The following is a 142,515-nucleotide window of genomic DNA, read 5'->3' as shown; positions in this document are numbered from 1 at the left end:
GATGGGGCTGTGGGATAGCCCGCAATTATAGTACGGCAGAGAGATGTCCTCCTATCACTAGCCAGTGGTGGATAATAGCTCTGGGAAGGACTGGGCCGTGGGATAGCCAGGCTATAGTAGGAGAAATGTGTCATAGTAAGCCTGGAGTACACATAGGCCCTCTGGGGAAAGACCTGGGCGCTGTCCGGCCACACAGATAGAGGTACTATATGTAGCGGATGACGATCGGCTGGCAAATTAGTAACAGTGGAGGGAACCATAAAGCCCCTCGGAACGGGACCCTTGCGGGCATTAGTGGAAGATTAGCATCGGACAGTAGGGAGAACGATGGATGCCTATAGTAGCCCAGTGGGGGAGATAAATAGCCCTCTGGAAAGATGGGGCTGTGGGATAGCGAGGTTATCAGTAGGGAGAGATGGTGCCTATAGGCTAGCAGTGGGGAGATCCATAGCCCTCTGGGAAGGGCAAACTATGGGCTCGTCTGGAGATACCAGGTATAGTAGGGAGAGATGCCCCTGCATTTACTCAGCAGTGCGGGCGATAATACCTCTGCGAAAAGGACTGGTGGCTGTGCGATAGCAGGCACTACTATAGGAGCAGATTGGCTGCTATAGTAGTACAGTGTGGGGATAATAGCCTCTGGAAGGCACTGGGGCTGTTGGGATCAGCCAGCTTATAAGTAGGAGAGATGATGCCTATCAGTAGCAGTGGGAGATAATCAGCTCTGGAAGGGCACTGGGGCTTCGGATAGCAGTATAGTTAGGGAGAGATTGGCCTATAGTAGCCGTGTGGGATGAATAGCCTTCTGGGAAGGGACTGGGGCTTGTGGATAGCAGGTTATAAGTAGGAGATGATGGTGGCCTAAGTAGGCAGTGGGGCATAATACCTCCGGCAAGCGACTGGGGCTGTGGATTACGCAGGATAGTAGTGGAGAGAATGGTGCCTTATCTGTACAGTGTGGGATATAGCCCTCTAGGGAAGGGATGGCCTGTGGATAGAGTTATAAGTAGCGAGGATGGTGCCTATAGTTAGCCCCAGTGGGGAATAATAGCTCTGGAAGGGACTGAGCTTGGGATTTAGCAGGTATAAGTTAGGACCGATGATGGTCTATAGTCAGCAGTCGGGGATAATAGCCTTGGAAGGACTGGGGCGTGGGAAGCCCAGGTATAGTATGGAGAGATGGTGCCTATAGTAGCCAGTGGGGGATAATAGCCTCTGGGAAGGGATCGTGGGCTGTGGCGATAGCAGCATTATGAGTAGGGAGAGATGGTCCATATTAGCAGTGGGGCATACATCAGCCTCTGGGAAGGGACTGGCGTGTCGGATAGCAGGCATGAGTAGGGAGACGCGATGGGCCATATAAGTCAGCAGTGGGGGATAATACGCCCTCTGCGGGAAGAGACTGGGCTGCTGGGAACAGGTATAGTAGGGAGAGATGGTGGCTATAGTAGCCAAGTGGAGGTGGCATCATAGCCTCTGGTGCAAAAGGACTTGGGCTGTGCGGATAGCAGGCTATAGTAGGGAGCAGATTGGTTGCCACGCTCTAGTAGCTGTGGGGGATAATAGCCTCTGGGAAGGAACTTGGCGGCCCTGTGGAGATAAGCAGGTCATGATATAGCTAGGGAGAGATGGTGCCCTATAGTAGCAGTGGGGGATAAAGCCTGCTGGGAAGGACTGGGCTCTGGGCGGTATGCAGGTATAGTAGGGAGAGATGTGGCCTCCTATAGTAAGACAGCTTGGGGGGATTAATAGCCTCCTGGAAGGACCCGCTGGGCCGTTCGCTGGATAGTCAGATTCTATAGTAGGGACGAATGTTCCTGCCTATAAGCAGTGCAGGGGCGGGATAATAGCGACAGTGATAGGACTGGGGCTGTTGGCAGAAGCATCTTATAGTAGGAGAGATGGTGCCTATAGTAGCATGGGATAATAGCTCTGCGAAGGGACTGGGGCCTGTGGATAGCCAGGTGGCATTAGTCAGGGGCCTAGAGATTGGAGTGCCCTTTTCAGTAGTCAGGGCGTAGTGGGGTAATAGCCGTCTGGGAAGGGACTGCGGGCTGTGGATAGCAGGCTTATAGATAGGGAGACGATGGTTGGCCATATGTAGTGAGGCCCGGGGGCATAATAGCCTCTGGGAAGGGACCTGGGCTGTGGGATAGCAGGACTTAATTGCCTCTAGTAGCGAGAAGATGGGCGCCAGGGATAGTACGCATGGGGCGGATAATAGCTCTGGGAAGGACTGGGCTGTGGTATAGCCAGGTATTAGTCGGACGGCAGCGAATGGATTTCCATATACCGAACCCAGTAACAGTGTGGGTATAATATGCCTGCGTCTGGCACAGGACTGGGCGGTGCGTGGGATAGTGAGGTCATAGTAAGCGGATAGATGCTGTCCATGATACCCCAGTAGCAGTGTGGTGTAGTGTATATATGAGACCTCGGGAACGGACCTTGGGGCCTGTAGATAGCAGTTATAGTAGGGAGAGATCTGCCTATAGTAACGTGGCGGATGAGAGTGTCACGTGCCTCAAACACGGAAGGGACTGGGCGAGTGGGTGGCATCCAGCAGGCTATATTATTAGCTTAGGGAGAGAATGCTGCCCTATAGTAGCAGTGGGGGGATAATAGCCTCTTGGGAACGGGACTGGGGCTGTGGATACAGCTTGATTCAGTAGGAGAGAATTGATGCCTATAGTAGAGGGGGATAATAGCCCTGGGAAGGACTGGGGCGTGGGATCAGCCACGCTTATAGTAAGGAGAGATGGTGCGATATAGTAGCAGTGGGGAGAGAATAGTAGCCTCTGGGAATGGACTGCGGGCTGTGGGATAGGCACGTATTAGAGGAGGAGGTGGTGCCCGATATATAGCCAGTGGGATAATAGCCTCTGGCGAAGGGACTGGGGCCCCAATTAGCTTGAATGGGGGATAGCAGGTGTTTTCCGTAGGAGAAGATAGTGCTGATGAGTAGCACCTGGAGGTGCCGATAATAGCCTCTGGGAGGGACTGGAGGCTGTGGGATGCCAGAGTAGGGTATCAGTAGGGAGAGATGGTGCCTATATTTAGCAATGACGGGGATATAGCCGTCCCTGGGAACGCCGGATCTGGGGCCTAGTGGGATACCAGTATCAGTGCAGGGATTGAGAAGTATGTTGGCTATAGTAGGCAGTGGATAATAGCCTCTGGAAGGACTGGCGGCTTTGTGGGATAGCAGGCTATAGATAGGGAGCAGAATTTGGTGCCTATAAGTGCAGTGGGTGGGATAATAGCCTCTGGGAAAGGGACTGGGGCTGTGGAATCACCAGGAGCAGGTAAGTACGTAGGGAGAGATGGTGCTATAGTAGGCCAGGGCGGGAGATAATAGCACTCTGGGAAGGAGAAACTTACACTAGGGGCCTGTGGCATAGCACAGTTAGTAGGGAAATCCGGGTGCCGTTGTTACTAGTGCAGGTGGGATAATAGCCTCTGGAAGGGAATTAGGTCAGAGCTGCGCCTGGATACACGAATTATATGGGAGAGATTGTGCCTTCAAGTCAGCAGTGCGGATGGATCATAAGCCGTCTGGGAGTGACGTGGTCTGCGGTGTTCAAGATAGCAGAAAATAGTAGGAGAGATCGTGGCTATTATAGCATGGCGGCAGATAATAGCCCTCTGGTGAGACGGATGTGGCCTGTCGGTTGATAGCAGGATTCTATAGTTTTTTAGGGAGAGATGGTGTATATAGCAGTGCGGGGGATAATAAGCGGCTGCTGCGGAAGGGAATGTGGGTGTGCGAAGATACCAGGTCGGTCTATATCTAGGGGATATACTGGTGCCTATAGTAGCACTGGTCGGACGGATAACAGCCTCTTGAGAAGGACTCTGCTGCTGGATTGCATGGCGTAAGTAGGAGAGATCGGTGCCTTATAGTAGCAGTGGGGGATAATGCTCTGGAAGGGTATGGGGCTGTCGGTAGCAGCGTTATCATAGTAGTAGAGATGGCTGCCAGTTAGTGAGCAGTGGGGGATAAATAGCCTCTGGGAAGGGACTGGTGGCTGGCTGGTGCATAGCAAGGTTATAGTATGGGGAGAGATGTGCCTATAGTAGCATGGGGGGATGATGCCTCTGGGAAGACTGTGGCTCTGTGGATAGCAGCTAAGTAAGGTAAATAGGAGAGTGGTTGCCTATAGTAGCAGATATATTGGACGGGATAATAGAATCCCCACTGAAGCACTTGGCTTGTGTGATAGCCAGCTATAGTAGCGAGAGATGGTGCCTATAGTAGCAGGGTGGGAATCTAGGCCTCTGGGGGGACTGGGTGTGATACGCACACTATCAGAGTAGGAGCAAACGCTGCCCTATAGTAGGCAGTGGGGGATTAGCCTCCTGGGAAGACTGGGAACTGTGCTGGATGCCAGGCATAGTAGGTGAGAGATGTGTTGCCTATGTTGCAGGTGGGGGAGAATAGCCTCTTGAAAGGGACTGGCTGTGGATACGCAGGCTATAGTTAGGAGAGATGGTGCCTTATCAGTAGCAGTGGGACTGATAATAGCTCTGGAAGGACTGGGCTGGGGGACGATAGCAGGGATATAGTAGGGAGATCGGTATATTATAGCAAGTGGCGGGGATAACTAGCCTCTTGGAAAGCACTGGGGCGTGGACCAATAGCAGGTATAGTAGAGAAGATGGTTACCTGTTTTGCAGTAGTAGATGGCGTAAGGGAATAATTAGCCTTGGGACCGGGAACTGGGGGCTGTGGCCGATAGCATATAGTAGGGAACGAAGTGCCCTATAGTAGCAGATGGGGGATAATCTCCTCTGGAAGCTGGGGTGGGGGAAAGCAGTATCAGTGGGAAGAGATTGGTCTGCCCCTATAGTAGCAGTCGGGGGAAATAAGCCTCTGGGAAGGGACTGGGCTGTGGATGGATACGCGCAGGTATGAGTAGGAGAGATTTGGTGCCTATATGTAGGGCGTAAGTGGGGGAATAGGGACTATTGACTGAAACTGAGCATTACCCTAACAGTGCGGCTGTCTGAGAGTTATATAATAGGATGACAAAGTGGGACGTGCATTTATCCGCTTTACACGTGGGGTTCTGGGTATTATGGGCATATACATATATTGGGAGCCTGCATTTATCCTACAGTGGCTTCGGATTATGATGTCAAAAAGGTTGGAACTGCCTTATCCTACAGTAGAGGATTCGTGTCTGGGGTTATTATGGATTTAAAAGGGGAACTAGCATTTATGGCCTACAGTGTTCCGGGGTTTTAGGGATGTAAGTTGAAACTTGCAATTTATGCTACCAGTGGGTTCTGGGGTGTTGTTTTACGGGATGTAAGTGAACGCATTTATCCTACACGTGGGTTCTGGGGTTATTATGGGAATGTGAAGATAGCGATTACTGCCATTTATTTGCTACAGTGCTTATGGGGTTTCTGTGATCGGAAGATGAGCTGCATTATCTATTCGTGTTGCGTATAAACGTTACATATGGATGGAAATTAGCACAGAATCAATTCTGTCATGTGTTTTGGATACTTTATCATGTTATGTGTTCTGAGGTATAAATTAAATTGCCCCGGGGATACTATGAAGCTTATACTCTATTAGCCCCCCCTACTACACAAAAATCTCCTTCCACCTATTGCCTTTAGTAGCTCTTGTCTTAGAACTGGCAGGTACAACTTCATGTGAAGGGGGAGAGTTATAGTTGAACAATTTCAGCAGTAATTGAGGAAGTCACTGCAAAATCCAAATCTACTTTTTCAAGACATTTAGAAACTTGTAGGAAATCTTCCAAGAGACTTTCATTCACTAACAAGTGCCCCCAACTCTAACATGTGCCCCCAATACTAACAAGTGCCCCCAGTACTAACAAGTGCCCCCAAACTTCTAAATTTGCCCAGTACTAAACAAAGTACCCAGTTGTAACAATGCCCCCAAACTCAACATGTGCCCCCCAGTCACTAACCATGTGCCCCAAACTCTAACATGTGGCCCTCCAATACTAACAGTGCCCCCAGTTCTACATGTGCCCCCAACTCTAAAACATTGCCCCCAACGCTCTAACTTGTGGCCCCCAGTACTAAACATGTGCCCCCAGTACTAACAATGTCGCCCCCAGTACAACATGTGCCCCCTAGTTACTAACATGTGCCCCCGTTACTAACCATGTGCCCCCGAAGTACTGAACAATGTCCCCCAGTACTACATGTGCCCCTACAATGTGCCCCAGTCTAAACATGTGCCCCCGTACTTAACATGTGCCCCAACTCTAACAAAGTTTGCCCCCCAATATAAACAAGTCCCCAGTACTAACAATGGCCCCCAACTCTACACATGTGCCCCCAACTAAGATGTGCCCCATAACTTACATGCTGCCCCAGTACTAACATTGCCCCCCAACTCTAAACATTGCCCCCAGTCTAACATGTGCCCCCAATACTTAACATGTCCCCCAACTCTAACAATGCACCCCAATCTAAACAAGTCCCCCAGACTCAACAAGAGCTGCCGCCCCATACTAACAAGTGCCCCCCTCCAGTACTAAACAAGTGCCCAATCTAAACATTGTGCCCCCAATACTAAACATGTGCCCCGCAATACTTAACAAGTGCCCCCGAAGTACTGAAACTGTGCCCCCATACTAACAAGTGCCCCCAGTACTAACAAGTGCCCCCAGTACTAACAAGTGCCCCCAGTACTAACAAGTGCCCCCAGTACTAACAAGTGCCCCCAGTACTAACATAATTCGTGCCCATTAAAACCATCGTCGCCCCAGTAACTAAACAAGTGGCCCCCAGTACCTAAAACAAGTGCCCGCCCAACATCAACCATGTGCCCCCAAAACTCTAACTGTGCCCTCCAACTCTAACATTGTGCCCAACTCTAAAACGCATGTCCCCAGTACTAACATGTTGCCCCCCGAGTACTAACATGTGCCCCCAACTCTAAACATTGTGCCCCAACTCTTACATTGCCCCCAACTCTAACAAGTGCCCCCCACTTCTAAACAGTTTGCCCCCAGTATAAACAAGTGCCCCCAAGTGACTACAAGTGCCCCAGTACTAACACAGTGCCCCAGTACTAACAAGTGGCCCAGTACTAACAAGTGCCCCCCAGTAACTAACATGTGCCCCCAGTACTAACCAGTGCCAGTACTAACAAGTGCCCCCATCACCTACATTGCCCCCAAGTACTAACAAGTGCCCCCACTCTAAACATGTGCCCCAGTTACTAACAAGTTGCCCCCCAGTACTAACATTTGTGCCCAGTACTTAACAAAGTGCCCCCAGTACTAAACAAGTCCCCCAGTATAACAAGTGCCCCCAGTAGCTAAACATGTGCCCCCTAGTACTAACAAGTGCCCCAGTACTAACAAGTGGCCCACCCCACAGTACTAACAAGTTGCCCCAGGACTCAAACAAGTGCCAGTACTAACATGTCGCCCCCAGTACTAACAACGCTGCCCCCCAGTACTAACCAGTCCCAGATACTTAACAAAGTGCCCCAGTACTAACATGTGCCCCCAGTTATTTACTAACAAGTTGCCCCCGTACTAACAAGTGCCCCCAACTTCTAAACATGGGCCCCCAGTCACTAACAAGTGCTTCCCAACTCTAACAAGTGCCCCCAACTCAAACATTCTGTGCCCCCCAACTCTAAATGTGCCCCCACACTCTACATGTTGCCCCAGTACTAAAAACAATGCCCCCAGTACTTAACAAGTGCCCCCATAACTAACAAATGCCCGCAGTGCTAGTACTCACCGGTAGGGTATTTACTTGGCGAATCCCAGGCGTCATCTTCACCCCCTCGCGCTCCGTCCGTTCCCCACCAACCAATGAAAGGCTCCTGGGTACAGTGGCCCTCAGTGTGAGGCAGAACCTGACTTTATAAGCCCCAGTGGTTGCTCCGGGGGATTCGTCCCACCCTCCCCTGCTCTATGTTCCCAGCCATTTCTACATAAATTACAAAGCCTTATCTTTGCCCCTGCCCCTTCCACCCAGCTCCAATCAATATTGCCCAGTCTGCGTTAATCTTGTGGCTGACGCCTCAACCCTCTGCCCGGCCGGCCAGGCTTCCAATTAAACAGTTCCTCAATCAGCCCATCTCTGTACGTTAGTGTTAGCCCCCACACCCCCTCGCTTGCCCCGACAGTCCCAACTTGGCCATCCGCGCTCTGTGTCTGGGGGTGTAAAAGTGTTTCACGCTCTTGTGTGGGTAGCACATAACTGCCGGCGTTCCCTCCGTCGCTGGGTCTCAAGGCCTTCCCTTCCGTCTGTCTGTCTGTCTGTCTGTCTGTGTCGCTTCCTCTAATCAGCACAGGGGCCGGGACGGACACGCTGCTCTACTTCGACTCCATAAATCCAAGATTCCCACTGTTAGCAGCAGTCCTGCTGCTTTATGGCTGAGGTTCTAGCTATCCCTGGAATAACCAGAGCATTCCTTCCACAGTGGCACAGATCCTATCTGAAATCCCCCATTGTAAGCAGCAGTCCTGCCCTGCTTTATGCGCTGAGATTCTTAGCCTACTCTCGCTATAACAGAGCATTTTGCACGTGGCACAGATCCTATTCTGATTCCCCCCCCCCATTGTCTAAAGCAGCCCAGTCCTGCCCCTGCTTTTGGCTGAGATTTCTGTATCTGCTATAACAGAGCATTCTGTCACAGGTGGCACAGACCTATTCGATCCCCCCATTGATAAGCAGCAGTCCTGTCCTGCTTTATGGCTGAGATTCTAGCTATCTGTATCAACCAGAGCGATTCGTCCACTGATGGCACAGCATCCTATCTGATCCCCCATTTAAGCAGCAGTCCTGCCCTGCTTTGGGCTGCGAGGAATTGCTAGCTATCCCTGATTTACCACAGAGCCATCTGTCACATGGCACAGATCCCTATCCTGTCCCCCCCCCCCCCATGTAAAGGCAGCCACCTGCCCCTGCTTTATGGCTGAGATTCTAGGCATTGATTCACTATACTCAGCTAGGACTTCTCCTCAACAAGGAAGTGCAACAGATCCTATCTGAAGATCCCCCCATCTGTAAGCAGCAAGTCCCCTGCTTTATGCTGAGATTCTATGCTATGCCTAGCTATACAGGAGCATTCTTCCACTGTCACCAAGTTGGAACCAAGAGCCATACTGACGCCCCCTCACCATTGTAGAAGACCCATCAGTGCCGTTGCCCCTGCTTATATGCTGAGATCTAAGCTATTCTCGTATCAACATGAGCTTCTGTCACCATGCACAGATCCTATCTCATCCCCTTGTCAAGCAGCAGTCCTGCCTGTTTTATGGCTGAGATTTACGCCTATCTGTATACCGACAGAGCATTCTGTTCACAGCTGCACCACGATCCTATCTGATTCCCCCCCATCTGTAAGCAGCCATCCTGCCCTGTTATGGCTGGGAGATTCTAGCGTATTGCTTGTATAGACAGAAAGCACTATTCCTGTACGACGAAGTCGCAACAATCCTGATCATGCTCCCCCCATTATATGCGCCTAGCAAGTCCTGCCCCCTGCTTTATAGGCTAGATTTAGCTATCTGCTATAGACTAGAGCATCTACTGTCCACAGTGCGCCAACTGATACTAAGTAGGAGCTCCCCACTTGTAACCGCAGCAGTCCGGCCCTGCCTTTATGGCTTTGAGGAATTCAAGCTACTTGTATAACAGGACATTCTGGTCACAGCTGGCACAGATTCCTATCTGATCCCCCATCTGTAAGCAGCCAGTTCCTTGCCCTGGCTTTATGCTTGAGATTTCTAGCTCATCCTGTATAACAGAGATCTCTGTTTCAAAAGTGCCACAGACTTCCTATCTGATCCCCCCATTGTAAAAGCAGCAGTCCTGCCTCTATGGCGAGATTCTAGCTATCTTATAAACACGAGCATTTCTGTCCACAGTGCAAGATCCTATCTGATTCCCCCCATCTGTAAGCAGCAGTCCTGCCCTGCTTTATTGGCTGAACTTCACCTATTCTCGTATAAACAGAGCATCTTTCACGAGTCTGCACAGATCCTACTCTGAGTCACCCACCCCCATTAGTAACCAGCATTCAAGTCCCTCCCTTGCTCTGTGAATATGTTATGTGGCGAACCGTAGGAGTGCTAGCTTATGTGTATACAGAAGCATATCTGCACACAAGCGCCAAGCACATCACTATCTGATCCCCCCACTTGTAAGCCAGCCAGTTACCTGCCCTAGCTTTACGGTGACCTTCTAGCTACTTCTGATAAACAGCAGCATTCTGTCACACTTGCACAGATCCTATCTGATCCCCCCCCCCCCCCTGCCCCGCTCCCCAATCTTGTAAAGGCAAAGCCTCAGTTCCTGCCCTGCTTTAGTGGCTGAGATTCTCAAAAGCTTATCTGTATACAGAGCATTCTGTCCCAGTGCGCATCCAGATCCTCTAACTGATTCCACCCCTCCTTTGAAGCAAGCAGATATCCTTCCCTGCCTTTATCTGGCTCTCTGAAGTTCTAGCCCTATTCTGATAAAACACGAGCATTCTAGTCCACAAATTGTGGCACCAATCCCACTCTGATCCCCCCCAAGACTCCCTAGACCCTCCCACAAGTATAGCCTCCGCGCCAATCCCCTGCCCCCTTACTGGCTTGAGATCATTCAGCTATCTGTATAACAGAGCATCTGTCACAGTGGCACCAGATCCTATCTACCCCCATTGTACAGCAGCCAGTCCTGCCCCTGCTTATGGGCCTGGACGATTCTATCTATCCCTGGAATATAACAGACGCCATTCTGGTCACAGTGGCACAGATCCTAATCTGAATCACCCGCCATTGTAAGCCAGCAGTCCCCTTGCCCCTGCTTTACTGGCCTCGAGATTCTAGCCTAATCCTGTCCGCACAGTTATTAAGCCCCAGACGGACCAACACTCATGTGTCCCAGTGGCACACATCTTCCTATCTGGAATCCCCCTCCGATTGTAACAGCCCCAGTATTCCTTGGCCCTGCGTCTATGAGCTGAGATTCTTAGCTACACCTGCGGCCCATTGGGATGGACTGAATCTGACAATACCCACAGTTTATAACTGGAAGCAGGAGTCCCATGAGACAGGACTATTAGCTCAGATCGAATTAAAAACATCGAAGAACAATCTAGCAACTTTCTGTTTCTGGTTCCCGTTTGGACAGTTCTCTTCAGGTCTGGCTCTTACTGCTACCCATATGCCCACATTGCTAAGTTCGAGCCACATTCCAAATATCATATTAGAAATAACATAAACCCGTCTGCCGAAAAATTAGTAAGTCGTTTATTTATACCGCCACTTTATTATGGACGCGGCCTGACAGTTCCTCCTTAGTAGCAAAGAAAATATACAAGTATTTTCTCAACCGTTTCATGCGGGTAGATATACCGCTTCTCCCGCGTAGATCGGGCTCCCTGAAACTGGCCGCGGTCCGGGCGCAAATTCGTTACCGAACTACTTCGTGTCCCTACAAACAGCAGATTCCCAGCTTTTCTCCACGTTGGCCGAGACTTCGCTGGATGTATCTTGCGACACATCGTACATCTGTCACGTCCCAGTGATTGGCAAGTCTCTACACTACAGAATATGGAGCCATTGCCTGCAGAGGACTGTTTCAACTCTGCCCCTCTGCTGCTATAAGACATAGTCGGTCAGCTGTCACTCTGTCAACTCGCTCACAGAAGCGCACTCTACGGGCGTGACACCGAAGGCTTACAAGGCCCAACCAAGCCGCGAGCTCACCCCCTTATACCCTCACAGTGCCTCCCTCCCTTCGCTCATGGCACGGAACGCCCTCCGCGAGCGCCTCACGGTCCTCCTTCCATGGGCACTCAGACCCACATAACCCACCCACCAAGGTCCCTAGCTTCCAAGTGTCACCACGGCTCGCCCCGACATACCTCTATCGCACACAGTGACTACTCCTCTTCCGTCCGAGTCTTCCCAACCCTCTACACCGGCGCGCTCTCTCCTCACACATCTACGTCAACAGCGCGCCCGAGACCTTCCCCGAACTTCAAACCCCTGCGACACAATGGTCCTTTCTTCGCCACATGGCCACACTCCACTCATATAGCCGCGCGTCCATCACCCTACCGAGCCATTCTCCTCTAACCACCGAGCGCTCATCTCTAAGCCAGAGGCCTCTATTCCAGACCCGACCAATCCCTCCCTATCAATGTTAGGCACAGGTAGCCCCACCCAACCCCTCAGCCAGGTCGTCCTACCTAAATTATGTGCACATTCACGCGCCCCCCTCGGACCCCTTCACAGTCCTCGTCGCTTTAGACCATCTAGCCATGTGGCATCGACGTTGATCACGCGCTCTACCCAACGCCTTCCGCAACTCCGAATCTCGCCCTCCATGCGTCGCCCGAGAGACAGCCCGCCCCTCAAACAACCCCTAGCCAGCGGGTCACATCTCGCCGCAACTCCACATCTGTACCACACATACCCGCTGCGCCTCAATCCACCTCTCACAAGTCTGCTACCATTCGTTACTTGGCTTACTAGAGTCCCCCAACTGCCCCTCACACCTCGGTCACTATTTGCCCCTACCACCTCGTGCGCAAGGCTAATCAATAGCGACCCATACAAAACCCTCACCACTCTCTCCTTCCATGGACAGAAGCCCCCCAAACCGCTCACCAGCCCTCTTCCTTCATGGCCCACAGAGCCCCCCAAACCCTCAGCAGTCTCGTCCTTCTATGCGCACAGAGCCCCCCAATACCCTCGATCATAGTCTCATCCACTCTCATGAGGCATCATGAGCCCCCTCCAAACTCTATACACCATCTAGCTCTCTTCACCGATTCTATGGCACGAGATGCCCCCAAACCTCACACTCTTTCTCCTTCATGGGCACAGAGCCCCCCCAACCTCACGGTCTCTTCCTTCATGGCCCAGAATCCCCCAACCCTCCAACTCTCTCCTCATGGCACAGAGCTCCCCCAACCCTGCACACGGCTCTTCCATCAATGGCGACAGAGCCCCCTCCAACCCTCCACTAAGCCTCTCTCCTTCATCGGCAACAGAGAGCCCCGCCATACCCTCCATCAGGTCCCTTCAATGGGCAAAGAGCCTCCCCAAAAACCCCTACAAGCCTCTCTCCTTCAATGGCGCAACTAGAGCCCCCCCCCTCCACAGGTCGTCTCCATGGGCACAGAGCCCCCCCAACATAACCCTCCACCCAGCTTCTCCTTGCACATGGGTCCCAGAGCCCCTCCCGACCACAGGCGCTCCTCCTCCAATGACGGCAACAGAGCCCCCATCCACCCCTCAAAGTCTTTCTTCCTTTCATTCTAGGCTCTCAGGAGTCCGCCCCCAAACCCTGTCACAGGTCTCTCCTTCATGGGCACAGAAGCCCCCAAACCCTCACATTCTCCTTCATGGGGCACAGAGCCCCCCAACCCTCCTACAGGAGTCCCTCTCCTTCATGGGCAAGCAGCCCCAACCTACACAGGGTTCTTCATGCGGGCAAACAAGAGCCCCCCCAACCTTCACAGGTTCCTCTCCTTGGCACAAGAGCCTCCCCGACCCCAACAGGATCTGACTCTCCGTTCATGGCCACCAGAGCCCCCTATACTCTCCACAGGCTCTCCATTCGATGGTGCATCAGGATGCCCTCGCCCCAAATACCCTCATAGCCTTCTCTCCTTCAATGGCGAGCAAGAGCCCCCCACCCTCACACGGTCCTCTCCTTCATGGCACAGAGCCTCTCCACCCGTCACAGGTCTCTCCTTCCACCAATGCGGACACGGCCTTCCCCCGGACCCCCACATGGCTCTCCTCCTTCCATGGCACCGCAAGCGGTGCCCCCTCAACCCTCACAGGTGCCTTCTCCTTCATTGGCGCACCAGAAGCTGCCCCGCTGACCCTCATACATAGCGTCTTCCTCTCTCATGGCACAGAGCCCACATCCCCAACCCCTCAACTATGGGTCTCTGCTTCATTGGGCACATCCAGCACCCCAACCCTCACAGGTCTTCCACTGCGATAGGCCCACAAGAAGCCCCTCAATCGTTCCTCTATCTGCTCTGTCCCTTTCATGGGCCACAGAAGCTCCCCCAACCCCTCACAGGTCTCTCCTTCTTCGATGGGCCACAAGCGGAGTCCCCCCCCACCCTTCACCAGTCTCATCCTTCTGTGGCACATCTACGACCCTCCAACCCTCTCCCCGACTTCCTAGCTCTCTCCTTCATGGCACAGAGCCCCCCCAACCCACCCTCACAGCTCTTCTCCTTCATGGGCACAGAGCCCCCCGGACCCTCACATGCGTTCTCTCCTTCATTGGCACCCAGAGCCCCCACCCTCACAGGTCTCTTCTGTCGATGGGTACCAGAGCCCCCGACCCTCACAGGTCTCTCCTTCAGGCACATGAGACCCCAGCCGCCCCCTCAGGTTCTTCCTTCCATGGGCACAAGATGCCCCCCGACCCTACAGGTCTCTCCTTTTTTTTTTTTTTTTTCCAAACATGGGGAGGGGGCACAGGAGCCCACTCCGAACCCTTCAACAGGCTCACTCTTTTAGGGAACCAGAGCCCCAAAACCCCTCACAGAGTCTCTCCCTCATGGGCACAGAGCCCCCAACCCTCACAGCTCTCTCCTGTCATGGTGCGGCACGGAGCCCCAACACCATCCACAGTCTCTCTTTAAGCGGCACAGAGCCCCCCCAAACCTCACAGTCTCTCCCTCATGGCACAGAGCCCCCCGACCCCTCACAGAGTCTCTTCCTTCATTGGGGCCACTAGGCCCCCCAACCCTCAACAGGTCCTCTCTTCATGGCACCAGAGCCCCCCCCAACCCTCACAGCTCTCTCCTTCATCGGGCACAGAGCCCCCCCCAAGTCTCTCCTTCATTGGGCACAGAGCCCCCAACCTGCACAGGCTCTCTCCTTTCATGGTACACAGAGCCCGCGCCAACCTCACAGGCTTCCTCTTTCGATGATGTTACCCAAGAAGCCCCAACCCTCACAGGGTCTTCCTCATGGGCACAGAGCCCCCCAACCCTCACAGCTCTCTCCTTCATGGGCACAGAGCCCCCCAACCCTCACAGCTCTCTCCCTCATGGGCACAGAGCCCCCCAACCCTCACAGGTCCTCAATGTTCCGCCTGTATCTATAGAGATATTTCCGTACCTTACACCGTAACACTGTATGACAATTGGTTATTGGGGGGGGGGGTTCCCCAGGTGCCGGCCCAGTTGTGCTCCATCCCGACTCACGCACCATTAATTCCCCAGTGAGATATGATCCCTACAGACAGGCTCCCCTGTGCCCCCTCCCCTGTGGCCTGGGGCTGCCCGGAGCAAGGTCAGAGCTGCCTGCTGGACTCCATTACTGACAGGGAATGTGCATCCAGATCTGGGCCACGTCAGGACCCTCAGTAACGAGAGACAGACCCCATGTGATGCACTGACACCCCTCCGGGATGTTCCACCAGTTTATTATCACCTCATAATAATGTTATAATACTTACTAACCTGTACTCTGTACTGTACTATCTGCTCTCCACTCTGAATCCCTTCCTTCAATGGGACGGAACCTTGTACCTGCTCTAATGACCAATGGAAACATTAACAGGAGTCAGAACCAGCAGTGCAGGGAAAGGGACAGACACAGTGACAGTTACACATAACTATAAACCCAGTGAGAATGAGGGATGAATGGGTATTGGGGAGTTGTATCAGGAGTCAGAACCAGCAGTGCAGGGAAGGGAAAGGGACAGACACAGTGACAGTTACACATAACTATAAACCCAGTGAGAATGAGGCATGAATGGGTATTGGGGAATTGTATCAGGAGTCAGAACCAGCAGTGCAGGGAAGGGAAAGGGACAGACACAGTGACAGTTACACATAACTATAAACCCAGTGAGAATGAGGGATGAATGAATATTGGGGAGTTGTATCAGGAGTCAGAACCAGCAGTGCAGAGAAGGGAAAGGGACAGACACAGTGACAGTTACACATAACTATAAACCCAGTGAGAATGAGGGATGAATGGGTATTGGGGAGTTGTATCACGAGTCAGAACCAGCAGTGCAGGGAAGGGAAAGGGACAGGCACAGTGACAGTTACACATAACTATAAACCCAGTGAGAATGAGGAATGAATGGATATTGGGGAGTTGTATCAGGAGTCAGAACCAGCAGTGCAGAGAAGGGAAAGGGACAGTGACAGTTACACATAACTATAAAGCCAGTGAGAATGAGGGATGAATGGATATTGGGGAGTTGTATCAGGAGTCAGAACCAGCAGTGCAGGGAAGGGAAAGGGACAGACACAGTGACAGTTACACATAACTATAAACCCAGTGAGAATGAGGAATGAATGGGAATTAGGGAGTTGTATCAGGAGTCAGAACCAGCAGTGCAGGGAAGGGAAAGGGACAGACACAGTGACAGTTACACATAACTATAAACCCAGTGAGAATGAGGGATGAATGGGTATTGGGGAGTTGTATCAGGAGTCAGAACCAGCAGTGCAGGGAAAGGGACAGACACAGTGACAGTTACACATAACTATAAACCCAGTGAGAATGAGGAATGAATGGATATTGGGGAGTTGTATCAGGAGTCAGAACCAGCAGTGCAGGGAAGGGAAAGGGACAGACACAGTGGGTAGAAGATGAGAGCGCTGGGTATTAGGGTGTGAGAGTTCAGGCTGAGGGGAAGGTGCGGCCGGGCTTCTCCCTCCCCAGGAATCCCACTCACTGACATCTCTAATCTGTGCTTTTGTTTTGCCCCCATTGTGGTACTGGAATAGTCAGGGTGCCCTCCTGTAACTTGACTGCTGTACTACATATCCCAGCATGCACCAACCCTGGCTGTTGTACTATAAATCCCAGCATGCACCAAGAAGGCCCTTGTTCCTCAGTGGCCCCGGACCCCAGCTCTGTGTGTGTCTGGCATTAGGGACCCTAATCCCTTTATCCCCCTCCCGTCATTAAGTTGTGATGGCAGATAAAAGCTGCTGGTCCTGTCTGTCCTGGTACTAAAAATAGTGTATTATTTGCCAAATATTCACAAAAGGCACAGATGTGGGACAGGGGGTTAGAATGCAGCTGTGTAGGTTGCCCCCTGCTGGGCAATAGGCGCCGGTGCAGGTAGGAGAGGGGCAGCACAGTGGCGCCATTGTTACAGGCCCAGGAATAAAGAGCCGACTGTACCAGAACCACAGTCCATTTGCAGCTCTTTATTAAGTACTAAGGGGCTCATTCATCCTGCGCCAGAGATCCGTTCCCCCCGGGGCCACTTCATACTCCTGCTCACACAGAACCACCAAACCCATTCCTGCTCCTGCCCGGTCCCCCCTAGGTTATGGTGGCACAGAAACCAGTGCAGGCTGCAGCATAAACAGTGCAATCAAATGGGGATTCAGCAGGAGTCCAGTGTAAAGGGAAAGCAACCCATTACTACCATAGAATGGCGGTTCTACACATTATAGGGATTCCTGGCAGGGATTTGGATGAGAGAGAAGGAAGACCTACTGGGGCCCTAGGTTCAATTCCAGCCAGGGCACTATAGGCAAGGACATTAGATTGTAAGCTCCATGGGGCAGGGACTGATGTATAATCTCAATCTGTGTTATGGCCTTGTGTTATACATGTATTGCATGTAACCTCACACCCACAAATAAACAGCAGGCAGGTTATTAAATAACATATATATTGGGATACAGCCCCTCCCTCAGTGACTACTGGAACAGCGCCGCCTGGAGCCCATAGTGCAATGCTGCAATGAAACGTGGGAGATCCTGGGGATTCCATGAATAGCAGAGAATTAAATACATTGTCCCAATGGGTCCCTGTAAGTTGCACCCATCTCTATAGCTCTCAGGGTGCAGGTTCAGGGCTGAGGAATCATGTAGCCAGGGGGGGCGCCGTCTCCTGCTGTCAGATGCGCTGGGTATAAATAGTCTTGCCTTGGTGGTTCAGCTCCTCCTTATGCTGCTGCTGTTCCCCCTGCAGGAGTGAGTATAGAGCAGCCCGACGTACCTGCAAGGGACACAGCCATCAGCCCAAAGCCCAATGCCAGCACCGACCTTTAGTGGGTACTAATTAGTGCGGCCGGACAGAACCACCCCCCCCCCCACTTGTGTCACGATCATTTATTTACTGAAATTCCCCCCACTCACCATTAACAGCTCTTTGCGCATAAGCTCCATCTCTTGTGCTCTTACGGCACGGCGATTCCTCTCAGTGTGGGAAGCCATTATTCCCTGCGAGTCCTCCTTCCACTCACTCATACTCCTCAGCTCTCGCTCCCTGGCAAGGGGGGCATAACATGGGCACAGCAAAAATATCACTAATTATATACAGAAATATATGTCACCCTGTATAGTTCCAGGGGTACCCAGGGCACAAATAAGCACTCACCCCAAATCCCCCCCTAACTGGCCTTCAGGCTGGGCCCCCTTAGCCCATAACAAGGTTACAGATATATAGAAACATTGGGGTAACAGTCACCCCGCTATAGTTCCAGGGGTACCCAGGGCACAAATAAGCACTCACCCCAAATCCCCCCCTAACTGGCCTTCAGGCTGGGCCCCCTTAGCCCATAACAAGGTTACAGATATATAGAAACATTGGGGTAACAGTCACCCCGCTATAGTTCCAGGGGTACCCAGGGCAAAATAAGCACTCACCCCAAATCCCCCCTAACTGGCCTTCAGGCTGGGCCCCCTTAGCCCATAACAAGGTTACAGATATATAGAAACATTGGGGTAACAGTCACCCCCGCTATAGTTCCAGGGGTACCCAGGGCACAAATAAGCACTCACCCCAAATCCCCCCCTAACTGGCCTTCAGGCTGGGCCCCCTTAGCCCATAACAAGGTTACAGATATATAGAAACATTGGGGTAACAGTCACCCTGCTATAGTTCCAGGGGTACCCAGGGCACAAATAAGCACTCACCCCAAATCCCCCCTAACTGGCCTTCAGGCTGGGCCCCCTTAGCCCATAACAAGGTTACAGATATATAGAAACATTGGGGTAACAGTCACCCTGCTATAGTTCCAGGGGTACCCAGGGCACAAATAAGCACTCACCCCAAATCCCCCCCTAACTGGCCTTCAGGCTGGGCCCCCTTAGCCCATAACAAGGTTACAGATATATAGAAACATTGGGGTAACAGTCACCCCGCTATAGTTCCAGGGGTACCCAGGGCACAAATAAGCACTTACCCCAAATCCCCCCTAACTGGCCTTCAGGCTGGGCCCCCTTAGCCCATAACAAGGTTACAGATATATAGAAACATTGGGGTAACAGTCACCCCCGCTATAGTTCCAGGGGTACCCAGGGCACAAATAAGCACTCACCCCAAATCCCCCCCTAACTGGCCTTCAGGCTGGGCCCCTTAGCCCATAACAAGGTTACAGATATATAGAAACATTGGGGTAACAGTCACCCCGCTATAGTTCCAGGGGTACCCAGGGCACAAATAAGCACTCACCCCAAATCCCCCCCTAACTGGCCTTCAGGCTGGGCCCCTTAGCCCATAACAAGGTTACAGATATATAGAAACATTGGGGTAACAGTCACCCTGCTATAGTTCCAGGGGTACCCAGGGCACAAATAAGCACTCACCCCAAATCCCCCCCTAACTGGCCTTCAGGCTGGGCCCCCTTAGCCCATAACAAGGTTACAGATATATAGAAACATTGGGGTAACAGTCACCCCGCTATAGTTCCAGGGGTACCCAGGGCACAAATAAGCACTCACCCCAAATCCCCCCCTAACTGGCCTTCAGGCTGGGCCCCCTTATTACAGAGAATTAAAGGGAAAGTGGAATAAGAGATAAATACCGCTGCCTGTCTTTCTGCGCAGCCCACAGCATTTCAGTTTTCTGGAAAGAAAGAGAATAAGGAGAGTGAGGGGATGAGGGTACGGGGGGGGGAGAGTGAGGGGATGAGGGTGGGGGGGGGAAGAGTGAGGGGATGAGGGTGGGGGGATGAGGGTGGGGGGGGGAAGTGAGGGGATGAGGGTGGGGGGGGGAGAGTGAGGGGATGAGGGTGGGGGGGGGAGAGTGAGGGGATGAGGGTGGGGGGGGAGAGTGAGGGGATGAGGGTGGGGGGGGAGAGTGAGGGGATGAGGGTACGGGGGGGGAGAGTGAGGGGATGAGGTTGGGGAGAGTGAGGGGATGAGGGTGGGGGGGGGGGAGTGAGGGGATGAGGGTACGGGGGGGGAGAGTGAGGGGATGAGGTTGGGGAGAGTGAGGGGATGAGGGTGGGGGGGGAAGAGTGAGGGGATGAGGGTGGGGGGGAGAGTGAGGGGATGAGGGTGGGGGGGGGAAGAGTGAGGGGATGAGGGTGGGGGGGAGAGTGAGGGGATGAGGGTACAGGGGGGCAGAATGTGGGTGTGTTGGGTACTTACCTGCACTTGCCTCTGGGCGCTGAGGGACAGCATGCTGGGGGCAGAGAGACACCTGAGGGACAGACTGGGGAGAGATGAGAGGAAACACTTTATATAACAGTTAGGAAACCAGTCCCCTTATTGCTGCAGTACAATCACCACTTGCCAGCAGGGGGCGCTTGACACATTGAATCCCATAGACACAGGCACATAATACAGTAACCATGTGACTGGAGTTACCCCCTTTGTGGCTCTTGGCCTAGGCAGAGACACCGTGTAACACCCGCAGCGCCACAATAGACAGACCCCGCGCCCGGCACCCCAATACTGAACCCCTTATCCGCACTCGCCGCCACTTCCTGACCTTTAGCGTACCGTTACCGTAGCAACCGCAAACTTCCGCCTACTCTGACTTCCGAGTTCGTCTTTTCACCGAACTTTATTGAAGGCGGACATTCACCTCAGAATAACAATAAAGACATTTTTTTCACGTTCTACGTCAGGATTGTGTATTTTTTAAACCAGTTTATAACGGCGCGGGTATTAATAGGGTGATAAAAGCGGCCCCTGACTTACACCTTTGTATCAAACAATGGCGGCAAGGCAGCTTGGCTTAAACTGACAGGCAAATCCCTAATAGCCAATCAGTGCCTTTATCTTCTACTGCTGCCCCCACACTGAGCCAATCAGTTGGCCCCTGAGCCCAGTCAGCTCCCCAAGTTGGGCGGGAAATTTCCCAGGGCATTGGAAAAGCTTATTGGGGAGCTTAGTGCCTCCAGTAACCCAGATGTACTGCCCCCCCCCTTATATATAGTGACCCCCCCTTAACTGCCCCCCCCCCCAGTGTAACCAATCCCAACTGGGCCAGCCTTTCCCCATAACTGAGCCCATTCCCTTTATCAGCTTAGTCGCTCTTCCCTGTACTTTCTCTATTTCATTACTGCCCCCCCTTATATATTTTATATATAGTGCCCCCCTTAACTGCCCCCCCCCCCCAGTGTAACCAATCCAACTGGGCCAGCCTTTCCCCATAACTGAGCCCATTCCCTTTTCAGCTTAGTCGCTCTTCCCTGTACTTTCTCTATTTCATTACTGCCCCCCCTTAATATATTTATATATTGTGACCCCCCCCTTAACTGCCCCCCCCAGTGTAACCAATCCAATGGGCCAGCTTTCCCCATAACTGAGCCCATTCCCTTTATCAGCTTAGTCGCTCTTCCTGTACTTTCTCTATTTCATTACTGCCCCCCCTTATATATTTATATATAGTGACCCCCCCTTAACTGCCCCCTTCCCCAGTGTAACCAATCCCAACTGGGCCAGCCTTTCCCCATAACTGAGCCCATTCCCTTTATCAGCTTAGTCGCTCTTCCCTGTACTTTCTCTATTTCATTACTGCCCCCCCCCTTATATATTTATATATAGTGACCCCCCCTTAACCTGCCCCACCCCCCCAGTGTAACAATCCAACTGGGCCAGCCTTTCCCCATAACTGAGCCCATTCCCTTTATCAGCTTAGTCGCTCTTCCCTGTACTTTCTCTATTTCATTACTGCCCCCCCTTATATATTTATATATAGTGACCCCCCCCTTAACTGCCCCCCCCTTATATATTTAGATTTAGTGATTGTTATTCAGCAATTAACCTAATAATGGGATTTTATTTATTATTTTTTTTTTAACTTTATATCCCTTTTAAGACTGAGCCCAAAACTGCCCCCATACTCAACTGTTACCTGGCCCCCCATACTCACTGTTACTGCCCCCGCTACCCTCACTTGTACCTACTGCCCCCTACTCACTTGTTACTGCCCCCATACCTCACTGTTACTTGGCCCCCCATACTCACTGTTACTGGCCCCCATTACTCACGTGTTACTGCCCCCCATACTCACTGTTACTGCCCAACCCTGGTCCCCCCCATACTCACTGTTACTGCCCCCCCTACTCCACTGTCTGCCCCATATACTGTCCTGCCCCATAACCTGTCACTGCCCCATACACCTGTCATGCCCCTACTCACTGTCACTGCCCCCCATACTCATGTTACTGCGCCCAATATCACTTTACGTGCCCCATACTCATGTTATTGCCCATACTCACTGTTACTAGGCCCCCCATACTCATGTACTGCCCCATACTCACTGTACTGCCCATAACTCACTGTCACTGCCCCCATACTCATGTACTGCCCCCCTGTATGCCCCCATACACACTTGTCACTGCCCCATACTCACTGTTACTGCCCCCCCATACTCACTGTTTACTGCCCCCCATACTCACTGTCACTGCCCCCCATACTCACTGTCACTGCCCCCCATACTCACTGTCACTGCCCCCCATACTCACTGTTACTGCCCCCCATACTCACTGTTACTGCCCCTCCCATACTCACTGTTACTGCCCCCCCATACTCACTGTTACTGCCCCCATACTCACTGTCACTGCCCCCATACTCACTGTTACTGCCCCCCATACTCACTGTTACTGCCCCCCATACTCACTGTTACTGCCCCCCATACTCACTGTTACTGCCCCCCATACTCAGGGTGAGGCCTTACCAGGGGCCTATAAAGAGGCAAAATGCCGTTTCATCCCTTGAGTCAATGCCCTGTTTATACAAGACGGCACTTTATTTGCTTTAGTAGCCTCTGTATATACATTTTAAACATTCATCAGATCTTTGCATTTGTTTTCTAACTTGTAGGTAACTCTTTAAATCTCATTTCTGATTGGTTGCTATGGGCAACATCACCGGGGATGTTGGATTACACACTATAATGAATGTGCCCCTGAGCCTTTCTTCTCTGTTGAATAGGGAGCCAATCACAGAGCTGCCTGCTGTGCCTCTCCCTAGTGCCCCCTGGCTGGGAGTAGCACTGATACTGGGAACTCCCTGCACCCTGGGGGGGGGGGGGGGGGTTGTGATACACACACACTGCTCTTCCTAATAACAGTTTTATTGTAAGTCACATACAGATCACTTTTCCTACTTGTAACAGGCAGAATAATCCATATACACAATCTATTTACCCAGTGTCAGACTGGGGTGTTAGGGACCCACCGGGGGTTCTGCCTGGGAGCCCCCCCAACCCACCGGCCCAGGCCCACCCTGTATTTACATACAATTCCCTCATGTTGTGGACTCTTTTGACAGAGCTTAGAGCCAAACTCAAAGAACAAGCAGGGCTCTGGTTAGATAGAGGCCCCCACTTTTTACCCAGGGGGAGGTTCCTGCCTGACCATGGGAAAGAGAGCAGCCCAGGAGCAGGAAGTACAGAGAATCAGAGCTCTGTACCTGGGTAAGTACTGGGGGGAGATTGGATTCACTTACCCAGGGGGAGGTTCCTGTCTGACCATGGGAAAGAGAGCAGCCCAGGAGCAGGAAGTACAGAGAATCAGAGCTCTGTACCTGGGTAAGTACTGGGGGGAGATTGGATTCACTTACCCAGGGGGAGGTTCCTGCCTGACCATGGGAAAGAGAGCAGCCCAGGAGCAGGAAGTACAGAGAATCAGAGCTCAGTACCTGGGTAAGTACTGGGGGGGAGATTGGATTCACTTACCCAGGGGGAGGTTCCTGCCTGACCATGGGAAAGAGAGCAGCCCAGGAGCAGGAAGTACAGAGAATCAGAGCTCTGTACCTGGGTAAGTACTGGGGGGAGATTGGATTCACTTACCCAGGGGGAGGTTCCTGCCTGACCATGGGAAAGAGAGCAGCCCAGGAGCAGGAAGTACAGAGAATCAGAGCTCTGTACCTGGGTAAGTACTGGGGGGAGATTGGATTCACTTACCCAGGGGGAGGTTCCTGCCTGACCATGGGAAAGAGAGCAGCCCAGGAGCAGGAAGTACAGAGAATCAGAGCTCTGTACCTGGGTAAATACTGGGGGTAGAATTTATGGCCCCAGGGAGGTTCCGCATAGGGGTTATAGTGAATGGGCCGCAGTTTCATGATTAGTAGACCTACCCATTAAGACTATAAGTACAATACAATCAAGAGAAGGGAAATCGGCATCCTTCCGACTGTTGCTAAGTCTTCTGGGACTTGTAGTTCAACCACAGCTAGAAGGCTGCATCCTAGGTATCCATCAACTTTTTGTGAAACAGTTATCATGTCATTTGTATCGTCACTGGGGGTGCAATACGAAGTTCTCCCCAGCCCTGTTCTGCAAGCACCCACGAGAACAATATGGCTGCCTAGCCGCGAGCTAGGTTATTATGTACAAATCACTGTAGTCCATTCACTTCCTCCCTTCTTCAGACAGATGTAACATCTCTGCAACTAGTAACCAACTATGACTGGGAGAGCTCAACCATCAATGAAATCCCAGAATGCCCAGCAGAACGCCGCGTTGCTGGAGAGAAGACTCTTAGAGATGCAGAAACGAGTACCATGAGCGCCACCCACTGGTCATTGATGGCGCTTGGGCTCAGAGAGTGCTTTCCAGGGTGTTATAGTTGTCCTTGAAGCTCTTCAGCTCCAGGAAATGTTTGGCCCGTTTGCTCTTCTGGCTGGAGGGCAGGTAGGTCACCTGGATGGTGGGAGTGGGCGGAGCCTCGGAGGAGGCGGTCAGATCTTTAGCTGCAGACTGGCGCTGTTTCTGGCTGCCCGCCTCTCTGGCTTGCAAACTGTAGGGATAAAGATGGTTACTGCCCAGAGCCGCTGGTTGGTTCTACGGTAAGGGCTAAATATATTCGGTGGGGGGAACTTACATGGCCGACAGCTCTCTCAGGGATTCCACAAACTTCTCATGTTCAATCTTCCCATAGATCTGGGGGAACAATGAGCAAATAAGGATAGTTAGTTATATACCCCCTAGTAACCGAAGTACTTAGTAATAGGAGTCTGACGTTACTATGGATACACCAAAATCCATATCCTTACCCCAGTGCCGTATCGAGCAGTATCATAGCCGTCCAGCAGGGAGTCTATTAAACTCTTGCTGATGCCTTTGTAGGGCGAGCTGGAGTTCCTAAGGTCCAGCAGGAAGGCCCGGAAGTTCTTGCCCACCAGAGACTTTGGGTGCTTCTTGCTTTCTTGAAAAGGGATATCTGAAGGGAAAATAAGTTCTGATCAGAGGTTGTAAAATGGTCTCTGTATGCCCAGAACATTCCCTCTCTGTATATTTGTATTTATACATATGGGTAGGGGGTGCCATAGTGTTTCCCTTAGACAGTACAGTATGGGGGTACAGCTTATTGTGTGCCCAGAACATTCCTTCTCTGTATATTTGTATTTATACATATGGGTAGGGGGTGCCATAGTGTTTCCCTTAGACAGTACAGTATGGGGGTACAGCTTATTGTGTGCCCAGAACATTCCTTCTCTGTATATTTGTATTTATACATATGGGTAGGGGGTGCCATAGTGTTTCCCTTAGACAGTACAGTATGGGGGTACAGCTTATTGTGTGCCCAGAGCATTCCTTCTCTGTATATTTGTATTTATACATATGGGTAGGGGGTGCCATAGTGTTTCCCTTAGACAGTACAGTATGGGGGTACAGCTTATTGTGTGCCCAGAACATTCCCTCTCTGTATATTTGTATTTATACATATGGGTAGGAGGTGCCATAGTGTTTCCCTTAGACAGTACAGTATGGGGGTACAGCTTATTGTGTGCCCAGAACATTCCTTCTCTGTATATTTGTATTTATACATATGGGTAGGAGGTGCCATAGTGTTTCCCTTAGACAGTACAGTATGGGAGTACAGCTTAGTGTGCCCAGAACATTCCCTCTCTGTATATTTGTATTTATACATATGGGTAGGAGGTGCCATAGTGTTTCCCTTAGACAGTACAGTATGGGGGTACAGCTTATTGTGTGCCCAGAACATTCCTTCTCTGTATATTTGTATTTATACATATGGGTAGGGGGTGCCATAGTGTTTCCCTTAGACAGTACAGTATGGGGGTACAGCTTACTGTGTGCCCAGAACATTCCCTCTCTGTATATTTGTATTTATACATATGGGTAGGATGTGCCATAGTGTTTCCCTTGGACAGTACAGTATGGGGGTACAGCTTATTGTGTGCCCAAAACATTCCTTCTCTGTATATTTGTATTTATACATATGGGTAGGAGGTGCCATAGTGTTTCCCTTGGACAGTACAGTATGGAGGTACAGCTTATTGTGTGCCCAGAACATTCCTTCTCTGTATATTTGTATTTATACATATGGGTAGGGGGTGCCATAGTGTTTCCCTTGGACAGTACAGTATGGGGGTACAGCTTATTGTGTGCCCAGAACATTCCTTCTCTGTATATTTGTATTTATACATATGGGTAGGGGGTGCCATAGTGTTTCCCTTAGACAGTACAGTATGGGGGTACAGCTTATTGTGTGCCCAGAACATTCCTTCTCTGTATATTTGTATTTATACATATGGGTAGGGGGTGCCATAGTGTTTCCCTTAGACAGTACAGTATGGGGGTACAGCTTCTTGTGTGCCCAGAACATTCCTTCTCTGTATATTTGTATTTATACATATGGGTAGGGGTGCCATAGTGTTTCCCTTAGACAGTACAGTATGGGGGTACAGCTTATTGTGTGCCCAGAACATTCCTTCTCTGTATATTTGTATTTATACATATGGGTAGGGGGTGCCATAGTGTTTCCCTTAGACAGTACAGTATGGGGGTACAGCTTATTGTGTGCCCAGAACATTCCTTCTCTGTATATTTGTATTTATACATATGGGTAGGGGGTGCCATAGTGTTTCCCTTAGACAGTACAGTATGGGGGTACAGCTTATTGTGTGCCCAGAACATTCCTTCTCTGTATATTTGTATTTATACATATGGGTAGGGGGTGCCATAGTGTTTCCCTTAGGCAGTACAGTATGGGGGTACAGCTTATTGTGTGCCCAGAACATTCCTTCTCTGTATATTTGTATTTATACATATGGGTAGGGGGTGCCATAGTGTTTCCCTTAGACAGTACAGTATGGGGGTACAGCTTATTGTGTGCCCAGAACATTCCTTCTCTGTATATTTGTATTTATACACATCTCCCATATCTGTATTATTTGGAAGATGATTGAGTAGCAGAGTGCTGAGGGTATGCAACACAACCCTGACCTATTACCCGACTGTACACTTGTCTTTAGTCAATCAGCAGCAGTTCTCTATCCCCAGGTCACACTGACCCCCCGTAATTACCTGTTTCCTTAATGGCATCCACAGTCTTCATTCTGTATAAATAATGATAGCTTCCTGAAAGGAAACAGAACTGTAAGTGTTCATAGAGGCTCTAGTTGAACTGTACCTCCCCACAAATGAGCCTGCAGGTAATACCTTCCTGGCCAGGCCTGTCCAGCTGCAGTAAGCGCTCATCCCCTGCTGCTAAAAGCTGAGGCTCAAACTTGATGTCCTGGACCTTAGAGAGGCGAATGTCTATCTCGTCCCTCAGCTCCTGCCAAGCACAATGAAGGATATAAATAAAGGGGTAAAGTCGCGAGCTGGAAGGCCCCAGTGTAGAAAGCAGCTCATACCTTTGGCGCGTTGTGTCCCACCGGCACGTGTGGCCCCCGCCGAGACTTCATTGCAAAGCGCATGATTTGCCTCTTGACGAAGATAAACAGCAGAACGAACACCTACAGAACGAGAGAGAGAGAACACTGAGGTTCCGCCCCCAGAGATAATCCCGCCCACTGCTGCCAGATACAGGGGACCCCCCAGCTCTTGTACAGTTATCTGTTCTAGAACGTCTGGCTCTTTCCTACCCAGGATACTGATACGGCAATGAGCTCGGCCATAGTCCCGGCACCACTCTCGGCAAACAGGGAGCCTTTCTGAATAAATAGGAAGTCACCGGCGTTTCCTCTTTTATAACCAAACTTCTGCTTTCCCTACACCCCCAGTTATAGGGTCACGTGATATTTAGATGGAGTCCCCCCCTCCCCATAGGCACAGACAGGCAGATAGAATATCATGTAGATATCCCATAGACATGTGAATAAAACCAATGCTGAACTAGAATTAATTGCTCCATGGCACTGGTTCTACAGGGGTTCTACAGGGGCACATTGCCGGGGTACAGGCCCTTCCCTACACCCTTTGTGTAGAATGTGCCCCCCCCTGGGCAAATCTGGCTGTGGCAGCCAACTGGTCCCTGCTGGAAAGGGCAGGAGTGAATAGGAACAGAGAGCACCAGGTCTGGGATAACAGACACGTACCAAGGCCATACTGGCTGGTAGATCCAGGGAGCCCCCAGGCACACCTGCATTTACATTGGAGACAAGCATTGCCAATGATGTTGCCCATAGAAACCAATCGGCAGGTAGATTTGAACGTTTACCCACAAGTTAGAAAACAAAGGCAAAGATCTGATTGGTTGCTAGGGGCGACATCACCGGTGATGTTTGTCTCCAATGGGTTAACTTTAAGTATGTTAAAGATTGTTTTTGAATTATTTGCCTTTTTCTGACTCTTTGCAGGTTTCAAATGGGGGTCACTGACCCCGGCAGCCAAACCCTATTGCTCTGTGAGGCTCCAGTTTTATTGTTATTGTTACTTTTTATTCCTTATCTTTCTATTCAGCCCCTCCCCTATTCATATTCCCGCCTCTCATTCCAACCACTCCCTGGTTGCTAAGATAACTTGGACCCTAGCAACCAAACAGGTGCTAAAATTCCAAACTAGCGAGGTGCTGGACAAAAAGGGAAATAAATAAAAAATCTACAATCCCCAGCATTCCCTGACAGCCTATACACTGCCTTCTGCAACTGGACACGACTATGTCTGTACGAAATAAAACTGATCCAACCGCAACCCCGTACCGCCGCCATTTTGGACACCTCTTACGCCATTTGGCCCTTCCGATGAGCCAACCCCCCTCTTTCCAGTAAAAGCACCCCATTCCCTCACCAGACTGCCATAGGCCATCACTAGCACCACATTCACCCCCGACAACCAGTTACTGCTCTGCGCCATGTTCCTTTTCGCGTTTTCCTGAAGGCACTTCCGCATACATCACGTGACGGCGCCCCGTTAACAGCAGAGGACGCAGGAACAGCCAATCAGCGCCGTAAAGAGACTTGGAACGCGAAAGTCGTGGAACGCATGCGCGGACGGAATGACGTCGGGCCGGCGAGCGTACGTGAGCGGGGGCGGTGCGCTAGGGCAGGTCACGTGGTGGCAGAGCGGAGGAGCCGCAGGTAAGGACGGAGCTCGGCTCCCGGGATTCAGGCAGCGGGAAGTCATGGCGGAAAGGGCGGGAGAGTCCTGGGATGGGGGAGAAATACTCGCTAGGGGTGTAGGGAAGCCTCTAGGGGCCTCCCGCTCTTGGTGCTCGCTGCGGCCTAGCGGGCTGATCCAAGCCCCGGGCTCGAGTAGAAGGCCATGCCGCCTCCATCGGCATCTACTAGGGGCGGATACCGGGCAAGTCCCAGGGCTTCATTCTTAGTGTTCGGGGGAAGGGAGTGTGTGTTTCCTTTGTGTCTGGGGGGGCAGGGGGGCTGGTTACTCCCGGGATCGGGGCGATCCGAACCCCAAACCTGCATCAACCCCCAATTCATTGCTCAGCCACAGCGGGGTCATTGCCTTCTTATGGGGGAACAGCCACATGGGGATATGGGCCTACTGTGTCCCCCCCTACTGTGTCCCCCCCTACTGTGTCCCCCCCTACTGTGTTCCCCCCCCCTACTGTGTTCCCCCCCCCTACTGTGTTCCCCCCCCCTACTGTGTTCCCCCCTACTGTGTTCCCCCCCTACTGTGTTCCCCCCCTACTGTGTTCCCCCCCTACTGTGTTCCCCCTCCTACTGTTTTCCCCCCCCTACTGTGTTCCCCCTCCTACTGTGTTCCCCCCCCTACTGTGTTCCCCCCCCTACTGTGTTCCCCCCCCTACTGTGTTCCCCCCCCTACTGGGTTCCCCCCCCTACTGGGTTCCCCCCCCTACTGGGTTCCCCCCTACTGGGTTCCCCCTACTGTGTCCCCCTGGCTAGCCCGACTCGCTCTGACCTGACCCCTTCCTGGGGTAAAGCTATTAATTGGCTCTGTAGCCTTCTTATGGGCTGGGGGGCCCCCTGTTACCCCAATGTTTCTATATGTAACCTTGTTATGGGCTAAGGGGGCCCAGCCTGAGGGCCAGTTAGGGGGGGATTTGGGGTGCTTATTTGTGCCCTGGGTACCCCTGGAACTATAGCGGGGTGACTGTTACCCCAATGTTTCTATATATCTGTAACCTTGTTATGGGCTAAGGGGGCCCAGCCTGAAGGCCAGTTAGGGGGGGATTTGGGGTGAGTGCTTATTTGTGCCCTGGGTACCCCTGGAACTATAGCGGGGTGACTGTTACCCCAATGTTTCTATATATCTGTAACCTTGTTATGGGCTAAGGGGGCCCAGCCTGAAGGCCAGTTAGGGGGGGATTTGGGGTGAGTGCTTATTTGTGCCCTGGGTACCCCTGGAACTATAGCAGGGTGACTGTTACCCCAATGTTTCTATATATCTGTAACCTTGTTATGGGCTAAGGGGGCCCAGCCTGAAGGCCAGTTAGGGGGGGGATTTGGGGTGAGTGCTTATTTGTGCCCTGGGTACCCCTGGAACTATAGCGGGGTGACTGTTACCCCAATGTTTCTATATATCTGTAACCTTGTTATGGGCTAAGGGGGCCCAGCCTGAAGGCCAGTTAGGGGGGGATTTGGGGTGAGTGCTTATTTGTGCCCTGGGTACCCCTGGAACTATAGCGGGGTGACTGTTACCCCAATGTTTCTATGTATCTGTAACCTTGTTATGGGCTAAGGGGGCCCAGCCTGAAGGCCAGTTAGGGGGGATTTGGGGTGAGTGCTTATTTGTGCCCTGGGTACCCCTGGAACTATAGCGGGGTGACTGTTACCCCAATGTTTCTATATATCTGTAACCTTGTTATGGGCTAAGGGGGCCCAGCCTGAAGGCCAGTTAGGGGGGGATTTGGGGTGAGTGCTTATTTGTGCCCTGGGTACCCCTGGAACTATAGCGGGGTGACTGTTACCCCAATGTTTCTATATATCTGTAACCTTGTTATGGGCTAAGGGGGCCCAGCCTGAAGGCCAGTTAGGGGGGGATTTGGGGTGAGTGCTTATTTGTGCCCTGGGTACCCCTGGAACTATAGCGGGGTGACTGTTACCCCAATGTTTCTATATATCTGTAACCTTGTTATGGGCTAAGGGGGCCCAGCCTGAAGGCCAGTTAGGGGGGGATTTGGGGTGAGTGCTTATTTGTGCCCTGGGTACCCCTGGAACTATAGCGGGGTGACTGTTACCCCAATGTTTCTATATATCTGTAACCTTGTTATGGGCTAAGGGGGCCCAGCCTGAAGGCCAGTTAGGGGGGGATTTGGGGTGAGTGCTTATTTGTGCCCTGGGTACCCCTGGAACTATAGCGGGGTGACTGTTACCCCAATGTTTCTATATATCTGTAACCTTGTTATGGGCTAAGTGGTGGTTGAATAAAACTTGATTAGGTTATTATGTTTTTATTTTTTAAAAAGTTGTTTGGCGCAGGGTTCTTGAGGTTCTGGATGTGTACCAGGTCTAGATTTGAACAGGGGTTAAGGGGTAATTATGGAGGTTACCAGTGGAAGAATGGGGGTGACAGAAGAGTCGGTTATTAGGGTGTATTAAGCCAATATTGTTCTTTATGCAGAGTAGAAGGTATTACACGGGGGGGTGCTGTGGGAGTAATGGGGTGGGCTTGCTGGTATCGTGGTCGGGGGGGGTATATGCAGTTTATAAGGGGGGGTGTGGACACAAAGGATAGGGCATAGCTGATAAGCAGTGGTGGTGGCCGCAGACTACAGATAGTAGCCATGGCACAGTCACTGGGCAGGCTGCCTGTAGGATATGGTAGGCGCGGGCATACAGGGGGCAGTAGCAGGCTGGGGGGGCATTATATAGGGTTGCTGGGGGGGCCCTCCTGCTAGAGAGTGGCCAGTGCAGCCTAAGGTTTAGAGTAAGGTGTAACTGGAATGGGCCATTTTGCTCTGTATTTGCCCTTTTATACAGGCTGCTCCTTGATTTATCCCCATATATTCACTGTATGGAAAGGGGCGGAGCCTCGCAATGTGTGCGTAACAAATACACAACCTTACACAGTGCGTCAATGTGGGCAAATATTTATTGTCCAAACTATTCCCACCTATGGCGGTCAATTCCTGTCTGTGGCCCTTCTTGCTCCCGGGGGCCACACTAACTAGGGGTTATTATGGTCTGGGCCTTTACGTGTTCTCTCAGCATTAAATACACTCCCCAGTGCAACAATACCTGGGGGTGCCGGGGCTATAGATGCCGCTAAATCCTGTATGTTGTGCTTGGGGGGGGGGGGGTGCTTCTATTGGCTCGAGTATAAATCGGCCTATAGGAGCCCAGAATTAAGGAGGAAAGTTTATATTATCAGTCGGGAAGGACCTATGGAACCCCGTGTAAGTGCAACCTTCACTTACCCCACGTTTGCTCTCCCAACCAATGAATGTAATTAATCTCTGCTCTCCCCTTAAAGGAGAAGGAAAGGCTAAATCACTTGGGGGCCGGTGCAGTTTCCTCCTAACGGGAGCACCGGCCGGGGGTAAGCGATCACATTCACTGGAGGGGGGGGGGGTGCTAATGTTTTGACACCCCCGCTTAGTGATTGTAACTTTCCTTCTCCTGATGCACTGTCATTTCCCACTGTTACTTGCCCTTTAAAAATGGGCGCTTGGGGTGAGGAACAGGGTGTTTACAGTATATAGAGGGCTCCTGAGGTCACATGATCCTTATCTTGGGTGTCGGGGCGCCCTACCTCCCTCCCCTTCCCCCTTATCTCCCTTACTAACAGTGTATTGGGGATATTCGCAGCGTGGCCCCCGGTGCCACGTTACCTAGCCACTTCCCCTTTCTGCCTTATCAGACTTCCTGTCACTTGCCCGGGTTCCTATAGCCGGACGCCTTAGCACCACCGCGGTGTCAGTTGCACGGCACTTGTGCCAATGGTACCGCCCGGTTCAGCAATCGGATCAGCTGGGAATAGTCAGCGTGCGTCCAGGGGCCACTCACACTCTCTCAGCTGCTATAGGCTTCCAGTGTTAGTATAACTAGTTCATGGGAACTGCCCGACCTAAACTCCTCCTTATCTGTAAACCTAAGGCACGGCTGGAGTAAAGGTCCCCATACACAGGCAGATCCGCTTGCTTGGCGATGTCGCCAAGCGAGCGGATCTTCTCCCGATATCCCCACCTACGGGTGGCTGATATTGGGAGAATCCAGGATAATTTGATCGTTTTATATTAAATTATAACGACGGGCATAGGAAAAGTCGGTCAGTGGGCTGCATTAACGAGCCGATCTGACTAGATTTTCTAACCTGCCCGATTTCAGGTATTGGTTGGGCAGGCCCGTCGGTAGTGCCCATACACGGGCCGATTAGCTGACTAATCGGTCTAAGGGACCCATATCGGCAGCTACTATAGGCCCGTGTATGGACACCTTAAAGGTGGCCATACACGCACCGATATTATCGTACGAAACCTCGTTTCGTACGATAATCGGTGCGTGTATGGCATGTCGGCGAGTCGACCGATATCGCAGGAAGCTGCCGATATCGGACGACTCGCCGATCGGACAAGTTTGAAAATTTTGATCGGGCGCCATAGAAGGCGCCTGACCAAAATTCTCCCTTCAGAGCTGAATCGGCAGAAGGAGGTAGAAATCCTATTGTTTCTACCTCCTTACCTGCCGATTCAGTCCTGAATGGTGTGTGGCGGATCTTACGATGTTTCGTGCGACCGATGGTCGCACGAAACATCGTCGGATCGCCACGTGTATGGCCACCTTAAGGGTGGAGGTTGTTTACACAAAGCTCATTAACTCTCCAGTGGGAAGAATAAAAACATGTTCTTGTTTATTGTGTTGCTGACAGGTCTGTTTCCCCTCTATAGGGTTAGTTCACCTTTAAATTACCTGTAGAGAGTCTTCATTTTTTTATTATTTGCAATTTTTGAATTGTTTACCTTTTTGTTCAGCAGCTCTCCAGCGTGGAATATCAGCAGCTATCTGGTCGCTAGGGTCCAGTTTACCTTAGCAACCAGACAGTGTTTTGAAATCGAGACAGGGATATAAATAGAGGAGGGGCCTAAATTGAAAGATGGGTAATAAAAAGTAACAATAAAACTAGAAAAATAGTTATTGGCTGCCGGGGGTCAGTGACCCCCCATTTGAAAGCTGCTATTTAGAAGAAGAGCAAATAATTATAAAACTATAAACTATAAAAAATGAAGACCAAATGCAAGGTTGTTAGGAAAAAGATATTCTATAAGATACTAAATATGAGCCGTTTTGTTTCTTTCCCTCGCAGAGTTCTACTTTGTAAATACTGTTATTTGTATATACTGTAAATGATGACCTCGGTGGCCACGAATCGTGCCCGGGGTAACTCGGAACAGACACCCAATCAGACGCAGCACAAGCAAAGACCACAGGTACGTAAGCCCCTCCCCCTGTCCAGCTATCGACGCGGCTACGGTTAGTCAGCTCGGGCTGATCTCTGTGCGTCTCCTTCTCAGGCCACGGCAGAGCAGATCCGATTGGCACAGATGATCTCAGACCATAACGATGCAGATTTCGAGGAGAAAGTAAAGCAGGTGAGGCGGAACTTTCTATTGGTCCGTTTGTTGGTCCTATTGGGGCTGAGGGCACTTTCCGTCTAACCCTTGCCTATTAATGTATAAGTTTAATGAGCTAAATGGGCTTTATTAATCTTAAAGGGTAAGCAAACCCTTAATATAGTCCTATACTATGGGGCATGTACAGGGCATTTATTCTTATTGGCCATTGCCAGCACTTACACCTGCCCCTGGAATGCACCGGGGTCCCAGTGATTATGCCCCCCAGTATATTCAGTGACAGAGCTGAGGGTAAGGGGACCCTGTGGAAGTAGGTCATGAGGCCTAAATAGAGGGATTGTAAGCCCCTCCCCCTAGGAGCTGAGGTGCTGGGAATAACTTAAGCCCCTCCTCCAACATCTTATTACAATTCCCAACTAGTGGCCCTCCAGGCTGAATAATGGGCCCCTTGTGAGGACTCGTAGGAAAGGATCCAATGGTCCCGCCCCTCTGGGTAGCACTGCACTTGGATTGGCCCTTACACCACTGCTGCTTTCCTTCCAGTTGATTGACATCACAGGCAAAAACCAAGACGAGTGTGTGATTGCGCTGCATGATTGCAATGGGGACATCAACCGAGCCATCAATGTCTTGCTAGAGGGCAACTCAGACACGGTAATGTACTTGCACTTTCAGTTTGTGTTGCTAATTGCCCTCCACGGGGCAATAACCAGTTGGGCTGGGAGCCTAACGCTTGTCTGTTTCTCTAGCACTCCTGGGAGATGGTGGGCAAGAAGAAAGGGGTTTCTGGACAGAAGGAAGCGGGACAGACAGAACCCAGCGAGGAGGTCCGAGAGAACAGAGACAGGGAGCGAGATTACAGCCGGAGGCGCGGGGGGGCTCCAAGGAGGGGTAGAGGGGGAAGCCGTGGGCGAGAGTGTAAGTAAAGAGACCCCCATGCAGTCTGTATATAGAACAATCAAACCTTTAAGGGTTAATTTTCTATACCTGTATAGAGAGACCCCTTCCCAGGGTGCTTCATTCCTCCCCTTATGGTCTTTTACAGTTCGGGCGCAGGAAAACGGTTTGGAGGGAGGAAAGAGCGGGGGATCGTCGGGCCGAGGCACGGAAAGGGGGCGCCGCGGCCGTGGAAGAGGCAGAGGTAACCTTAATAAGCTGCACCGCAGTGGCCTGTTACTTTCCATTTGTGCTAAAAACTCCCAGCATGCCCGGACAGCCAACGGGGAACTTTAGTTTCAACAACAGCCCCATGTGCCCCCCCCCCCGAAGCCTCTGCTGGGGTTATTATTTGGCTTAATGTTGGCATGTTAGAGCCCTCATCAATCTCTTCTCTTGCCCACAGGGGGTTCTGGAAGGAGAGGTGGCCGCTTCTCTGCACAGGGTATGGGGTAAGTATGGCTGAAAATGTCTTGAAGTGCATATGCAACTCACCCCAAATCCCCCCCTAACTGGCCTTCAGGCTGGGCCCCCTTAGCCCATAACAAGGTTACAGATATATAGAAACATTGGGGTAACAGTCACCCCGCTATAGTTCCAGGGGTACCCAGGGCACAAATAAGCACTCACCCCAAATCCCCCCCTAACTGGCCTTCAGGCTGGGCCCCCTTAGCCCATAACAAGGTTACAGATATATAGAAACATTGGGGTAACAGTCACCCCGCTATAGTTCCAGGGGTACCCAGGGCACAAATAAGCACTCACCCCAAATCCCCCCCTAACTGGCCTTCAGGCTGGGCCCCCTTAGCCCATAACAAGGTTACAGATATATAGAAACATTGGGGTAACAGTCACCCCGCTATAGTTCCAGGGGTACCCAGGGCACAAATAAGCACTCACCCCAAATCCCCCCCTAACTGGCCTTCAGGCTGGGCCCCCTTAGCCCATAACAAGGTTACAGATATATAGAAACATTGGGGTAACAGTCACCCCGCTATAGTTCCAGGGGTACCCAGGGCACAAATAAGCACTCACCCCAAATCTTGCTAGTTCCAGGGGTACACTTGGTGGCAGGGGAAGGTGACAGATAAGTTGGTGAGTTAAATCCTAATATCCTGTTAGAGAAATGTATAATAATGGGGCTGTAGGGGCCCGGGGTGTTGGCCCTATTGCCACTTACCCATCATGCCTTTTAGGACGTTTAACCCGGCAGACTATGCGGAGCCATCGAGCACAGAGGACAGTTATGGAAACAGCAGCACGTGGAACAGCACAGCTAATTTTGAACCGGATGACGGGACAAGTAGGTTCCTTGCTCTCCCCCCTCTCTGCTCTCCTGTCCCATTGCCTGTAATGTACAGAGAATTAGGAATGTGCCTCTAATTGCCATTAATGTGTAACTCGTTTAGCAGAAGATAAACCCAATAATGTTCCTGACAAGCCCAAACAGGGTGGAGCTGTATAGATATAATGTGTGTGCTTCCCTTCTCTCCCAGTGGGTCCCATACTGTAGCCCCGGGTGTCATGCTCACTGGAGGGTTTATTGTTCTGGGCCTCACTTCTGGGCTTATGGTTATAGTGTATGTGGAACTGATCTTTCCCACTGAAAGAAATAAGAAATTTACGAGGGTTTTAAGGGTTATAGATAAAATATAGGCTCATACTCTGGCTATGAGGGAGGCAGGGGGGAAATTATCGCTTATAGTCCTATGGGGAGGAGTTTTTAGTGCAGCCTGGGTGCTTCAGAACTTTGGGGTGTTAGAAGCTGTAGGCACCAGTCAGTGATTGAGTAAGGAGTCCAGCCGGTAGCTCTGGGTGAGGGGGGTGAGTCCAGCCGGTAGCTGTGGGTGACTGGGGAGAGGGGGTGAGTCCAGCCGGTAGCTGTGGGTGACTGGGGAGAGGGGGTGAGTCCAGCCGGTAGCTGTGGGTGACTGGGGAGAGGGGGTGAGTCCAGCCGGTAGCTGTGGGTGACTGGGGAGACGGGGTGAGTCCAGCCGGTAGCTGTGGGTGAGAGGGGGTGAGTCCAGCCAGTAGCTGTGGGTGAGGTGGGGAGAGGGGGTGAGTCCAGCCAGTAGCTGTGGGTGAGTGGGGAGACGGGGCGAGTAGGTCGGGGTTAGTGGGGAGATGGGGCGAGTAGGTCGGAGTGAGTGGGTGAGACGGGGCATGTAGGTCAGAGTGAGTGGGGGGACCGGGGGGAGTGGGGAGATGGGGCAAGTAGGTCGGGGTGAGTGGGGATGGAGTACAGCCGGTAGCTGGGGGCGAGTTCAGCCGGTAGCTGTGGGTCAGTGGGGAGACGGGGCGAGTCCAGCCGGTAGCTGTGGCTGAGTGGGGAGACGGGGTGAGTAGGTTGGGTGAGTGGGGATGGAGTACAGCCAGTAGCTGGGGGTGAGTGGGGAGAGGGGGTGGATTACAGCCGGTAGCTCAGGGTGAGTAGTAAGATGGGGGGGAGGGGGTGAGTGGGGAGACGGGGTGAGTGGGGAGACGGGGCGAGTAGGTTGGGTGAGTGGGGATGGAGTACAGCCGGTAGCTGGGGGTGAGTGGGGAGAGGGGGTGGAGTACAGCCGGTAGCTCAGGGTGAGTAGTAAGATGGGGGGAGGGGGTGAGTGGGGAGACGGGGCGAGTAGGTCGGGGTGAGTGGGGAGACGGGGCGAGTAGGTTGGGTGAGTGGGGATGGAGTACAGCCGGTAGCTGGGGGTGAGTGGGGAGAGGGGGTGGAGTACAGCCGGTAGCTGGGGGTGAGTGGGGAGAGAGGGGGTGGAGTACAGCCGGTAGCTCAGGGTGAGTAGTAAGATGGGGGGAGGGGGTGAGTGGGGAGAGGACTGAGGGTTACCTTGGGGGAATCGAGGGTTTGGGGGAAGAAGTTTCGGGGCCCGGCAGCAACTTCATCTCAATCTGATTGTGTTTTTTTCTCCCTTTTGTTTCAGGACATGATTACATTGGGGGTGAGGGGTCAAATTATCCCCGAGAATTTTCCACTGCTCCTGGTATGATATATCCAGGCGCTCACTCTGCCCCTGATTAAACCTTTCTTTTGGTTTCTCCTGCTCCTCGTGTCTCCTAATCTCCTCCCTGCCGAAGTACTAAGGGCTGTGCCGGCCGCAGCCGCCAAACGCATTGTGCGTAGAGAGGTAGTGTTGGGAGTAGTGGGTTCATGTCGCAGGCTCCCAGCCCCCGAGCTGGTTCCTCCCTGGTCCCTAGGGATTGATTGGCCCACATCAGGCTGTCCTGTGCAGGGCCCTAGGGCCACGCGTTCCGGCCTGTGTTGCTACAGACATTACCCTCTTGTGGTTTGATCTGCTTGCAGCCAAGAATTGCTGGCTATGGTACCTATGGGCTTGTACGCATGGCTACTAAATGCAAGCACCATGGCGACCATGTTCTGCCCCCTAGGGGCCACAAGTGGATCAAACATGTGAGGGAGGAGTGTATATATGTTGCCTTAGAGGTGACTGCAGTTGTGGGGTGTGTAAGTGGGAATGGGGGCTTCTGTCCAACCGCACTCAGACCGACTGTTAACTGGATCCGTTTAAATGAGGGGGGTCGCACAGGGCATATTTCTTCTAACGTTGAAATGCCCCTTCCATTTCTTTGGGTGGCAACTTGACCGGTACTGGTGCTTTTCAGCGGGAGCAAGTCCCTAGTGCCAGTACTGGAGCTTTAACACTTAACTCCATTTAATGGAATGTACGGGGACAACAGGCAGCTCTTGGATCCAGTTGGCACGCACCCGTCTGACTGCAGTCTGGCCCATTACAAAATGTTGTTAGGAAAGGACAAGTAAACCTTCAGCCAGTAGGGGTGCCATTTGGTTAGCCACCCCCAGTGAATAATCACTTACCCTTAAGTCAATTATTTTCTGCAGGCCGGCCCTCGGCCATCTTTCCGTGGCTTTCCAGGCATCCCATGCCTAAGGAATATCTCTAAAGAGCTAGGGCAAGGGAATCCTGGGAGACCGAGGAAAGATGGCCGCAGCTGCCCTGTAGTAGTAATCCCACCTGGTGTGGTTTATATAGAGAAGCACCAGTCCAGGGTTAAAAGGTAAGTGATTGGGGGTTCCTGATCAATTGGCACCCCTAAGTGACAGGCTATTGTCCTTTACATCAAGTTTTTTCTCTACTTATGTTATGTGACACTTCTAGACAATATCAAGGTATGGGTGCTGCACCCTTGGCTCCCCATGAAACACCGGCACTGCCACTCCCTACGATAAACTCCATTATAGTGACATTATTACAATTCCCATAATTCCCAGCTCCCCCGTACGGGTGAATCCGATGCCCAGTGTTCCTATACGTGCCCGTTTCATGGGGGACCAAGAGCTTTCCTTCCTGCCTGTCTCCCTTTGATCACACAACAGGTGACGAGCGCTAACCTGGCGTGCTGAGCCGCTGCTGGTTACCCCTCCGGTCCTGGCCAGTCTGTCCCATTCCTGGGGGGTCCGTCTCTAATTGCCCTCTCCTCTCTCTTCCTGTGTGCTAGGTGCTTGGAGGACTGCTACGGAAGAGTGGGGCACGGAGGACTGGAATGAAGATGTAGGTATATGTGCTGGCGAGAGTTCTATTCTGAGTTAATTTGCAGTTGGTCTTCAGCTTTATTTGTAGTTTTGTAGTTCACTTTTTTTTCAGCAGCTCTGCCGTTTGGAGTTTAAGCAGCTATCTGGTTGCTAGGGTCCAAATTACCTTAGCAACCAGGGAGCAGTTGGAATGAGAGGCTGGTACATGAATAGGAGAGGGGCTGGATAGAGCGATAAGGAATAAAAAGTAACAATGATAAAATTGTAGTATCAAGGAACAATAGTTTTTGGCTGTCGGGGTCAGTGACCCCCATTTAAAAGGGGTTGTTCACCTTTGAGTTAACTTTTAGTATGATGTGTGTAGAGAGTGATATTCTGAGACAATTTGCAGTTGGTCTTCAGCTTTATTTGTAGTTTTTTTTTTTTTAGTTCACTTTTTCTTCAGCAGCTCTGCAGTTTGGATTTTCAGCAGCTTATCTGGTTGCTAGTGTCACAATAACCTTAGCAACCTGGGAGTGGTTTGAACAAGAGGCTGGTATATGAATAGGGGAGGGGCAGAATAGAAAGATAAGGAATAAAAAGTATTAATAACAATAAAACTGGAGCCTCACAGAGCAATAGGGTTTGGTTGCTGCCGGGGTCAGTGATGGGGTTGTTCACCTTTGAGTTAACTTTTAGTATGATGTGTATGTAGAGAGTGATATTCTGAGACAATTTGCACTTGGTCTTCTGCTTTATTTGTAGTTTTTTTTTTTTTTTTAGTTCACTTTTTCAGCAGCTATCTGGTTGCTAGGGTCCACATTGCCTTAGCAACCAAGGAGCAGTTTGAATGAGAGGCTGGTACACAAATAGGAGAGGGGCCTGAATAGAGAGATTAGGAATAAAAAGTAACAATGATAAAATTGTAGTATCAAGGAACAATAGTTTTTGGCTGCCGGGGTCAGTGACCCCCATTTAAAAGGGGTTGTTCACCTTTGAGTTAACTTTTAGTATGATGTATGTAGAGAGTAATATTCGGAGACAATTTGCAGTTGTTCAGCTTTATTTGTAGTTTTTTAGTTTACTTTTTCTTCAGCAGCTCTGCAGTTTGGAGTTTCAGCAGCTATTTGGTTGCTAGGGTCCAAATTACCTTAGCAACCATGGAGCAGTTGAAATGAGAGGCGGGTATATGAATAGGGGAGGGGCCTGAATAGAAAGATAAGGAATAAAAAGTAACAATAACAATAAAACTGGAGCCTCACAGAGCAATAGGGTTTGGCTGCCGGGGGCAGATATACTGTTGCTAGGGCTCAAATTACCTTAGCAACCAGGGAGCTGTTTGAACGAGAGGCGGGTATATGAATAGGGGAGGGGCTGAATAGAAAGATAAGGAATAAAAAGTAACAATAACAATAAAACTGGAGCCTCACAGAGCAATAGGGTTTGGCTGTGGGGGTCAGTGAATAGATAAAAACTATAAGCTTTAAATAATGAAGACCAATTGAAAAGTTGCTTAGAATTGGCCGTTCTATAACATAGTAACTTAACTGTCTCTTTTCTCGCCCCCAGCTCTCAGAAACCAAGATTTTCACGGCTTCCAGCGTATCCTCGGTGCCTCCCCCTTCGGAGAACGTGACCATCACGGCAGGCCAGAGGTAAGTACCTGCCCTGTAGCTGCGGCACAAGCGCGGGGACGCGGGTAACGCTGACACTGCTGCTGCTGCTTCTGTGCAGGATCGACCTGGCCGTGTTGCTTGGGAAGAGCCCGACATCTTTAGAGAATGAGACGTCCGGCCTTGACTCCAATCAGAACACGGCGATGTCCCAGGCCGGACCTTTGGTATTCAGCAACTCCAAACAGAACCCCATCTCACAGGCCAGCCCCGGGAGCAGCTTCTCCCATCACACCATGGTATGTCTGGCTGCTCCGATGGTATTGCCTCACACTCTCATACAGAACCTGCACTCACATTGGGCCTGCATACCAGTTGACCCTTCTTGTCTCTGTCTGTGGCTATTAAGGGGGACAGTGTATGCGAAAGCAAAGCGGGGTGCCTGCAGGGCGTTTGGGCACTTCACTTGCCTGATGAGCCTCTGTGGCAGCCACAGTCCCAATTCAGCCCCTTTCCCTTTATGGCCTTAGTGTGTAGTTACTGGGCAGCTGCTTCATTCTGTGCTTCTGAGATGGTAACAACTCCTCTATTCCCAGGTCAGCATTCTGGGTAAGGGCTTCAGTGAGGGCGAGCCTAAGGGTGGCACTACTACCGGCTCCCAGTTCCTAGAGCAGTTCAAAACCGCCCAGGCACTTGCCCAACTGGCAGCTCAGCATTCACAGTCAGACGCCACCAGTAACACCTCCTGGGACCTTGGTGCCGCATCACAGCCCCCATCGCTTGGACAGTACGGTAAGTTACCCCTATGTTATCCCCCCCACTGCTACTATAGGCACCATCTCTCCCTACTATACCTGCTATCCCACAGCCCCAGTCCCTTCCCAGAGGCTATTATCCCCCCACTGCTACTATAGGCACCATCTCTCCCTACTATACCTGCTATCCCACAGCCCCAGTCCCTTCCCAGAGGCTATTATCCCCCCCCTGCTACTATAGGCACCATCTCTCCCTACTATACCTGCTATCCCACAGCCCCAGTCCTTCCAGAGGCTATTATCCCCCCACTGCTACTATAGGCACCATCTCTCCCTACTATACCTGCTATCCCACAGCCCCAGTCCCTTCCCAGAGGCTATTATCCCCCCACTGCTACTATAGGCACCATCTCTCCCTACTATACCTGCTATCCCACAGCCCCAGTCCCTTCCCAGAGGTTATTATCCCCCCACTTGCTACTATAGGCACCATCTCTCCCTACTATACCTGCTATCCCACAGCCCCAGTCCCTTCCCAGAGGCTATTATCCCCCCACTGCTACTATAGGCACCATCTCTCCCTACTATACCTGCTATCCCACAGCCCCAGTCCCTTCCCAGAGGCTATTATCCCCCCACTGCTACTATAGGCACCATCTCTCCCTACTATACCTGCTATCCCACAGCACCAGTCCCTTCCCAGAGGCTATTATCCCCCCACTGCTACTATAGGCACCATCTCTCCCTACTATACCTGCTATCCCACAGCCCCAGTCCCTTCCCAGAGGCTATTATCCCCCCACTGCTACTATAGGCACCATCTCTCCCTACTATACCTGCTATCCCACAGCCCCAGTCCCTTCCCAGAGGCTATTATCCCACTGCTGCATGCCAGTAGACCCTTTTTGGTTGTTTCAGTAGCCATAAAGGGGGGACAGTGCATGCAAGAGTAATGTAGTTCCCAGCATGGAGTGATTCTCGGTTCATATGGCCAGATTCTCCTGCAGCGAGCCAACATTTCCACATCCATTGCTGTTGTTGGGGCTCTAACATATTATGATTAATAGTTCCATCCCCAGAACAAGGGTGTATTATAGTGTATGTTTTGTGTGTGGCTTCAGATATGAAGAGTCCATCTGACCCGTTCAGCAAGCGTCAAAGCTTTCCCCAGGCCTCCACCATGATGGAAGTGTATCTGCAGGAGAAGACGCCTGTGGTCAGCACTTCGTCTGCTGTGCCAGTGTGTCCATCTTCCCCTCTCCATGGCAAGAGCAACACTGCCCCCCAGATGTCCCCGGTGTCCTCAGAGAACCAGTCTAGTAGCCCTCAGCCGGCTCAGCAGAAGATGAAGCAGCAGAAAAAGAAAGCCTCTCTAACATCCAAGGTATTCAAGCAGCTCAGGCTTATGGCTTAGTCTGGGGCCCCGGGCTTAGTCTGGGGCCCCGGGCTTAGTCTGGGGCCCCGGGCTTAGTCTGGGGCCCCGGGCTTAGTCTGGGGCCCCGGGCTTAGTCTGGGGCCCCGGGCTTAGTCTGGGGCCCCGGGCTTAGTCTGGGGCCCCGGGCTTAGTCTGGGGCCCCGGGCTTAGTCTGGGGCCCCGGGCTTAGTCTGGGGCCCCGGGCTTAGTCTCGGGCCCCGGGCTTAGTCTCGGGCCCCGGGCTTAGTCTCGGGCCCCGGGCTTAGTCTCGGGCCCCGGGCTTAGTCTCGGGCCCCGGGCTTAGTCTCGGGCCCCGGGCTTAGTCTCGGGCCCCGGGCTTAGTCTCGGGCCCCGGGCTTAGTCTCGGGCCCCGGGCTTAGTCTCGGGCCCCGGGCTTAGTCTCGGGCCCCGGGCTTAGTCTCGGGCCCCGGGCTTAGTCTCGGGCCCCGGGCTTAGTCTCGGGCCCCGGGCTTAGTCTCGGGCCCCGGGCTTAGTCTCGGGCCCCGGGCTTAGTCTCTGGTTTCAATGCTTACAGATACCTGCTCTGGCAGTGGAAATGCCCGGCTCTTCTGACATCTCTGGGCTAAACCTGCAATTCGGGGCCTTGCTGTTTGGATCTGAGCCTGTCCTCCCTGAGTACGAGTCTTCACCCACCACCAACGTGGCTGTGAGCCAGTCCCAAAACAGCCTCTATACCAGCCCCGTAAGGTAAGTTGGCCGCTCCATTTCTATTTAGTCACTATTAAGGATGGGAAGGGGGGGGGGCCCCAATGGATTCCATGACAGTAGACCCTTTCTGGCTGTATCAGTAGTCACTAAGGGGGGACAGTTTCATGGCACAGGAATGAGGTGCTGACAGGGGACCCATCAGAAATACCTGGTGGTTCATCTTGAATCTGCACCCACATAGCCCCAACTGCTCTATAGGTACAGCCATTAACTCTTCCCCTCCCTTCACAGTGAATCGCCCAACACCATCGCAGCCAATCAGAGCCCAGAGTCTGCCTATCAGGGCAGCAGCAGCATACAGTCAGCAACGTTTACACCTCAGAGCAGCACCCAAGGCCCAGTGTACGAACAGAGGGCCACACAGACCCGGCGGTACCCCAACCCCATCTCCTCCTCTTCCTCATCCTCCCCACAGAAAGACCTCAGCCAATCCAAGGTGAGTAGTGTGGCTTGTCGATTTTTAGGGGCTCAGTATCCAGAGGTGGTCTTTCCCTTTATTTCTGTTAATGTGGCATACACTGGGTGGTCCGGCCGGTATCTGTAGGCTTTTAGGGTCTGATTGTGCCTGCTCCCAGCTGTTGTAGTTGTTCAGGATATCGGTACCCCCACTCACTGTTCTATCTCCCCCCATTGTGTCTCTGCAGAATGGCTTCAGTTCAGTGCAGGCTCCGACGTTGCAAGCCCCGGTGTCAGTCGAGGGTAAGTAGAATGTCCTATTCCTAGCAACTTTGAAAATGTTTATTTTAAGTTTTTGCCTTTTTCTACGTCCTTCCAGCTTTCAAATGGGGGTCACCGACCCCGGCAGCCAAAAACTATTGCTGTGTGAGCGTAAAAAGATATTATTGTTACTTTCTATTTATTATCTTTATATTCAGTCTCTCGATCAATCTACTGCCTGGTTGCTAAGGTAAACAAGACCCTAGCAACCAGATAGCTGGTGAAATGTCAAACTAGAGAGCTTGCTGAACTGAAAAAGAACAATGCAAACCAATTACATTATACTAAAAGATAGTGTTGCTGTTGTGCTTATACAGTGCAACTGGTCACACAGTTATATAGTGTGTTGGTGGCAGTGCACGCTAGTAGACCCTTTCTGACTTTCCGTAGCCATAAAGGGGGGACAACGCGTGCTAAACAAATATGGCCCCTGGCTAAGTAATCTGTCAGCGCCTTTGGCGGAGGATTTTGCTGGGTGCCGACAGCTTTCCTGCATTGGGAATCTGTATTTACAGCACATTTAGGCTCCTTGCTTTCAGGCAGAGCGACTTCATGCTTCTCATTTCATCATCTCTTCCAGTTCCCTCTGTGCCCAGTGTGAAGGCAGATTCACCCTCTGCTCCCACCATTGTTCCCCTCAGCGACCCGGTGTCTACATCGTCCCTGCTCACCGGCGCCGGAGCCCATTCCTCACAGCTCAGTAGCCTCGCTCACTCTGAGGATCTGCAAAGTGCCCCCACGCCTCTCAGGTATGTGGCACTGCCATACTCTGGGGGGGGGGGGGGGTCACGCGTCCCAGCATTCTTAGCTATCTGTTTGCTGTGGCTGCTGGGAGTTTCTATGTCATTGGGCCCAGGCCGGCTATAGCGTTGTACGGTCACAGTTGGCCCATATCACAGAAAGCCGCACACCAGTTGACCTTTTCTGACTTCCCATAGTCTTTAAGGGGGGATAGGGTGTGCAAAAGTAACCAGCGCCCCCCCCAGAGATATGATCAGGTCTCCCAAGTGCCTGATCCTCCTGCTGGGGGCGCCACACAGTCTGTACTTCTGACCTCATTCTATTCTACTGGAAGCGCCTGTGGTGGTGTCGCCGTGGCATAAGCAAATATGGTGGTGGGGGGGGGGGGTTGTATTTATCAGAGTGCAATGAATTGACCAAATCAATGTTTCCTTCTTTTCGTAGCACATTATCTTCCCAACATCAAACACCCACCTCGTCTTCTGTAAGGACCTCAGTATCAACGCCTTTGGTGAGTATAAGCCGATGCCTGGCCCCTGAGGGCCCCAGTATGAAACAAATCCTAAGCATTCGCTGACTTGAATACCTTTATGGTTCCTGGGGTTCCTCGTGCCATTATCGTAGTCACGCCCATAGGAGAAACTAGAGCGCAAGAGCTGACATTTCAGAATAGGTTCTTTGTAGATTGAGCTGAGTGGGGTTCAGCCTATGGGAAACACTTGTTTACGTTAGATATGTCTGTTACTTGCAGCATACCAGTGTGGATACGGAAACCAGCCTGCACTCGTCTGTCACCACCTTCTCCACTGCCTCCAGCATAGTCCCCACTACTCCTTCTGTCCCTGCCTCCTCCAGTATCAACGTGGGTAACCTTGTGCTTGGCCTGAGCAGCAGCTCCACCATAGCCCCATCCACACGCAGCTCCATAGCAACCAGTTCAGGTAAGTCCCACCCACCCAGAGGCTTGCTTGCTTTACTTAGACTTTTTTCTGCCTAAAGGCGGCCTTACACGGGCAGATTTAAGCTGCTGATTCGAGTCCTTTAGACTTATCTGCCTGTGTATTGGAACCCCCAATGGCTTTTTTGCTGAGTTCTCAATATTAAATTGACTTTTTTTTCTTTGCTTCTCACATATAAGTAGTCATTTTTCTATATCTATCTATTCTTGCAGGTAAAGCTCCCCCAAATCTGCCTCCAGGTGTTCCTCCACTGCTCCCAAACCCATACATCATGGCTCCCGGTCTGTTACACGCCTATCCTGTAAGTACCATTTCATTTTATGGCCCATCAGTTGCTCCTTACTAGTGGACCATTAAAACCACAGCAGGTTCCCTTTATCCTCTGTGTATGAATGGCCAGTGTGAGCCTTACCCTACCCCGCTTGCTGATTGGTTACTCAGACCATAGGTACCAGTAGGTTCCATTGCTTGTACTGGCAGAGGCACTTTCCTCCATGTTTCAGTGCAATAGAGTAAGGGCTAATGGTTGGTCAGACCATAGGTACCAGTAGGTTCCATTGCTTGTACTGGCAGAGGCACTTTCCTTCATGTTTCAGTGCAATAGAGTAAGGGCTAATGGTTAGTCAGACCATAGGTACCAGTAGGTTCCATTGCTTGTACTGGCAGGGGCACTTTCCTCCATGTTTCAGTGCAATAGAGTAAGGGCTAATGGTTGGTCAGACCATAGGTACCAGTAGGTTCCATTGCTTGTACTGGCAGAGGCACTTTCCTCCATGTTTCAGTGCAATAGAGTAAGGGCTAATGGTTAGTCAGACCATAGGTACCAGTAGGTTCCATTGCTTGTACTGGCAGGGGCACTTTCCTCCATGTTTCAGTGCAATAGAGTAAGGGCTAATGGTTGGTCAGACCATAGGTACCAGTAGGTTCCATTGCTTGTACTGGCAGAGGCACTTTCCTCCATGTTTCAGTGCAATAGAGTAAGGGCTAATGGTTAGTCAGACCATAGGTACCAGTAGGTTCCATTGCTTGTACTGGCAGGGGCACTTTCCTCCATGTTTCAGTGCAATAGAGTAAGGGCGCATTCTAGGTGCTTACGTTTAATTTGTTTCCCAGCCGCAGGTATATGGTTACGATGACCTTCAGATGCTGCAGACGAGGTTCCCATTGGTGAGTAGAGACTGGCGCAGCCCTCGCCCTTAATGAGTACCGTGTATATCGCTGTCCCCTAACGAAGCTAATGTGTGTTTCAGGATTATTATAGCATCCCGTTCCCCACGCCCAGCACTCCGCTTACCGGCAGAGATGGGAGCCTGGCGAATAACCCGTACTCAGGTAAGCATGGACTCTGTTCTACGTTTATGGAACTGCATTTCCCATAATCCCCCATGGACATTCATTCCACATAGGATTTCTGAGCCCTTGTTGCCTTCTCTCCTACGCAGGTGACCTTGCCAAGTTTGGCCGCGGAGACGCTTCGTCCCCAGCTCCCGCCACAACACTGGCCCAACCCCAGCAGAGCCAGGCGCAGGGACACCACACCACCCAACAAACATTCCTTAACCCGGCTCTACCGCCAGGCTACAGCTACACCAGCTTGCCCTACTATACCGGCGTACCGGGCCTTCCCAGCACTTTCCAGTACGGGCCGGCCGTGTTTCCAGTGAGTGTGCCTTACCATTAGTAACCTGTGACTGCTGGAAAGTTCTTGGTGGGGGGGTTATTGTGGGTTGGTGGGGGGGAATGGTTGGAACGTCCCTTCAGATGTTCACGCACCTTAGTTTGTAATGCTGCTGAATTTCCTAGTCTGTAATGGCCAACCCCCTGATCCCTGCCCCTTAATCATTATACTGAGCCCGAACTGTACTTACCTGTCTGCTGATAAGCCCCCGTTTAGCTGTGCGGCACCAAATCCCCCCCGTCCTTGATACAACTGAAACCAAGTGGGGGTCACTTAACCTGTTCCAATGCGTTTAATGTTGGCGTGATGGGTCCCCCCCCCCCCCCCCCCCCGGACAAGCCCACAGTTCTGTCCGGCAAGTTGGGTTTTACAGGAAGTGGCCCAGAGGAAATGGCGCTACCAGCTTGTGCGCAGGCGTGAACTGGTCAGTGACTGACACGTCTTTCAAGATGCAGGCCTGTTCTTAGGATCTGAGGACCTTTTGGATTGGTGTTGAGAAGGGGGGGGGGGGGGGGGGGTGGGATTTACCGGCCCTCTGTTCTCCACGGAGCTGTCGCCCCCATATGAAAGCTGCAGTTTAGCCGGGGGCGTGCGTATTCCGTTTAACAAGGTGGAACTGACCTAAGTGCAGGCAACTGAACGACTGTCTCGCTGGCAGCAGAACGCCGCCTCTCGCGCCCGTCTCTTCTGTCTCTTTGTACCACATGTGTTGATATTTTTTTTTTTGCCAGATTGTAAATATCCAAAATAAAAAGTATTTTCAATAAAAGTTGGCCGATCTGCTCTCCTTGAGCCGTCCTTATTGCTAGCAAGTGGTGTTAGTAGGGCCCCCGCTTAGGTTGATGTTTATAGGTGTGTGCATAAGGGACCCCCCCTGACGATTGCACACTGTTTGCCCCGGATATCTCTCTGCTTAAGGGTCAGTAAGGCTTATAGAGAGGTAGGTGTTGAGGTGAATGATGATCAGGTTATTATGGAGCAGAACTACCCGCTGTCTTTGTTCAATGGAAGACCATGCCCATGGCCAACTGCACTTCTCTCAGCCTTCAGTCGACCTCCTCGCCCCACTTCACAACTTAAACAGCCCCAACCCCCCCCCCCACCCACTCCATCTCCTTTCTGAATTCCCTACACACTGATAAGAGACACCAGGGGAGCAGGCCTGCGGGAGAGACTTTCATTTACCCTTGGGGAGACCTCCAGGTACGTCCCACAATTCTCTCAGGTGAGATCCATGCCTGTCTTCTGTTTCTGCCACTAGTATGGGGCAATTGTTGGGGGCGGGGGGTGTTTACGCTGGTTGTTCTCCGCTTTCCTCCATATTTGCTAACGTGGCGCCACTTGCTCTGCTTCTCGCTACCAGTGGCCTTCTACTGACTTATTGTCTTGCAGGGCCATAGCCCATAGTGCCAAGTCTCTGTTGATTGGTCAGATGTTTCAGTTGGGTTGGACTTTCCCTTTCTTAGATACTGTATGTTGTCCAATACTTTCAGGGATGTAATAATAACGCCTAATGCTCTAGTCAGGGGTCCGCCATTGTCGTATTATCCCCTTCATATTTGTTCTCTCCCCAATATGCAAAGAACCGAAGGGTTTCCCTGTGTGTCGGTAATGACGGACGTAGCACGCCAATGCTATTGCATCTGTAGCCATTTAACCTTTTGGGCTAGCGGAATGCGCCAGGTGGCCACTGCATTCGCATTGAGGCTAACATGCTTTGTACCTTGCCCTAATGAGCCAGCCACTGTCGTAGTGTTTGCTGCTTATGTGGTTGTCCGTTTAATAACCATCTGATGTAAGATCGAGCTTGATTGGGCAGTGTTTATTAAGGGGTGGGGTGGGACATCTATGATTATCTTTGATTTGATTTTGGCTCCTGTGATTCCAATCTGTAGGGCAGCAATGGTTAGGGGGCACTAAGCCATCTCTTGCCCTTGCCAGGGTCCCACTCACGTGCCCCCATTCTCTCCCCAGGTGGCTCCTACCTCTTCCAAACAGCACGGGGTGAATGTCGGCGTAAACACGTCAGCCGCCGCTTTCCAGCAAGCGCCCAGCTATGGCTCCCACGGATACAGCACGGGTAAGGGACACGCCATTCACCTAGTTAGGGTGTTTCTGCCATAAAGTGAGACTGGTCTGCAGTTTTATTCTTTACATTTATGTCAAGTGGAGAGTCATGTGATTTTGCTCTAGTAATTGGCAAAATGAGTCCCATAATGATGTGTATAAATGCATTCGGTAATGAGGCAGATACTTTGCAGTTGCCGTTTCAGTTACTTATATCCTGCACTGGGGCAGAAAGGTTATTTTATCCCGCCCCCCCTGCAGAGATCTTGGGCCCATTCCCCTACATATCTGTGGGCAGTAAGCTGTACAAAGGGAATGTAAGAGGTAGAAATCACTTTGTCACATAAACACGGTGCTCTTTAACCCTTACACGTCCTGATTTGCATGTGTAAATTAGGATACGGTTCGGTCTTCGTCCAAATCTGAAAATAGTTGATTGGGTGCATCCCTAGGGAAAGGTGTCTAGAAAGAGGCAGGATATGGTCTGGGGCATTTTCTAGTTTATAGCACAAGATATTTGGCCCCTGATGTTGCAGGGCCACAGGTAATGTGCAGGTGTCAGGCACAACTCCCAGCATCCCCCATTAGCCAGATCCCTCTCTTCTAGCTGTAGTGCAGCAGATTTGTCGGGGGGCATTAACGTTGCCGGAGACCCCTAAGCTAGTATTGTCCGTGCCCTTCCCTCCCAACCTCTGTCTCATGAGCCTCGTAACCCTCCCTTTTGGCTGATCACACTGGCGCCTGTCTTTTTCTCCCCCCTCTCTATCTGCCTCATTCCTTTGCCTCTCCCTGCAACAGAGCGCCTACTCCCCCTGGTGGCCTGAGCAGCAGCAGGTGGCCAGCTGTGTGCCGCCACCCTCTCCCCTCTCACCGGGGTGCCCGGCTACCCCCCCACTCCTGAGCCGGGCACTCGGCATGGCTGCAGCTTTCCCATGTAACCGGCATGCTGCGCACATCTAGTTGTATCTGTCTTCCCGCTCTCCGGAGCGGCTCCTCGTGCCTTGCTTGTGGGTGGGAGTGGCTACTGTTGGCATGGAGGCGTGCCTGGGTGGCTGTTGGCAGCACGTGTGGGTGAGTGAGTGTCCCTTGCTGTGTCTGTTCGCAGGCTTTGATGACATGGGCCAGGTTTCCGGCGTGGGGGATTTCTGTAAGGGTGCATTTAGTGGGGCTTCTGCTGCTGCTCAGAATAAAGCTGCTGTCGCCACCAATGGACCAGGCGCTGGTAAGTGCTCTCTGTCTTTCTGCTTCCAGCTCCAGGTCCGTTTGTCCCACCCCTGCTCTTCCCTCCCTGTTTGGTCTCCCCGCCTGCTTGTGCTTCCCGCTCCTCCCCTTTGTGTGGAAGGGAATGTCTCAATGGCAGCTCCCCCTGTCAGGGGCCACACATCTGTACTGCCCAGGGGCCACACTGGTGCTGGCTCTAGCGTTTGGGTTAAACACGCTCTGGGCCTATTGTCATGCTCAGTGGCTCTCACCAATAAACTGCTGCTCCCCCTTAGGGAATATTACTGTAATACTGGGAGGGTTGGAACATATTGTGGCTCGTTAAAGGGGTCGTTTGACTTTATAATCACTTTTAGTATGATTTATGCTCCATTTTATATTCCCCCCCAGGTGTGTCGGTGACTTCTAGCAACACAGGAGTCCCGGACATTTCCGGCTCAGTCTACTCCAAAACGCAGGTAGGTTTCTCCCGAAAGGCAAGAGGGCTCGTTAATCCGTCTCAGGCTACAGACAGCGTTTGAATAAATGGCCCCTAATTGGTACATTAGCCACGCCCAGTCATTTGGCCCACTGGGACATTTTTACACATAGGGTTTGAATTCCGTTGCTTTTCCCTTACAAGGGGTAATTTATTTATGGTGATGCAAAGCCGGCTGAGCCAATAGCAACCAGAAGGTTAACATGGGTTTTGGTTGGCGGGGGAGTGTTTTAAAAACACATTAGAGGGAAGCAAGTAGCATTCTTGCAGTTGGTCATGTTATATGAATTTAGATGGCATTGGAAGCAGGCTCACTGTGGGTTGAGGAGTTCCCAGTTGTCACCAGATATATATATACTGTATGACCACTAGGGGCAGTCTATCTGGTCACTTTTGCCCCCCTTGGCTTCCAGACTGACTTTTCCCTTCTCTTGCCTCCTCAGCAATCCTTTGAGAAGCAGGGATTCCACACGGGCACACCGGCTACATCCTTCAACCTGCCCTCTGCCCTTGGGAGCGGGGGCCCCATCAACCCTGCCACGGCGGCGGCCTACCAACCCGCCCCCTTTATGCACATCCTGGCTCCGCACCAGCAGCCTCACTCTCAGATCCTGCACCACCACCTCCAGCAGGACGCTCAGGTAAACCTGGAGCAGCACAATGGGCAAATCAAACGGGCCGGCCTCCCCGGCCAATGGATATAGTACGGTTACACTGGGGGTTCCTCATTCACTGCAGGGGGGAGCATCGTTTATATGGTACAAAGATAGATATCATCAGATATAGATATATATCTATATATGAGAGATAGATAGGGAGATAGATAGATAGGGAGATAGATAGATAGGGAGATAGATAGATAGGGAGATAGATAGATAGGGAGATAGATAGATAGGGAGATAGATAGATAGGGAGATAGATAGATAGGGAGATAGATAGGGAGATAGATAGATAGATAGATAGATAGGGAGATAGATAGATAGATAGATAGGGAGATAGATAGATAGATAGGGAGATAGATAGGGAGATAGATAGGGAGAGAGAGCGAGAGATATAGATAGTTTTAGATAGGGAGGGAGGTAGATAGATGAGAGATAGGGAGGGAGGTAGATAGATGAGAGATAGGGAGATAGATATATAGAGAGAGATATCTAGTGGATGTATATGTCACCCCCCGGGCAAACGGGCTCATTGATCAAGGGGTAGATGCAGTGTGGTGCTGGTAGCGATCCAGTTCCATATCCCTCCTCTATCAAAGTATTTCATGGAATCCATGGAGTTTAGTAGCTTTAGCTTTTCGTTTCAGAGGTGACATTAGAACCCCCCCAATCTTGGTATTGGTAGAGTCTGAGCTCAGACTTCCTGTAACCCCGCACAGTCCATGGTGAGAGAATAGGGAGGAAATGCCTTCATGATATATTGGGAATATAATCTTTGCCCCCGTGTCTGGCACAGTGGCCTGTGGACGTGGTGCACCCGTGGGCTTGGCGCACTTTATCCCGGTGCCCCTCCCATGCTAAATGTCTGTCCCTTTATTTTGCATATCCGGACACTTTGCACCAGCTGCCCTATTTGCAGATTTTGTGTTACCACCTGCTGCAGGATGATCAGGTAAAAGCCAATACGGCACTGCTACACCGGCACAGGGTGGAGAGCTCAGGGGGCGGAGCCTCTAGTAGTCACGGAGACCTGCGCCCCTGTCTGTCACATGTCCTTTTTACCTCACACTCACTGCGGTGCCACGGGGTTGCTATGGTGGTTACCATGTTAGTGTGGTGCTGGGCACCTTCCACACGTGTTACTAGGAGACTTCCTGCCATTTCTGCTTCATTCCACATTGTAACATTCATGATTTTAAAGGGTAAGTCCTGTCTTCTCCTGGTAGAGATTTCATTCTGGTTCCTGAGCACTATGGCTGCTCTCCTTCCTGTGGTCATATAGGTAGGTTGGGTGGGGCATTTTTGCATTTTCTTTGTTCTTTGACGGTTTGATTCCTTCTAGGGGGGTCAAATGTCAGAAATGAACCCCTCCAGCCATGCCAAAAAGCATCAATAGGGATTCAGGATTCCCTGGGGGCACTGATGCTCCTTTCTTTTCTGCACTATGGCTGCTCTCCTTCCTGTGGCCATATAGGTAGGTCAGGTGGGGCATTTTTGCATTTTCTTTGTACGGTTTGATTCCTTCTGGGGGGTCAAATGTCAGAAATGAACCCCTCCAGCCATGCCAAAAAGCATCAATAGGGATTCAGGATTCCCTGGGGGGCACTGATGCTTCTTTCTTTTCTGCACTATGGCTGCTCTCCTTCCTGTGGCCATATAGGTAGGTCGGGTGGGGCATTTTTGCATTTTCTTTGTTGGATTCCCAGGGGGGCACTTATGCTTTTTTCTTTTCTGCACTATGGCTGCTCTCCTTCCTGTGGCCATATAGGTAGGTTGGGTGGAACCCATGGCATTTTTGCATTTTCTTTGTACGGTTTGATTCCTTCTGGGGGTGGTCAGATGTCAGAAATGAACCCCTCCAGCCATGCCAAAAAGCATCAATGGGATTCAGGATTCCCTGGGGGGGGCTCCTTTCTTTTCTGCACTATGGCTGCTCTCCTTCCTGTGGTCATGTAGGTAGGTTGGGTGGCATTTTTGCATTTTCTTTGTTGGATGGTTTGATTCCTTCTGGGGGCGGGGGTCAAATGTCTGAAATGAACCCCTCTAGCCATGCCAAATAGCATAGATAGGGATTCAGGATTCCCAGGGGGGGCACTTATGCTCCTTTTCTGCACTGTGGTTGCTCTTGGCACATAGAGACTGCTAGTCATGTGACTGCTGCAAGGGTCAGTTTCAGCTAGCTCCTTTATGGCAAATTAGAATATTCCCATCCCAGTGGGGGCAACTCTGTACCTACCCAGATACCTCGGGCACAGCTGATCAGTGTTGGGGAGGTTGATACAATGTGAATGAAGCAGGAACTGGACTGCAAGGGCTGCTGGGAAGTCAAGTGAATGTTGCACCTTATCACCATTAGCATTGAAGTTGGCGTTGCTATGTAGGTTTGGGCCGGTAGGACGAGCTGGGCCGCGCCTCTCTGGCTCTGCTGACCCGAAGCTTTTAATGATTTCTCCGCAGAGCGGCGCCGGACAGCGGAACCAGGGTGCCTCCATGACGCAGAAATCCCAAGCCAGCAAATCGGCCTACAGCAGCTACAGCTGGGGGAGCAACTAGCGGCCGGCCCTGCTCCCCAACACCGTTTGCTGGACAGAGGCAAGAGGAGCAGCACAGAGTCCGCCATCTCCCCCCTCTCCCCCCCCCGTCCCAGCACCTCTCTCCATCCCCCCCCTCTTATATGTAATATAGAATTTGTATTTTTTCTCCACATTTTTCTGCAGTCTGATAATGAAATGTTTGCAATTTTAGGGGAGGGATGGTCTTTATTTTTTTTTTGTTTTTTTTTTTCATTTATATATTTTTTTTTCTCCTTTTTATTACCTCTTTTTGCAGAGGTAAGAGAGGGGAAAGGACCTGCCCCTCTCCCGCGAGCGCTCTCTGTATACTTAGAATGGATTGCTATGAAACCTCCATTGTATGATTAATTAGTTGACGTGGTTTTTTTTGTACTGTGTTCTAAATTTAATGGATAAATGTCTTGTATATATAAAAGGAAAAACACAGCTGCATTTCTGTACAGACTTGGATTCCTTTTTGACCCTCCGCAGCCACCAGACAAGTCCAGTTCTGCCCCCGTAACCGCCGACTCTCGAGCACTAATGTTTTTGTATGTTATGTGTACAAATGCCGTCTTTTTTTTTTTTTTTTACATAAATTTAAAACCACATGATGCTCCTTCTTCAGATACTCTGTTCCATGCCCAAAGCCATTGGCCATTGGCTGCCCGACGGATGAGCGAATGTCCCATAGAGGAAAAGGATTGGTCTAGTGAAGTCACTAGGCAAAGGTTTAGTTGAATACCAATTACAGACCCCAATTTTCATTTTCAAATTTGAGGTGGGGAGGTGGGCAGATAGACTCCCAGCCATGTAGTATGGCCTTGGGTGCCTATCTCTGCTTGGGATTGGGGCAAAGCCAGAACCGGATTCAATGCATTATTTAAACATCTACTGGCGCATAAAACAATGTTTGGAGCTGATTTGGGATGAAGGAGTCCTGCACAGGTCCTGATTGGCCAACCCTGCCTACTGTACCGGCAATGGGTTTACACCTGGCCCGCAAGTGATGTTGCCATGGACCAGAAGTGGTGGGTCAACCAGGTAAAGGGGAAAAACATTTCAACGTAAGGGGTAGGTGGGAGGGCTAAGACCCATAGCTGGACCAGTATCGGCAGTCCCCCCCCCCCCCGGCCTGGTTGGTGAATTGGGAACTTTATATCCAAAGCCCGAATGCTTTGTGGGTGTTGCGCAGGTACCCAGCCCACTGCAGGTCTCAAGCAGGGAGATTCCACGACCAATAGAACCCATGCATAACACAACAATGTCTGATCAGTTGCTATGGTTTTAGTCCATGGGCAACTTCACCCATTTTATGTTATTACAGCTTATATCCTCTGTTCTTTGGCTGCCACGTGACCTTAGGGAGTAGTAACAAACACTTGTATTCAATTTCATGTAACGCTGTAACCGTGAACATAACAAGAGTAGGTAACAAATGTGGTCCTAAGGCTAAGAGCAAACTGCAAAGGGCAATTGTAATTGCCCTGGGATTTAAGTACAATTCTACAAACCAATAGTGTAAGGGCAGTCAGGTTATGGGGTTCCTTATCAAGAGAGGGGGGAATGAGTGATACATTGGGGGGGAGGAAAGGGGATCTCACCATCAGTATAGGAAGGGGTGCCTTACTGTAAGGGCAGTCAGGTTATGGGGTTCCCTATCAAGAGAGGGGGAATGAGTGATACATTGGGGGGGGAGGAAAGGGGATATCACCATCAGCATAGGAAGGGGTTCCTTACTGTAAGGGCAGTCAGGTTATGGGGTTCCCTATCAAGAGAGGGGGAATGAGTGATACATTGGGAGTGGGGAGGAAAGGGGATTTCACCATTAGCATAGGAAGGGGTTCCTTACTGTAAGGGCAGTCAGATTATGGGGTTCCCTACCAAGAGAGGGGGAATGAGTGATACATTGGGGGTGGGGAGGAAAGGGGATCTCACCATCAGCATAGGAAGGGGTTCCTTACTGTAAGGGCAGTCAGATTATGGGGTTCCCTACCAAGAGAGGGGGAATGAGTGATACATTGGGAGTGGGGAGGAAAGGGGATTTCACCATTAGCATAGGAAGGGGTTCCTTACTGTAAGGGCAGTCAGATTATGGGGTTCCCTACCCAGAGAGGGGGAATGAGTGATACATTGGGGGTGGGGAGGAAAGGGGATCTCACCATCAGCATAGGAAGGGGTTCCTTACTGTAAGGGCAGTCAGGTTATGGGGTTCCCTACCAAGAGAGGGGGAATGAGTGATACATTGGGGGTGGGGAGGAAAGGGGATCTCACCATCAGCATAGGAAGGGGTTCCTTACTGTAAGGGCAGTCAGGTTATGGGATTCCCTACCAAGAGAGGGGGAATGAGTGATACATTGGGAGTGGGGAGGAAAGGGGATCTCACCATCAGCATAGGAAGGGGTTCCTTACTGTAAGGGCAGTCAGGTTATGGGATTCCCTACCAAGAGAGGGGGAATGAGTGATACATTGGGGGTGGGGAGGAAAGGGGATCTCACCATCAGCATAGGAAGGGGTTCCTTACTGTAAGGGCAGTCAGGTTATGGGATTCCCTACCAAGAGAGGGGGAATGAGTGATTCATTGGGGGTGGGGAGGAAAGGAGATCTCACCATCAGCATAGGAAGGGGTTCCTTACTGTAAGGGCAGTCAGGTTATGGGATTCCCTACCAAGAGAGGGGGAATGAGTGATACATTGGGGGTGGGGGGAGGAAGGGGATCCTTACTGTAAGGGCAGTCAGGTTATGGGGATTCCCTACCAAGAAAGGGGGAATGAGTGATACATTGGGGGAGGAGGAAAGAGGATCTCACCATCAGCATAGGAAGGGGTTCCTTACTGTAAGGGCAGTCAGGTTATGGGGTTCCCTACCAAGAGAGGGGGAATGAGTGATACATTGGGGGTGGGGAGGAAAGGGGATCTCACCATCAGCATAGGAAGGGGTTCCTTACTGTAAGGGCAGTCAGGTTATGGGGTTCCCTACCAAGAGAGGGAGAATTAGTTATACATTGGAGGTGGGGAGGAAAGGGGATCTCACCATCACCTAGGCACAGGCCCACGTGTGCCTTTTCATAAATATGGCCCAGCCAGGGTGGACAAGATGTAGCTGGTAAGGTCACAAACAGCAATGGCTGCTTTTCCATTGATGAAGGCGAAAATCATATTTACCCTGTTTCTATTAGACAAATACAAGAAAAGGTGATGTACCGTGTTAGCCAGTCAAAAATTGTTTACAGGGTAACCCTTTTGAAATAAAAAATAACAAAAGTGGTATAAAGGTGATACCTCTATTGGCTAACTAAGATAATCATAGCCAGCTTTCAGAACATTTCAGTTCCTTTTTCAAGCTGATTACTTTTTTTATACAAAGGGGAAGTTAAACTAATCTATAGTGTCTGTTTAATCCCGGCCTGGAAGTGACAGCCTCCGGGTAATGGAGCTGCAGATAACTGGTGTCTAGGAATGTGGTTAAACGAGTCTTTTGTGATTCAGCCTTCACTCTTCCTTCTAATATTCGATGCATAATGGCGGCTGCTGGGGTGAGAGAAGAACTGACCTGCCCCCTGTGCCGGGAGATCTATAGGGACCCTGTAACCCTGCCCTGTGGCCATAACTACTGCCGGGTCTGTATCGGGGGAACGTGGGACCGGCAGGAGGGGACAGAGGAGGAACGTTCCAGCCCTGAATGCAGAGAGAGATTCCCAAGATGCCCTAACAACGTCTCTGAGACCTTCCTCCCTGTCCCTCTAGAACGAGAAGGTGTTGGGATCTTCTGCACTTACTGTGCCCGTCTGGTACCCGCGGCTAAATCCTGCCTGCACTGTGAGGCCTCTCTGTGTGATTATCATGTGAGGGAGCACAGCCGGGCAGCAGAACATGTACTTACTGACCCCACTGCTTCCTTTGGGCACAGAAAATGCTCCGAACACAAGAAGATCCTGGAGTTTTACTGCCCTGAGGATGGGGCCTGTATCTGTGCCTTCTGCCTGGCCGGGGAGCACCGGGGGCACAACGTGGAGCTGCTGAGTGAGGCCTCGGAGAAGAAGCAAGAGAAACTGAGGAACGTTCTTTATGGATTCACCTCGGTGAGAGACAGAGCTGAAAGACGGGTGCAGAACCTGCAGGAGCGGAGGAGAAAAGTGCAAGAGAATGCGGCTGAGGAGAGACAGCGAGCCTCGGGGCTCCTTGAGGAGATCAGGGACTATCTGCGAGCCGTGGAGGAGAGGGTTATGAGGGACATCAGTCAGGAGGAGACTTATCACTTGCAGATACTCTCTAGCAGAATCCATCAGCTGGAGATAAAGAAGGACGAGCTGTCCGGGAATATCCGGCACATTGAGGAGCTGTGCAACATGGCAGATCCACTCACGGTCCTACGGGCACCGGAACCTGATGGAGCGGAACCTTGTAGTGTTAACTGCAGACGTAACGGGGGCAGAACGGGAGATGGTACTAACGACCCATCGACGGAGGGACAGAACTTGGGACTGGCGTCACAGAAGTTACTCAGGCGATTATCTGGGATTGTAAGTGGGATACGTGGGCAGGAAGATAGAGCCAGTCCAAAGGTGCCCACTAGCCTCGATTCCTTACCAGCAAACATCACTGAGATTCCCGTGCCAGCAGAACACCAAGATTATTCATCCTTTGATTCCTCAGTGGCCTGTGGGGCAACCGGCTGCTCAGCCAATAACAGGGGAAACCCGAGGGACGCGGTTATATAGGCGGTGCCCTGTGACCCAGGAGCTCACAATCCAGGATAAAACAATATGCTCCTGCCCATGTGTGCTTAGCCCCATTATTATCCATATTACATATAGTTACATAGTAGACGAGACTGAAAAAATAGATGTCTGTCAAGTTCAGTCTTTGACCATGTAAGTCCCGCCTTGTTCTTACATGATCCAGAGGAAGGCGAAAACCCTCCAATGTGATGGGGAAAATGCTTCCATTTTTAAATACAATTTTCTTGATTACCCCCTGCTTTGCTCCATACCCGGGGTATGGGTTAGGGGGGTATGGGTTACGGGGGCATGAGGAGCTTTTGGGGTTTGAAGTAATTCTGTTAAAATAAAAAACATTTCATTCTGGCTGTTTGGGATTTCTATCTTTTATCTCCAAAAAGTTACACTTAACGTGCTGCACGGGGGGAGTGTGTGCCCTGGGACTGGGACGTGAACTGGGGCATATCTGGGACCAGGGTCGGGGTTTAAAGCGAACTTGGTTGATGTCTTGGTTCCTTTATATGGGGAAATATATTTTTGGGCACTTTTAAAACAACCTCTACTTCCTTTACATGGGGGAGTCTTATTTCCTGGCACTTGAAGCTGCCTCTAATTCCTTTCTTAGGGGGGGGGTGTATTTACCAGTACTCTTAGACTGAAAATAGTTCCTTCACATATATCGTCATACACATTTGACTGCACCTACTTCCTCTGCATGGGGGGGGGGGGGGGGGGGGCGAGTGTATTTCCTGGTACGTATGTGACTGTCTCGCTATGCATGAGGGAAAAAAGAAAAACAGCAAAATGAAGGAGAAAGAGCCCTTGGGCAGATCCAGGCTCTTGGTTGCAATGAGGCCACTGGAAATTCAGCTCTGTTCAATGCACTAATGAAGTGGCTCTCCCATGCTCAAGTGATGGGGTGGCACTGGGCAGACCTTCTTAAACCTGGGAGTGAATAAACCAACTTTTACTTGTATCCCAGTGTAGGGAGTATCCCAGTGTAGAGTATCCCAGTGTAGAGAGTATCCCAGTGTAGAGTATCCCAGTCTAGAGAGTATCCCAGTGTAGGGAGTATCCCAGTGTAGAGTATCCCAGTGTAGAGAGTATCCCAGTGTAGAGTATCCCAGTCTAGAGAGTATCCCAATGTAGGGAGTATCCCAGTGTACAGAGTATCACTGGGCAGACCTTCTTAAACCTGGGAGTGAATAAACCAACTTTTACTTGTAAAGAGAATCCCAGTGTAGGGAGCATCCCGGTGTAGGGAGTATCCCAGTGTAGAGAGTATCCCAGTGTAGAGAGTATCCCGGTGTGGAGAGTATCCCGGTGTAGAGAGTATCCCGGTGTAGGGAGTATCCCGGTGTAGAGAGTATCCCGGTGTAGGGAGTATCCCAGTGTAGAGAGAATCCCAGTGTAGAGAGTATCCCGGTGTAGGGAGTATCCCAGTGTGGAGAGTATCCCAGTCTAGAGAGTATCCCAGTGTAGGGAGTATCCCAGTGTAGAGAGTATCCCAGTGTAGAGTATCCCAGTCTAGAGAGTATCCCAGTGTAGGGAGTATCCCAGTGTAGGGAGTATCCCAGTGTAGAGTATCCCAGTCTAGAGAGTATCCCAGTGTAGGGAGTATCCCAGTGTAGGGAGTATCCCAGTGTAGAGAGTATCCCAGTGTAGAGAGTATCCCAGTGTAGAGTATCCCAGTCTAGAGAGTATCCCAGTGTAGGGAGTATCCCAGTGTAGGGAGTATCCCAGTGTAGGGAGTATCCCAGTGTAGAGAGTATCCCAGTGTAGAGAGTATCCCAGTGTAGAGTATCCCAGTCTAGAGAGTATCCCAGTGTAGGGAGTATCCCAGTGTAGAGTATCCCAGTGTAGGGAGTATCCCAGTGTAGAGAGTATCCCAGTGTAGAGAGTATCCCGGTGTAGGGAGTATCCCAGTGTGGAGAGTATCCCAGTGTAGGGAGTATCCCAGTGTAGAGAGTATCCCGGTGTAGAGAGTATCCCGGTGTAGGGAGTATCCCGGTGTGGAGAGTATCCCGGTGTGGAGAGTATCCCGGTGTAGGGAGTATCCCGGTGTAGAGAGTATCCCGGTGTAGGGAGTATCCCGGTGTGGAGAGTATCCCAGTGTAGGGAGTATCCCAGTGTAGGGAGTATCCCGGTGTAGAGAGTATCCCGGTGTAGAGAGTATCCCGGTGTAGGGAGTATCCCGGTGTGGAGAGTATCCCAGTGTGGAGAGTATCCCAGTGTAGGGAGTATCCCGGTGTAGAGAGTATCCCGGTGTAGGGAGTATCCCGGTGTGGAGAGTATCCCGGTGTGGAGAGTATCCCAGTGTAGGGAGTATCCCAGTGTAGAGAGTATCCCAGTGTAGAGAGTATCCGGTGTAGGGAGTATCCCAGTGTGGAGAGTATCCCAGTGTAGGGAGTATCCCAGTCTAGAGAGTATCCCAGTGTAGGGAGTATCCCAGTGTAGGGAGTATCCCAGTGTAGAGTATCCCAGTGTAGAGAGTATCCCAGTGTAGAGAGTATCCCAGTGTAGAGTATCCCAGTCTAGAGAGTATCCCAGTGTAGGGAGTATCCCAGTGTAGAGTATCCCAGTGTAGAGAGTATCCCAGTGTAGAGTATCCCAGTCTAGAGAGTATCCCAGTGTAGGGAGTATCCCAGAGTAGAGTATCCCAGTGTAGGGAGTATCCCAGTGTAGAGAGTATCCCAGTGTAGAGAGTATCCCGGTGTAGGGAGTATCCCAGTGTGGAGAGTATCCCAGTGTAGGGAGTATCCCAGTGTAGAGAGTATCCCGGTGTAGAGAGTATCCCGGTGTAGGGAGTATCCCGGTGTGGAGAGTATCCCGGTGTGGAGAGTATCCCAGTGTAGGGAGTATCCCAGTGTAGAGAGTATCCCGGTGTAGAGAGTATCCCGGTGTAGGGAGTATCCCGGTGTGGAGAGTATCCCGGTGTGGAGAGTATCCCAGTGTAGGGAGTATCCCAGTGTAGAGAGTATCCCGGTGTAGAGAGTATCCCGGTGTAGAGAGTATCCCGGTGTAGGGAGTATCCCGGTGTGGAGAGTATCCCGGTGTGGAGAGTATCCCAGTGTAGGGAGTATCCCAGTGTAGAGAGTATCCCAGTGTAGGGAGTATCCCAGTGTAGAGAGTATCCCGGTGTAGAGAGTATCCCGGTGTAGGGAGTATCCCGGTGTGGAGAGTATCCCAGTGTGGAGAGTATCCCAGTGTAGGGAGTATCCCGGTGTAGAGAGTATCCCGGTGTAGGGAGTATCCCGGTGTAGGGAGTATCCCGGTGTAGGGAGTATCCCGGTGTGGAGAGTATCCCAGTGTGGAGAGTATCCCAGTGTAGGGAGTATCCCGGTGTAGAGAGTATCCCGGTGTAGGGAGTATCCCGGTGTAGGGAGTATCCCGGTGTGGAGAGTATCCCAGTGTAGAGTATCCCAGTCTAGAGAGTATCCCAATGTAGGGAGTATCCCAGTGTAGAGTATCCCAGTGTAGGGAGTATCCCAGTGTAGAGTATCCCAATGTAGGGAGTATCCCAGTGTACAGAGTATCACTGGGCAGACCTTCTTAAACCTGGGAGTGAATAAACCAACTTTTACTTGTAAAGAGAATCCCAGTGTAGGGAGCATCCCGGTGTAGGGAGCATCCCGGTGTAGGGAGTATCCCAGTGTAGAGAGTATCCCAGTGTAGAGAGTATCCCGGTGTGGAGAGTATCCCGGTGTAGAGAGTATCCCGGTGTAGGGAGTATCCCGGTGTAGAGAGTATCCCGGTGTAGGGAGTATCCCAGTGTAGAGAGAATCCCAGTGTAGAGAGTATCCCGGTGTAGGGAGTATCCCAGTGTGGAGAGTATCCCAGTCTAGAGAGTATCCCAGTGTAGGGAGTATCCCAGTGTAGAGAGTATCCCAGTGTAGAGTATCCCAGTCTAGAGAGTATCCCAGTGTAGGGAGTATCCCAGTGTAGGGAGTATCCCAGTGTAGAGTATCCCAGTGTAGGGAGTATCCCAGTGTAGGGAGTATCCCAGTGTAGAGAGTATCCCAGTGTAGAGAGTATCCCAGTGTAGAGTATCCCAGTCTAGAGAGTATCCCAGTGTAGGGAGTATCCCAGTGTAGGGAGTATCCCAGTGTAGGGAGTATCCCAGTGTAGAGAGTATCCCAGTGTAGAGAGTATCCCAGTGTAGAGTATCCCAGTCTAGAGAGTATCCCAGTGTAGGGAGTATCCCAGTGTAGAGTATCCCAGTGTAGGGAGTATCCCAGTGTAGAGAGTATCCCAGTGTAGAGAGTATCCCGGTGTAGGGAGTATCCCAGTGTGGAGAGTATCCCAGTGTAGGGAGTATCCCAGTGTAGAGAGTATCCCGGTGTAGAGAGTATCCCGGTGTAGGGAGTATCCCGGTGTGGAGAGTATCCCGGTGTGGAGAGTATCCCGGTGTAGGGAGTATCCCGGTGTAGAGAGTATCCCGGTGTAGAGAGTATCCCGGTGTAGGGAGTATCCCGGTGTGGAGAGTATCCCAGTGTAGGGAGTATCCCAGTGTAGGGAGTATCCCGGTGTAGAGAGTATCCCGGTGTAGAGAGTATCCCGGTGTAGGGAGTATCCCGGTGTGGAGAGTATCCCAGTGTGGAGAGTATCCCAGTGTAGGGAGTATCCCGGTGTAGAGAGTATCCCGGTGTAGGGAGTATCCCGGTGTGGAGAGTATCCCGGTGTGGAGAGTATCCCAGTGTAGGGAGTATCCCAGTGTAGAGAGTATCCCAGTGTAGAGAGTATCCCGGTGTAGGGAGTATCCCAGTGTGGAGAGTATCCCAGTGTAGGGAGTATCCCAGTCTAGAGAGTATCCCAGTGTAGGGAGTATCCCAGTGTAGGGAGTATCCCAGTGTAGAGTATCCCAGTGTAGAGAGTATCCCAGTGTAGAGTATCCCAGTCTAGAGAGTATCCCAGTGTAGGGAGTATCCCAGTGTAGAGTATCCCAGTGTAGGGAGTATCCCAGTGTAGAGAGTATCCCAGTGTAGAGAGTATCCCGGTGTAGGGAGTATCCCAGTGTGGAGAGTATCCCAGTGTAGGGAGTATCCCAGTGTAGAGAGTATCCCGGTGTAGAGAGTATCCCGGTGTAGGGAGTATCCCGGTGTGGAGAGTATCCCGGTGTGGAGAGTATCCCAGTGTAGGGAGTATCCCAGTGTAGAGAGTATCCCGGTGTAGAGAGTATCCCGGTGTAGGGAGTATCCCGGTGTGGAGAGTATCCCGGTGTGGAGAGTATCCCAGTGTAGGGAGTATCCCAGTGTAGAGAGTATCCCGGTGTAGAGAGTATCCCGGTGTAGGGAGTATCCCGGTGTGGAGAGTATCCCGGTGTGGAGAGTATCCCAGTGTAGGGAGTATCCCAGTGTAGAGAGTATCCCAGTGTAGGGAGTATCCCAGTGTAGGGAGTATCCCAGTGTAGAGAGTATCCCGGTGTAGAGAGTATCCCGGTGTAGGGAGTATCCCGGTGTGGAGAGTATCCCAGTGTGGAGAGTATCCCAGTGTAGGGAGTATCCCGGTGTAGAGAGTATCCCGGTGTAGGGAGTATCCCGGTGTAGGGAGTATCCCGGTGTGGAGAGTATCCCAGTGTGGAGAGTATCCCAGTGTAGGGAGTATCCCAGTGTGGAGAGTATGCCAGTGTAGAGAGTATCCCGGTGTGGAGAGTATCCCAGTGTAGGGAGTATCCCAGTGTGGAGAGTATCCCAGTGTAGGGAGTATCCCAGTGTAGGGAGTATCCCACTGTAGAGAGTATCCCAGTGTAGAGAGTATCCCAGTGTAGAGTATCCCAGTGTAGAGTATCCCAGTCTAGAGAGTATCCCGGTGTAGGGAGTATCCCAGTGTAGGGAGTATCCCGTTGTAGGGAGCATCCCAGTGTAGGGAGCATCCCAGTGTAGAGAGTATCCCGGTGTAGGGAGTATCCCGTTGTAGGGAGCATCACAGTGTAGGGAGTATCCCGGTGTAGGGAGCATCACAGTGTAGGGAGTATCCCGGTGTAGGGAGCATCACAGTGTAGGGAGTATCCCGGTGTAGGGAGCATAACAGTGTAGGGAGTATCCCGGTGTAGGGAGCATCACAGTGTAGGGAGTATCCCGGTGTAGGCAGTATCCCGGTGTAGGGAGTATCCCGTTGTAGGGAGCATCACAGTGTAGGGAGTATCCCGTTGTAGGGAGTATTCCAGTGTAGAGAGTATCCCAGTGTAGAGTATCCCAGTCTAGAGAGTTTCCCAGTGTAGAGAGTATCCCGGTGTAGGAAGTATCCCAGTGTAGAGAGTATCCCAGTGTAGGGAGTATCCCGTTGTAGGGAGCATCACAGTGTAGGGAGTATCCCGGTGTAGGGAGTATTCCAGTGTAGGGAGTATCCCGTTGTAGGGAGCATCACAGTGTAGGGAGTATCCCGGTGTAGGCAGTATCCCGGTGTAGGGAGTATTCCAGTGTAGGGAGTATCCCGTTGTAGGGAGCATCACAGCGTAGGGAGTATCCCGGTGTAGAGAGTATCCTGGTGTAGGCAGTATCCCGGTGTAGGGAGTATTCCGGTGTAGGGAGTATCCCGGTGTAGAGAGTATCCCAGTGTAGAGTATCCCAGTGTAGAGAGTATCCCAGTGTAGGGAGTATCCCAGTGTAGAGTATCCCAGTCTAGAGAGTATCCCAGTGTAGAGTATCCCGGTGTAGGGAGTATTCCAGTGTAGGGAGTATCCCGGTGTAGGGAGTATCCCAGTGTAGAGTATCCCAGTGTAGGGAGTATCCCAGTGTAGGGAGTATCCCAGTGTAGAGTATCCCAGTGTTGGGAGTATCCCAGTGTAGAGAGTATCCCAGTGTAGAGTATCCCAGTCTAGAAAGTATCCCGGTGTAGGGAGTATCCCAGTGTAGAGAGTATCCCGGTGTAGGGAGTATCCCAGTCTAGAGAGTATTCCAGTCTAGAGAGTATTCCAGTATAGGGAGTATCCCGGTGTAGGGAGTATTCCGGTGTAGGGAGTATCCCGGTGTAGAGAGTATTCCAGTCTAGAGAATATCCCGGTGTAGGGAGCATCCCGTCGTAGGGACTATCCCGGTCTAGAGAGTATTCCGGTCTAGAGAGTATCCCAGTGTAGGGAGCATCACAGTGTAGGGAGTATCCCGGTGTAGAGAGTATCCCGGTGTAGGGAGTATCACAGTGTAGGGAGTATCCCGGTGTAGAGAGTATCCTGGTGTAGGGAGTATCTCTGTGTAGGGAGCATCAAAGTGTAGAGAGTATCCCGGTGTAGGGAGTATCCCGGTGTAGGGAGTATTCCGGTGTAGGGAGTATCCCACTGTAGGGAGTATCCCAGTGTAGGGAGTATCCCAGTGTAAAGTATCCCAGTGTAGGGAGTATCCCAGTGTAGGGAGTATCCCAGTGTAGAGTATCCCAGTCTAGAGAGTATCCCAGTGTAGGGAGTATCCCAGTGTAGAGTATCCTAGTCTAGAGAGTATCCCAGTATAGAGAATATCCCAGTATAGAGAATATCCCAGTGTAGGGAGTATCCCAGTATAGGGAGTATCCCAGTATAGAGAATATCCCAGTGTAAGGAGTATCCCGGTGTAGAGAGTATCCCAGTGTAGGGAGTATCCCAATATAGAGAATATCCCAGTATAGGGAGTATCCCAGTATAGAGAATATCCCAGTGTAAGGAGTATCCCGGTGTAGAGAGTATCCCGGTGTAGGGAGTATCCCGGTGTAGGGAGTATCCCGGTGTAGGGAGCATCACGGTGTAGGGAGCATCCAGGTGTAGGGAGTATCCCGGTGTAGGGAGTATTCCGGTGTAGGGAGTATCCCGGTGTAGGGAGCATCACGGTGTAGGGAGTATCCCGGTGTAGAGAGTATCCCGGTGTAGGCAGTATCCCGGTGTAGGGAGTATCCCACTGTAGGGAGTATCCCAGTGTAGAGTATCCCAGTGTAGGGAGTATCCCGGTGTAGAGAGTATTCCAGTGTAGGGAGTATCCCAGTGTAGAGAGTATCCCAGTGTAGGGAGTATCCCAGTGTAGAGTATCCCAGTCTAGAGAGTATCCCAGTGTAGGGAGTATCCCAGTGTAGAGAGTATCCCAGTGTAGGGAGTATCCCATTGTAGAGAGTATCCCAGTGTAGGGAGTATCCCAGTGTAGAGTATCCCAGTCTAGAGAGTATCCCAGTGTAGGGAGTATACCAGTGTAGAGTATCCTAGTCAAGAGAGTATCCCAGTATAGAGAATATCCCAGTATAGAGAATATCCCAGTGTAGGGAGTATCCCAGTATAGAGAATATCCCAGTGTAGGGAGTATCCCAGTGTAGAGAGTATCCCAATGTAGGGAGTATCCCAGTGTAGAGAGTATCCCAGTGTAGGGAGTATCCCAGTGTAGAGTATCCCAGTCTAGAGAGTATCCCAGTGTAGGGAGTATCCCAGTGTAGAGTATCCCAGTGTAGGGAGTATCCCAGTGTAGAGAGTATCCCAGTGTAGGGAGTATCCCAGTGTAGGGAGTATTCCAGTGTAGAGTATCCCAGTGTAGGGAGTATCCCAGTGTAGAGTATCCTAGTCTAGAGAATATCCCAGTATAGAGAATATCCCAGTGTAGGGAGTATCCCAGTTTCAAACATATATAACTGTGTGTATATGTTTTGTTTCCCAAACCGAGGCCACTTTTTACCTCCAGTCGTTGGTTCTTCACAAACCAGCCTTCAGGTGACCCCCCAGTTAGTCAGTTAGTGGCACTTGTTCAAAAATAGAAAATTATTGCTGAACTTTGTATAAAATACTTACAAAAAAAGCTTTAGCTCCTAGTTTTTGCTCTGTGCTGCAACCAAATACAACTACAAAAATCCAAAAAGTAGGAAAAAAGCTTCAGTAGATTTACTGCAAAACATTTATTGTGGGTAGTGGTAACACTTAACACTTAGTGGCACTTGTGTAGGTAGGACGGAAGCCTTTACAATACTTAGACAAATGAATAGATGCTGGAACTCCCCCAGGAGTTGGAGGAGAAGCTTCCACATTTGTGGACTGGTTCTATTGCATAACCTTTACCTTGGGATTATAGGTTTTGTGTCTGTGAGGAAAATTCTTTGACGACCCTTATGACTGCCCCATAAATCTTCCTCTCAAAAGTATGTCCCATGCCCATGGTCGTACCTACACTTGATCTCATTCGGAAACTCCAGCAATGAAGGAGTATTTCCAGTCAACAGTGTGACTTTATACAGTCCTCCTCATCTTCTCAAGCTGGGATTGACTTTTTCTTTGGACGAAACCAGAGGGAGATCTTCTTTTTGCCTTTTATTGATTATAGTGGCCTCAATTAAATCAGTTGAGCTTGATGTCCATGGGGCCTATAACGAGAAAGCAATGAGTGGAAGACCAGCCAGAGACAGCCATTATAAATATCTATATTCCCTAGCATTCTTCCAAGAATCTATGAATGACTTGTTGGGTCAAGGGTTGTCTGGATGACATTTTAGATTTTTCAGAGACTTGTCTAACCATCATCTCCAGGAGAAATACACTATATGGCAAAATTGTACCTTCAAAGTATATCAATCCCTTTCCTACCCCAGTCTGCTTCCTTGTGCTGCTTCTCAAATAAATTCTGTACAAAATTACAACATTGACAGCTTGGAACTACTGGCCACCAAATTGGTTCTTGATGACTTGAAAATTAAAACGACACAGCAGAGTGTGGCTAGCCAATTTCATGGTCTTCAGTTTGCAATGGAACCTCCGTCTGCTGTAGAACTTTCTTAACTTTCCATCCAACATATTCCCATCTCCATGGTCTTTGTATTGATATTGTTTCTGACAGGGGTTCCCAGTTGGTTTCCATGTTCTAGACAGCTCTGTGCAAATCGTTGGGAATTAAGTTTGATATTTTCTTCAGATCCCCAATCTATTGGAAGTGCAGAACAGGTCAACCAAGCCCTGGAGCCATTCTCTAGGTGCCATGTCCCTATATGACAGGATGACTGGTCTGACCTTCTCCCCTACACAATTTGCTCAGTATAATACTCCTCATACTTCCATAGGGAAATGTCCTTGTGTCTACAGTCACCATCCCTTTTCTCTTCCCTAAGAACGTTATGATGCCCCTGCTGTTAATAAATACCTTACTTATATGTCGGCTATATAGAGAGTTACTGAAAGTAACTTGGAGAAAGCATCATTGGTACAAAATAACCTGTGCCACAACCACAGTAATTCCCGACAGGTTCAACTGGGTATTTGCCTTCCCTCTGCTGGCAACTCCACCCAAGGTGGCAGCAAAGATAAACAAGAAGGAACAATGACCCCCATATATGGCTGCCTTTAGGTTGTTGTCCGTCACTTCCAAGGCAGGCAAGAACTAAGGAACAGAGGAAGAGCCTATAGAGTATAAGAGAAAATTATTAGATTTAGATTCTTTTTGAAGCAGTAGACCTAATATGTAACTTATAATGTCGAATAAAGGTATTAGAGGTTGCCCATGTAGCTGCCCTGCAGATTGCTTCAGGTTGAGCTCCCGCTTCTGCTGCCCAAGACGATGCAATACCCCTTGTCGAATGGGCTCTGATTCCCTGAGGCACTGGCTCCCCCTACTCCTTGTAAGCTTTTTGAACTGCCATGACAATCCATCTTCTCAAAGTTGCTGTTTTAGCTGGTTGTCCCTTTCTTGGTCCTGCTGGAATGACGAATAACCTCTCCGTCTTTCTCACATTCTCAGTCTTCTGTAGATAGATCTGTAAACAATAATGGAGATCTAAAGACTTCCATGCTGCCCCTTCTTGGGCATTCATATCCGGGACAAAGTCAGGAAGAATAATTGGCTCATTGATATGTAAACTACCTTGGGCAAAAACTGCAATAATGGTCGAAGAACCACAGAGTCCCCTTTAAAGACTGTATATGGAGCTCTCGCAGATAACGCCTGCAACTCACATGCTCTCCTAGCCGATGTTAAGGCCACTAAAAGGAAGGTCTTGAGTGTCAAATCCCACAGCGAAGCCTGGTCTAATGGCTCGAATGGTTTCCCAGTTAGAGCCTTCAGGACTAATGGTAAGTCCCATAGAGGAGATAAAGATCTAACAGGCAGCACAATCCTCACTGCTGCTTTAAAGAACCTAGAAACCAAGTGTTCTTCAATAAGCCTTCTCTCCAGAATAGCGGACAATGCTGACAACTGTACTCTCAGAGTGCTCAGGCTAAGACCCCTGTCCAGGCCACGTTGTAGGAATTCAAGAATCTCTGGAGTCGTTGGATTCCAGGGGTCTATGCCCTCTTTAGTTGCCCAGTCTTGAAACACATCCCACATTGCATAATATCTTTGAGATGTATTTGGTTTTCTAGACTTTAATAAGGTATTAATGACTGCCTGAGAACATCCCTGCTGCGCTAACCTTCTCCTCTCAGCTTCCAGGCCATCAGACTCAACCCTAAAGGATTCGGATGCCACAGACTCCCTTGGGACGACAGATCCTCCCTGATTGGCAGGGGAATTGGCACATCCTGGACCATCCTCCTCAACAGTGGATACCATGGCCGGCGTGGCCAATTTAGAAGAATTACCAAGGCCTCCATCTGAGTGTAAAAGATCTTCTGCAATACTCTGAAGATCATGGGGAAGGGGGGAAACACATACGCCCACAAGCCCATCCAGTCCTGGACTGAGGCATCCGTGGCCACTGCCTGGGGACAAGGAAACCTGGAGAAGAACCTCAGCACCTTCTGATTCTGTATTGTCGCCATAAGATCTATCGTTCGGTGGCCCAACCTGGTGACCCAGTTGAAGACCTGGGGATGGAGACTCCATTTCCCATCCTCCTCCTACTGAGTTGATCTGCCTGGAGATTCAACATGCCCAGCACATGAAGGGCTGTAATATCGATTAAATGGGCCTGTGCAAATGTCATAATAGGAATCAGCTCCTCCATCATAGCTCGACTTCTGGTCCCTCCTTGTCTCCTGATGTATGTGACAGCTGCCACATTGTCCGAGTGAATCCTGACAGGGAGAGAAATCAATTTGTTCTGGAAAATCATCAGTGCACAATTTACTGCCCTCAACTCGAGTATATTGGATGGTAGATGAGACAGATCCCTGCCCCATCCTCCCTGGGCTGAGAGGTTCTCTACATGAGCTCCCCAACCCAGACCTGAGGCATCTGTGTAGAGTTCCACATATTCTGGCTCCCTTAACGGAAAACCCTTCCTGAGGTTGACAGGTATTGACCACCACTGCAGATTCTGCTTCAGACACACAGACAAACGAATCTTCCGATTCCAGTTCTTTGTCTGACGATCCCACTGGGTCAGAAACTCCAGTAGGATTGGGGCGAATCTGCCACCTTGCCCACTTCACTAACCCAATTGTGGACGTCAGGGTACTCAAATACCTCATAAATTGCCTTGCAGACACCTGACCAATCTGGATCATTGCTGATGACATCTCTGTCACCTTGAAGATTCTGGTTAGAGGAAGGGAGATCATCTCTAAGTCTGTATCTATTTGAGCTCCAAGATACACTAGTTGTTGCGTTGGTCGTAAAAGACGTTTTTCTCTGTTGAGGCCCCAGCCAAAGCGTTCTAGAGTAGCTGCTACTATGTCCCTGTGACTTTCCAAGGTCTCTTTCTCTCTGGCGACTAACTAAAGGTCGTCTAAATATTGATATATTTCCAGACCCTCATCCCTGAGTTTTGTGATGACAACCACCCTATATCCTAGGGGATGTGGCTAACCCAAAAGGCAGGCATGAAAACTGCAGATGCTGATCATTTATGGAAAATTGCAGGAACCACTGAAGCACTGTGGCCACTGGAACATGTAAATAAATGTCTTTCAAGTCGATAAGTCCCCCGGACTTATTGCTGCTCTTATGGTTTGTATTGTTTCCATCTTGAAACTCTGTATTTTGAGGTACTCGTTTAGACGTCTGAGGTCTAATATTGGTCTCATCTCGCCCAATGCCTTTCTTATTAGAAAGAGAGGAGAATAGAAGCCCTTGCCTTCTTCTCCCTAAGGCACATGAACTGCTGCCCCCTTGGAAAGTAGATCTGCAATTTACTTTTTCATCACCATCCTGTTTAAAAGGGGAACTGGATAAGGAGTGTTGATAAAATTGTGAAAAAGAGGTTTGTGGCAGGATTCCAGTTGATACCCTCTCTTCACGACTGAGCAAACCCAAGCATCCTGTATCTCCTCTGCCCAAACCTCCCAAAACTGAAGCAATCTTGCCCCAACCTTGGGAAGATGGACTAACCCCCTGTCATTGTGACTTCTGCTGGGACTTGGGAGATCTTGGGTTATTGGACTTATTGCTTCCAAAAAGACTGTACTGTCCCAATCTCCAAGATGATGAATGAAAGGTCTCCTTACCAGGCCTATATGATCTGAAATCTTCTCTTCTTTTAGTAACAAATGTGTCTGTCTGACGTCTAGAAGGATCTTTAAACCCTCTTGGGGTTTGGGGGAGGAAAGTGCTTTTCCCCCCAGAAGACTTAAGGTCCCCATACACGGTAAGATCCGCTCGTTTGGCGAGATCGCCAAGCGAGCGGATCTTCCCCCGATATCCCCACCTATGGGTGGGCGATATCGGGTAGCTCGAAGTTAAAAAAAAAAATAATCCGATCGTTTGGCCCTGGGGCCAAACGACTGAATTATATAGGCGGCAATGTATCAGACGGTTCGGGGGCCGCATCAACGAGCCGATGCGGCACCGATCCGACTGAATCTTTTAACCTGGCCGATCGATATCTGGCCAATTTCAGGCCAGATATCGGTCGGCCAGTCCGCTCGATATCTGGCCAATTTCAGGCCAGATATCGGTCGGCCAGTCCGCTCGTTTCTGCCCCTACATGGGCAGATAAGCTGCCGAGTCGGTCCAAGGGACCGATATCGGCAGCTATTATCGGCCCGTGTATGGGGGCCTTTAGAAATGATTTCCTCTAATGCTTTACCAAATAGCGTTTTCCCTTCAAATGGTAATGTCCATTCTTTGAGGCTGTACCTGCGAACCAATATTTAGGCCAGAGGGCCCTCCTTGCTACTACAGCTAAAGCCATTGATCTCGCTGATAATTTAGTCAGGTCTCCTGCAGCTCCAAGACAAAAAGCTGTGGACAATTTTAAATCTGCCAGGGATGCCAAGATTCTCTCACGGGGCTCACCTCCCCTGGTCATTCGTTCTATATCTTCTATCCAAATGGACAGAAGCCTTAACTACTGACACCAAGGCTATAGAGGGCTTGCACATGGCTCCTGTTTCATATATAACTTCTTAAGCTCCGTCTCCATTCGCCTTTCCATCTTATGCTTCAAAGCTGAGACATCATCAGTTGGAAGGGCTGTCTTCCTGGATAACCTGGCCACTGGCGCATCCACAGTTGGAGGACTATCCCATACTTCCTGTGAATCCGGAGGAAAGGGATATAGCTTACCAAACTTGGCCTCCACCGGCACCTTCCTGGACATCTTGTGCCACTCTGAACTCACAACATCCTGCACCTCCTTGAGTACTGGAAAGGTGTGCTTTTTCTTTTTGGCAAAAATTACATTAGTCACTGACTGATCATGCTCCTCTAATACTAATGCACGCCTCACTGCCTTAATAAGGTCTGGTATATATTTCATATCAAAGAAGGAAGTCAACAGGGGTAGTAAGCCTACAAGCCATAACAGCCATTGATAACACACTTTTTCTGGCAGGCAGGGCCGCCATCAGAAATCACGGGGCCCCTCACAAATTTTCTGGCCCCCCCCCTCCTCCCATGCCCCTAATGGCCCCTCCCCCAGTGACCCCTCCCATCAATACAAACAACACACAGACTTTGGTAGCCAGGGCCCCCCTAAAACATTTGTGGCCAGGGGTTACATTTTGCATTGGTGCCAGAGCAGGTGCCCCTTAAAACATTGCTAGCCAGCCCAGGGCCCCCTAAAACATTAGTGGTCCTCCCCCAAATACTATGGCCCGCTCCTTCCTCCCACTCCCTCCCGCATCCTTCAGCTCCCCCGCCAGTATCCTCCGACTCCCCCCCCAGCATCCTGCTGCTTTCTCTAGGGCCCCCCTAGCACCCTCCTGCTTCCTCCAGCTCCCCCCAAGCATCCGCCAGTCCCCCCACCCCCAGCGTCTTCCTGCTTCCCCCCAGGGCCCCCCCCAAGCATCCTTCAGCTCCCCCCAGCATCCTCCAGGGCCCCCAAAGCATCCTTCAGCTCCCCCCAAGCATCCTCCAGTCCCCCCACCCCCAGGGCCCCCCCGGAAGCATCCTTCAGCTCCCCCCAGCATCCTCCAGCGCCCCCAAACCAAAAAGACATAAAGACAATTAAAATTTCCCCCTACCAGTGATACCAAACTTGGAGTTGTATGTTATGCCACTATTTGCACCTGCGATGTAAGTAGCAGCTTGTGGGAAGCACATGGGTGTCCACGTGCATGACTCTTATTAGTGCCCCATTCATTAGGCACCTGAAAGAGTGTTTGTTGATGCATAGCAGAGTTTATATGGGAGAACACTGCATACTACATATACACTATCAGAGCACAGCCAGCATAAGGGTGTATATGCTCTAGGGACTGGGTGCAATTAGGACCATATAAATGACATGCTAATGGCACACAACTGTGTAGCATAATTTACTGCAAGTACTGGCTTATGTGTCATTTCTTTCAAATAGGTTCTTATTTGATCTTTGGGGATAATCTATGGGGTGGTTTATGTGCAGAATATTCTAAATAAAAATTAGCTAACTGGATTTATATTTTTTCATATTTGAAAGCTCCCCCCAGGGCCCCCCAAGCATCATCCAGTTCCTCTCCCCTGCGTGCTCTTACTTCGGCGACGTCCTCCGCTATGTCCTGCTGCTGCCGGCTCCATCTGCGCTTATATAAGGTTGCGCCCCGTACGTGTGACGTCACTACGCACAGGGCGCAACCTTATATACGCGCTTATGTAGTGGGCAACACCAGGACATAACGGATGATGCCAGCAGTGAGAGGGCCCGGAATTGATTAAAGGGGGCCCGAGCTAGGAAAACTCTAGCATGGCCGGGCCCCCTTTAAAGTTAGAAATGTCCGGGCCCGGGACAACTGTGCTCCCCTGATGGCGGCCCTGCTGACACGAACAGAACTCACCGAGTAGCCTTAAGGTGGCCACAAACATGGCGATTTGCGATCTTTCGTGCGACCGATGGTCGTTAAATCCGCCACTAACCTTCAGGGCTGAAATGGCAGATAAGGAAGTAGAAACAATAGGATTTCTACCTCCTTCTGCCGATTCAGCCCTGACGGCAGATTTTGCTCAGGCGCCTTCTGTGGTGCCCGATCAAAATGTTTTAACCTGGCCGATCAGTGAGTCGAACGATATCAGCAGCCGACTTGCCATACACGCACCGAATATCGTACGAAATGAGGTTTCGTCTGATATTATCGGTGTGTGTATGGCCAGCTTTAGGGGCAGCACCAAAAAACCAAAACAATCTGGTCCTGGACATAACAGAAGAAAAAAAAGACTGAGGAGGACAGGAAGGGGTGGGTATAAACTCTATTCCTCTCTCTCCTACTTTCAGAGGTGATGGAGGACATAACCCTAATACCTGCCCTGACAGGTCGGACCTAGGATGAAAGAGTTTCCTGCTAGCTCCATAATCTCCCTTTGAACACAATAGACACATATTTCTAAAAGCAGCAAAAAGAGGCAATTTACTTCCTCCCCACACACATAATGAAGACGTAATCTCTGATCAGCACCCGGAAGGAGTTAACAAACACATGACTTTCAGGCAAAGGTTACTTTCAGATTCCTGTGCTCTTCCTGGTTCCAGCGATGGCGACTGCTAGTGTGAGATCTGAGCTGAGCTGCCCCCTGTGCCGGGAGATCTACACCGACCCTGTAACCCTGCCCTGTGGCCATAACTACTGTCGGGTCTGTATTGGGAGAACGTGGGACTGGCAGGAGGGGATAGAGGAGGATCCTTCCTGCCCTGAATGCAGAAAAACATACAGGAGACGCCCGGAACTGAACAGGAACCTGAGGTTGCATAGTGTAGCAGAGCGATTCCGTCCTACTGACCCGGAGCAGGAATGTTCTGGGATATTCTGCACTTACTGTGACTCCCCGGTACCCGCGGCTAAATCCTGCCTGCACTGTGAGGCCTCTCTGTGTGATTATCATGTGAGGGAGCACAGCCGGGCAGCAGAACATGTACTTACTGACCCCACCGCTTCCTTTGGGCACAGAAAATGCTCCGAACACAAGAAAATCTTGGAGTTTTACTGCCCTGAGGATGGGGCCTGTGTCTGTGTGTCCTGTAGGCTGGAGGGAGACCATGTGGGCCACAGGGTGGAGCCGCTGAGTGAGGCCTCAGAGAAGAAGAAAGAGAAACTGAGGGAAGTTCTGGTGGAACTGAGACCAGAGAGAGAGGAGACTGAGGGGCAAATCCAGAGGCTGCAGGAGCGCTTGAGGGAAGTGCCGGGGAAAGCAGCTGGTAACACAGAGAGAGTCACTGCCCTGTTTAGGGACATCAGGGAACAGCTGGAAGCCCTAGAGAAGCAGCTCCTGAGGGACATCTCTTGGGAACAAAAGAAGGTTTCCCTCAGACTCAATGATTGGATCCATCAGCTGGAGATAAAGAAGGACGAGCTGTCCAGGAAGATCCGGCACATTGAGGAGCTGTGCAACATGGCGGATCCACTCACTGTCCTACAGGCACCGGAACCTCATGGGGCTGAATTTCATGTTCCTGAGATTTGTTTGGAACCATTCATGAAAAATATATTTCAGCGAAAAGCAACAATCTCTGGTCAGGATACACCTGGGCAGCAAGAGAGAGACGCTATAAGGATCCCTGTCCTACAGGCACAGGATTCTGACACTGACACTTCTGACAATGATGGGAGTGATAACAAGAACAGGGGGATATATTCATTATTCACTCACTTAATGCCATATGGCTATCTGGGAAGAGCATTTAAGAAGAAGGTCCCGGCTGTAGGGGATCTGGATGTGGATCGGATCTCAAAGACATTACTCTCAGGCTTAGCTGATATAGTGACTTGGGTTAGGTGGAGGGGTACACGCACATTAGTGGAACGCAGTGCAGCCCCAAAATATAACTCTCTATTCCCATACTCAGCACATACTAATGACAGGGCCGGCAGCAATGAAAGCAACAGTTCTACTTCAGAAAATGAATACTGGGACATGGTGGGTTGTTATACTGGTAGGGGGTCAGCAGAAGATAGAGGTCTGTGGGGCCAATGAAGCAAGAGCATGTAGGTGGCCCTTTAATACCCCTGCAGCAGCATGGAGGCAGGACCACCATTGGGGGGGACAGGGGGCACAGTTGTGCTGGGCCCTGTGAAATTGTCTTCCATAAGGGGGTCATTTGCATCATAAAACTTACACAAATTGTGTAAGTTATGTGTATAGTTACACCAGAACTTACAGCTGTCTGCCCCCAAAGTAAATTTCACTGCCCCCAATTAACAGACTGGCGTATTAGCTCATTTATTATTTATTTTAACTATTTAGGGCTCTGGCACACGGGGAGATTAGTCGCCCGCGACAAATCTCCCTGTTCGCGGGCGACTAATCTCCCTGAATTGCCATCCCACCGGTGACAATGTAAGTCGCCGGTGGGATGGCACACGCGGCGGCGCGATTTCGGCATATCGCTGAAGTTGCCTCGTGAGGCATTTTTGGCGATTTGCCGAAATCGCGCCGCCGCGTGTGCCATCCCACCGGCGACTTACATTGTCACCGGTGGGATGGCAATTCAGGGAGATTAGTCGCCCGCGAACAGAGAGATTTGTCCCAGCTAATCTCCTTGTGTGCCAGAGCCCTTATATGAACTGTTAATTAAAGAGTCACATCTGCTGTTTGTATTGGGATCTATTTACTGACTGATATGAGCGGCTCCTACATGAACTTTCCAGCAGGGGAATGACTGGTTATTATAGAGTCACATCAGCTGTTTGTATTGGGATCTATTTACTGAATGATATGAGCGGCTCCTACATGGACTTTCCAGCAGGGGAATGACTGGTTATTATAGAGTCACATCAGCTGTTTGTATTGGGATCTATTTACTGAATGATATGAGCGGCTCCTACATGAACTTTCCAGCAGGGGAATGACTGGTTATTGTAGAGTCACATCAGCTGTTTGTATTGGGATCTATTTACTGAATGATATGAGCGGCTCCTACATGAACTTTCCAGCACGGGAATGACCGGTTATTATAGAGTCACATGAGCTGTTTGTATTGGGATCTATTTACTGACTGATATGAGCGGCTCCTACATGAACTTTCCAGCAGGGGAATGACTGGTTATTATAGAGTCACATCAGCTGTTTGTATTGGGATCTATTTACTGACTGATATGAGCGGCTCCTACATGAACTTTCCAGCAGGGGAATGACTGGTTATTATAGAGTAACATCAGCTGTTTGTATTGGGATCTATTTACTGAATGATATGAGCGGCTCCTACATGAACTTTCCAGCAGGGGAATGACTGGTTATTATAGAGTCACATCAGCTGTTTGTATTGGGATCTATTTACTGAATGATATGAGCGGCTCCTACATGAACTTTCCAGCAGGGGAATGACTGGTTATTATAGAGTCACATCGGCTGTTTGTATTGGGATCTATTTACTGACTGATATGAGCGGCTCCTACATGAACTTTCCAGCAGGGGAAAGACTGGTTATTATAGAGTCACATTGGCTGTTTGTATTGGGATCTATTTACTGACTGATATGAGCGGCTCCTACATGAACTTTCCAGCAGGGGAATGACTGGTTATTATAGAGTCACATCAGCTGTTTGTATTGGGATCTATTTACTGACTGATATGAGCGGCTCCTACATGAACTTTCCAGCAGGGGAATGACTGGTTATTATAGAGTCACATCAGCTGTTTGTATTGGGATCTATTTACTGACTGATATGAGCGGCTCCTACATGAACTTTCCAGCAGGGGAATGACCGGTTATTATAGAGTCACATCGGCTGTTTGTATTGGGATCTATTTACTGAATGATATGAGTGGCTCCTACATGAACTTTCCAGCAGGGGAATGACTGGTTATTATAGAGTCACATCAGCTGTTTGTATTGGGATCTATTTACTGAATGATATGAGCGGCTCCTACATGAACTTTCCAGCAGGGGAATGACTGGTTATTATAGAGTCACATCAGCTGTTTGTATTGGGATCTATTTACAGCTGTTTCCAATACTCCATTAATCAATACCAATCTTTGTGTATTGTTTTTAACTGACTCCAACCACTTACCATTATAATTGAATGTGTCACATGGTATAGCTAATGAGTCAAGGTCCCAAGGAACTGGTATAGGTAGCAGCTTTCATCCTATCTCAGTGGGGTGTAATGTTATATTAGTCCCTGCCCAGTGGAGCTTACTATCTGAGGTCCTTTAGGGACCCATAGGGTTAAAGAGGCCCTGATTATTGCAACTTATGGCCACGGGAGGGATGTTTTCCCCATTGGGCCAGGGATGTTTAGACCATTTTTTGCCTGCATCCAATCTACCTCTATTGCAACTGTGCACTATGTGAGTAATATCCCTGTTTGGTGTCCAAATTACTAATTTAAAGGTATATATTGTAGTTTAACAACACCATTCCCTTCTTCCCCAACATTGTGAGGGCCCAGCTAAGAGGAGGGATTGCAGTGTAGGGTGCTCTTCCCCCAGAGTTGTTACAGCATGGCACAAAAGAGTTACGTACCCTATCATATTGTAATAGGCAGACAAATGAGGGCTGTGCAAATAGCATCTACAGCCTGCAGGGGGCAGCCTTAGGCACCCAGAAACAGCAAGGCTGGTAGTATGTGAGAGTGTAAGGAGAGATTGGAAGGAGGAAGGCAAGGCAATAAGGCAAGGAGAGAGTGAGTGTCAGTCAGGGAAGGACTTTACTCTCCTTGCACTTTAGGGCCCTTAGGTTCCGGTTCCAATAGGCCCTCACTGTAGCTAGTGCAGATCTAGGGCCCAGTTAGGGACTAAGGGAATCACTTCATAAGAACCAGTAGGTCCATTAGTCTGGCCCCTTTTCTGATCAGCGTAGGTTAGAGCCCTGGGTTCCAGTGCCCATTAGGGCCACTGACTCTGCTTAGTTAGTGGCCCAGCTGAACCAGGAACCATTTAATCAGGTCATGGATTCTATTGAGGAAGCAAACAAATCTGAAATCTGAGACAAATCTGAAGCTGTTACTACTGGGCGTGCGTAGGGGGCCCCCGGGGGGTGTGGGGGCGACGGCAGGGGGCCCCTGTTTGGCCCTGCACCACCCAGTCCAAACCTGTGTCTAACCATCATAAGGAAGTATATGCTATATGCCAAACTCACAAACTGAGCCTTCACACAGATCCCTTTCCTACCCCAGTCTGCTTCCTTGTGCTGCTTCTCAAATAAATTCTGTACAAAAGTACAATATTGACAGCTTGGAACTACTGGCCACCAAATTTCATGGTCTTCAGTTTGTAGCTAAAATAAAATGGACACCCCCCCCCCGTCTGCTGTAGAACTTTCTTAACTTTCCATCCAACATATTCCCATCTCCATGGTCTTTGTATTGATATTGTTTCTGACAGGGGTTCCCAGTTGGTTTCCATGTTCTAGACAGCTCTGTGCAAATCGTTGGGGATTAAGTTGGACTTTTCCTTCAGATCCCCAATCTAATGGAAGTGCAGAACAGGTCAACCAAGCCCTGGAGCCATTCTCTAGGTGCCATGTCCCTATATGACAGGATGACTGGTCTGACCTTCTCCCCTAGGCACAATTTGCTCAGTATCATACTCCTCATACTTCCATAGGGAAATGTCCTTGTGTCTACAGTCACCATCCCTTTTCTCTTCCCTAAGAACGTTATGATGCCCCTGTTGCCAATAAAAATCTTACTTATATGTTGGCTATTTAGAGAGTTACTGAAAGTAACTTGGAGAAAGCATCATTGGTACAAAATAACCTGTGCCACAACCACAGTAATTCCCAACAGGTTCAACTGGGTATTTGCCTTCCCTCTGCTGGCAACTCCACCCAAGGTGGCAGCAAAGATAAACAAGAAGGAACAATGACCCCCATATATGGCTGCCTTTAGGTTGTTGTCCTTCACTGCCAAGACAGGCACTAAGGAACAGAGGAAGAGCCTATAGAGTATATACCCTAGGGCAGGGCTGTTCTACTGGATCTAGGGGAAGAGCAAAGCTCCATTCTTCTCTCCTGCCTTCAGAGGTGATGGAGGACATAACCCTAATACCTGGTCTGACAGGTCGGACCTAGGATGAAAGAGTTTCCTGCTAGCTCCATAATCTACCTTTGAACACAATAGACACATATTTCTAAAAGCGGCAAAAAGAGACAATTTACTTCCTCCCCACACACATAACAAAGACATAAACGCTGATCGGCAGCCGAAAAGAGTTAACAAACACATGACTTTCAGGCAAACCGGTTCCTTTCAGGTTCCTGTGCTCTTCCTGGTTCCAGTGATGGCGACTGCTAGTGTGAGATCTGAGCTGACCTGCTCCGTGTGCCGGGAGATCTACACCGACTCTGTAACCCTGCCCTGTGGCCATAACTACTGTCAGGTCTGTATTGAGAGACATTGGGCCTGGCAGGAGGAGGTAAAGGAGGATCCGTCCTGCCCTCTATGCATGAAAACATACAGGAGACGCCCAGAACTGAACAGGAATTTGAATCTACGGAACATAGCAGAGCAATTCCGTCCTACTGACCCGGAGCAGGAATGTTCTGGGATATCCTGCACTTACTGTGACTCCCCGGTACCCGCGGCTAAATCCTGCCTGCACTGTGAGGCCTCTCTGTGTGATTATCATGTGAGGGAGCACAGCCGGGCAGCAGAACATGTACTTACTGACCCCACCGCTTCCTTTGGGCACAGAAAATGCTCCGAACACAAGAAAATCTTGGAATTTTACTGCACTGAGGATGGTGCCTGTATCTGTGTGTCCTGCCTGGCCGGGGGGCACCGGGGCCACAATGTGGAGACGCTGAGTGAGGCCTCCGATAAGAAGAAGAAGAAGCTGAGGGAAGTTCTGGGGGAACTGTCCCTACAGAGAGAGGAGACTGAGGGGCAAATGCAGAGGCTGCAGGAGCACAGGAGAGAAGGGGCAGAAGTGACAGCTGGTGAGACAGAGAGAGTCACTGCCCTGTTTAGGGGCATCAGGAAACGGCTGGGAGCCCTAGAGAAGCAGCTCCTGGATTACATCTCCGAGAAACAAGGGAAGGTTTCCCTCAAACTCAATGGTCTGATACGGAAGCTGGAGATAAAGAAGGATGAGCTGTCCGGGAAGATCCGTCACATTGAGAAGCTGTGCAACATGGCGGATCCACTTACTGTCCTACAGGCACCGGAACCTGATGGGGCTGAATTTCATGTTCCTGAGATTTGTTTGGAACCATTCATGAAAGATGTATTATTAACAATCGCTTTCTTACAGGCATGGGACTCTGAGGACTCAGAATGTTCTGACACTGATGGGAGTGATAACAAGAACAGGGGGATATATTCATTATTTGGTAAGGGTACCCGTGTAAAGAAGAAGACTCTAAAGGTGGATCGGATCTCAGAGACATTACTCACAGGCTTAGCTTATATAGTGACTTGGGTTAGGGAGGGGGGAACAGACACATTAGTGGAACGCAGTGCAGCCTCAAAATATGACCCACATTTCCGATACTCAACGTACTCAATGTATTAACACTAGAGCCAGGAGCAATAAAAGCAACCACAGATCTAGCTTAGCACAAGAATACTCAGACACGGTGGGTTGTTATAATGGTAAGGGGTCGAAAGAAGATAGGGAAAGCTCTTCCTGAGTGGTCTGTGGGGCCAATGAAGCAAGAGCATGTAGGTGGCCCTTTAATACCCCTGCAGCAGCATGGAGGCAGGGCCGCCATTGGGGGGGAGATGGGGCACAGTTGTGCCGGGCCCTGTGAAAGTTTATTCCATAAGGGGGAATGACTAGTTATTATAGAGTCAGCTGTTTGTATTGGGATCTAGTCACTGAATGATATGAGGGGCTCCTACATGAACTTTCCAGCAGGGGAATGACTGGTTATTATAGAGTCACATCGGCTGTTTGTATTGGGATCTATTTACTGACTGATATGAGCGGCTCCTACATGAACTTTCCAGCAGGGGAATGACTGGTTATTATAGAGTCACATCAGCTGTTTGTATTGGGATCTATTTACTGAATGATATGAGCGGCTCCTACATGAACTTTCCAGCAGGGGAATGACTGGTTATTATAGAGTCACATCAGCTGTTTGTATTGGGATCTATTTACTGACTGATATGAGCGGCTCCTACATGAACTTTCCAGCAGGGGAATGACTGGTTATTATAGAGTCACATCAGCTGTTTGTATTGGGATCTATTTACTGACTGATATGAGCGGCTCCTACATGAACTTTCCAGCAGGGGAATGACTGGTTATTATAGAGTCACATCGGCTGTTTGTATTGGGATCTATTTACTGAATGATATGAGCGGCTCCTACATGAACTTTCCAGCAGGGGAATGACTGGTTATTATAGAGTCACATCAGCTGTTTGTATTGGGATCTATTTACTGACTGATATGAGCGGCTCCTACATGAACTTTCCAGCAGGGGAATGACTGGTTATTATAGAGTCACATCGGCTGTTTGTATTGGGATCTATTTAATGACTGATATGAGCGGCTCCTACATGAACTTTCCAGCAGGGGAATGACTGGATATTATAGAGTCACATCGGCTGTTTGTATTGGGATCTATTTACTGACTGATATGAGCGGCTCCTACATGAACTTTCCAGCAGGGGAATGACCGGTTATTATAGAGTCACATCAGCTGTTTGTATTGGGATCTATTTACTGAATGATATGAGCGGCTCCTACATGAACTTTCCAGCAGGGGAATGACTGGTTATTATAGAGTCACATCGGCTGTTTGTATTCGGATCTATTTACTGACTGATATGAGCGGCTCCTACATGAACTTTCCAGCAGGGGAATGACTGGTTATTATAGAGTCACATCAGCTGTTTGTATTGGTATCTATTTACTGACTGATATGAGCGGCTCCTACATGAACTTTCCAGCAGGGGAATGACTGGTTATTATAGAGTCACATCAGCTGTTTGTATTGGGATCTATTTACTGAATGATATGAGCGGCTCCTACATGAACTTTCCAGCAGGGGAATGACTGGTTATTATAGAGTCACATCAGCTGTTTGTATTGGGATCTATTTACTGAATGATATGAGCGGCTCCTACATGAACTTTCCAGCAGGGGAATGACTGGTTATTATAGAGTCACATCGGCTGTTTGTATTTGGATCTATTTACTGACTGATATGAGCGGCTCCTACATGAACTTTCCAGCAGGGGAATGACTGGTTATTATAGAGTCACATCAGCTGTTTGTATTGGTATCTATTTACTGACTGATATGAGCGGCTCCTACATGAACTTTCCAGCAGGGGAATGACTGGTTATTATAGAGTCACATCAGCTGTTTGTATTGGGATCTATTTACTGAATGATATGAGCGGCTCCTACATGAACTTTCCAGCAGGGGAATGACTGGTTATTATAGAGTCCCATCAGCTGTTTGTATTGGGATCTATTTACTGAATGATATGAGCGGCTCCTACATGAACTTTCCAGCAGGGGAATGACTGGTTATAATAGAGTCACATCAGCTGTTTGTATTGGGATCTATTTACTGACTGATATGAGCGGCTCCTACATGAACTTTCCAGCAGGGGAATGACTGGTTATTATAGAGTCACATCAGCTGTTTGTATTGGGATCTATTTACTGAATGATATGAGCGGCTCCTACATGAACTTTCCAGCAGGGGAATGACTGGTTATTATAGAGTCCCATCAGCTGTTTGTATTGGGATCTATTTACTGAATGATATGAGCGGCTCCTACATGAACTTTCCAGCAGGGGAATGACTGGTTATAATAGAGTCACATCAGCTGTTTGTATTGGGATCTATTTACTGACTGATATGAGCGGCTCCTACATGAACTTTCCAGCAGGGGAATGACTGGTTATTATAGAGTCACATCGGCTGTTTGTATTGGGATCTATTTACTGAATGATATGAGCGGCTCCTACATGAACTTTCCAGCAGGGGAATGACTGGTTATTATAGAGTCACATTTTGGAGGGCACATTTTGATTTATACTTGTGCTGTTCCTCCATCTGCCCAGTTGGGGTAATAAGATAAAGAATCATTGTCTTTGGATCAGGCCTGTATTTGAACGTCACTATGATTTAAATAACAAATGTATAACTGTAAGACTGTAATCTGTTGCTGTAGAAAGACACAGTGGAAGTGGCACTGGATGATATATACTGGGACATTAGGTATGTTACCATTTCACTGATAAGTAAAAAAAAAATAATGATTATATAATGATAACTAATCTCCTTGTTATACCTAGTTATTTAAAAAGGGGCAAATAATACAAGGTAGTGCCACGCATTACTGATATTCCATATGCTCTTATTTTGTAAAGAAATATAATTGTAAAGCATTTTGTCCCCATGTTCAGGGGCTGTTTCCAATACTCAATAAATCAATACAAATCTTTTTGTATTGTTTTCAACTGACTCCACCCACTTACCATTATAATTGAATGTGTCACATGGTATAGCTAATGAGTCAAGGTCCCAAGGAACTGGTATAGGTAGCAGCTTATTTTTATAAATAATTTTCTAAGCTGCCCCCTCAACAACAACATTCTCAGTCATTTAGCTGGTACCATGGAGCTATATCATTGTTCAACCAGGTCACATGACTTCTCCCCAACACACAGGGCATTAAATATAGGCCAACTGGCTAGTAATCAATCCATATGGCAAGTGATTTAGCCCATCTGGCTATATAGGTCAAACAGGTACCACAGCCAGCGGCTGATTTTCAATCCCCAGAGGCAGAATGAGAGACTAGTAAGCACTGCTAACTGTTCCTACTCTCCAGCTGTCAGTAGCAGCTCAGACATGTAGAACTTTCCTTCAGAACAACTCACAGCTGCCCTGAGGGAAATCAAACAGACAGAGCCTTTTTTTTGCCCTCAGAGAAGCGGGGGCGGGGCAAGCAATCCCCAGCGTAAGGGCTCCGCCCCCTCAGCCAATGAGCTGCCTGCTTAGCCCTACCTTACAGTGACTGGATCCTTTGCTGGGAAGGAAGCAAAAGTCAGTAAGCAAGAGCGTGATTGGTTCTTATTTCTCTCTGGAAGCCAATTGGTTCATGGTGCAAAACTCAACTCTGATGCCCCAATATGAAGCAGCTCTGCCCCTTCCAGTCAGTAAGTACCCAGGAGAGTGAGTATTACTGACAGAACTTGTGGGTAAGTATGTATATTCCTGCTGGTGAGTTTGTGAGTAAATACTGCCTCTGACTGGTTAAACAGTTACTACAAATCTATGCCAGCAGTCTGTATTGACCATCTTATTAACCTCTTCTTAAGTTTTACTGGCCATTGCTAGGCTATTGGTAAAGAAGGGGTTAATGAGTGCAGTTACTGTAGCTATGTATCAGCAGCAGCAGGGTTAACTCTATACTGACTAAACATTCCCTTCCTTGGCTGCTATGGAGAGGCTTTTGGGGGAAAAAATAAAGTTACCGTGGCAACAGGAGGGCGGAAGGGTTATCTATGGTGACTTTAATTATTAATAGATACCCCCCAACATTTAAAAAATGGAAAGAGAGACAAAAAGAGATGAATATTTTAACCACGCCCATTTTATGACCACACCCCCTAAATACCACTCCCATTTTACAACATTTGGCAGGTTATGTAGAGTTTGAACACATTTCTGTGGGTTTTGGGCTCTTGTTTTATGTTTTATTACAGTTTAATGAAGGTGAAGTTGCCCTTTAAGCTGTGAGTCTCCATTCCCCCAAGAGACCTGTTTAGCTTATTAGTTACACTTGTGTCTCAGTGCAGGGGCTCTGCCAAAAGCTACTTATTTAATTCAATCTAAGAAACTTTGTCTCTTTTTTGGCGCTCAGTGCAGGAGATCAAAGGGAAATGAGCGACATTTCAGTCAGAATCCGGGACTGCGGCCTGAGCTGTTAAAATGGGGACTGTCCTGCGAAAATCGGCACACTTGGGAGGTAAGTTATGAAATAGACTATAACTGGGTGCTTGGTATGCCCCGGAATAGGCTCCTCCTACCAGCCACTCCCACTGTTGGGCACTGGTAATGTGCCCCAGGTCCCGGGCCCACACTTGGATTAAAAATAGGAATCCGGCAGGGGATTATTTACTGCGAGTGCGCTCACCTTTATCCAGGGGAGAGGAGCATTGGGAACCAGAGGCAAAATGGCCACAGTGTGTCATACCATTGTATAGGGGATTCCTTCTCCTTTCAGCTGCTTGCATTATGGAAATAAAGGGCAAAATATGCCCGTAACCCCCCTGATACTGTACGTAGAGTTGCCTTTCGTTTCTGAACTATTTTATCCCATACACTTGGCCTTGGATCTTCCTTCTGTTTGGGTGGAAGGTCGACATCTGAGAGGAAAATAAGAAGAGCATGTACAGAACATACAGACTAATGGAATCTGTTCTGTCTCTGATCCAATATTTGGGCAGAAATCATCTAAATAAAGTGCACAATGTTGTTCCTCCAACAGAAATGAGTTGGGGGGTAGTAGATTCCCTTATAAGGCTGGATGGCTTCTTAGCAAGTGAGAGTTATGGGAGATAGCTGTTCAGTACAATTTGCCCCAGGGACTGGTACAATTGCCATCTTGGAGTCAGGAAGGAATTTTTTCCCTTCTGAGACTTCAGATGGGGTTTTTTGCCTTCCTCTGGATCAACTAGCAGTTAGGCAGGTTATATAAAGGCATTATGGTTGAACATGATGGACATGTGTCTTTTTTCAACCTAACTTACTATGTAAGGAGGTTTGATTGAGGCGCATTGTGTGGCAAGTGGCTTATTTGGATGATTTAGTGCCAACAGAAAAGGAAGGGGCAGCAGTGTCTCCCCCCAGCCACCCACACTCTGTAGAGACTGGCTTCCAGGAACCATAACTAGTGTGAGGCCTGTTAGACGGGTCAGGAAGGTGCTTTGTTCTGCCGGAGGGGCTTTTCACTGCTTGTCAGGCCCTGTGTAAGGGCTAAGCCACCTGCTCTGTCTCTTAATAGGGGACTTACCTCCTCCCACCCTTTAGCTCCCTTTAGAGCTTGCTATACACTGTGGGGGTTCTGGGATGTGATATAAGGAGCAGGTCGGTATGTGAGTAGTGGGTAACTGTACTGGATCTTTTTCTCTACAGGCGTTTCCAGTAAACCAATATCTCCATTGTACAGGTGATTCCATCACAATCACAAAATCCCATACACATATCTGAGCCAAATCTACACACAGTGTATCCCTATCAGTATTTCTCTCTAACTCTCCTATGGCACCGGGAAAATGAAATGCCATCACCCACAAATGAAGCATAACAGGTAAAAGACGTCATTATAGTGGACTCTGACTTATAATTAAAAACAAATTAACTTGCAGTTATAGATTAGGCATGTTTTATTTGTTTCCTAATTAGTTACTTTTAAAGTTTTTTGCATTATTAGTATTTTTTTTTAAATTTTAATACATGTCTGTAGCATCTTACAGCAGCCTCTCTGGCATTTGCCCGAACCTACTGATTGCCAGTCCAGGTCTGGCCCAGCACTGGCCTCCCCTATTCATCTTCCACTCAGACTTACAAAGTGCTGCCTGGTTGCCAGGGATTTGAACCCCTGACAACCAGACCTATCCATATATTTCTTTAAAATCCAAAAAATGCACATTCCCCAGCCCCATATTATATTAGCCATTCCTTCTGCACCATTGCACATATTTTTGAAAACAGGATTTATATCTTTCCTTATAGATCTATCTTTATATCTATCCACCCTGTCAGAAGGGATATCAGCAGATAAGAACATAAACTGGCTGCCCAAGGTGGCAAATATAACCAGGTGGTTGGGCAGAAGGATTGCAATTGGCCAACGTTCCCAACCAAAATTATGGGCCCCTGTATCTGGGGTTAATATACCAATAATGTTCCTTACTCCTGCACCTCATGGAACATTTCCACCCTGTGGCCCCGGTGCCCCCCAGCCAGGCAGCAGGACACACAGACAGGGGCCCCATCCTCAGTGCAGCGATATCTCAGCAGTTCCCCATGTGCGGAGCAGTTTCTTTGCCCAAAGGAAGCGGTGGGTTCAGTTAATACATGTTCTGCTGCCCGGCTATGTACCCACACATGTTTATCACACAGAGAGGCCTCACACAGCAGGCAGGATTTAGCCGCGGGTACCAGTGAGTGAATACAGTAGGTACAGTAGGTGCCAGCAGGGTCCCGCTGCTCGGGGGGGGGCAGAAGGAACTGCACTATGTTATACAGCGAGTGGTTCTTGCTCAGTTCCATCTTTATCTTGATTTTGTGTTTGCATTCAGGGCAGGAACGGCCTTCTCTCTTCTCCTTCTGCTCTCCCCCTGTTCCCCCAATACAGCGCAGGCAGTAGTTATGGCCACAGGGCAGGGTTACAGGGTCGGTGTAGATCTCCCGGCAGATGGAGCAGCTCAGTTTGTGTCTCAGACCTGCATAATCATTAAATGCAAAAAAAAAAATACAATTTGAAGGGACTTGTGAGGTCTGAAGGGGCTTGAGGATAAAATCTTCTACTGAAACTAAAGTCACATTCTAGTCTATTCCATTCTATTCTGGTTCATTTAAGTGCAATCAAGCAAATCAGCAGCTGCTAAGGAACCTATGTATAATCAGCCGTTCCTTATCACAAAGCCTATAAGGGTGCAGCTGGGGGGAGGAGGAGTTTGTTAATAGAGAGGTTTCTCATTGGACTGCTGATTTATATTAATTATGCTATTTGTTTCATATGATAAAGGATCTGTAGCAAAATCACTCACAGCTGACGAGTTTATGAACGACTTTATGGTACGAATAAAGTTATCGCACTCGGGGAAGGGGGTTGGATGGGGTGTGGGGGCCACAGCAGGGGTCCCTTGGGGGGGCGGGCCATTGCGGATCATAAGATTACATACCATGTGCATAGCAGGAGGAGATTATAGGATTACAGGACATAGCGGGAGGGGAGTATAGGATTACAGGGCATAGCGGGAGGGGAGTATAGGATTACAGGGCATAGCGGGAGGGGATTATAGGATTACAGGACATAGCGGGAGGGGAGTATAGGATTACAGGGCATAGCAGGAGGGGAGTATAGGATTACAGGACATAGCGGGAGGGGAGTATAGGATTACAGGACATAGCGGGAGGGGAGTATAGGATTACAGGACATAGCGGGAGGGGAGTATAGGATTACAGGACATAGCGGGAGGGGAGTATAGGATTACAGGGCATAGCAGGAGGGGAGTATAGGATTACAGGACATAGCGGGAGGGGATTATAGGATTACAGGACATAGCGGGAGGGGAGTATAGGATTACAGGGCATAGCGGGAGGGGAGTATAGGATTACAGGGCATAGCGGGAGGGGATTATAGGATAATATTCCTTCCATTTACCTTCAGTTTTTCTTATCTGTGAAGCCTTATTGAGCAGCTCCACCCCGTGGCCCCGGTGCCCCCCAGCCAGGCAGCAGGACACACAGACACGGAAGCCATGCTCAGTGCAGCGATATCTCAGCAGCTCCTGGTGGGTGTAGCACCTTGCGTTGGATTTAGTTAGTACATGCCCCAGAGACTGTTTGTGCTCCTTCCCATGATGCTCACACAGAGAGGCGGCACAGTGCAGGCAGGATTTAGTCGCTGCTACGGCTGAGGGTACAACTGAGCAGATACAGGACAAGCAGATGTTTCTGGGGAAATCAGACTCTGGGAGATTAATGGTAAAAATATGAACAATCTTGTTAAGCGCCTGGTTTTCGCTCAGACTGGGCGGTTTCACGTATTGCTCGAAGCATTCAGTGCAGTAAATTCTGTTATTGTGACGCATGGCAGGATCCCATCGTCTCCAGATACAGCGCAGGCAGAAGCTGTGGCCACAGGGCAGGGTTATGGGGTGGGAATAAAAGCCCCGGCACAGGGGGCAGCTCAGTTTGTCTCTCAGGTCCCAATGGTGCATCACTGAAAGGAGAGAAAAACATAACTGTGAATTCTTTCCTGTACGATGGGCAGAAGGTGTAACTACAAATAACCAGGCCCCGCCCCCGCGGCACTGGGCTAAAAGCCTCTGTATCACTGTGTGTCACTGCAGGTTCCTACTCATGAATTCCAGGACATGTCAGTGAGCATATTGTACCCCCTATTGTAAAATATAAGGATATTATAAGTTACCAAGGAGTTCCATGACGGCCTTGACTTCCATGACGACATTGAACTCCAAGTTGACTTCTAATATTCTTATAATTTACAACAGGGGGTACTTTATTCACTAAATAATATACAGGAGCCACAAATAACCTTTATATGGCCATGGAACCCCTCTGTGCCTTATAATATCCCTATATGTTACAATAGGGGGCACTTTATTCACTAAATAATATACAGTGTATCCCCTTATAGTCTGACCCACTCCCACCCACTGTGTCACCCTGCACTGTATCCCCTTATAGTCTGTCCCACCCCCAACCCTACCCACTGTGTCACCCTGCACTGTATCCCCTTATAGTCTGACCCACTCCCACCCACTGTGCCACCCACTGTGTCACCCTGTACTGTATCCCCTTATAGTCTGACCCACTCCCACCCACTGTGTCACCCTGCACTGTATCCCCTTATAGTCTGTCCCACTCCCACCCCTACCCACTGTGTCACCCTGCACTGTATCCCCTTATAGTCTGTCCCACTCCCACCCCTACCCACTGTGTCACCCTGCACTGTATCCCTTTATAGTCTGACCCACCCCTTCCCACTGTGTCACCCTGCACTGTATCCCCTTATAGTCTGTCCCACTCCCACCCCTTCCCACTGTGTCACCCTGCACTGTATCCCCTTATAGTCTGTCCCACTCCCACCCCTACCCACTGTGTCACCCTGCACTGTATCCCCCTTATAGTCTGTCCCACTCCCACCCCCACCCACTGTGTCACCCTGCACTGTATCCCCTTATAGTCTGACCCACTCCCACCCCCACCCACTGTGTCACCCTGCACTGTATTCCCTTATAGTCTGTCCCACCCCTACCCACTGTGTCACCCTGCACTGTATCCCCTTATACTCTGTCCCACCCCCACCCCTACCCACTGTGTCACCCTGCACTGTATCCCCTTATAGTCTGTCCCACTCCCACCCCTACCCACTGTGTCACCCTGCACTGTATCCCATTATAGTCTGTCCCACTCCCACCCCTACCCACTGTGTCACCCTGCACTGTATCCCCTTATAGTCTGTCCCACTCCCACCCCTACCCACTGTGTCACCCTGCACTGTATCCCCTTATAGTCTGACCCACTCCCACCCCTACCCACTGTGTCACCCTGCACTGTATCCCCTTATAGTCTGTCCCACTCCCACCCCTACCCACTGTGTCACCCTGCACTGTATCCCCTTATAGTCTGTCCCACTCCCACCCCTACCCACTGTGTCACCCTGCACTGTATCCCCTTATAGTCTGTCCCACTCCCACCCCTACCCACTGTGTCACCCTGCACTGTATCCCCTTATAGTCTGTCCCACTCCCACCCCTACCCACTGTGTCACCCTGCACTGTATTCCCTTATAGTCTCTGCTCTCCCCATCCCTAGATCACACCTTTATCTATTAAAGTGATGAGTTTACCTTGAAGAATTCTCAGTTTTTGCTTAATCTTCTCAATTCTCTGTTTCAGCTTCTCCACCCTGTGCCCCCCGTATTCCGGGACACAATCCTCACAGATACAGGCTTCCTCCTCCCGGCAGTAATACCCCAGGGGCTTCTGGTGAGTGGAACAATCATTATCTCTGAATAAAGTGCTGGAGTCTATCATTTGGTGTTGTGCTGACTGGCTGTGCATCCCCACATGTCTGGCACACAGAGAGGCCTCACAGGTCAGGCAGGATTTAGCCGCGGGCACAGGGGGGGCACAGTAAGTGCAGAGGATCCCAGCACCCTCCTGCTCTGGGTGAGACGGAAAGAAAATCTTCATTATGTCTCTCAGAGTCTCGTCTCCTCTCACTTTGGGCGACACATAGTATCCGTCTCCGCATTTCTGGCAGGTAGGGGGCAGATGACAGCCCTGGCAGAAGGTATGGCCACAGGGCAGGGTTACGGGCTCTGAACAAATCTTCTGGCACACAGAGCAGGTTAGACAGTCACTCACTCCAGCAGCTGCCATTGCTGAAACCAGAAGGAAGAAGTTAAAACCACAGATGATTTTGGGCCTCTGAGATGGATGTGGTTTACCTTACCCTTGTTCCTTTAGCTTCCTTAAAGGGAAACTATACCTCCAGAATGAATACGTAACCAACAGGCAGTTTATATTATGTTAAGTGCCCTATTAAAGAATCTCGCCAAACTGCAATATATATATATATCGGTAAATATTGCCCTTTTACATCCTTTTGTTTGTTTGCACTCTGACTCCTATGATCCCAGGCGCGGCCCTTAATTCTTAAAATAGCAAATGCCTATTTGGGATTACCCAATAGTACATACTACTAAAAAAGTTGTCATTTTCTTTAGTAGCCACGGAATGACACTGCATAGAGTTGCACCGCTTGTTATCCACAAATACCCCAAGATCCTTCTCCGCTAAGGATATCCCCAACTCTCCCCCATTTAATGTATAGCTCACATTTATATTATTTCTACCCAACTGCATAACTTTGCGCTTATCAACCCGGAACCTTAGCACCCTGCATGGAACCCGCAGCTTAGCACAAATTTTGTATCAGCAATAGAAACAGCACTTACAGTGCCCACTTCCAGGGTATTAAATAAAGCCCCATACCCCCCCACTCTGTGTAACATCATCTTCGGCCAGTTCTTTATCCAAGTACAAATATTATGTTCCAGGCCCATATTCCATCATTTCACGAAGTCTGTGTAGATGGCACCTACTGCCTCTCCCAGGCTTCTGTTTAACTCTTTATAACAGGCAGTTTGCCTTCTGGCAGGATCTATTGCACATAAAACCGTGGTGGTTGGTGCTCAGATTGTTTGCAAAGCAGAAGGACTTCTCTGGGGTCTCATTCAGCAGCTCCACCCTGTGGCCCCGGTGCCCCCCAGCCAGGCAGCAGGACACACAGACACGGGCCCCATCCTCAGTGCAGCGATATCTCAGCAGCTCCCTGTGTGCGGAGCATTTTCTGTCCCCAAACAAAGCCGTTGGCACAGTTAATACATGTTCTGCTGCCCGGCTATGTACCCGCACATGGGTGGCACACAGAGAGGCCTCACACAGCAGGCAGGATTTCACAGCCAGTACAGGCGGGGGGCACAGTAAGTGCAGAGGATCCCAATCCCACCACAATATGGGAGAGTAGGGAGGAATAGTTCTGCTATGTTACACACAGTCAGGTTGATGCCCAGTTGAGGACGTTTCCCATATCTCCGTCTGCATTCAGGGCACGAAGGCTTTTCTCCAAAATTCCTCTTCTCGCCGTCCCACGTTCCCTCAATACAGCGCAGGCAGTAGTTATGGCCACAGGGCAGGGTTACAGGGTCGGTGTAGATCTCCCGGCACACAGAGCAGCTCAGCTCCACTCTCACTCCAGCCGCTGCCATTGCTGGAAGCAGAAAGTGACAGTGAAACTGAAACCAGAAACTGACAGTGAGACTGAAATTCTCTTTTTCCTCCCAAGTTCTGCTCTGCCCCCTGACAGGGTGGGGTCTGACAGCCCCTATATCTCCTGTAAGATTACAGAGTTCCCCAGCAATCATTAGGTTACACATTCCTGGGTTAAATCATTAACAGAAGTAACACAGATATGATAGAGTTTTACTGGCCAAGCCATATCTGTGCCAGCTTTACAGTTTGTGCATTGGTCATATTTTTTTATTGATTTTACAAAATTACAAAACAATGAATACAAAACAGTGTTTGGTATATTAATATTGGGTTGGTGTCAATACAATCAGTGATACTATTGCTAGGCATTGCAGTTGTCTCTCTATAGGTGACTGTGTTTAGATCTGGCAGGTCAGTCACACTCAATATAAGGGGGCAAGTTATGTGTTCCTGTATCCTGTATTCCTGTATGGGGGAGTGGGGGGGCAGGCCCCGGGGGATTTACATCTTGGGCAGAGGTCATCCTGTCTCCTCCCAAATCTCAGCAGCTTAAGGGGTGTTAAGGTCCCCATACACGTTAAGATCGGCTTGCTTGGCGAGATTGCCAAGCGAGTTGATCTTCACCCGATATCCCCACCTACGGGTGGGCGATATCTGGGAGCGGGTAGGTAGAAAAAAAAAAAATTTGATCGTTTGGCCCTGGGGCCAAACAATCGAATTATATTGGCTGCAATGGGGCAGTCGTTTCGATCCGACTGAATTTTCTAACCTGGCCGATCGATATCTGGTCAATTTTAGGCCAGATGTCGGTCGGCCAGGCCCCTTGTTTCTGCCCCTACTCGGGCCGATAAGCTGCTGAATCAGTCCAAGGGACCCATATCGGCAGCTACAATCGGCCCGTGTATGGGCACCTTTATGTAGGTTTGGTGCAGAAATTTGTACTGTATGAGCCTATCCTTTATGGAGATTAGGAAGTTATAGGCAGTGTCTGTGGTTTCCTCCCATTGTTTATGTTCTAGCTCTGGGAGTATAGGCCGTATTTATGTACCCTTTCCTGGCGCCCCCTCCTAGGGTCTCATACATGGGAAACACTAGATTCCCCCTCCCATCCCAGTGGCGCAATACATTCCTGTCTGTGCACCGAGCAGTAATCATGTGACTTATTCTTCTTACTGTAACCCTTATTTTTGCACCCAGGACCAGCACCAGGCCCGCTCACATAGTGTAGAGCAGGAATGTTGTATATATATCAGCGAGCACCACAGCTTCTTTGTAATCAGCTTGAAAAAGGAACTAGAATGTTCTGAAAGCTTGCTATGGTTATCTTAGTTAGCCAATAGTGGTATCACCTTTATACCACTTTTGTTATTTTTTATTTCAAAAGGGTTACCCTGTAAACATAGTGCAGAGCACCGATTACAACAGATGCTCAGTCGCAGCTGGACCCTCGCATACATACTTGGGGAAAGAGAGAAGTGTTGCAGAACTGTAGCTCTCAGCTGCTCAGAATGGGATATCTGGATGGCAGGAGTTCTTAACCAAAATAATGTATTGACAGGTTACTCACAGTACAGGCCTACCTGGGGTAACACCCCCCCCAATCCCCGGGACAGACAGGATCCCACTTCAACTTTGCCTTTAGTGGACCCGGATCACTTCCAGTGGAACCTACAGGCAAATCTCTGACCTGACTCCCTTTCTACTATGATCCCAACACTAACAGGCAGTATCACTCCAATCTATCCTCCTACACTGGGGCTCAGGGCTGCTCTTTCTAGCTCAGCCTATCTGACTTACACTCCTGGAGTGGTGCTATAACCTGCCACTAATACCCCATTCATGGGGCCCTATTCCCCGACTTCTCCAAGGTTTACCTCTCTTGGGCCCTTTCCTGTAAGTCCCAGGCTCCAGCAGACCTGCACCTTCCTTAGTATGTGAAAGCCAGAGAGAAAGAACATGTAGTGGTTCCCCCTTATATAGACCAGGGAAATACTGACACTTCCTGGCCAAATCTGGTACTAGTGGGGGATTTCCAGTCCATGGGGGAAGTTAACCCTATAGGTTATGATAAATAGATTATGCTGATTGGAGTAACATTCCAGGCTGTTTATTCCATTAAAGGAGACATATTGGATTAATGGGAAACTGGTTTCCCTTTGGGCTAAACATTAACCCTATCTGTAACAATGGCCCCTTTATTGGAGCTCCCTATAGATCCTCTCACTTCTCTGTCCGAGTTTGAAATGGAGAGTGGGCGTGTCCTAACGGTCCCTGCCAGAAGCACAGTAGGAGGGGGAGAGCCAATCACAGCCTTGCACTCACACAAGCACAGACAGGCTTCAGTTCCCTATCAGGTCAGCCTAGCTGCTGATTGGTTCCTATCCTACAGTGCAGGGTACGGAGGGCCGCCGGCTCCCCAGCTCATCCAGAGAATTCAGCCAGCAGGATGTGGCACGGATGGGCGGGGCTAGTGGGATTTTGGTGGAATTTCTCAAAAAAATCAGTCCAAAACACAACTTTTTAAGCACAATCCTTCTATATCTACAGGAGTATAATTCACTGGTACATTCATCATTTTTATAGGATATGTCTCCTTTAAGAACTTTGTACAAGTCATTCTTAATTGAGGAAGCCGGTTGGATGACTGGTGAAACGTCTTCAAGGAATAAAAGATAAAATCCCAGCAAGTCCAGTTGATCTGACTTACTAGTACAGATATACAGTGACCTGGATGAAAGAGAATCTTCACAAACACTTAACACTATAGGCCCCTATACTACATTGGAATTTTGGGGTGTTAATATTGTATTTTACGTGTTTCCTATGTAAAGCGCTTGAAGGCTACCCCCCCACATGACTGAAGGGTGTCCAGAAAAATAATCTTTTCCTTCATTGTACTGTGTCTTCCACTTGATCAGTTTCTTTATAGGCCACACTAAAATACCCTCTCCTAGCCTCCGCCTCCTAAGGCAGGACACATAAATTACAGAAAACACTAGATTTCCCTCCCTGTCCCAGTACAGCTGGTGTAATAGAGCCCCACTGGGGCAGATGCACAAAGGGAATAAGGAGGATGCAAAAGTCAATAAACGAGAAGGATTGGTTCTCCTGTCTCTCTGTCAATTTGGAGTGGAGGCCAGTTGGCGAGACTTTGTGGCCCCAATATGAAGTCTTTGGTGCCCAGATGTTGCTGCACCCCTCCAGTTGGTCAATAAGTAGGAGGAGTATGGAGAAGGGTGATGGTTGGCTGGGTGTGGATAGGCTGTCAGGGATCACATGGGGTGGCAGCAGAAGCCATAATCTAAACCAACTCTTTAAACAAACCCCCTGTGACTGGCTATTGGCCAGTGGGCCCTCCTGCCGTGTCAGGTATTTAGTTTTGTATGATTGGCCGTTCCCTGCACTAATGTTATCTTCCTGTAACGAGAATCAGATTGTACAGAAACACAACCCTACTCTTTATTTCATTCATTTTCATTTCATTCTCTTTGTAGGTTTCAATTCAGACTGAGATCTTGTTGCTGACGACGTAACTACAAGTCTCTGCATCTCACAAGAACCACATTTTCTAGGGCCCATTGCCAGTATTAATAGGGAAGGAGATCTGTTTTTCACATATCTATTGATACTGCACATTGGTCAGAAACATCACTAGCCCCGCCCTATTCCTGGGCCCAACAGCAGCCGATTTGACCAATCTGTCATTGACTGGTTGTTAAGGTGAGTGAACATAACAACTAAATAGGGTTTGAATACTAGTCTAATTGATATATAACTAATGTAAATAGGATTATGTGTGTATGAAACAAAGATGATATATATAAAGATATATAGATATATATAACCCCAGAACCACTTACCCCACAGACCATTTGGTTCTTTCCTCGCACTTACTGTCCAATGGTAACTCCCCCCCATTTAATATAGAATTCTCTAAACTAATTCTGCAGCTTAAATGTTATTAAATGATCTGCACAAAAGATAACAGCCAAAAAGGGTTTATAATTATTTTCTGCACTTTATTTTGTTTACATTAAATACAATAAACCATTAAAGAGAATATGTCAGTTTTTCCCTCCCCCTGTGCAGGGGAAGAACAGAGAGGTTATTATTATAATTCTCTCACGTTCTCTGTTCTTCGTTCTACGGGAGAGATGTTCTGATGTTCTTCAGTGTTCTCTTCAGTGGTGGCAGTGGGAAGGGCAACCATCGGGAACCAATTGGGCCCAGCAGTACTTTGGGCCATGTTCCTTAATAAATATTGGTTTTCAGGGCCACAGCAAAGGCTGGGGCCCCTACTTACCCCCCTGACCCACCCCCCGATGGTTGCCCTGGAAGTTGGAAAATAAATGGAGATGTTTGAGTCCTCCTCGTTAGTAGTAGTAGAAGTGTTAGTAGGCAGGGCAGCCACTGGGGACCATTAGGGGCCAAACACAAGTTAAACACTTAGGGCCCCAGTTCTGTATTACATTTTGGTTTTCAGAGGCCCAGCAAAGACTGAGCCCCCTACTTACCCCCTCTAACCCACCCCCCAATGGCTGCCCCGGCAATAGGAAAATAGGCACAGTTCTCCGAGGTCCTTGCCGTGGAACGTTCTCTGCTGCTCAAGTACTCCTCCTTGGCGGTAGGTGGATCTTGGCTACAAAAGGAGATAAACTGCCATTAGGAAGTGTGTTGCTGCCACTGTAACCCCTGCCCTGCCCCTGTAACCCCTGCCCTGCCCCTGTAACTAGATAAACTGACTGCTCTGGTCCCTTAGGCTTTGGCAGCCTGGGAAGTGCCCTGCAGTAATGCTTTAATTACTCCTAATTATCTTTAGCCTCCTCTCCTCTAGGTACTGCTACGGCCGGGGAGCCACTGCTTATAGAATAGGGACTGATCCCTGTCACTTCTATTAAATACACACAGGGGGGCAGTAAGTGCCCAGGGCTTGCATAGCATCAGCTCTGGCCAGTTTGTCCCTATATTTCAGCTAATGGCCTCCAACACTAACAGAGAGGTAATAAATAATCACTTACCAGAGATTTACATTCTCAGAACTCATGGTTCTCCTTTCTTTTCATTGACGTTTTATAACCTTTCTGTTTCGATTTCTCATTCTTACTCCGCAGCCTTCAAAACTTCCTCAAATTCCGATTGGATGTCATCCGAAATGGACTCTCTACTTTTGGAGGTTGTTATAACAACCGGTGCTGGTACCTTAGTGGTACTTTCCTCATAGGGGCCGGGAATAAATGGGGCTGGAAGCCTTTTATTGGCAAGAGCTTTCCAGTCTATGGCCTGCGGAACAGGGGGCAGAAACACTTTATTAGTTGTACATACGATTCCCATGGGCATTGCTGGTGTGATCTCTTGCCCACTAAATGGTTTATTTATTCATGGGTCCCAATGATATCTGGGAGCCTGGCCCTAACGAACCTAAATCTACATGAACTTACCTTAAAGTAACTGTGCTGTTTTACTTCCCTGGCGCCATATAGGTATCCTCCCAGGCGGTTGGAACCATCTTTGTTCAAGAACTGCAAGAAGAGAACAAGAGGTGATGCATGGGATAGGTGAGTGGCGCAGAGATTAAAGCAAGTAGATTCATGGTTCCTATAACCAAACAGATTTACTAGAACAACTTACTCTCTCTATGAGGCTTCTGGTTGGAATATCCATGTCTGGGGGATATTTCGGGGTTGATAACATAATATTATAGGCCACATCTTTTTTGGTTGCTCCAACAAACGGCAGCTGGAAATACATAGAGGGGCGAGTTACAGAAATGGCTGAATGATACAGAATTTATCTAAGATAATTATCTACATTTCCCTTCAACAGAATACGGTACAGGGCAGTTATATTGTTAAATACACCCCCCCTGGTACTTATGCCACATCATTAAAAGCGTGACACTCCCAGCCCAGAGAGATTTCCCACTAGAGATGTTTAAATGTTTCTTACCTTCCTAAGCACCATTTCGTACATGATCACCCCTACGGACCACCAATCCACAGATCTGTCATAGGAGTTATAGATGTACACTTCTGGTGCCGTGTAATGGCGAGTTCCACCGCGGCCCGTTACTCTGCCATCACGGCGATGCACTGGGGCAAAAATAATAATGGACTTAATTATTGGGAAATAGGGGGCAAACGTGGCAGTAACCCATAGCAACAAATAGGAATTGGCTGTTATTAGTTAGGGGAAAGTCAGACTAACTAGTTGCGGAACATTTTCACTTGGTCACTGATTATCCCCCTGTGTCTGTGCAACTCCCAGTATAGGGGCGAGGGACAGGGGGTGGCAACAGCCCCAAATAATAGATTGCGCCAGAAAATCTTACCTTTTACGCAGAGGCCAAAATCTGCGAGTTTGGCATAACCAGTGCTGTCTATCAGGATATTGTGTGGCTTCAGGTCTCTACAATGGAATAAAATATATAGATATATACATAGATAATTGTACAATAATGATGCTATTAAATTTGTCTATAAAGAGCCAAGACACCAGACTATTTCTACGCCCTATACACATGGTCCTCTGGTTCTTTAAAGCACAAAGGCAGTCAGTGTAATGGTGGTACACACCAGGGCTAAAGCCATATATATATAATATATGTGTCCCCTTTGAGTGTATCCCTCCCTGTATAGTAACCAGTTCTCCCAGGTACCGTAACTACAAGACATTTCTATGTTCCTTAGTACTTACCGGTGGACAATGCTGTTTTTGTGCAAGTACTCCACTCCGAGAACAATGCAGGCAGCATAAAATCTGCAAAGATAAAGTCATTTCAGTGATCAGGAAACAATACTATAAGGGTATAAGGGTTTTACTGCACATGGGGCTAAAATAATGGCTCTCTTTGCTGCCCAACCTACCCCAGGGCAGATAGTGACTTGGCCAAAGCAATAAGAAAGGCATAAATGGTACTTACAAGATTCTTTCACAAGAGAGTCGGCCGGCTTTCAAATGGGACGCCAAGTCCCCTCCACTGGCAAATTCCATGGCTAAAAGTACATGGTGCTCTGTGTGGAACGATTGGAAATTCCAGATCAGGAACGGGACCCTCTCCCTCTGTGCCAACTTTAGGGTGGAGATCTCTGTCTCCAGGCTGAATAATGAGAGCAGCAAATAAAGAGTCAGAAATGATATACATGATTTAATAGATATATATATGATATAAATGATTTGTTAGATAGATACAGTATATATATGATATAAATTATTTAATAGATATATATATGATATAAATGATTTATTATATATAAATATTCTTTCTCACCTGGGCGTCACACGTGTATCATAAACCTCTATTTTCTTTATGACTTTGATGGCGACCATGGTCCTCGTTTCCTTGTGCTCGGCAAGACACACCTGGAGAAACAGAAAGTGCCTTTAGTTCCCATCAATTCCTTTATAAAGAGCTTTAAACTCAGGCTGGGGAGGAACCTACCTTTCCAAAACCTCCTTGTCCAATCCATTTTTTCAATTCGTAGTCCTTAATTGGACCGAAAGTTCTCTGTGGGACACTGAAAGAGAACAAATAAGAAATGTAAGACAATTGAGGGGAATATGAGACCTTACTGGATTTGTATTGATACAAGTTGCCAGTTCACTTACGCTATTTCCGCCATTGCAGGAGGATCCTGGGGTCCAACCTGCATCTCTTGTTCATCTGCCTCCTTCTAAAGGGGGAAAGGAGATGCCATTAATTCAGAGGCCAAAATAATATACTTATTGCCCTATAGCTGTGTGTTTATAGGAATATTATGGTAACAGTTGCAGTATTATCTGTGTAAAGGCCTCACTATAGATCTCATATCCCCAGAACTGGGAAGATTGGCTCAGCGTGATTATGAAGCCCAGGAATTTCAAAAGAGACCTAGGTTCTAGTTCTAGGGTTAAAGGAAGACGTGAGGCCGAGGGCCCGGTACTTACAATAGAAGGTTCAACATGAACAGCTGGTGGAATTATTCCTCCCAGGGACATTTCTTTGGCTGGCTTGGGAGTCACTGAAATAAAAACAAAAACAAAATTCTATCACCGCACATTGGGTTTCCTTCCTATAATTGCAAAAATTGGCAAAGACCTTGTAAGGCAAGAGTTTATTCATAGGGGATTATATGCTTTATCTCTCAGGGTTCCATCACAGGGTGTAGGGAGCTGGGAGCTAATACAAGCATTTGGTCCCCCACAGTCAATGGTTCCGCTAACCATTTGGTCCCCCACAGTCAATGGTTCCGCTAACCATTTGGTCCCCCACACTCAATGGTTCCTCTAACCATTTGATCCCCCACAGTCAATGGTTCCTCTAACCATTTGGTCCCCCACAGTCAATGGTTCCTCTAACCATTTGATCCCCCACAGTCAATGGTACCACTAACCATTTGGTCCCCCACAGTCAATGGTACCACTAACCATTTGGTCCCCCACAGTCAATGGTTCCGCTAACCATTGTGTCCCCCACAGTCAATGGTACCACTAACCATTTGGTCCCCCACAGTCAATGGTTCCGCTAACCATTTGGTCCCCCACAATCAATGGTTCTGCTAACCATTTGGTCCCCCACAATCAATGGTTCCTCATATACTCTACCTGAAGGTGCCTTGACCGTTTCAACCACTTTAATCATTTCACAAGGACTTGGCTCCTTCACTGCAGGTTCAATTAAGCGTCCGTCCACTTCCTGGAAGGAGAAAAAAATTTCAATTGATATAATGCAGCTTTTATATTAAACTCCAATACCCAATGTCCTTCCTGATCTCTAACCAAGGACACTATTGTAGTGTCATTTTAGGGCTCTACCAGTATGTAATAGAGTAATTGATATTAAGATGGCCACCCCAAATGATTTCTTTGCTCAATGTTTGTTTTTTCAAGTCTGGTTGAAGGTAAAAACAAAAAAAGTAATGGGGTAATAATGTACTTACATTATTTGGAACAACAGGTATTTGTTCACTTGCTCTCTTTGGGCTCTCTGGCCTTTTTGCTTGATCAGCCACCTTTTTCTTCCTTGGACGACGTCTTCTAGGGGCCCTTCCAGGGCTTTTCTTTGGCTTGGTATCAGCTAAACAAAATCAAACAATTTAATTACTGCTAATAAATATCTGTCTTTCTCTTACTTAGGTGCCAGTTTAGACAGGAGGCTATGCTGTGCAGTATTGACTGCCCCGGTACCCTGAGGGTCCCACTGTGCTGCAGATGTGGGGGTATAGTGATCGTATTGTTGGGTTCCTAACACTATTGCTACAAAGGGCAAGGTAAGTCAGGAATTCCTGAGATACTGTACCTGGAGGTTTTGGAACCATTACACTTGGCCTTCGATCAACCTTCTTTATAGGCGGAAGTTTGCGGCTCTCAGATCTTGCTCTCTCTGATCCCTTTGCTTGATCGGCCATCTTCCCACTCAGTGGAACCTTGCTTCCAGGTGTAATAGTCCTAGGGGAAGCTAGAGGAGGTTGCACCTGTTTGGGAAGTTCTGCCAAAGCAAACATAGGTACAATTAGTAATGTGATTATTATTCAGACAGTGGAATGAAGAAGATATCATGTGACATTAGCCAGGGATAATGATCCCTCAGATACTGTACCTAGTGGTGACTTTGGTCTTTCCACTTTTTTATCCATTATACTTGGCCTTCTGTCATCCTTCTTTATAGGCGGAAGTCTGCGGCCATCAAATTTCGGACTTTCCACTCCCTTTACTGGATGAGGCATCTTTGCACCTAACAGAACCTTTCTCTCAAGGATAGGCCTGCTAGGTGAAGTTCCTCTAGTTTCCACTTTTTTGGGCTGAACTGGAAAAATCAAAACCGAGTGCAATTTATAGTTTGAGCGTTAACAAGTGTCAAAGAAATTAAAACAGTAACATGTAACATTTACAAGAGACCAATAGTTCCTGAGATACGTTACCTAGAGGTGCCTTTGGCTTCTCAACCGTTTTATCCATTACACTTGGCCTTCTGTCATCCTTCTTTATAGGCGGAAGTGCACGGACACCAGATTTTGTAGGCGTTTTCTCACGCAGTGGAACCTCTTTTTTAGGGACGGGTTCCCTAGAGGGTTTTTCAGGAGCTTTCACCAGTTTGGGAAGAACTGAAAGAAGAGATGCAAGTTTTAGCATGGTCAGTGAGCGATTATATGAAGAAGCAACAAATATAACGTGTCAGTAATTCCATGAATACTTTACCTTGAGGTGACTTGGGTATTTGGACCATTTCTTTCCTTTCCCCAGTCCCTTCAGATACCTTCACCAACTGTGAGCTCCGTTTCTCTTTCGGTGGCACATTTTTCCTAAACATTTGTCTTGGGTGCTTCTCAGACTTCAGTGGTTTAGGAGAACCTATCAGATGATAAATGTATCTATATAAATACAATGACTACATGGGAGGTTGTCCCACGGTTCATAATGACCATGGAAGCAGACATGGACCAACGTGTATTATTCATATATAACATATTTATGGACACATATGAGGTGATGCACAATGGTGGTTATGTGTAGTTGTGTACGTGCGTAGATACCATACCTAAAGGTGTCTTCGGGATTTCATCCATTTGAGCCAATTCAGCCGTCTTTGGTTCATTCTTCCCAGAGGCTACAGAGCAGCAATCGGACTTTGGCCTCTCTGTCCCTTTTGCTGTCTCAGCCTCTGTCACCTTTTCCACTATTAGTGGTGGAGTCTGTGTTTCTTCTGTCTGATGGTCCTTCTGCCCCTGCAGTGGCTCAATCTGCCCTGTACCCGAGGGGGCATCAGGGCAAATATCTGCTCTCACGGGTGGCAATGGACATTCTGCAAAGATGAACCAAAATATTATCATCTACACTACCGGAAAAAATAACCAAATAGTGATTAACATGGAGGGGGCTTGTATCTATATTAGGTTACATGGTCAAACATCTCCAAACCCTTTACCTGCAGGTTCCTTGGCTTCTCGGACAAATATAATTTTCCTTGCACCAGCGCTTGGTTCATCTTCCAAGGAGTCAGTAAAGTGACTGGAGTCGGAACTCTCTGCTCCTTCTGGTTGATGAACCCCCTGCAGAGGCAGGACACCCCCAGCACCTACAGGAGTAGCCGAGACGATTTCTTCCGGCGTCGGTGGCGCTGGGAATTCTGCAAGAGGCAAAATAAATGTTCTATGTAGGGTTCTGTATTGGTACCCGGAGTTATTGCTCCCAGAGAGCCATAAAGCAGCCGCTGGGATTGGATCCATTATAAATACTGTACCTGCTGAGGCATTTGCAGCTTCTTTCTCTGGTACTGAGAATAAAGAGCTCAGGTCGATCACTTCAAGGGAACTCTCTCTGGAATCCTGGAAAGATAACAGTAATAAATATGCATAATATTATGGAAGGGAGAAAGCCAAAGGCTCCAGCCTGGCGTGGGTGTGTGTGTGGCACCCGTGTATAGGGGCACCTCACTAACAGAACCCTAGGGAACAGTTTCACTTACAGGAACCACTTCTCTGTTCCCTCCGTTCCACCGGCCCAATGTGCTGCTGTTAATAATATAAATATAATGGACTTACTTTGAAAGTGTGCACTAGGTTACTCTCTGTGCTGCCTGAGCTCTCGTCCTTTTCTGGCTTATTATCCTCTTCAGTCATTGGCAGTAAGCTCACAGTCACTATGGGTGCAACAATAGCACTCTCACTAGTGCTGTCTGAGCTCTCATCCTTTTCTGCCTCTTTATTCTCTTCAGTCGATGGCAGTAAGCTCACAGTCACTGTGGGTGCAACAATAGCACTCTCACTTGTGCTGCCTGAGCTCTCATCCTTTTCTGCCTCTTTATCCTCTTCATTCGATGGCAGTAAGCTCACAGTCACTATGGGTGCAACAATAGCACTCTCGCTAGTACTGCCTGAGCTCTCATCCTTTTCTGCCTCTTTATCCTCTTCATTCGATGGCAGTAAGCTCACAGTCACTATGGGTGCAACAATAGCACTCTCGCTAGTACTGCCTGAGCTCTCATCCTTTTCTGCCTCTTTATCCTCTTCATTCGATGGCAGTAAGCTCACAGTCACTGTGGGTGCAACAATAGCACTCTCACTTGTGCTGCCTGAGCTCTCATCCTTTTCTGCCTCTTTATCCTCTTCATTCGATGGCAGTAAGCTTACAGTCACTATGGGTGCAACAATAGCACTCTCGCTAGTACTGTCTGAGCTCTCATCCTTTTCTGCCTGTTTATCCTCTTCAGTCGATGGCAGTAAGCTCACAGTCACTATGGGTGCAACAATAGCACTCTCGCTAGTACTGTCTGAGCTCTCATCCTTTTCTGCCTCTTTATCCTCTTCATTCGATGGCAGTAAGCTCACAGTCACTGTGGGTGCAACAATAGCACTCTCGCTAGTACTGCCTGAGCTCTCATCCTTTTCTGCCTCTTTATCCTCTTCAGTCGATGGCAGTAAGCTCACAGTCACTATGGGTGCAACAATAGCACTCTCACTTGTGCTGCCTGAGCTCTCATCCTTTTCTGCCTCTTTATTCTCTTCATTCGATGGCAGTAAGCTCACAGTCACTATGGGTGTGAGAATAGCACTCTCACTAGTGCTGCCTGAGCTCTCGTCCTTTTCTGCCTGTTTATCCTCTTCAGTTGCTGGCACCAAGCTCACTGTCTCTAAGGGTGCAACAATAGCACTCTCACTGCTGTCAGAAATCTCTGCCAGTTCTTTCTCCTGACTCTCCTGCTCCTGCAATGGAATAATACTTGCAGGCTCCGGGGAGGGAGTTGGGGCATTTTCTGATACTGGGCACTCTAAAAAGATCACAAGAGATGTTATATAACATTATCCTATACAAGGGTTTGACATACAGGTAGACAAGCGGTTATACATCCGTTATAAATACACTAGCAGTGTAATGCAGAGAAGCCAGCAAGCCCTAAGAATATATATATATATGGGAGTGAGCCGGGCCGGCTAGTGATATAACAATAGCTGGGCAGCTGGTAGTGACTGTCCCTATATGTGCCGCATACAGTATCCCTGTTACACACATTGGCAAGACTGGTTATTCGGGGGCTAAGATCATGGGAATGAGAAATGTAATTATCCAGTTGGTGTGTCCCTAGGGGTCAGTAAAAATGTTGGTGGCTCCCAGTGTAGCAGCAATGGATAAAGAGCGACTGCTGAAATAATGTACCTGTGAGAATCTCATCTCCTCTCAGCAGTGTCTCCTCCTGTTTCACTTCTGTTTTGATCTCCTTATCAGACCGGAATTTCTTCTTAAACAAACTCTTCTTCTTCTTCTTCTCCTTCTTCTCCTTCTTCTTAGGGGGTCTGACTTCTGCATCCTGCGAAATAGGAAAAACGGCTGTAGGTAAGTACCACTGAGCAGCCTGGTAAGTACAGCATGGGAAGGGGTCACCTTGGTGCCTATATAGCAACACAGCAGGGTGTTTATGTACAACTGCACGGATATGCCGTATTCACTGAATGGAGAGTGTTATATGGGAGAGGCAGGTAGGGAGGCCATGGTAAAGGCGAGGTCGCCAAGCGAGCGGATCTTCACCCCATATCCCCACCTACGGGTGGGCGATATCAGGGAACATGTAGGCTAATTCGTTCGTTTGGCCCTGGGGCCAAGTGATCAAATTATAATGGTGGCAATGGGGCAGTCGGTTCAGGGAACGCATCAACGAGCCGATCCGACTGAATCTTTTAACCTGTCCGATCGATATCTGGCCAATTTCATGGCAGATATCAGTCGGGCAGGCCCCTCGTTCCTGCCCCTACACGGGCCGATAAGCTGCCGAATCTATCCAAGAAACCCATATCGGCAGCAACACTCGGCCCGTGTATGGGCACCTTTAGAGTTTGGCTAAGGCCGTGTAGCTTGGGTTAGCCTGGGCATTTATACTGGGGATTATGGCTGGGGCAAGTAATGAGAATAGTACAGTAAGCGGTAGGGCTCATTGCCATGGGGGACTGTTGCCCTTACTGGGAGCTATTGGGAACATGAAAGTGGGTCAGTAAGATACAGAACAAAATTAAAGGGGAGATTGACAATCTGAAGAGACAAATATCAAAGCAACTGCTATAAAATGGCGGTGGCGGAGTTCACTTACAGTAGCATTGGAGATCTCTGAATCAACCTGAAAAGGGAGGGAAAGAACATTTATATATTTGATTGTAATTTGTACCTTCTCCTAAAGAGAATAAAATAACCAGCGGGGATGTAATAACTGGTGCAAAGAGTCTAGTAACCCCTAGCAACCAATCAGCTGCTTATGTCCTAACAGGCGGCCAGTAAACTCAGTTTGTGGTTAAAGACAGTTTGTAGGTACTTTTGTTAATTTAAATGACATTTTAACGACTTTTCCCCCAATATTTTTATAATGGAGTAAAGCTCAGTGTCAGATCAATTGTAAGCTCTTCTGTTTTGCTGTGTTTCCCCCAGTCTCCACTTCCCACCCCTTGTAGGGGCTGCATTGGGGGATCAGTAACGTATTAATGGGGATTAGCAGCCTATTGTCAGGGGACATGTTTCTGTCCCACCCTAGAGCAATGGCCCATTGCTATTGGCCGGTAATCAGTGGGGGGTAGAGAAGTAGTGCGGGGGGGGGGCATAAATAAATCTTGTTACAGAAGTGGAATTACACAGAAATATAGAATACATTAGAGAGCCCGGCCTGTCCTGAAGACATGATGCCTGGTTTCCCCCTCAGGGAATGCCCCTAAAGGGCTAAATCCTTATTCCATGTAGATGGGGGTTGTAAATAAGGCAGAAAATCCTACAAATCCATCTCCCCTTTTATTTTTTCTCAGTATCAGCACTTTTGTGCCTTCCCCCCAATAAGTGGAACCCCAATATGCTGCAGTGGGTTGGGAATATGTGTAAAAGCACAATCTGTGTGTTACCCAGGGTTCTTAACACACACACATCCCATATAACAAATATCCCGCCCGGTACTGGGAGCCCAGTGGGCCGGGAACATTCCCTTTATATTCTAGAGCGAGAGGTTCCGGCAGCCTCACCTTCCTCGTGCATTGGAACAGGTTGCGCAAAGCGTTACAGATCCTTCGGAACATTGTCACAGATCCTGTACGGGAATAATTACACGGGCACATTAGAGCCAATGGGAAAACATCTTTATTATATTCACTTTCTTTATATTTAATCAAAACTGGTCAAATACATTCAATAGGGGGCTCAATAGCAGCATGAATAGCCCCATATCTGTCTCCCATCTATATCTCTATATACTCATGCCCATCTATATCTCTATATACTCATGCCCATCTATATCTCTATATACTCATGCCCATCTATATCTCTATATACCGACGCCCATCTATATCTCTATATACCGACGCCCATCTATATCTCTATATACTCATGCCCATCTATATCTCTATATACTCATGCCCATCTATATCTCTATATACTCATGCCCATCTATATCTCTATATACTCATGCCCATCTATATCTCTATATACTCATGCCCATCTATATCTCTATATACCGACGCCCATCTATATCTCTATATACTCATGCCCATCTATATCTCTATATACCGACGCCCATCTATATCTCTATATACTCATGCCCATCTATATCCATATAAACCGATGCCCGTCTATATCTCTATATAACGATGCCCATCTATATCTCTATATACTGACGCCCATATACATTTCTATATACTGATGCCCATCTATATCTCTATATACTGACGCTCATATACATTTCTATATACTGATGCCCATCTATATCTCTATATACTGATGCCCATCTATATCTCTATATACTCATGCCCATCTATATCTCTATATACCGATGCCCATCTATATCTCTATATACTCATGCCCATCTATATCTCTATATACTGATGCCCATCTATATCTCTATATACTGATGCCCATCTATATCTCTATATACCGATGCCCATCTATATCTCTATAAACCGATGCCCGTCTATATCTCTATATAACGATGCCCATCTATATCTCTATATACCGATGCCCATCTATATCTCTATATACTGACGCCCATATACATTTCTATATACTGATGCCCATCTATATCTCTATATACTGATGCCCATCTATTCTAAAGGGGGTACTTTCTGGGATACCTACGGGACCTGCCCCCCTAACTGATAAAATCCCTAAAACCCCTCTTTCCAGTACTCACAGATATCAGTTAGTGTAGGTAAGTAGTTAGTAGTCGGTTGGTAGTGTCGCTAGGGTAGATAACTGTTATTCAGATACGGGAGCAGCAAAAGCTCCTGCACCGCAGCTGAACATCAGGTATCTGGCCCCACCCACTAACAGCGCTCACTCACTGCTCTAGGGCATTGTGACATCACAATTACATGATCACTCATACACTGTCCTGTGACATCACAATCACATGATCACTCATACACTGTCTCTCTGTGACATCACATGATGAGCAGCCGGATAAGATAACTCTAGAAGGAGACTTTATCCGGATGAATGAGTGTAATAGCAAGGAGCTGAGATGCACCCCAGTTGTATAAATGTCTCCCCCAAATAATAACACCCACACATGCGCCAGAGCCATTATAACCAGTAGAGTTTAGAGCAGTTTAATGGAGAGTTGTATTATTGGGAGGAACCCACAGACTGTTCTTCCGCTGATTCTTCTTCTTCTTTTTGTTATTCTTAGCGCCCCCCGTTTTCTAAACGCTACCCCTCCTACAGGTTTAGGGGTACAACACCCAAATGTTCCACACTTCTTCGCCCTATAGCGGAGCAGGTTGCTTGTGCTTTTCTAAGGGATCCCGCCCCCCGTCTTTTTGTGGCGCTGCCCCGAACACCCCAATTTTCCCATTGACTTTGATGGGGAAAATTTTAAAACTGCTGCCAATCTTACAGCTTTGAAGCTACACCCCCCAAACTTGAGTAACATAATAATGGGGTCACCCTGAATGAAACAGTGACATTTGTTGGGTGACCCCAAAGTGGGAGGGGCCAATCAGCCAATCAAATTTCACCCATTGACTTTAATGGGGAAATTGAAACTGCTGCCAGTCTTACAGTAATAACGCCGGGGTCCCCAAACTTTGCAGGGTTAGGCACCAGGTAACTGCGGTTCAAGGTTAGAAAAAATGGGCGGAGCTGTGAACAGCCAATCAGATTTTACCTTTTGACTTTCAATAGGGAAATCCAAGCTGCTGCCAGTCTCACAGTATTAACCCCGGGGTCCCCAAACTTTTCACAGTTGGTCACTAGGGGACTGCAGGTTTCGTTTTGAAAAGTGGGCGGAGCCACCAACAGCCAATCATATTTCACCTATAGACTTCATATGTTTACATTTAAACTGCTGCCATTCTTTAATTATTAATACAAAGGTCCCCAGTTAGAAAATGTGGGTGGAGCCACCAACAGCCAATCAGATTGTACCTATTGATTTTCAATGGGGAAATCCAACCTGCTGCCATTCTCACTGTATTAACCCCAGGGTCACTAGGGGACTGCATATTTAGGTTTCAAAAAGTGGGTGAAGTCACCAACAGCCAATCAGACTTCACCTATTGAATTTTATTTTGTTTAAATTTAAAATGCTGCCTTTTTAACACTATTTATGTCAGGGTTCCCAAACTTTGCACAGTCAGTCACTGGGCGACTACGTATTCAGAGTTAGAAAAAGTGGGTGGAGACACCAACAGCCAATCCATTTCCACCCATTAAATTTTATTGGTTTATATTTAAACTGATGCCATTATTTAGGTATTAATTCCAGGGTTGTTAAACTTTCCAAAGTTAGTCACTGGGTATTTGCCGTTCAGTCCCACAATTGTTATGCCTGAGGCCCCAAACTTGGCAAAGTTGGTCACTGGGGGACTGCAGTTCAAAAATAGGCAAAGTGGGTTGGGCCACTAACAGCCAATAAGATTTTATCCATTAAATTTTATTGGTTTAAATTTAAAATGCTGCCATTCTCACACTATTTATGCCAGGGTGCCCACTGTTTGTCACTGGGTGACTTTGATTTAGGGGGTTAGAAAAAGTGGGCGGGGCCACCAACCACCAATCACAATTTCCCAATTGACTTTTATGGGTTTGAATTTAAACTGCTGCCGTTCTTTAACTATTACTCCCAGGGTCCCTAAACTTTGCAGAGTTTGTCACTGGGTAACTGCAGTTCCAGGTTAGAAAAAGTGGGCGGAGCCACCTACCTCCAATCAGGTGTCACTCGTTGACCTTCAGTGGGGAAATTTAAATTGCTGCCATTCAGACACTATTAAAACCAGGGGCCCCAAACTTTGCCCAGTGGTTTGTTGTTCTCAAACTTCCCTTTCAATTTTTCAGTTACATCAAGTGACACATTTAAACATATCAGAACGTAGCGAGGGGTCCTGTGCCCATATAAAGGCACATACAGGGAACTCTGAGTATCACTCGTGTATTATAAGGGATACTGTACCCCCTACTGTAAATGATAAGGATATTAGCAGTCACTGAGGGGTTCTGTGCCCCCCATATAAAGGCACAAGGCTGCAGGCTGAGTTATACAGGGAACTCTGAGTATCACTCATGTATTATAAGGGATAATGTACCCCCTACTGTAAATGATAAGGATATTAGCAGTCACTGAGAGGTTCTGTGCCCCCCATATAAAGGCAGAAGGCTGCAGGCTGAGTTATACAGGGAACTCTGAGTATCACTCATGTATTATAAGGGATAATGTACCCCTAGTTGTGGGGTAACAGTGACATACAGGGGGTAAATGTATTTGCAGGCAGCACAGAGGCATTAGGGCATCTGAGCATTGCAGCCCCTCACAGGATAAACATGGAATTGGTGGCACTAACTGGGTGGTGGAGGAGGGTCTCAGAGAATTCCAAGCACCAATAAAGGCCCAGCCTGAGCTTCAACAACCTTTGTTTGTGGCTGCAAAATCATTGGGGGGCACAGAACACTAGCCCAGGCCCTGTCTGGTTAGCACCCATGATTGAGTAGTGGCACCCACAAAGTGTTCATAAATGGGGAGAAGCTTTGCCTTTGCATTTTCATATAGTGGGTGCCAGTAGGGGGGCAGTGGTGCTGGAATTCTGGGGGAAATGCACATGAGACTGGGCTTTGGGTTTGGCTCCCATGAGCCTCCTGTTTGGGGAAGAGACATCCCATATACATGAGTGCACTCCCCTGAGTTATATGGATTTCTGTTGGTTGGGAAAAGCCCAAGAATCCCTGATCCATCACAGGTGGGGTGGGTGGGTGGGGGGGGGGGACAAACAGTAGCCTGCTGATTCGCTTCTTCAGTACAGGGGGGCAAAAGCATGTGTCGTAGAAAAAGGGGCCCCAAATAAATACCCTGGTTCATTGATCTCAGGCTCCAGGCATAGGGGTTTATATGATAATGTTGGGGCAAACAGCGGTTACTCATGGAGGAGAGACGATCCCTTCAGTACAGGGCGGAGCACATTCATTTTTATCCACCAATCAGCAAAATTATGACCAGATGAGATTTTAGTGACCCAGCACAGACGGGGTTAATCACTTATTTGTGACTTCTATTGGAAGCACTGGGTGTCCCTTGCACTGCTGATTCTGACTACAGGCACCATTGGAACTATATATTCACTACTCACCTCCACCAAGTCTCTCCCACTTTACATATGTCCCTGATTGGCAGGGCATGCAAGGAATTATGGGAACTGGAGGCTGGGCTGGTGGATGGAGGGCTCCCTTGGGTGACGCTGCTAAATTGAGGGCAATAAGGTAGGGTGCTGGGGGTAGGAGGGGCCCTTGCCAGTATAGAGAGGGAAGGGGAACCTGTCCTGGATTAGAGACAGGGGCAAGTCTTGGGGTGAGTATATTTGTGGAGGTAATTATTGCCAAACATACCCCAATTAGGCACCTACACACCTTCCCTGGTCCCTGCACCCCTGCTGGGAGGCTGTTCCCTGTATGCACCCCTCTCTCTATAGAACTACTACTTTCTCTCCTTTAGCTTCCTGCCATGTCCCCTGGTTCCATCCTCCACGGTTAGTAATACACAGACAGTGTTATTGTAATAGAGTTTGTAGTCGGTCTTTGTTATTCTTTGTTGTTTTTAAAATATTAGATGGTGCTCTCCATGGTTGCTCTCCAGTCTGAATGCAGTTGCTAGGATCCCACTTACCCTAGCAACTAGGCTGTAGTATTGGATTACAGACAGGAAGAGCTAAAAGAAAATATTGATAACAATAAGAATGAAGCATTAGAATGAATGTCCGGTTGCCGGGGTCACTGACCCTTCTGATACTTTAGTAAGAGGCACAGAAACTGCACAGTGCAATACTGGCCACAAGATGTCGCTGTAATGTGAGACAGGTGTCACTGTTAATATTCAGTTATTTCAGATCAGTTGGTTCAGCTCGTGCCTCTGTGCAGCTAATGAGCAGTTACAGTAGGAAATTGAATACCCATAGTATTAATGATAATTACTGGCTGATAAAATGTACCCCCCCCATGTAGCAACATGTATAGTTCTGCTGAGCGCCATTGGCTGCGTTCCCCCTCCTGTTCCCAATATGTAGCCCCAGGGCCCCACAGCGGCCTACACACTGGCACAGTGGCACCCATGTTAGTCTCCCAGCGCCGGAAATGACTCCAACTGGAGATAGAAACCATTTAGCCCCATTGTGTCTGACTCACGGGGGGGTGTGACGGTGTGTGTGTGACTGCATTGGCTGGAATTGCATCAGGCGCATCCCCTTTCCAGACTGCAGTTACATTGAAATTATGGGGGAATGTTGCATTGTGGGTAAGAAACACGGTGTCATGCTCTGCGCTCATAACTGACCCTAAAGAGTGTGAGTCCCTGGCATATTGACCAGCCCTTATTGCCCCAACATCAGGAAAGGGGCAGATTTATAGAAAAAAACACTGATAATATTCAGTAACTTAAATCAGTCTTATTTGGTAACATGTATCGTCCAATTAGCAGTTAGCATTAATTAGAAACATGGGTGAACAGCCCTATTGGTTTTATTTCATGGTTAAATGATTCCCTTTTCTCTGTAATAATAAAACAGTACCTGTACTTGATCCCAACTAAGATATAATTACCCCTTATTGGGGCAGAACAGCCCTATTGGGTTTATTTCATGGTTAAATGATTCCCTTTTCTCTGTAATAATAAAACAGTACCTGTACTTGATCCCAACTAAGATATAGTTACCCCTTATTGGGGCAGAACAGCCCTATTGGGTTTATTTAATGGTTAAATGATTCCCTTTTCTCTGTAATAATAAAACAGTACCTGTACTTGATCCCAACTAAGATATAATTACCCCTTATTGGGGCAGAACAGCCCTATTGGGTTTATTTCATGGTTAAATGAATCCCTTTTCCCTGTTATAATAAAACAGTACCTGTACTTGATCCCAACTAAGATATAATTACCCTTTATTGGGGCAGAACAGCCCTATTGGGTTTATTTAATAGTTAAATGATTCCCTTTTCTCTGTAATAATAAAACAGTACCTGTACTTGATCCCAACTAAGATATAATTACCCCTTATTGGGGGCAGAACAGCCCTATTGGGTTTATTTCATGGGTAAATGATATTTAGTAGACTTAAGGTATGGAGAGAAAACTCCAGGTCCCAAACATTCTGGATGACAGGTCCCATTCCTGTACTGGGAACTATTGTACCACGTCTCACATCAGTGGGAATTGCATCTATAGGTCCCTTTACATGAAAGCCAATTGCCACATTTAATATTAAAAATTAAACTGGGTACAATAGACTGCGCCAAATAAACAATGTGTTTTATATAGTCAGTTAGGCAAAAATGTCATGTTTAAAGGCTGGGAGTGGGCAGTTGTCTAACATAATAACCAGAACACTACTTAATGTTTTGCAGCTCTCTAAGCTGTTAGCTTAGTAACCAATCAGTGACTTTAGGGGGGGGGCACAAGGGAATCCACATTGCTCTCAAACCTGGATTCCCTGCTACTGGTTTCCAGAAAACATCAGTATCAGTTTTGCCAGTTAAGGAATTACCAGTTGATTGTGGTTAAGATAATCCAGATGAGGGGCGTGGCCAGGATGTGAAGGAGAACAGTCGCATAGAAAGACCGCTCCCGCACCTAGGCATCCACAATGCCCCCAAAGAACCCTCCTAAAGCCAAACCAGACGGAGTGCAAAAGTTTTTCTCCAAAACGGCGCTCCAAGATGGTGGCTGCGAGATCGAAAGTACAGCACCCGAACTCCAAATACATCCGCCGCAACTACCAACTGAACCTGCCGAACCTACACTGCACACTCTTATGTCGGCAATAGTTGACTCCAAAGCCGCTTTATCGACTAAAATTGCCGACACGACAGCAACTGTTACGATCGAGGAGTTGCGAGTAGACTTATCACTCTTACGACAGGATCTGCAAACTGTAAGGGAGCGGACAACCGAAACTGAACGGCGTATAAGCACCATGGAGGATAGCCTTCCCCCAATACAAAGGCAAGTACAACAACTACAGCGGGAACAGGCTAACCTGATAGCTCACGTGGACGACCTAGAAAATAGGCAACGGAGGTCCAATCTGCGCATAATAGGCCTCCCAGAAGGCATGGAAGGCCAAAATGTGGCGACATTTATTGAAACCTGGTTAAAGGATACGCTGGGACCAGAAACCTTCTCCCCGTATTTTGCAGTGGAAAGGGCCCACAGAGAACCAGCCCGTAAACCACCACCAGGCACCCCGCCAAGGCCCATGCTACTCAAGCTCCTTAATTTCAAAGACAGAGATGCAGCTCTGAGAGCAGCTAGAGTGAAAGGGGACACAATATGCAGCAACGCCAAAGTATCACTATTCCTGGATTTTTCTACTGCAATTCAAAAACAACGCAGTACAGCGTCTCCGGAACAATAACATTAAATACGCCATGTTATTTCCAGCGAAACTGCGAGTAATCGACGGAGACAACACATTATTCTTCGATCACCCTGAATCGGCCATACAGTGGCTTGAAAGCAAACCAAGGGCTCCTGGACCGATGAGACCTCCTCAGAGACCCCGTCATGAAATACTGTCAGAAATGGAAAGAATGTAAAGCCAAGACCGACCGGGTAGCAAAATAGAGACTAAGACTCTCTACCTCTATCCTAGCTGGACTCCTTCATCTACCTCTAAACCACAACGAGAAAGCCTAAGTATAGTAATATGGTTGCAAGCCAGATATGGCTAAGTTCCTAATATGCTTTATTAAAAATCCAAGTAGCGGACTAGGTACACTCTTAAGTCAGCTACTGATCACTATCAATATACACCAAGTTAGGGAGAAAAGCCCACTCAGTTCTAAGATTGGGCAGGGGAGGGTAAGTTATTGCTTATATATGTTTATTGTACTTATGCTATAAAAAATTGTCAGTTTTGCAACTGTTGAGCTAGACAGAACACCAACAAGTATTAATATGGTTATACAATGACAAGTATCTCCCTATGCTCCTGGAGTGTCAGGGGACTTAACTCTAAATATAAAAGGGCCCAACTATTCACCTACCTTAAAAAATACAGCCCAACAATACTTTTATTGCAAGAAACTCACTTGGTGGGCTCCAAAATCCTTGCACTAAAAAGGCCTTGGGTTGCCCATCACTTCCACTCACCATTTTCCTCCCGTGCGAGAGGAGTAGCGATTCTAATCAGGAAAAATGTAATGTATGAAACTTTGCATGTATGTTTAGATGTGCAGGGAAGGTATGTGATACTGCAATGCAAAACCAATTCCATTCCAATTCCAATTGTCAACCTATATAACCCCCCTCCAGGTAACCTAGATGTACTAACAATAATTTTCTCCAAAATAGCGAGCCTACCCCCGGCTCCACTCTATATATTGGGAGACTTTAGTGCCCTGCTTCATCCAAGCCTGGACAAGCTAAATTCACTAAATCACACTCCCACCGCCCTAGCAAACTGGGCAACCAACATGAATCTCACTGAAATCTGGAGATGGAAACATCCCAATACCACTCAATACTCCTGCCATTCCGCCACCCACAAAACACTTTCCCGAATAGATTTTGCATTTGCTTCCCCAGAAGCATTAGCCCTGGTGGATGACATCACATACCTTCCCAGAGCATTCTCTGACCACTCACCCCTAATGCTACAACTAAGAATAGGCCAAATCCCCTCCTCTAAAATATGGAGACTTAGCCCCCTTTGGTTGGCAAACAATATGGTAAAGGAGAGGAATGCTAGTGACTATAAAGAATTCTGGGAAAACAATAATGGTACAACCTCCATCCCCACGTGTTGGGAAACTTCCAAAGCTGTCACAAGGGGAAACCTAATTAACGCTATAACAGCAGCCCGCAACACAACTAAACAATTATGTAAGGAAGCTGAAAACCAGTTCAATATTGCGGAACAAGCCCACGCAATAAACCCCAACATTGAAACCCACACTAACCTTACTAAGGCCCAACAACAATTAGAACTTACATACACCACCCTAACGAATAAAAAACTTTTATATACAGCCCAACGAATATTTGACCAAGGGGAAAAGAATGGTAAAACCCTTGCGTACCTAGCAGCCACCGCAAACTCAGTCACAGTTATTCCTAGAGTGATATCAGAAACAAGGAATGCAGCTAGTGAACCCCAAGACATAATGCGAGTGTTCTATGAATACTATGCCACACTGTATAAATCCAAAACCACACAGTCAGCTCAAACTATTGCCGACTACCTAGCCAAACTACCAATTCCAAAATTCGATAGACAACAAACAACTTACTTAAATAACCCTATCACTAAACAAGAAATCATCGACGCCATACTAGCACTTCCATCAACCAAAACCCCTGGACCAGATGGTCTACAACCAGAATGGTACCGATCAGTAATAGACGATCTAGCCCCTCAACTTCTCAACATGTATGAGGAGGCCTTTAATGCCTGGCAATTACCCCCCTCAGTGTACTCAGCTCTCATTATACTTATTCTCAAACCCGGGAAGAATCCCGAACAATGTAGCTCATACCGTCCTATCTCACTAATGAATACAGATGGGAAAATACTGGCTAAAATCCTAGCAAACAGACTCATTAAAATTATCACTGCAATAATTCACCCGGACCAATCTGGTTTTATGCCCAACAAATCTACTACATGTAACCTTAGGAGACTATACACAAACCTACAAATTGCCCACGAGAACAGTGGATCCAGAATTATAGTCTCACTTGACTCCGCAAAGGCCTTCGACACTGTCGAATGGCCTTATCTCTGGGAAACACTGAAAGCATTCGGATGCGGCCCCAATTTCATAACGTGGATACAAATTTTGTACAAGGTGCCCCAAGCCCAAATTAGAGTAAATAATCTCATCTCTCCACCCTTTAGCCTACATAGGGGAACACGTCAGGGGTGCCCCCTCTCCCCACTTTTGTTTGCCATGGCAATAGAGCCACTAGCGATAGCCATCCGACACCCTACCAATATCAGCGGGTTTAGACTACACAACATTGAAGAGCGTATAGCCCTATATGCAGATGATATCCTATTATTCTTAGCTGACCCACACAATTCACTCCAAGAAATTCTTAAACTCTTACAAGAATTTGGTTCATACTCAGGGCTGTGGGTAAATTGGGACAAGTCCCAAATAATGCCAGTTGACACAATTCCAATTGTAGATAGGCCAACGACCAAGCAACTAACCTGGGCAGACGAAATCAAATACCTAGGTATCATAGTATCCCCACTATGTTCCTTGTTCCAGGAACAGAACCTAGAACCACTGTATGCAAATGTCACCTCTACAACTGCTACCTCTGCCGCTATGGGGGAGAATAAATGTATTTAAAATGATATTCCTCCCCAAATTCCTATACTTTTTCCGAAACGCACCAACCACAATTCCCAAAAAGTTTTTCAGTAAAATAAGTGGAACCATCTCCTCCTTCCTATGGGCCGGCAAGCAACCAAGGTTTTCATGGAAATCACTTACCGCACCCCTAGAGAAAGGAGGCCTCCAACTACCTGATATGTATCTATACCATATAGCGGCCCAACTATCCCATTTACACCCCGGGTTTCTCCCAGATGCAGAGGACCCCAATATGACATTAGTAGCCTCCATCCTGGGCTCATTGGAAGCAATGACTCATTGCCCTCTATGCAGACTATGTGATTCCAACCCACTACCACCAGTACTATTAGCAACTTACCAATCCTGGCAAACTGCCCGAAAGCTAACCAAATCCGCCCCATATCTACTAGCTCCTCACACACCGCTATGGGGCAACTCCCATTTTATGCACTTCCGATACTTGGAAGATTTTATATACTGGCCCAAAATGGGCATTAAAACCTCCGGGCAAATTCTTCACAAGGACACTTTAATGTCATTACCACAACTCTTGGAACAATTGCCAGACCAGAGAATTGAGCAATTCCGGTACATGCAACTTAGCCACGCATTTAAAGCTCAATTTGGTTCATACCAAATAAAATATCAGAACTATCCCATTGATCTCATACTCAGAAACCCTAACCCCAAAAAACTGGTATCAAACCTGTACAATATACTAAAAGGTACCAGCAAGTCTCCCTTTGATAGGGCACTTGTTAAATGGCGCCAGTCTACCCCAACTATTACAGATGGGAAGAAGCCACAGACTCTGCGTACAATGTTTTAATATCTACCAGGGACAAACTGATAAACTTCCAAATCCTGCACCAATTCTACTATACTCCTGCTAGATTGAACCGAATTTACTCTGATAGAACATCAGCACGTCCCAAGTGTCAAGAGGCTCAAGCCAATTTCCATCATATCATATAGTCTTGCCCCCAGATTCAGAAATATTGGAAAGGAATTATGAAATGTCTAAATGATATCCTAGCCATACCACATATTGTAGCAATTGAATTCTGTCTGTTCGGGGTAATAGATGAAGTTATACCAATTAATAAAACCCGTATACTATTATTTTATGCTAAAAAGAATATAATTCTGAACTGGTTGAAACCCACCACCCCCACTATTTCCCAATGGTTGAACCTTGTGAATAAAATGCTAGCAATGATCAAGCGAACGTACGAAGCTAGAGGAATCCCCGACACATGGGTAGATGTCTATCCTATCTCCTAAACACTACTGACTAGGGCCTGTCCCATAAGATTGATGGAGAAATGCCAGAAAGAGCAATAACACACAATGAGTGGAAACTTGTTTAAATATGCTTGATTTGCATTCTGTATAGACCCCCTCTGTATACTGACGGTTTAATGCTCTGAATAAGAAACGATTGTTAGTAAATGTCATATGTCTTGTCTGTTTTGAAATAAAATAAATAAATACTTTAAAAAAAAAAAAAAAAGATAATCCAGACATTTGTCCAAAGAGCCATGCCAGACTCATCGATTAAACCATTATACCCATGTTGGCGGGAGTTGTCCAACCATGTTGTCTGCCTATTAACCCTGTTTGTGCCAGTACTAATCCTTGTTGTGCTTCAGTACAGAGCCCAGTGCCTTCTGTTACCCCTGCCTGTGCCCCAGTATAGTCTATTCTTGTTTGTTTCATCCCTGCCAGCCCCTGTCCCAGCTCAGCCTCCTCCTAGGTCTCTAAACACTATAACCTGTGGCCCCTGGTAGTGACAGAGCCACAGCAGGAACCTCCCCTTTAGCTCACCTAGGGCTGTGATTGGAGACTTGGATGCAATATCAGTAACAGGCAGGGGTGTGAGGGGCACGGGCACTGCGGCACTGAGCATTCCATTCACTGATATTATTCATAACATTGGCACCAAGTGTCACTTTATCCTGGCTCATAAACCCCATGGGGGGCAATGCCACAAGCAGAGTTATCATCACTGTTTATTTATACAGCATCAGCAAGTGATTCAGCCCTTTACATGACTTTATAGCAGGCGGGGGCCTTAAGCTGCCCTCACACGTTAAGAGTTTTAACAGGTTTTAATAGTTTTATGACAGATGTAGGATGAAAACTCGCCAGATGATCGATTAATCGGCGCCCATCAGCCTTACGATAATTTCACCAGTTTGTTGGATTGCACTAAAATTGGTCGTTAAGGAGAGAAAAATCTTAACTTGTATGGCTAGGTTTACTCTAATTTAACCATTTATATATGTGATTAGAGAGGTCTCTATACTAATCCTCCAGCCCATAGAGGAAGCAGCTCACTGGCCCACAGCATCCCATACACATGTCTGAGCCAAATCTACACACAGTCTCCCTGTCAGTATTTCTCTCTAACTCTCCTATGGACTTTCTACCCTTTATACTTATACTAATATTATTATCATATCCTGCAAATAAGGCATAAACAATTTGCCTTGGTTGCTGGGGCAATTTAGCCCTAGCAACCAGATAGTTTGAATTCTATGTCTGAGAGATGCTGTAAATTAAATTAACTGAGAAACCAAAATAATTTTACAATAAGATTATCTGATAATAATTTGAATTATTACTGACTGTATCATAATAAAATACAAAAGGGGGAGGAGTTCAAGGCTTATAGACTTGTGCCTTTGTATTTTCACAGAACCCCTCAGTGACTGCTAATATCCTTATCATTTACAGTAGGGGGTACAGTATCCCTTATAATACATGAGTGATACTCAGAGTTCCCTGTATAACTCAGCCTGCAGCCTTGTGCCTTTATATGGGGGGCACAGAACCCCTCAGTGACTGCTAATATCCTTATCATTTACAGTAGGGGGTACATTATCCCTTATAATACATGAGTGATACTCAGAGTTCCCTGTATAACTCAGCCTGCAGCCTTGTGCCTTTATATGGGCACAGAACCCCTCAGTGACTGCTAATATCCTTATCATTTACAGTAGGGGGTACATTATCCCTTATAATACATGAGTGATACTCAGAGTTCCCTGTATAACTCAGCCTGCAGCCTTGTGCCTTTATATGGGGGGCACAGAACCCCTCAGTGACTGCTAATATCCTTATCATTTACAGTAGGGGGTACATTATCCCTTATAATACATGAGTGATACTCAGAGTTCCCTGTATAACTCAGCCTGCAGCCTTGTGCCTTTATATGGGGGGCACAGAACCCCTCAGTGACTGCTAATATCCTTATCATTTACAGTAGGGGGTACATTATCCCTTATAATACATGAGTGATACTCAGAGTTCCCTGTATAACTCAGCCTGCAGCCTTGTGCCTTTATATGGGGGGCACAGAACCCCTCAGTGACTGCTAATATCCTTATCATTTACAGTAGGGGGTACATTATCCCTTATAATACATGAGTGATACTCAGAGTTCCCTGTATAACTCAGCCTGCAGCCTTGTGCCTTTATATGGGGGGCACAGAACCCCTCAGTGAGTGCTAATATCCTTATCATTTACAGTAGGGGGTACATTATCCCTTATAATACATGAGTGATACTCAGAGTTCCCTGTATAACTCAGCCTGCAGCCTTGTGCCTTTATATGGGCACGTAATTCCTCAGTGACTTCCAATATTTACAATTGAGGTTACATTTTCCACTATATAATGTATTTGCCATTGATATTTATGTTTCACACTGACTGATTCAATAACCCAGGAACCTCCCTCTCCTAGTAAGGAGGATGAAGGACAATAGGGAGAGAATATCTGTATAGGCAGAGATTACTGGCAGCATCGTGCCCCCCTTTGGGGCCCATGCATCTAACTGGGCAGCAAATGGATATAAGAGATGACAGTGCCCTGTATTTGGGCTCCCAGTGACAGGGAGAGAGAAGGGACATGGCAAGGTAACCCCTGTGGCCCCACGGTGTTTGCCTTGAGGGCACCCAAGGCAAACATCCCCCTAACATGTGACCCCCATCCCCACCTTGAGCGCACCGAGACCCTCAGACAGGCAGGAACTAGGGGAAGGCAAGTAGAAGAGGTACATGCCCTGTGCCCCCCAGTACCATTGTGCCCTAGCCATGTCTCTCTTATGTCTACACCTGGGCCTGACCCGAACCTTGTTCCCAGAGGGCTCATCGTGCCACCGCCTTCCCTCTCTCCTTGCCCCCAGTTGCATGCAGACAGGACAATTTGCTGTGGGTCCACGGGGGGTACCTTGCCATGTCCTCCTACTGTGTCTCATACCACATGGCACTTACTCCCTGTGTATTTATACTTATTTATTGTATTTATTATAACACTTGTCCCCCCTGTGTGTAATTCTGTATATTGTAAGATTGTACATCGCTGCGCCCCCTTGTGGTTATACATACATACATACATGTCCCTGTCACTGGGCGCCCAAATACAGGGCACTGCCATCTCTCATAGCCGCTTGCTGCCCAGGTAGATGCACACAAAAAGGTGCGCTGATCCTAGAAGAAAAGACATGAAAACTGCATTAATGAACGCACGGCTCACCGCTAAGAGCAATTTATTGATAAATCCCATTATGATCTTACAGTGCAGAGTAGGCAATGTTACTGTACGTGCTGTGCTAATTAACTCCTTCATTTGTGCGCAACATTAATAGCAGCCTTTGTGGCTACTTATAGAATCTAATTAGAGATTCCAAATATAAAGGGGATATTCCCTTCAATGTTACGTTTCATATCATGTAGACAGGGGATTCTCAAACTACGCGCTTGGGTCCCATTATCAGTCTTATTATTATTTTTACTATTTTTTTTTCTAGGAGGAAATGTAGCTGATTGAAAGGCGTATAGAAGACAGGGTTGCCATCTTTTCTCTTTATCCCTATTTAGTCAGGGGGCAGCCCACACAATAGTGCCTATAGGCCATTAGACTTGCGACCATGCCCCACACAACAGTGATTATGTTACCCAGATAGTGAGACGGGGCAATAAAATCATTTTTATAAATAATTTGATAAGCTGCCCCCTCAACAACAACATTCTCAGTCATTTAGCTGGTACCATGGAGCTATATCATTGTTCAACCAGGTCACATGACTTCTCCCCAACACACAGGGCATTAAATATAGGCCAACTGGCTAGTAATCAGTCTATATGGCAAGTGATTTAGCCCATCTGGCTATATAGGTCAAACAGGTACCACAGCCAGTGGCTGATTTTCGATCCCCAGAGGCAGAATGAGAGACTAGTAAGCACTGCTAACTGTTCCTACTCTCCAGCTGTCAGTAGCAGCTCAGACATGTAGAACTTTCCTTCAGAACAACTCACAGCTGCCCTGAGGGAAATCACACAGACTGAGCCTTTTTTTTGCCCTCAGAGAAGCGGGCGCGGGGCAAGCAATCCCCAGCGTAAGGGCTCCGCCCCCTCAGCCAATGAGCTGCCTGCTTAGCCCTACCTTACAGTGACTGGATCCTTTGCTGGGAAGGAAGCAAAAGTCAATAAGCAAGAGCGTGATTGGTTCTTATTTCTCTCTGGAAGCCAATTGGTTCATGGTGCAAAACTCAACTCTGATGCCCCAATATGAAGCAGCTCTGCCCCTTCCAGTCAGTAAGTACCCAGGAGAGTGAGTATTACTGACAGAACTTGTGGGTAAGTATGTATATTCCTGCTGGTGAGTTTGTGAGTAAATACTGCCTCTGACTGGTTAAACAGTTACTACAAATCTATGCCAGCAGTCTGTATTGACCATCTTATTAACCTCTTCTTAAGTTTTACTGGCCATTGCTAGGCTATTGGTAAAGAAGGGGTTAATGAGTGCAGTTACTGTAGCTATGTATCAGCAGCAGCAGGGTTAACTCTATACTGACTAAACATTCCCTTCCTTGGCTGCTATGGAGAGGCTTTTGGGGGAAAAAATAAAGTTACCGTGGCAACAGGAGGGCGGAAGTGTTATCTATGGTGACTTTAATTATTAATAGATACCCCCCAACATTTAAAAAATGGAAAGAGAGACAAAAAGAGATGAATATTTTAACCACGCCCATGTTATGACCACACCCCCTAAATAACACTCCCATTTTACAACATTTGGCAGGTAATGTAGAGTTTGAACACATTTCTGTGGGTTTTGGGCTCTTGTTTTATGTTTTATTACAGTTTAATGAAGGTGAAGTTGCCCTTTAAGCTGTGAGTCTCCATTCCCCCAAGAGACCTGTTTAGCTTATTAGTTACACTTGTGTCTCTGCCAAAAGCTACTTATTTAATTAAATCTAAGAAACTTTGTCTCTTTTTTGGCGCTCAGTGCAGGAGATCAAAGGGAAATGAGGGACATTTCAGTCAGAATCTGGGACTGCGGCCTGAGCTGTTAAAATGGGGACTGTCCTGCGAAAATCGGCACATTTGGGAGGTAAGTTAATGGACTATAACTGGGTGCTTGGTTTGTCAGTCATGTGTGCATCATGCCCCGGGATAGGCTCCTTCTAGGAATCCGGCAGGGGATTATTAACTGCGAGTGCGCTCACCTTTATCCAGTGGAGAGGAGCATTGGGAACCAGAGGCAAAATGGCCACAGTGTGTCATACCATTGTATAGGGGATTCCTTCTCCTTTCAGCTGCTTGCATTATGGAAATAAAGGGTAAAATATGCCCGTAACCCCCCTGATACTGTACGTAGAGTTGCCTTTCGTTTCTGAACTATTTTATCCCATACACTTGGCCTTGGATCTTCCTTCTGTGGGTGGAAGGTCGACATCTGAGAGGAAAATAAGAAGAGTATGTACAGAAAATACAGACTAATAGAATCTGTTCTGTCTCTGATCCAATATTTGGGCAGAAATCATCTAAATAAAGTGCACAATGTTGTTCCTCCAACAGAAAAGAGTTGGGCGGGTAGTAGATTCCCTTTTAAGGCTTGATGGCTTCTTAGCAAGTGAGGGAATACAGGGGTATGGGAGATAGCTCTCAGTACAAGTGAGGGAATACAGGGGTAGGGGAGATAGCTCTCAGTACAAGTGAGGGAATACAGGGGTAGGGGGGATAGCTCTCAGTACAAGTGAGGGAATACAGGGGTAGGGGGATAGCTCTCAGTACAAGTGAGGGAATACAGGGGTATGGGGGATAGCTCTCAGTACAAGTGAGGGAATACAGGGGTATGGGGGATAGCTCTCAGTACAAGTGAGGGAATACAGGGGTATGGGAGATAGCTCTCAGTACAAGTGAGGGAATACAGGGGTAGGGGAGATAGCTCTCAGTACAAGTGAGGGAATACAGGGGTAGGGGGGATAGCTCTCAGTACAAGTGAGGGAATACAGGGGTAGGGAGATAGCTCTCAGTACAAGTGAGGGAATACAGGGATAGGGGGGATAGCTCTCAGTACAAGTGAGGGAATACAGGGGTAGGGGGGATAGCTCTCAGTACAAGTGAGGGAATACAGGGGTATGGGAGATAGCTCTCAGTACAAGTGAGGGAATACAGGGGTAGGGGGGATAGCTCTCAGTACAAGTGAGGGAATACAGGGGTAGGGGAGATAGCTCTCAGTACAAGTGAGGGAATACAGGGGTATGGGAGATAGCTCTCAGTACAAGTGAGGGAATACAGGGGTAGGGGAGATAGCTCTCAGTACAAGTGAGGGAATACAGGGGTAGGGGGGATAGCTCTCAGTACAAGTGAGGGAATACAGGGGTAGGGAGATAGCTCTCAGTACAAGTGAGGGAATACAGGGGTAGGGGGGATAGCTCTCAGTACAAGTGAGGGAATACAGGGGTAGGGGAGATAGCTCTCAGTACAAGTGAGGGAATACAGGGGTAGGGGAGATAGCTCTCAGTACAAGTGAGGGAATACAGGGGTATGGGAGATAGCTCTCAGTACAAGTGAGGGAATACAGGGGTAGGGGGGATAGCTCTCAGTACAAGTGAGGGAATACAGGGGTAGGGGGGATAGCTCTCAGTACAAGTGAGGGAATACAGGGGTAGGGGGGATAGCTCTCAGTACAAGTGAGGGAATACAGGGATAGGGGGGATAGCTCTCAGTACAAGTGAGGGAATACAGGGGTAGGGGGGATAGCTCTCAGTACAAGTGAGGGAATACAGGGGTAGGGGGGATAGCTCTCAGTACAAGTGAGGGAATACAGGGGTAGGGGAGATAGCTCTCAGTACAAGTGAGGGAATACAGGGGTAGGGGAGATAGCTCTCAGTACAAGTGAGGGAATACAGGGGTAGGGGGGATAGCTCTCAGTACAAGTGAGGGAATACAGGGGTATGGGAGATAGCTCTCAGTACAAGTTGCCCCAGGGACTGGTACAATTGCCATCTTGGAGTCAGGAAGGAATTTTTTCCCTTCTGAGGCTTCAGATGGGGGTTTTTGCCTTCCTCTGGATCAACTAGCAGTTAGGCAGGTTATATAAAGGCATTATGGTTGAACATGATGGACATGTGTCTTTTTTCAACCCAACTTACTATGTTACTATGTAAGGAGGTTTGATTGAGGCGCATTGTGTTGGGCCCTGGGAGACCCTCATGGGTAAGTGGCTTATTTGGATGATTTAGTGCCAACAGAAAAGGAAGGGGCAGCAGAGTCTCCCCTCAGCCACCCACACTCTGTAGGGACTGGCTCCCAGGAACCATAACTAGTGTGAGGCCTGTTAGACGGGTCAGGAAGGTGCTTTGTTCTGCCGGAGGGGCTTTTGACTAAGCCACCTGCTCTGTCTCTTTATAGGGGACTTACCTCCTCCCACGCTATAGCTCCCTTTAGAGCTTGCTATACACTGTGGGGGTTCTGGGATGTGATATAAGGAGTAGGTCGGTATGTGAGTAGTGGGTAATTGCTGAGCTTAACTGTACTGGATCTTTTTCTCTACAGGCGTTTCCAGTAAACCAATATCTCCATTGTACAGGTGATTCCATCACAATCACAAAATCCCATACACATATCTGAGCCAAATCTACACATAGTATCCCTATCAGTATTTCTCTCTAACTCTCCTATGGCACCGGGAAAATGAAATGCCGTCACCCACAAATGAAGCATAACAGGTAAAAGACCTCATTATAGGGACTTATAATTAAAAACAAATTAACTTGCAGTTATGGATTAGGCATGTTTTAATTGTTTTCTAATTAGTTACTTTTAAAGTTTTTTGCATTATTAGTATTTTTTTTAAAATTTTAATACATTTTTAATGATTCAAAATAGACAGGAAGAGGAACAGGCTACTATACGGTTATCGTGATGTGTACAGAAAAAGTTCCCTTAGTATTACATAGAATTTCGGTAAATATCAGTGTTAGCGACCAAAAGCGGCATTGTTAATATATTAAGTCTGAAACGCCCCCTGGTTGTCAGGGTTACTGACCCCAGCACAGGCCCAGAGTGGGATTTAAAATAGGCCCTGATATTTTAATTACACAGAGACCCATACAGCCCCCCCCCCCAGGCTACTAAATAGTGACTGTCTATGGCACCTTACAGCAGCCCCCCTGGCATTTGCCAGAACCCACAGATTGCCAGTCCGGGTCTGGCCCAGCACTAAAACAAGTTATGGTTATGAGCAGAGTTCACAGATAGGAGCAGGGGACCCAGAAAAGGGAGGGGTGGGTTTAAAATAAATAAATAATGACGCCCTTGATTGTGACACTTCCCCTATTCCTCTTCCACTCAGACTTACAAAGAGCTGCCTGAACAGGGATTTGAACCCCTGACAACCAGACCTATCCATATATATCCGCAAAATATAAAAAGTGCACATTCCCCAGCCCCATATTATATTGGCAATTCCTTCTGCACCATTGCACATTAAACAGGATTTATATTTGCATGTTTATGATCAGGAAATTGCCCCCATTCCCATGTAATAGTAACCTCTATCTGCCCTATCAGAAGGGATATCAGCAGATAAGAATATAAACTGGCTGCCCAAGGTGGCAAATATAACCAGGTGGTTGGGCAGAAGGATTGCAACTGGCCAACGTTCCCAACCAAATCTGGGTACGTATGGGCCCCTGTATCTGGGGTTAATATACCAATAATGTTCCTTACTCCTGCACCCCATGGAACATATCCACCTTGTGGCCCTGGTGCTCCCCAGCCAGGCAGCAGGACACACAGACAGGGGCCCCATCCTCAGTGCAGCGATATCTCAGCAGTTCCCCGTGTGCGGAGCAGTTTCTGTGCCCAAAGGAAGCGGTGGGTTCAGTTAATACATGTTCTGCTGCCCGGCTATGTACCCGCACATGTCTGGCACACAGAGAGGCCTCACACAGCAGGCAGGATTTAGCCGCGGGTACCAGTGAGTGAATACAGTAGGTACAGTAGGTGCCAGCAGGGTCCCGCTGCTCAGGGGGGGGCAGAAGGAACTGCACTATGTTACACAGCGAGTGGTTCTTGCTCAGTTCCATCTTTATCTTGATTTTGTGTTTGCATTCAGGGCAGGAACGGCCTTCTCTCTTCTCCTTCTGCTCTCCCCATGTTCCCCCAATACAGCGCAGGCAGTAGTTCTGGCCACAGGGCAGGGTTACAGGGTCGGTGTAGATCTCCCGGCAGATGGAGCAGCTCAGTTTGTCTCTCAGACCTGCATTATCATTAAATGCAAAAAAAAATACAATTTGAAGGGACTTGTGAGGTCTGAAGGGGCTTGAGGATAAAATCTTCTACTGAAACTAAAGTCACATTCTAGTCTATTCCATTCTATTCTGGTTCATTTAATGGCAATCAAGCAAATCGGCAGCCTGCTAAGGAACCTATGTATAATGAGCTGTTCCTTATCACAAAGCCTATAAGGATGCAGCTGGGGGAAGGAGTTTGTTTATAGAGCGGTTTCTCATTGGACTGCTGATTTATTTTAATTATGCTATTTGTTTCATATGATAAAGGATCTGTAGCAAAATCACTCACACCTGACGAGCCTAAGGTAAGAATAAAGTAATCGCACTCTGGGAAGGGGGTTGGATGGGGTGTGGGGGCCACAGCAGGGGTCCCTTGGGGGGGGCATTGGGGATTATAGGATTACATACCATGGGCATAGCAGGAGGGAATTATAGGGTTACAGGGCATAGCAGGAGGGAATTATAGGGTTACAGGGCATAGCAGGAGGGAATTATAGGGTTACAGGGCATAGCAGGAGGGAATTATAGGAGCCTAAAGTGATGCAAAGACGGCACTACTCCCATTTACCTTCAGTTTTTCTTATCTGTGAAGCCTTATTGAGCAGCTCCACCCCGTGGCCCCGGTGCCCCCCAGCCAGGCAGCAGGACACACAGACACGGAAGCCATGCTCAGTGCAGCGATATCTCAGCAGCTCCTGGTGGGTGTAGCACCTTGCGTTGGATTTAGTTAGTACATGCCCCAGAGACTGTTTGTGCTCCTTCCCATGATGCTCACACAGAGAGGCGGCACAGTGCAGGCAGGATTTAGTCGCTGCTACGGCTGAGGGTACAACTGAGCAGATACAGGACAAGCAGATGTTTCTGGGGAAATCAGACTCTGGGAGATTAATGGTAAAAATATGAACAATCGTGTTAAGCGCCTGGTTTATGCTCAGGCTGGGGGGTTTCACGTATTGCTGGTAGCATTCAGTGCAGTACATTGTTTTATTGTGACGCATGGCAGGATCCCATCGTCTCCAGATACAGCGCAGGCAGAAGCTGTGGCCACAGGGCAGGGTTATGGGGTGGGAATAAAAGCCCCGGCACAGGGAGCAGCTCAGTTTGTCTCTCAGATCCCAATGGTGCATCACTGAAGGGAGAGAAAAACATAACTGTGAATTCTTTCCCTTAAAATCCTCTGTGTGTATTGTACGATGGGCAGGAGGTGTAACCACAAATAACCAGGCCCCGCCCCCACGCCGCAAAATAAAATCTTCAGAGGGGCCCGGAACTTGCCTCTGGGCCCCGGATCTGCTGTATTATAGTTATTATATGGATTAATTATCCCTGTGTGTCACTGCAGGTTCCTACTCATGAATTCCAGGACATGTCAGTTTGCATATTGTACCCCCTATTATAAAATATAAGGATATTATAAGTTACCAAGGAGTTCCATGACGGCCTTGACTTCCATGACGACATTGAACTCCAAGATGACTTCTAATATTCTTATATTATACAACAGGGGGTACTTTAATTACTATATAATCTACAGGAGCCACGAATAACCTTTATATGGCCAGGGAACCCCTCTGTGCCTTATAATCTTATATTTTACAACAGGGGGTACTTTATTCACTATATAATATACAAACTTTAGTGAGTTATGTGACAGAAATGACATCTCTAAGCTCTGATGCCATGAGCACTAACACTTCCCACCCCCACCCATTGTGTCACCCTGCACTGTATCCCCTTATAGTCTGTCCCACTCCCACCCCTACCCACTGTGTCACCCTGCACTGTATCCCCTTATAGTCTGTCCCACTCCCACCCCTACCCACTGTGTCACCCTGCACTGTATCCCCTTATAGTCTGTCCCACTCCCACCCCTACCCACTGTGTCACCCTGCACTGTATCCCATTCATAGCTCCCTTTTCCCAGAATTATTACAGTTGTGGAACAGGATACACTATGAGTTTACTGTTATTGGTATTTCATCCCTTTGTCCCATACCCTTTCTCTGCCCCTTTCTCTGCTCTCCCCATCCCTAGATCACACCTTTATCTATTAAAGTGATGAGTTTACCTTGAAGAATTCTCAGTTTTTGCTTAATCTTCTCAATTCTCTGTTTCAGCTTCTCCACCCTGTGCCCCCCGTGTTCCGGGACACAATCCTCACACATACAGGCTTCCTCCTCCCGGCAGTAATACCCCAGGGGCTTCTGGTGAGTGGAACAATCATTATCTCTGAATAAAGTGATGGAGTCTATCATTTGGTGTTGTGCTGACTGGCTGTGCATCCCCACATGTCTGGCACACAGAGAGGCCTCACAGGTCAGGCAGGATTTAGCCGCGGGCACAGGGGGGGCACAGTAAGTGCAGAGGATCCCAGCACCCTCCTGCCCTGGGTGAGACGGAAAGAAAATCTTCATTATGTCTCTCAGAGTCTGGTCTCCTCTCACTTTGGGCGACACATAGTATCCGTCTCCGCATTTCTGACAGGTAGGGGGCAGATGACAGCCCTGGCAGAAGGTATGGCCACAGGGCAGGGTTACGGGCTCTGAACAAATCTTCTGGCACACAGAGCAGGTTAGACAGTCACTCCAGCAGCTGCCATTGCTGAAACCAGAAGGAAGAAGTTAAAACCACAGATGATTTTGGGCCTCTGAGATGGATGTGGTTTACCTTACCCTTGTTCCTTTAGCTTTCTTAAAGGGAAACTATACCTCCAGAATGAATACGTAACCAACAGACAGTTTATATTATGTTAAGTGCCCTATTAAAGAATCTCGCCAAACTGCAATATATATATATATATCGGTAAATATTGCCCTTTTACATCCTTTTGTTTGTTTGCACTCTGACTCCTATGATCCCAGGCGCGGCCCTTAATTCTTAAAATAGCAAATGCCTATTTGGGATTACCCAATAGTACATACTACTAAAAAAGTTGTCATTTTCTTTAGTAGCCACGGAATGACACTGCATAGAGTTGCACCGCTTGTTATCCACAAATACCCCAAGATCCTTCTCCGCTAAGGATATCCCCAACTCTCCCCCATTTAATGTATAGCTCACATTTATATTATTTCTACCCAACTGCATAACTTTGCGCTTATCAACCCGGAACCTTAGCACCCTGCATGGAACCCGCAGCTTAGCACAAATTTTGTATCCGCAATAGAAACAGCACTTACAGTGCCCACTTCCAGGGTATTAAATAAAGCCCCATACCCCCCCACTCTGTGTAACATCATCTTCGGCCAGTTCTTTATCCAAGTACAAATATTATGTTCCAGGCCCATATTCCATCATTTCACGAAGTCTGTGTAGATGGCACCCACTGCCTCTCCCAGGCTTCTGTTAACTCTTTATAGCAGGCAGTTTGCCTTCTGGCAGGATCTATTGCACATAAAACCGTGGTGGTTGGTGCTCAGATTGTTTGCAAAGCAGAAGGACTTAATATCTTTAGTTTACCTTGAATAGTTATCTTCTCTGGGGTCTCATTCAGCAGCTCCACCCTGTGGCCCCGGTGCCCCCCAGCCAGGCAGCAGGACACACAGACACGGGCCCCATCCTCAGTGCAGCGATATCTCAGCAGCTCCCCGTGTGCGGAGCATTTTCTGTCCCCAAACAAAGCCGTTGGCACAGTTAATACATGTTCTGCTGCCCGGCTATGTACCCGCACATGGGTGGCACACAGAGAGGCCTCACACAGCAGGCAGGATTTCACAGCCAGTACAGGGGGGGCACAGTAAGTGCAGAGGATCCCAATCCCACCACAATATGGGTGAGTAGGGAGGAATAGTTCTGCTATGTTACACACAGTCAGGTTGATGCTCAGTTGAGGACGTTTCCCATATCTCCGTCTGCATTCAGGGCACGAAGGCTTTTCTCCAAAATTCCTCTTCTCGCCGTCCCACGTTCCCTCAATACAGCGCAGGCAGTAGTTATGGCCACAGGGCAGGGTTACAGGGTCGGTGTAGATCTCCCGGCACACAGAGCAGCTCAGCTCCTCTCTCACTCCAGCCGCCGCCATCGCTGGAAGCAGAAAGTGACAGTGAAACTGAAACCAGAAACTGACAGTGAGACTGAAATTCTCTTTTTCCTCCCAAGTTCTGCTCTGCCCCCTGACAGGGTGGGGTCTGACAGCCCCTATATCTCCTGTAAGATTACAGCGTTCCCCATCATTAGGTTACACATTCCTGGGTTAAATCATTAACAGAAGTAACACAGATATGATAGAGTTTTACTGGCCAAGCCATATCTGTGCCATCTTTACAGTTTGTGCATTGGCCATATTTTTTTATTGATTTTACAAAATTACAAAACAATGAATACAAAACAGTGTTTGGTATATTACTATTGGGTTGGTGTCAATACAATCAGTGATACTATTGCTAGGCATTGCAGTTGTCTCTCTATAGGTGACTGTGTTTAGATCTGGCAGGTCAGTCACACTCAATATAAGGGGGCGAGTTATGTGTTCCTGTATCCTGTATTCCTGTATGGGGGAGTGGGGGGGCAGGCCCCGGGGGATTTACATCTTGGGCAGAGGTCATCCTGTCTCCTCCCAAATCTCAGCAGCTTAAGGGGTGTTAAGGTCCCCATACACGTTAAGATCGGCTTGCTTGGCGAGATTGCCAAGCGAGTTGATCTTCACCCGATATCCCCACCTACGGGTGGGCGATATCTGGGAGCGTGTAGGTAGAAAAAAAAAAAATTTGATCGTTTGGCCCTGGGGCCAAACAATCGAATTATATTGGCTGCAATGGGGCAGTCGTTTCGATCCGACTGAATTTTCTAACCTGGCCGATCGATATCTGGTCAATTTTAGGCCAGATGTCGGTCGGCCAGGCCCCTTGTTTCTGCCCCTACTCGGGCCGATAAGCTGCTGAATCAGTCCAAGGGACCCATATCGGCAGCTACTACCGGCCCGTGTATGGGCACCTTTATGTAGGTTTGGTGCAGAAATTTGTACTGTATGAGCCTATCCTTTATGGAGATTAGGAAGTTATAGGCAGTGTCTGTTTCCTCCCATTGTTTATGTTCTAGCTCTGGGAGTATAGGCCGTATTTATGTACCCTTTCCTGGCGCCCCCTCCTAGGGCCTCATACATGGGAAACACTAGATTCCCCCTCCCATCCCAGTGGCGCAATACATTCCTGTCTGTGCACTGAGCAGTAATCATGTGACTTATTCTTCTTACTGTAACCCTTATTTTTGCACCCAGGACCAGCACCAGGCCCGCTCACATAGTGTAGAGCAGGAATGTTGTATATATATCAGCGAGCACCACAGCTTCTTTGTAATCAGCTTGAAAAAGGAACTAGAATGTTCTGAAAGCTTGCTATGGTTATCTTAGTTAGCCAATAGAGGTATCACCTTTATACCACTTTTGTTATTTTTTATTTCAAAAGGGTTACCCTGTAAACATAGTGCAGAGCACCGATTACAACAGATGCTCAGTCGCAGCTGGACCCTCGCATACATACTTGGGGAAAGAGAGAAGTGTTGCAGAACTGTAGCTCTCAGCTGCTCAGAATGGGATATCTGGATGGCAGGAGTTCTTAACCAAAATAATGTATTGACAGGTTACTCACAGTACAGGCCTACCTGGGGTAACACCCCCCCCCAATCCCCGGGACAGACAGGATCCCACTTCAACTTTGCCTTTAGTGGACCCGGATCACTTCCAGTGGAACCTACAGGCAAATCTCTGACCTGACTCCCTTTCTACTATGATCCCAACACTAACAGGCAGTATCACTCCAATCTATCCTCCTACACTGGGGCTCAGGGCTGCTCTTTCTAGCTCAGCCTATCTGACTTACACTCCTAGAGTGGTGCTATAACCTGCCACTAATACCCCATTCATGGGGCCCTATTCCCCGACTTCTCCAAGGTTTACCTCTCTTGGGCCCTTTCCTGTAAGTCCCAGGCTCCAGGAGACCTGCACCTTCCTTAGTATGTGAAAGCCAGAGAGAAAGAACATGTAGTGGTTCCCCCTTATATAGACCAGGGAAATACTGACACTTCCTGGCCAAATCTGGTACTAGTGGGGGATTTCCAGTCCATGGGGGAAGTTAACCCTATAGGTTATGATAAATAGATTATGCTGATTGGAGTAACATTCCAGGCTGTTTATTCCATTAAAGGAGACATATTGGATAAATGGGAAACTGGTTTCCCTTTGGGCTAAACATTAACCCTATCTGTAACAATGGCCCCTTTATTGGAGCTCCCTATAGATCCTCTCACTTCTCTGTCCGAGTTTGAAATGGAGAGTGGGCGTGTCCTAACGGTCCCTGCCAGAAGCACAGTAGGAGGGGGAGAGCCAATCACAGCCCTGCACTCACACAAGCACAGACAGGCTTCAGTTCCCTATCAGGTCAGCCTAGCTGCTGATTGGTTCCTATCCTACAGTGCAGGGTACGGAGGGCCGCCGGCTCCCCAGCTCATCCAGAGAATTCAGCCAGCAGGATGTGGCACGGATGGGCGGGGCTAGTGGGATTTTGGTGGAATTTCTCAAAAAAATCAGTCCAAAACACAACTTTTTAAGCACAATCCTTCTATATCTACAGGAGTATAATTCACTGGTACATTCATCATTTTTATAGGATATGTCTCCTTTAAGAACTTTGTACAAGTCATTCTTAATTGAGGAAGCCGGTTGGATGACTGGTGAAACGTCTTCAAGGAATAAAAGATAAAATCCCAGCAAGTCCAGTTGATCTGACTTACTAGTACAGATATACAGTGACCTGGATGAAAGAGAATCTTCACAAACACTTAACACTATAGGCCCCTACACTACATTGGAATTTTGGGGTGTTAATATTGTATTTTACGTGTTTCCTATGTAAAGCGCTTGAAGGCCGCCCCCCCACATGACTGAAGGGTGTCCAGAAAAATAATCTTTTCCTTCATTGTACTGTGTCTTCCACTTGATCAGTTTCTTTATAGGCCACACTAAAATACCCTCTCCTAGCCTCCGCCTCCTAAGGCAGGACACATAAATTACAGAAAACACTAGATTTCCCTCCCTGTCCCAGTACAGCTGGTGTAATAGAGCCCCACTGGGGCAGATGCACAAAGGGAATAAGGAGGATGCAAAAGTCAATAAACGAGAAGGATTGGTTCTCCTGTCTCTCTGTCAATTTGGAGTGGAGGCCAGTTGGCGAGACTTTGTGGCCCCAATATGAAGTCTTTGGTGCCCAGATGTTGCTGCACCCCTCCAGTTGGTCAATAAGTAGGAGGAGTATGGAGAAGGGTGATGGTTGGCTGGGTGTGGATAGGCTGTCAGGGATCACATGGGGTGGCAGCAGAAGCCATAATCTAAACCAACTCTTTAAACAAACCCCCTGTGACTGGCTATTGGCCAGTGGGCCCTCCTGCCGTGTCAGGTATTTAGTTTTGTATGATTGGCCGTTCCCTGCACTAATGTTATCTTCCTGTAACGAGAATCAGATTGTACAGAAACACAACCCTACTCTTTATTTCATTCATTTTCATTTCATTCTCTTTGTAGGTTTCAATTCAGACTGAGATCTTGTTGCTGACGACGTAACTACAAGTCTCTGCATCTCACAAGAACCACATTTTCTAGGGCTCATTGCCAGTATTAATAGGGAAGGAGATCTGTTTTTCACATATCTATTGATACTGCACATTGGTCAGAAACATCACTAGCCCCGCCCTATTCCTGGGCCCAACAGCAGCCGATTTGACCAATCTGTCATTGACTGGTTGTTAAGGTGAGTGAACATAACAACTAAATAAGGTTTGAATACTAGTCTAATTGATATATAACTAATGTAAATAGGATTATGTGTGTATGAAACAAAGATGAAGGGACTCAGATATGATAGGGAATTAGAAGCCTCAGTACAAGTAAATGAAGATAAGCAGCCAATCACAGAGCTGTACTAACAGGACTTGTACATTTAATGGGGATTTATTAGCAAAACTGATGTTTCAGATCATGTTTTGGATTGGAAATTTCCTGACCCGCACCAATCCTCAACTGCCCCTGCCCAACCCATGCCCAGCTATATATATATATATATATATAACCCCAGAACCACTTACCCCACAGACCATTTGGTTCTTTCCTCGCACTTACTGTCCAATGGTAACTCCCCCCCATTTAATATAGAATTCTCTAAACTAATTCTGCAGCTTAAATGTTATTAAATGATCTGCACAAAAGATAACAGCCAAAAAGGGTTTATAATTATTTTCTGCACTTTATTTTGTTTACATTAAATACAATAAACCATTAAAGAGAATCTGTCAGTTTTTCCCTCCCCCCGTGCAGGGGAAGAACAGAGAGGTTTTTATTATTATTATTATAATTCTCTCACGTTCTCTGTTCTTCGTTCTACGGGAGAGATGTTCTGATGTTCTTCAGTGTTCTCTTCAGTGGTGGCAGTGGGAAGGGCAACCATCGGGAACCAATTGGGCCCAGCAGTACTTTGGGCCATGTTTCTTAATAAATATTGGTTTTCAGGGCCACAGCAAAGGCTGGGGCCCCTACTTACCCCCCTGACCCACCCCCCGATGGTTGCCCTGGAAGTTGGAAAATAAATGGAGATGTTTGAGTCCTCCTCGTTGGTAGTAGTAGAAGTGTTAGTAGGCAGGGCAGCCACTGGGGACCATTAGGGGCCAAACACAAGTTAAACACTTAGGGCCCCAGTTCTGTATTACATTTTGGTTTTCAGAGGCCCAGCAAAGACTGAGCCCCCTACTTACCCCCTCTAACCCACCCCCCAATGGCTGCCCCGGCAATAGGAAAATAGGCACAGTTCTCCGAGGTCCTTGCCGTGGAACGTTCTCTGCTGCTCAAGTACTCCTCCTTGGCGGTAGGTGGATCTTGGCTACAAAAGGAGATAAACTGCCATTAGGAAGTGTGTTGCTGCCACTGTAACCCCTGCCCTGCCCCTGTAACCCCTGCCCTGCCCCTGTAACTAGATAAACTGACTGCTCTGGTCCCTTAGGCTTTGGCAGCCTGGGAAGTGCCCTGCAGTAATGCTTTAATTACTCCTAATTATCTTTAGCCTCCTCTCCTCTAGGTACTGCTACGGCCGGGGAGCCACTGCTTATAGAATAGGGACTGATCCCTGTCACTTCTATTAAATACACACAGGGGGGCAGTAAGTGCCCAGGGCTTGCATAGCATCAGCTCTGGCCAGTTTGTCCCTATATTTCAGCTAATGGCCTCCAACACTAACAGAGAGGTAATAAATAATCACTTACCAGAGATTTACATTCTCAGAACTCATGGTTCTCCTTTCTTTTCATTGACGTTTTATAACCTTTCTGTTTCGATTTCTCATTCTTACTCCGCAGCCTTCAAAACTTCCTCAAATTCCGATTGGATGTCATCCGAAATGGACTCTCTACTTTTGGAGGTTGTTATAACAACCGGTGCTGGTACCTTAGTGGTACTTTCCTCATAGGGGCCGGGAATAAATGGGGCTGGAAGCCTTTTATTGGCAAGAGCTTTCCAGTCTATGGCCTGCGGAACAGGGGGCAGAAACACTTTATTAGTTGTACATACGATTCCCATGGGCATTGCTGGTGTGATCTCTTGCCCACTAAATGGTTTATTTATTCATGGGTCCCAATGATATCTGGGAGCCTGGCCCTAACGAACCTAAATCTACATGAACTTACCTTAAAGTAACTGTGCTGTTTTACTTCCCTGGCGCCATATAGGTATCCTCCCAGGCGGTTGGAACCATCTTTGTTCAAGAACTGCAAGAAGAGAACAAGAGGTTATGCATGGGATAGGTGAGTGGTGCAGAGATTAAAGCAAGTAGATTCATGGTTCCTATAACCAAACAGATTTACTAGAACAACTTA

At 48.4% G+C, this 142,515-nt stretch overlaps 6 protein-coding genes and 3 long non-coding RNA genes across 14 annotated transcripts; 4 read left to right on the top strand and 5 right to left on the bottom strand.

The window, feature by feature from the left end:
* Positions 1 to 17,149: 17,149 nt before the first annotated feature.
* c1orf189 lies at positions 17,150 to 20,688 on the bottom strand. Its single transcript, XR_004219720.1, has 5 exons — positions 20,657 to 20,688; positions 20,345 to 20,408; positions 19,777 to 19,817; positions 18,107 to 18,236; positions 17,150 to 17,966 (listed from the first exon to the last, which is right to left on the bottom strand). It is a non-coding gene; the product is annotated as a chromosome 1 open reading frame 189 (long non-coding RNA).
* Positions 20,689 to 24,397: 3,709 nt separating this feature from the next.
* On the bottom strand, positions 24,398 to 29,265 carry c1orf43 (chromosome 1 open reading frame 43). The gene is given in 7 exon segments (NM_001126591.1): positions 24,398 to 24,948; positions 25,033 to 25,091; positions 25,205 to 25,371; positions 27,483 to 27,536; positions 27,618 to 27,735; positions 27,815 to 27,916; positions 29,190 to 29,265. Coding segments are annotated over 7 exon segments (765 nt in total). The 5' UTR covers positions 29,256 to 29,265; the 3' UTR covers positions 24,398 to 24,749.
* Positions 29,266 to 29,391: 126 nt separating this feature from the next.
* Positions 29,392 to 56,365, top strand: ubap2l (ubiquitin associated protein 2 like). Of its 6 annotated transcripts, none has more exons than XM_031891087.1 (30): positions 29,392 to 29,479; positions 34,626 to 34,749; positions 34,834 to 34,911; positions 35,437 to 35,547; positions 35,643 to 35,811; positions 35,939 to 36,034; positions 36,236 to 36,281; positions 37,026 to 37,132; positions 38,754 to 38,771; positions 40,309 to 40,361; positions 41,891 to 41,976; positions 42,056 to 42,233; positions 42,531 to 42,726; positions 43,811 to 44,073; positions 44,639 to 44,811; positions 45,064 to 45,268; positions 45,477 to 45,531; positions 46,130 to 46,298; positions 46,735 to 46,801; positions 47,042 to 47,231; positions 47,462 to 47,550; positions 48,363 to 48,416; positions 48,500 to 48,581; positions 48,692 to 48,909; positions 50,902 to 51,007; positions 52,100 to 52,216; positions 52,606 to 52,673; positions 53,137 to 53,334; positions 54,257 to 54,304; positions 55,810 to 56,365. In XM_031891087.1, exons 2-30 carry the CDS (start codon positions 34,666 to 34,668, stop codon positions 55,903 to 55,905), a joined length of 3,420 nt encoding a protein of 1,139 aa, XP_031746947.1. In that variant the 5' UTR covers positions 29,392 to 29,479; positions 34,626 to 34,665; the 3' UTR covers positions 55,906 to 56,365. The 6 variants fall into 6 exon arrangements, with proteins under 6 accessions (XP_031746947.1, XP_031746946.1, XP_031746945.1 ...); XM_031891086.1 differs by having other exon boundaries at positions 38,754 to 38,813; positions 54,296 to 54,304; XM_031891085.1 differs by having other exon boundaries at positions 38,754 to 38,813.
* A 20,967-nt stretch (positions 56,366 to 77,332) lies between these two features.
* LOC101731288 (E3 ubiquitin/ISG15 ligase TRIM25) lies at positions 77,333 to 79,040 on the top strand. Its single transcript, XM_018090165.2, has one exon. It carries the CDS (start codon positions 77,379 to 77,381, stop codon positions 78,813 to 78,815), a length of 1,437 nt encoding a protein of 478 aa, XP_017945654.1. The 5' UTR covers positions 77,333 to 77,378; the 3' UTR covers positions 78,816 to 79,040.
* A 1,666-nt stretch (positions 79,041 to 80,706) lies between these two features.
* On the top strand, positions 80,707 to 84,697 carry LOC108645227 (E3 ubiquitin/ISG15 ligase TRIM25). Its single transcript, XM_018090164.2, has one exon. The coding sequence runs from the start codon at positions 83,010 to 83,012 to the stop codon at positions 84,297 to 84,299; it is 1,290 nt and encodes a 429-aa protein (XP_017945653.1). The 5' UTR covers positions 80,707 to 83,009; the 3' UTR covers positions 84,300 to 84,697.
* A 5,462-nt stretch (positions 84,698 to 90,159) lies between these two features.
* On the bottom strand, positions 90,160 to 136,717 carry LOC100491015. Its single transcript, XM_031891357.1, has 4 exons — positions 136,126 to 136,717; positions 94,368 to 94,904; positions 92,154 to 92,714; positions 90,160 to 91,209 (listed from the first exon to the last, which is right to left on the bottom strand). Exons 1-4 carry the CDS (start codon positions 136,685 to 136,687, stop codon positions 90,674 to 90,676), a joined length of 2,196 nt encoding a protein of 731 aa, XP_031747217.1. The 5' UTR covers positions 136,688 to 136,717; the 3' UTR covers positions 90,160 to 90,673.
* LOC116406699 (cAMP-dependent protein kinase catalytic subunit PRKX-like) lies at positions 101,388 to 106,017 on the bottom strand. Its single transcript, XM_031891358.1, has 15 exons — positions 105,872 to 106,017; positions 105,572 to 105,760; positions 105,213 to 105,349; positions 104,878 to 104,968; positions 104,221 to 104,294; positions 103,903 to 103,967; positions 103,736 to 103,811; positions 103,565 to 103,656; positions 103,217 to 103,393; positions 102,991 to 103,053; positions 102,626 to 102,702; positions 102,244 to 102,386; positions 101,926 to 102,033; positions 101,736 to 101,816; positions 101,388 to 101,577 (listed from the first exon to the last, which is right to left on the bottom strand). Exons 1-15 carry the CDS (start codon positions 105,996 to 105,998, stop codon positions 101,398 to 101,400), a joined length of 1,680 nt encoding a protein of 559 aa, XP_031747218.1. The 5' UTR covers positions 105,999 to 106,017; the 3' UTR covers positions 101,388 to 101,397.
* Positions 109,447 to 111,319, bottom strand: LOC116406702. Its single transcript, XR_004219760.1, has 3 exons — positions 111,261 to 111,319; positions 110,351 to 110,377; positions 109,447 to 109,576 (listed from the first exon to the last, which is right to left on the bottom strand). It is a non-coding gene; the product is annotated as an uncharacterized LOC116406702 (long non-coding RNA).
* Positions 128,433 to 135,244, top strand: LOC116406701. The gene is made up of 3 exons (XR_004219759.1): positions 128,433 to 128,474; positions 130,925 to 131,097; positions 134,784 to 135,244. It is a non-coding gene; the product is annotated as an uncharacterized LOC116406701 (long non-coding RNA).
* Positions 136,718 to 142,515: the final 5,798 nt, after the last annotated feature.

This window comes from Xenopus tropicalis, chromosome 8 (genome assembly GCF_000004195.4).
Source record: "Xenopus tropicalis strain Nigerian chromosome 8, UCB_Xtro_10.0, whole genome shotgun sequence".
Taxonomy (NCBI): Eukaryota; Metazoa; Chordata; class Amphibia; order Anura; family Pipidae; genus Xenopus; species Xenopus tropicalis.
The sequence above is the reverse complement of the archived record's forward strand: the minus strand, read 5'-3'. Positions and strand labels throughout refer to the sequence as shown.

Bases quoted from the DNA above. Each gene is read 5' to 3' on its own strand.
- ubap2l (XM_031891085.1), top strand. From the start codon at position 34,666: ATGATGACCTCGGTGGCCACGAATCGTGCCCGGGGTAACTCGGAACAG. The intron at 34,912-35,436 runs GTGAGGCGGAAC...CTTTCCTTCCAG, and splicing joins TCGAGGAGAAAGTAAAGCAG to TTGATTGACATCACAGGCAA. The intron at 47,232-47,461 runs GTAAGTCCCACC...CTATTCTTGCAG, and splicing joins CTCCATAGCAACCAGTTCAG to GTAAAGCTCCCCCAAATCTG.
- LOC101731288 (XM_018090165.2), top strand. From the start codon at position 77,379: ATGGCGACTGCTAGTGTGAGATCTGAGCTGAGCTGCCCCCTGTGCCGG.
- LOC108645227 (XM_018090164.2), top strand. From the start codon at position 83,010: ATGACTTTCAGGCAAACCGGTTCCTTTCAGGTTCCTGTGCTCTTCCTG.
- LOC116406699 (XM_031891358.1), bottom strand. From the start codon at position 105,998: ATGCCTCATCCAGTAAAGGGAGTGGAAAGTCCGAAATTTGATGGCCGC. The intron at 104,295-104,877 runs GTAGAGTATATG...TTTTTATTTCAG, and splicing joins AACGGTCAAGGCACCTTCAG to TGACTCCCAAGCCAGCCAAA. The intron at 103,054-103,216 runs GTAAGTACCATT...TTATCTTTGCAG, and splicing joins CTCTCTTGTGAAAGAATCTT to ATTTTATGCTGCCTGCATTG.
- LOC100491015 (XM_031891357.1), bottom strand. From the start codon at position 136,687: ATGGCGGCGGCTGGAGTGAGAGAGGAGCTGAGCTGCTCTGTGTGCCGG. The intron at 94,905-136,125 runs GTAAACTAAAGA...TTCTGGTTTCAG, and splicing joins AGAGAAGATAACTATTCAAG to CAATGGCAGCTGCTGGAGTG. The intron at 92,715-94,367 runs GTAAACTCATCA...CTCTCCTTTCAG, and splicing joins AAAACTGAGAATTCTTCAAG to TGATGCACCATTGGGACCTG.